At 37.9% G+C, this 127,144-nt stretch overlaps 5 protein-coding genes across 11 annotated transcripts; 1 reads left to right on the forward strand and 4 right to left on the reverse strand.

Annotated features, from left to right (window-relative positions):
- Positions 1–30,769: 30,769 nt before the first annotated feature.
- Positions 30,770–66,183, reverse strand: LOC114476689 (zinc transporter 6-like). Its single transcript, XM_028468533.1, is given in 16 exon segments — positions 30,770–31,536; positions 32,487–32,555; positions 32,638–32,685; positions 32,786–32,888; positions 33,505–33,624; positions 36,696–36,744; positions 38,206–38,300; positions 40,710–40,745; positions 42,529–42,609; positions 47,402–47,467; positions 48,347–48,389; positions 62,909–62,993; positions 63,394–63,440; positions 63,443–63,479; positions 64,976–65,022; positions 65,958–66,183. Coding segments are annotated over 16 exon segments (1,605 nt in total). The 5' UTR covers positions 66,154–66,183; the 3' UTR covers positions 30,770–31,053.
- Positions 66,184–70,159: 3,976 nt separating this feature from the next.
- LOC114476703 (sulfotransferase 6B1-like) lies at positions 70,160–79,283 on the reverse strand. Its single transcript, XM_028468554.1, has 7 exons — positions 79,034–79,283; positions 75,093–75,208; positions 74,412–74,501; positions 74,011–74,134; positions 71,197–71,291; positions 70,726–70,882; positions 70,160–70,649 (listed from the first exon to the last, which is right to left on the reverse strand). Exons 1-7 carry the CDS (start codon positions 79,200–79,202, stop codon positions 70,525–70,527), a joined length of 876 nt encoding a protein of 291 aa, XP_028324355.1. The 5' UTR covers positions 79,203–79,283; the 3' UTR covers positions 70,160–70,524.
- Positions 79,284–88,263: 8,980 nt separating this feature from the next.
- LOC114476709 (polycomb group RING finger protein 5-B-like) lies at positions 88,264–92,302 on the reverse strand. Of its 2 annotated transcripts, none has more exons than XM_028468563.1 (9): positions 92,183–92,302; positions 91,334–91,621; positions 90,519–90,615; positions 90,353–90,408; positions 90,202–90,258; positions 89,956–90,092; positions 89,710–89,808; positions 88,726–88,815; positions 88,264–88,529 (listed from the first exon to the last, which is right to left on the reverse strand). In XM_028468563.1, exons 2-9 carry the CDS (start codon positions 91,446–91,448, stop codon positions 88,482–88,484), a joined length of 699 nt encoding a protein of 232 aa, XP_028324364.1. In that variant the 5' UTR covers positions 91,449–91,621; positions 92,183–92,302; the 3' UTR covers positions 88,264–88,481. The 2 variants fall into 2 exon arrangements, with proteins under 2 accessions (XP_028324364.1, XP_028324362.1); XM_028468561.1 differs by having other exon boundaries at positions 90,202–90,261.
- Positions 92,303–100,763: 8,461 nt separating this feature from the next.
- Positions 100,764–106,608, forward strand: ankrd1a (ankyrin repeat domain 1a (cardiac muscle)). The gene is made up of 9 exons (XM_028468553.1): positions 100,764–100,950; positions 101,850–101,996; positions 103,222–103,353; positions 103,422–103,529; positions 103,710–103,808; positions 103,900–103,998; positions 104,220–104,318; positions 105,623–105,721; positions 105,818–106,608. The coding sequence occupies exons 1-9, from the start codon at positions 100,924–100,926 to the stop codon at positions 105,896–105,898; spliced, it is 891 nt and encodes a 296-aa protein (XP_028324354.1). The 5' UTR covers positions 100,764–100,923; the 3' UTR covers positions 105,899–106,608.
- Positions 106,609–110,836: 4,228 nt separating this feature from the next.
- On the reverse strand, positions 110,837–120,882 carry LOC114476686 (high-affinity choline transporter 1-like). 6 transcript variants are annotated; one of them, XM_028468528.1, is made up of 10 exons: positions 120,526–120,882; positions 120,335–120,362; positions 119,891–120,087; positions 114,814–114,930; positions 114,576–114,731; positions 114,348–114,496; positions 114,134–114,277; positions 112,737–112,890; positions 112,448–112,665; positions 110,837–111,835 (listed from the first exon to the last, which is right to left on the reverse strand). In XM_028468528.1, the coding sequence occupies exons 3-10, from the start codon at positions 120,072–120,074 to the stop codon at positions 111,317–111,319; spliced, it is 1,641 nt and encodes a 546-aa protein (XP_028324329.1). In that variant the 5' UTR covers positions 120,075–120,087; positions 120,335–120,362; positions 120,526–120,882; the 3' UTR covers positions 110,837–111,316. The 6 variants fall into 6 exon arrangements, with proteins under 6 accessions (XP_028324329.1, XP_028324330.1, XP_028324328.1 ...); XM_028468529.1 differs by lacking the exon at positions 120,335–120,362 and having other exon boundaries at positions 120,533–120,882; XM_028468527.1 differs by lacking the exon at positions 120,335–120,362.
- Between the last annotated feature and the right edge of the window lie 6,262 nt (positions 120,883–127,144).

The raw sequence follows: 127,144 nt of genomic DNA on the forward strand, positions 1-127,144 counted from the left end.
GTTTCTACTTTGTGAGAGTTCAAAAAGTTTCCCTTTTTAATGTTTTTAGTTTAAAGTTTGGAATTTTTTACACCTCGAGGTTATACAAGCTTTTATATATTTAATCTATTCACATTTTTTAGTTTTGATAATTTAATGTATTTTTAAATTTTCGTTTAATTAAAAGTCGTTAATTATAACTTTATAAATATTCATTATTTAATTATCTCACAGCACACAGATAAAATCAGTTATTAGATACATTATTTATATATTTAAAACGTAATTTATTTTAAATTAAACCTTTGTTTGAACTTACTTTAATGGAGTTTATTTCTGTAATTTAAAGATTTTAATTAATTCAAAGGAGGGTTTTTTTCTGGCTATAGAATAAATTAATATTTATCAGATATAAGATAAAAAAGAACATTTGATGTTTTTTTCTCGGGCCAGATATTTTAGAAATTATTATAATTTTTTTTCTGTTAGTAAAAAAAATAAGACTGTTTTTCTTTATATATGATTTTCAAAAGTTCAAAATGATAAAACCAGTGTACAATAATGCTGTAATTTGATGTTTTATAATCATTTTGTCATCTTTTTCTCTCAGCCTGTGTTGCTATAAGTTTTTATTGCATATAATTATAATATATATATATATATATATATATACTGTATATATATATATATATAAATATTTGTTCCTTTTCATATTAAATAAACCACAAATCACGCATCCTTATGTGTATTTTTTTACTTTTCTGATGTTTTTAATGTGTATCTCTAAAAATGATGATTTTTTTGTTGCTAAGAGAAAATGTAACATTTATAAAACATATTTTATACTTGAACGGAGCCTCGTTTCAGTTTCAAGCAGCACTGAACATTTAATTAAACTTTATTCTCAGTTTTTGTGACTTTTTATTTTAAAAGCTCTCAGTTTTCCTCTGTGAATAAAAGACCAATTCTTTAAAAAGTTGGTAAATGTTTATTATTTGGTCTTTGAGGGAAGATTTATCTCTAAAAATACTTTTTTACCTTCAGGTTTTTATGAATTTTTTTAAACATTTCTCATTAGCCAATGTTTCAGGGAATCAGAAGTATGTTTTAATTTTGTTCTATCTAAATTAAAAATTTAAAAGAAAACCTGAAATAATTCATTTTTTTTACTGAAAAATGTATCATTTTCAAGTCTTTTAAAGCAAACTATGAATAAAGTTTTTATTTGTAAATAAAAAGTTTGAAATATATATTTTTTTTGTAGTTTTAAGAGACTTTCAACATTTAATTAAAATCGTTTTCATGCTGAAATTCACACTTTGTGTTTCCTGACATTAAAAAAAAGAAATACATTTTCTTATGAGCATAAAAATCAAACATTGAGTTGAAAACAAAGGATGAATCGTTAGAGGATATAAATGTGTGAGAATGATTAATGAAGTCATTCATGTCTGACAGGTGACAAATTCACACTTAGAGTTATTTAGTGGATTCTAATATACACATTTTGTGTACTTTCCTGTTTTCTATGCATGGTTTTCTGCCATTTTGTGTGTTTTTCAGATCCTTTTTCATGTTTTTATGTAATTTTGTGTATTTTTCCATCCCAATCGTGTATTTTTCTGTTATTTTGTGAATTTTCCATCCTTTTTATGTACTTTTCAAGTCTTTTTAAAGTAATTTTGTGTACTTTTCTGTCATTTTGTGTTTGCTTTGTGTGTTATTGAAGTTAAGAAGTGCATTCTTGGGTCATTTTGTGGAATTTTGTTGTCTGTCATTCTGTTTATGTATTTGTTATTGTTGTTTGATTTATTTTTCTGTGTATTTGTAGTCCTCATGTTTTTTTTTCTCTCAGTAATTTGTGTATTCATTCATCACTCAAAAAAACATTTATTTATGATATTAATGCATTGAATGGGATATCCTATCTAATGGATTAATATCATAAATAATTAGGGATGCACCAAATATTGCAAAATAAGCCACATTCGGCCTTCGGTTTAGTGAGTTAAAAGCAAGGCTGAATAGTGGCGTGTGACGCAATGATGCAATCAAACAACGTGCAGTGATTTTGAGTCGAAAAAGTGTGTGCGCGTTGCTGCAAAACAAGCAGCAGCAGCAGCAGCAGCTCCTCCTCCTTTTCACACAAACACATCCAGACTCTCTCCTCACCGCATAAAAGTTAGAAACCGTCCGTTGTTAGCGCTGTGAGCCAACACGATCAGCAGCAGAAAAAGTAGTGCAGTTTGTATTTACATATATGGTAATAAAGTATAATATATATTCTATATTAAACAGCAGTGTTTGTTTTAGCTGTTAGATAGTTGGAGAGGGAGGAGCTAACATTCTGGGAGGCGTGTTAGGTGACGTCACCTGCCAACGTGGGTAAAATCCAACTGTGTTGTTCCTCTGAATGAGGCTAAATGATGTTTATCACTGTAGATAAACCATTAGAAAGTCATTTATTCATCATACCTCACCTTTAATGTACTTTTTTCTGGAAAGTTTTGTTTTATTTAAAGGACTAATATAAATGAAAAACTTTGTTGTGTTTTTTTTTAAAAGCAAAGGCTACTGGAATATTTTTAAAAATGTCAGAATATTCAATAAACATTTACTTTCTTAAAAAAAACATGTCTAAAATGTATTCTAGGCTATTTATGCACTATTAAAAATAATAGTGAAAAACTTAACAACTGCATTTGATATTCGATATTTAATATTAGGCCAAGCGTTTATTTTATTATTACTTATTATTATTTATTTTATTCGGCTTCGACCACAAACTTTCATTTCGGTGCATCCCTAAAATAATATCACGTTTTTACACATTAACAGTATCAGCAGCTTCCTGTCTGAGTTTTCTCATTCCCGCCTTTTCTGTAACAACACGGTTGTTTTCGGTCTGAATTATGAATTTCAATTATTCATCACTGTAAATTTCAGTAACACTTAATCTGCTCGGTACCAAGTTATGAAGTGGATCAGATCTGAGCAAGTACAAAAGCTCCGCCTCCTCCTGCTGTGCGCTGCACTAACACTGTTGCTCTTCACTGTCATCATGGATTTATATTCATTATATTTATTGATTGGTCAGATGCTGCAAGCTCCACCCCTTTGATTTGAATGCGAACGTACTGAGGCTGAAATCACGGCTTAAATTAGCATGTTGTTATCGACCTTCGTAGGACAGCTTCTCTCTGACAGGGAATGTGTGGTTAGTTAAGCTAACGGAGATTAATCCAGGATATGATTATCTAGATTAGTAACATAGAGCCACAGGACAAAAAAACTGACAACATGATAAATATCACACGCAAAATGAGCAAGAAAAACACAAAACAACAACTAAAATACACTAAAAAACACAAAATAACAAGTCATTGCACAAAAGGACAAAAGAAGTGTTTAAATTTACTCCAAAAGTTCATTAAATGGCGACTAAAACACAGACAATTGTACAAAATGCCAGTAGCTAAGCTAGCTAGCTCGCTAGCTAGTTAACTGCTGTGGCTGTTGTTGGATCGCGACCCTGGAATTGAGGACCATGACCCCGTCTGTTAATGGAGCACTTCCACCCCCTGGGGGGCGTCCTGGGCTTGGGGGTCACTCTCTAAATGCTTAAAGCAAACTTCCGCGCTGACCTCTGCTCTAACGAGCGTCTGATCAAAGATGGTTTAAGCTCCGCCCCCTTTGACACAGTGAGGACCACTAATCTGTTCCCTGAGTTTAGAACAAAAACCATCAGCACTTTGGGCTCTTATTGTGAAAGGATAGATGCTTTATTAAGATATTATTTTATCCATATTTTTGTTCATTCAAATAAAAATAATTAGTAATAAAAAAATTGAAAAAAATAAATAATAATTTTCATAAAATGTTGTTTTTTAAGATTAAAAAACGATTTTCTTTTCTTTTAATAACAAAATTCTCACAATATTTAACAAAAATATAAACAAAAAAAAAAAAAAAAAATGTAAAAAAAAAAAAAAGTGAATGTAACCATGTCGGAAATAAACTGAACAAATAAATAAATAAAAAATAAAAGCACTTTCTGCTCATTTTGATAAAGTTTAACAACATTGTTCTGTCTTTTCACTGAATTTAAACAAAAAGTTAGAACCTCCTATTATTGATTTTAATAGAGGAAAACAAGAACAATCCATGGTTTCTATCCAACACTGTAGCCACGCCCACCAAAAGCCACAGCTCTGTTGAACCCTCTATTCCTGTCAACCTGAGCAGTGACGTCTTCATCAACTTCTTTACTGATAAAATTCTAACAATTAGAAACAAAGCTAATGTCCCCCCTGCAGGAGTGATCAATACTTTATTAAACAAAGCATCTCCTGAAATATCCTCAACATGCAGCTTTTATTTACATAGTTTCACTCCAATTGGTCTATCTGAACTGACCTCAATAGTTAGTGCTTCTAAACCAACAACCTGTCTTTTAGATCCAATCCCAACTCAACTATTTAAAGATGTTCTTCCACTAATCAGCACTAACATGATGAACTGGATTAACACATCTCTAGTAACAGGTTATGTACCACAGGCCTTTAAGACCGCCGTAATCAAACCTCTCCTTAAAAAACCAACCCTTGATTCTAGTGACTTGTCCATTTATAGACCAATATCTAATCTCCCTTTTATTTACAAAATTCTTGAAAAAGTCATCACAGGTCAACTATGTGATCACCTACATAGGAACAATTTATACAGAGCTTTCAGTCTGGCTTTAGAGCCAATCACAGCACAGAGGGTTGGTCTCAGTTCTGGTGCTCTTAGATCTCAGTGCAGCGTTTGATACAGTGGATCATCATCTACTGCTGCAGAGACTGGAAAGTGTTTTTGGGATTAAAGAAACAGTGCTGGGTTGGTTTAAATCCTACCTATCAGACAGAACCCACTTTGTTCATGTTAATCTCTCCTCAGCGCACGCCAGAGTTAATCATGGAGTTCCACAAGGTTTAGTTTTAGGACCAATACTCTTTACATTATATATGCTTCCACTAGGTAACATTATCAGAGAACAGAGGCTGCTACTGTCTACACCTTTAAGGCTAAACTCAAAACCAACTTATTTACTAAAGCGTATAACAGCGTTAACCTAACCAGGAAAAAAGCCCTAAACATAAAAATAGGGACTGAAAACTAAGATTATATAGTAGAACACCAACATTATATTCAAACATGATCCACCATCTACACACACATAGCTCTAATGGGATGTAATGGGATGATGTCCAGTCAGACACAGTTGTACCAGGTTGTAGACAACCCCCCACTTCTGTCCCTCGTTCTATAACCATCATACTGCTCACACTGCTTCACACCATATATATACATATATATATATATACATATATATATATATATATATATAATATATATATATATATATATATATATATATATATATATATATATATATATATATATATATATATATATATATCATACCTATCAAGAATCCCGTTTTGGCCAAGAAACTCACGTATTTACCCCTCTTTCCCACCATCTTCCCATATTAGTATTTTCCCGTAAATATCCCGTATTTCACTGTAATAATAATTTAAAAATGTCTTACTAAACTGAACGCCATCACTAGCCTGAGTGGAAGTTCTCATTAGATTAGTGCTGACATCAGCAACAAACCCAGAAACAACAGAACAGAGATGATAATGAAAACGTTCTGGTGTAAATACGTTATAAAATATAACATAGAGTTTATCTTCATAAAGACCATCAGGATGTGACACAGTTACACGTTCTGTTAGATTAATAACTGATATTATAACGTCTACCACAGCAGAAGGAACCACGTAAGTCACCATGAAAAATCATCCAATCACAAGCTCCACAAATATACACTGTTTATAAAGTGTTAAATAATGTAAAGTCTGTAATAAATGTGTTTAATAAGTCATTAGTGAATACCAGAGAACCATATGAGTGAGTATGAGAAATTATAATAAAATATATAATAAAATAAAATGTTAATGTCGAACTTAAAGACAATGTTAAATTAACAGTAAATATGTAACGTGTTGACTTGTATATAAACTATAAATATATTAAATAAACACATGTGCTTCATATACACATTTATGTTTTTATTTAGGTTGTTTTATAGTTTAGGAATTAGAGCTGGGCGATATATCGAGATTCATTTTGGCGATATAAAAAACTATAATATTTCATATATATATATATTATAGCTTATTATGTGTATAAAATACTAGTTTTATGAGTCACTGCTTTTACTTCTCAGAACAACATGTAAAGCTCAGTTTGATGATTAATAAGTGTCACATATTGATCATCTGTTTATTAATAAATGTCTCTGTGTAACATTTTACATCAGCAAATTTAACCCAGAATTGTTTTTCTGGTCAGACTTTATTTAATAAAATTATCTAGATTTATATCATATTTCACCATTTTGATCAAATATATTAAGATATGAGTTTAGGTTCATATCACCAGCCCTAGTAGGAATGTTTACAGTATTTTAATATTAATAAAGGTCGACCTATTATAATCATATAATTGTATTTAGTAAGTGTTTGATAAGTGAATATTTTACATTTATTGTACATCTATATTAAAATATAAGTGATACTGGAGACTGGTTGGACGGGTGGGACGGATCGTAGTGGATGCCAGAAAATGTCCCTTATTTTTAAATCCAAAACTTGACAGTTATGCTATATATAAATATAAAAATACATGTGTGTATATATATATATATATAAATATATGTGTGTATATATATATATATATACTGTATATATATATATATATACAGTATATATATATATAGTTTTTTCTGCAGTCTGTATCTTCTCCTCTCCCTCTGAGGGTTCTCTTTTCTGTTTCAGGTGTTTTGATGCTGGTGGTTCCTGATCAATGGTTCACAGCTCAACTAGTCTAGAACATTCTGATGGTCTATCCTAATTTCTGTTTGTCCTTCTGTTCACTAACAACAACCAGTAGAACCAGATGTTCTCCACCTCTGAACCTGGTTCTAAAGGAGATTTATTCCTATAAAAAGAGGGAGTTTTTTTCTTCCAACTGTCACTAAATGTCTTTTTTTATTACTATGAACTTTATATTTTAATCAGCATTTTGAGATGACTTTGTTGTAATTTGCGCTATATAAATAAAGTTGAATTGGATTGAATTGAATTTTGAAATATAAGAATTTAAAGTTTGAAACATTTTGGCATTTTAATCATTAAAATAGTGAAGATCATTTGGTTGTAATTTATTAAAATGATAAACAATCAGAACACAAATACATTTACTGAAATAAAAAAGTGTGTGTGTTTAACCTGCTAAATGTATTAAATAAATAATTCTTAGTTAAATGAAATATTTATAAATGTTCTTTATTAAAATTGTTGATAGTTTATATATTTTGTCATTGATCAGTGTTTCGTGCACGTGGCCATAAGAAGCAAACAAACAAAAACCTCACAAATACACAACAACACAAACACAAAATAAACACGAGTTATAAATTAATCGTTTCTAGGAGGTGAAACTGGTTAAAAATTGCAAATTCGAGTGGACAAAAACGGACAGAAAAAGAGTTAAAAAGGGTTTAAAGTGTTAATATTGGAACATTTAGTTTAAACTGGCAATTTATGGGCAAGACAAATAGTGAATGTGGTTAAATTAGCAAAAATAATGATGAAATATGATGAAAAGAGGTAAAAATAATAGGTCAACATAGGTGACATTAGGTGTAAAAGTGGTAGAAAGGGTTTTTAAGTGATGAACATGTCTGTAAAGTGGAAAAATGTGTAGAAAAGTCATTAAAATGTGATGTAGAAGTGTCAGAAATGGGAGAAATGTCGCAAAAATACAAACATACAAACAAAAATACAAAAGGAGCAAAAATATGACAAGAAAAAGTGATGAAAATATGTTAAAATATGGTGAGTTTGGTGGAGTTGTAGAAAAATGGTAAAAATAATAATAATGTTTCTTGAAGGCATCTGGAGACCCCCTCCCAGTGTCTGACAACCCCAAATGGGGTCCTGACCCCAAGGTTGAGAACACCTGGACAACAGCATCAACCCATCCTCAACCAGTCACCAGTTTGTTAGTTAATAGTGTGTGTGTGTGTGTGTGTGTGTGTGTGATTAAAACCAGGATTTCCATCTTTAAGATGATTATAATAATAATAATAATAATAATAATAAACGTTCCTGGATAACAGTGGATATTATTCAGATGAATAAATAAATGTGGTTATCACACATTCATAGAACAATGGACCATCATTTTACTGACTTTATGGATGGACCCCAAAAATCTCTCCTTTATTCCCCCTTATAGATGGTCCTGTCTCCATATGACTGTTCTTCAATGTTCATGTCTGTGTTCAACCACCTTCAGCTACAGTGGGGGTCCCTGCTCTCTGGGACCTTTATTTTGGAGGTTGGGTTAGTGAGGTGTTTGATGAAGACGTTTGGCGTTAATCCTCCACTCTAACGCTATAATTCTATGGTCTATAACTCTATGCTCTATAACTATGGTCTATAACTCTATGCTCTATAACTCTATGCTCTATAACTCTATGGTCTATAACTCTATGCTCTATAACTCTATGCTCTATAACTCTATGCTCTATAACTCTATGCTCTATAACTCTATGCTCTATAACTCTATGGTCTATAACTCTATGCTCTATAACTCTATGCTCTATAACTCTATGCTCTATAACTCTATGGTCTATAACTCTATGGTCTATAACTCTATGCTCTATAACTCTATGGTCTATAACTCTATGGTCTATAACTCTATGCTCTATAACTCTATGCTCTATAACTCTATGGTCTATAACTCTATGCTCTATGCTCTATAACTCTATGCTCTATAACTCTATGGTCTATAACTCTATGGTCTATAACTCTATGCTCTATAACTCTATGCTCTATAACTCTATGGTCTATAACTCTATGCTCTATAACTCTATGGTCTATAACTCTATGCTCTATAACTCTATGCTCTATAACTCTATGGTCTATAACTCTATGCTCTATGCTCTATAACTCTATGCTCTATAACTCTATGGTCTATAACTCTATCTGTAAATCTCTAGCAGCAGAAACACAGCTGCAGTATTTCCTAACAAACACAAACAGTACGTCCCCCCCGCCCCTCGCTGAGGATCGCGTGCAGAACCATGAACGCCGAGCGCCCATGACCCCTCGCTCACTCGCTGCTGTCGGACGCCACTGAGCATGCTCAGTGGCGTCTGCAGCGTTTCGTGACAACACTAATAGTCTGCACGGATCACTGGCACGCACGGTCACTTCTAATTAGAGCCATCTTCGTCTTCCTCGCCTTTTTTACGCTTTTTTTCCTGCTCCTCTCGCTCGGCGCCACGTTCCCATTGGCCGGCCCGAGTGCTGTTTTTTCCTCGCTGGCTCCTCCCACTTTCCAGTCCAGCCCCTTGCAGATACAACCACGATGATGGATGAGGAGGCCGCTCCGCCTTCCTCACCTCGTGAATTCACGCCTCATTATCTATGCACACTTTAAGCTCCGCCTCCTGCAACACCCTCAGCAGGACAGAATGGCGGCTCGTTGTTAAGCTACGCTCTGCGTCCGTCCGGAGGTGCTTCACCGACCTCCGACCTCATAGTTTGTTCTTTCTGTCTGTAGATAATCCTCGTTTCCTCTGAGCAAAGGTCAGAGGTCAAAGGACGGCAGAGTTTAACGAGAAGGAAGTGGAAGAAGAAGAAGAAGAAGAAGAAGAAGAAGAAGAAGAAGAAGAAGAAGAAGAAGAAGAAGAAGAAGAAGAAGAAGAAGAAGAAGAAGAAGAAGAAGAAGAAGAAGAAGAAGAAGAAGAAGAAGAAGAAGAAGAAGAAGAAGAAGGAGGAGAAGAAGAGACCAGTGAAATGATCAAAGCTAAACAAACTCAGACAGTATGAATCCATCTATGATGCTCTGGGATGGATTAGTTCAGCCTGAAGATTTAAACTCATTAAAACTGATTTATTTTCTTTAAATGTTGACGTTTAAAACAAATCCATAAAATAAAAAACATCTTTGAGGTCATTCTCTGTCTGTGCAGGAAACACTGATTCATAAATGAACGAATCAAATAAAAACTCAATAAATCAACTCAGCTAAAGGTAAGTAAAGAAACAAATAAATAATAATTAAAATAACAGTAAAAACACTACGTAACTCAGTAAGTAAAGAAACAATGAGAAAATGTTGATAAAAAACCATCATATCAGGTAAACGAGGAACTAAATAAGTAAGAAAATAAGTAAAAAACAATAACTAAATATGTTACTGACTTAAGTACGTAAATAAGAAATTGAAGTTAAACTAAGTTATGAAATAAGAAAACAATCAATGAGGTAAAAAAGGTAAAGAAAACAATAAAGTAACTTAGTAACTAAGTAAATCAGAAAGTAAATAAAGGAATAAACATAGTAACTATAAAGACAGTAAGTGATGAAGTAAAAGTAAAGAAACAAACAAATGAATAACTCATGAATTAACACATACCATAGTAACTATGGAAAAGCTATAAAAGTACAAATACCTGAGTGTGTGAGTAAGTCTGGAAGTTAAAAAATAAAGAAACAAAGGAAAAGTCAACTAAGTAATGACTAAGGAAGTAAAATAAATCATAAAGTGGAATAAATCAAACAAACAACAGTTTCACCTCAGAGCGCCATGGAAACTCCTCCCATCAGCCAATCAGAGCGGTGCGCCAATTACGAGCCGGCGACCCTACTAAGCCCGGCTCCCTATCGGTGGTTGGCTACCCTCCTAAGCCCCGCCCCTAATGATTGTTGGCAACCCTCCTAAGCCTAAAAAAATTCAGAATCTGTTTAATTTATCTTACTATAAATTTTCATTAATTTGCAATTAAATGAATAAACAATATTTTTAATGTAAGTTATGATTTTTAATTATAGTAAATATATAACAATGAGTAAATGTAATAAATTAAACAGATTTTCTTTTAAATGTTTAATTATTTTCAATTTTGTAGAAAGTTTTGAAGGCATATTTAAAAAATGCAATGGTTCTTTGTATTTTACATTATACAGTTTTAATTATTAGATTTTAATTATCAGTTATTCCGACTATAAATCTAATTTAATTTAATAAAAAACGAAAACTAAAAAACTAAAGCTTTTAAAAATAGATTTTTGGGGGTAAAAACTACAATTTAATGAGTAATAGAATAATATTATTACTTTTAATTATTTTAACAATTACATTTATATAGTTACAATAATTTAATTGTTTTATTTGACTGATTTACATTTTTAGCTTTTAAATATTAAATACACACACAGAAATATAAATATTTATTTGTATTAATATACATAATTGTGTATGTCATAAATATTTAAAATGTCATCAATTTCATATATAAAGTTTTTAATTTGAGCATTAATAGATGTTTAATAAAGTATTTTTTTTCTTTCTTTAATAATATGAATGAATAAATAAATAATTAAAGCTAAAACTTGTTTCTATGAAGCAGGTTTAATTTTTCATTTGATATTTACTTTATTTATTTATCGTTAATTAAAAAGCTTGAACCCTTATCAATAAATCAGTTTTTAGTTTATAGTAAAAAGAAATTACACACACACACACACACGCACACACACACACACACACACACACACACACACACACACACACACACACACACACACACACACACACACACACACAAAATACAGTTTTCTTAAAATATTAAAATCATTTTTTCTATTTCAAGACAACATTTTTTCCTTTTCACTGAATTTAAATGTAAAACTAAAAGTAAAATTGATGAAACGTTAATAAATTAACCTCAGTTAACAATGTTGTAATTGTTGAACGTTTTTGCGATTTTAGTTAAAGAAATATAAAAAATAATTTTTGTGTCGGGGGCTCTAATTTATTAAAACAATAAGAAATTAACATAGGATAAAGTGTAAGTGTGTGTGTGTGTGTGTGTGTGTGTGTGTGTGTTTTCATGGAAGTTTTGTTCTGTTCTTCAGTTTGTTTATTGAGACGTAGTTTCATTTTAATAACCTTTCATATCATTAAAAATCATTCAACGGTTCATATTTCCTGAACTTAAATGATTATTATGTTATTCATCTGGTTTGTCCTTTCTTTAATTTTGTAATTACGTGTTGAGTTTTTTATGTATTTGTCTGTAAGTGTGAGTTCATGGAGTAATTTTCAGTATTTTTGTGTTTATTCTGCAATTTGTTTCCCTTAATTTTGTGTATTTTTAGTCGTCTGGTTTGTTCTTTGGTTCATTTTGTATATTTATGTTTATTTTGTTCTCATTGCGTGTGTTTTTCTGTAATTATGTGCATTTGTGGAGTCATTTTTTGTGTTTTTGTTTCTTCTTTGGTTAATTTTGTGTTTGATTGTTTATTTTGTGTCTTTTTAAGTCTTCTAAATTGTGTAACTTTTGGTTAATTTTGTGTATTTCTGTTTATGTTTATAGTCATTTCGTTTATATTTCTAAAATTGTGTGTTTGTGAAGTCATTTTTTGTATTTTTGTTGTCATTCTGTACATTTTTCCCTTAGTTTTATGTATTTGTGTGTTTTTGTCTCTTTTGAAATTGTCTTGTGAAACTTTTGGTAAAGTTTCTGTGTTTCTGTTTATTCTGTTCTCCTTTTGTGTATTTTCTGTGTTTGTGGAGTAATTTCCAAATATTTTTGTTGTTGTTCTGTAAATGATTTCTTTTAATTTTGTGTATTTTTAGTCGTCTTGTTTATTCTTTGGTTCATTTTGTGTATTTCTGCTTATTTGTGTTCTCCTTGTGTGTGTTTTTCTGTAATTGTGTGTTCTTAGAGTAATTTTTGTGGTCATTCTGCAATTTATTTACCTAAATTTTGTGCCTTTTTCAATCATCTTGTGCAACTTTTGGTCAACTTTGTGGATTTCCGTTTATTATAGAAAATGTGTGTGTTCAGGGAGTCATTTTCTAGTATTTTGTCCTCATTTTGTACATTTTTCCTTTAATTGTGTGTATCTTTAGTCGTCTTGTTTGTTGATTTTGGGAGCTGCGTAAAATCAGACTGTGGGCCAATTGTGGCCCCCGGACCACGTGTTGCCCACGTCTGTACTGAGGCTGTCAGTTGTTGTCTGTGTTCTGGTTACATTCACCATCACACACATTTTTATTCTGAGCGCAGAACCCCAGGACACACACGCACACACACACACACACACGGTGGCGTGTTTGATGGCGTGTGATGTAATCAGGGTAACGACGGGGGTGGGGGGGGGGGGGGGCAGAGGTTAAACAAACAGGTCAGTGATCTTTGACAATCGTCCTGATGCTAAACATCAAAGAGCTGTATCATCATCATCATCATCATCATCATCATCATCATCATCATCATCATCATCATCATCAGTTTAGTCCAGGGGCCAAATACAACTAGGTTTGACCTCAAGTGGGCCACAGAGGTTGGGGATCGATTAGTGCTACTTTACATTTCCATGTATACAGTAAATGATATAAAGTATGTATAAAGCACCAACAATATCTAATCAATAGGTGACATGTAGGGAACATATTTATTTAATTTGGGTTTTTTTCCACAATCTGAGAATAAAATGACTTTCATCATGTTCTACAAACATCAAAGGAAAACTTTTGTACTTATATTGAATGAAATTTCACTTAATAATTGTGAAGTTCTACTGTTGAAATGTGATTTTATGTGTATTATTTTTGCATGGATGCCAATATTTATGTTTAGATATGATAGTGATTTAAAATTATTCCCAGTTTCTGCTTCATTTCAATAACTAATTCCTATAAAAAGTTTTTATTTTTTGAATATTGACAAAATTTTTGAGCTTAAGTTCTCGTTAAAATTTGTCACGTATTTTACAGCCCTTTGTAAAGATAACCATGAATACATTATTAAGTCATTTACATATTGTTTTATTTTACTGTGCAGGCTGGATTAGATGGTCTAAAGCTGTGGTACTCAAACGTTCTAGGTTCTAGTCCCCCTTTCTCTCATTTCTAAATCCTCTTTGTCCGACTCCAACATTTTGCTTAGAAAACTATTTAAAATCATCTATAAATCATAATAATGGAATGAATGAGAGACACATTATGTAAATAAGTGAAATAAACAGTATTTAATGCAGTGGTTCACAACCTTTTTTGGATCGTGACCATATTTTGATATAAATAATTTCTGTCGACTCCATTTTTTCTAGAATTAGTTTTTGATCATGTTTGAGCTCAAATATTTAATTTACTGCATTTCATTTGAACTAGATTTACATTTCACAAAGTGAAAGTACAGTTTAAAATAGTTTTTAACTAAAAAAATAATAAAAATAATTTCAACATTTGAAAAATCTCTTAATTTTTCAGAAAGTTCAGGTGACCCCACATGGGGTCCTGACCCCAAGGTTGAAAAACAGTGATTTAGTGGCTCCTGAATAGATTTATTTCTATAGTTTGTATGATTTCCAGTCATCTCATGCCTGGGATGGAACCAACACTGACACTTTATTTCTTAACTTTCCACTATCTCTCTCAAGTACTCCTTATAGTGTCATCGCCTACGTACCCTAGGGGTACACGTATCCCTAGGGACACGTGTACCCCTAGGGACACGTGTACCCCTAGGGGTACACGTACTGGTCTATGAGGCCGTTTGACACACATGCTTTAGGCCCTCGGCACACACACCAACACTTCCCTCCACTCACGCTATCCACAGATCAGTAAACAGAGGGAGAACCGTCTAGATCTCAGTCCACTACCCGGGTCTTCTCTGCTACTGTCTCTATTACTGGATCAGGTTCCTCACTGAGGGTCCCCTGACCTCTGACCCCTGCTGCTCCTCTTTGTCCAGCCTTGTGTTTTTTTAGGCGCTACACGTCGTTAGCGCTGACCTCTGACCCCCATCAGATTTAGCTTCCCCTTTCCTAATTGGTGTGTGTGTGTGTGTGTGTGTGTGTGTGTGTGTGTGTGTGTGTGTGTGTGTGTGTGTGTTTGTGTGTGTGTGTGTGTGTTTGTGTGTGTCTGAATGGACGCCAACTGTTCCTGGTGTATTTTTGTGGTCTAGAAGATTAACTTTTATGTTCCATGTAGCCACCAGTCCATATGTTTGGTCAGCTTAGCACGTAGCCACCAGTCCATATGTTTGGTTAGCTTAGCACGTAGCCACCAGTCCATATGTTTGGTTAGCTTAGCATGTAGCCACCAGTCCATATGTTTGGTTAGCTTAGCACGTAGCCACCAGTCCATATGTTTGGTTAGCTTAGCATGTAGCCACCACTCCATATGTTTGGTTAGCTTAGCACGTAGCCACCAGTCCATATGTTTGGTTAGCTTAGCATGTAGCCACCAGTCCATATGTTTGGTTAGCTTAGCACGTAGCCACCAGTCCATATGTTTGGTTAGCTTAGCACGTAGCCACCAGTCCATATGTTTGGTTAGCTTAGCATGTAGCCACCAGTCCATATGTTTGGTTAGCTTAGCACGTAGCCACCAGTCCATATGTTTGGTTAGCTTAGCACGTAGCGGTGCTGGCACCTAAAAGAGGCCTTGTTAGCTAACAGGTGTTGAGTAGATAAAAATAAATGATTGATCCTTCAGACATGCTCAATCACACCCAGAGGTGTGTGTGTAATCCAGTGTCAGGTCTAACTGGGTTACAGGCGTGTGTGTAATGAGTGTGTGTATGATGGGTGTGTGTGATGGGTGTGTAATGAGTGTGTGTGTGATGGAAGTGATAAGATCAACTGGTCACACTGGGATCATCTAGAATCCTCATCCTCCATTAAATCATTTTATTTAGAACACAGATTACACCAAATCTCTCTTTCACCTCTTCATTCATTCATTCATTCATCTATACATATACACACACACACACACACACACACACAGACACACATATATATATGTATATATAGAAACTGACCAATAAAAACACTTCTATCATCTGGAAAAGGCTCCGCCCACAAGCTTGCAGTTGAAACGCAACCAAAATGTATAGTTTCATAAGAAATAATTTTTGATTAGTAAACAAAACCAGCAATTTTATAAAAAAAAAAAAAATAATAATAATAATACATAAAAATTTTATAGCACTTTTTGGACACTCAAAGTTGCTTTACAGAAATAAGGGATGATTCTTTCAGTCCACACTTAATAATGGTTTTGTTAGAAAATCTATTTTTTTTTTTTTTAATTTCAAATCCATTCTTTGTTTTATTGCATAAAAAAGACAAAAAAAATATCTCCATACAATAAATGTAGAGAACCACTGCAATAAATACTGATTCTTTTCACTTATTTACAAAATGAGATTATTTAAAATGTGTGTAATCATTCGTTTATTCCATCTTTATGATCTATAGATGTTTTTATATAGTTTTCTAAGCTAAATTGGTTGGACAAAGGGGAGGGGCTTGGATTCAGGAACAAAAGAAAGGGGAACTAGAGCCAAAATATTTGAGAACCACTGATCACTTTTCTATTCATATTCTTATGGATTTATTTGTGTTTATTCCAGTCCTGTAGGTGGTCTCACACCTGAGGACCATCAGTGAGGAAATGTTAGATGTCTATGGTGGTATTAATGTCTGATCATGTGACAGTGGAACATTATGTGGGTCTCTACGTTTCCTCTGACTGAAACGCTAACGGATGCTCTAATCTGTGACCCTCAGACCTCAGTAATCCAGCACAGAGCAACACTCAGATTACGGCAGCACAAAAACCTCTTAAATGCAACTTTGATGTGTGGACTGCTGTAACTGAAGGATTAGAGGTTTCCCTCCTCCTCCGAGGGTCAGCAGCCCTCAGATCAGCCTCTGATCACTTGATCACCTAAACACTGGAGAGGACACACACTAATTCCTGGAGGGAGCACGTTAAAGCTGCAGTATGCAGAATCCTCTCTCCGCTCCGTTTTGAAACTGAAACTCACCCTCCCTACAGGCTGAGAATCACTGTGTGATTTTCAATCATTGTCTCAGCTCCAGCTCAAACTGTGCGACTCAATTACAGCGTCCGAATGTGCGCAGCTCACAATGCATGTTCTCACACTATACGGACCGCCACTCTGACATGATGTGACTGCTCACACTGTACGTAAATACACAACACGTCGGGGTCTTGTTTCTGGAATTACAACGTACAAAATATAAAAAGAAGAACTCTGAAGCGTCGCCATTAAAACAGACAAAAAAGTCAGAAAGACACTCGTAAATCTAATCCTACTGTGTTCTATAGTGGTCCTACTGTGTTCTATAGCGGTCCTACTGTGTTCTACAGCGGTCCTACTGTGTTCTATAGTGGTCCTACTGTGTTCTATAGTGGTCCTACTGTGTTCTACAGCGGTCCTACTGTGTTCTATAGTGGTCCTACTGTGTTCTACAGCGGTCCTACTGTGTTCTACAGTGGTCCTACTGTGTTCTATAGTGGTCCTATGGTGTTCTACAGCGGTCCTACTGTGTTCTACAGCGGTCCTACTGTGTTCTCCAGCGGTCCTACTGTGTTCTACAGTGGTCCTACTGTGTTCTCCAGCGGTCCTACTGTGTTCTACAGTGGTCCTATGGTGTTCTACAGCGGTCCTACTGTGTTCTATAGCGGTCCTACTGTGTTCTACAGTGGTCCTACTGTGTTCTCCAGCGGTCCTACTGTGTTCTACAGTGGTCCTATGGTGTTCTACAGCGGTCCTACTGTGTTCTACAGCGGTCCTACTGTGTTCTACAGTGGTCCTATGGTGTTCTACAGCGGTCCTACTGTGTTCTATAGCGGTCCTACTGTGTTCTACAGCGGTCCTACTGTGTTCTACAGCGGTCCTACTGTGTTCTACAGCGGTCCTACTGTGTTCTACAGTGGTCCTACTGTGTTCTACAGCGGTCCTACTGTGTTCTATAGTGGTCCTATGGTGTTCTACAGCAGTCCTACTGTGTTCTATAGTGGTCCTATGGTGTTCTACAGCAGTCCTACTGTGTTCTACAGTGGTCCTATGGTGTTCTACAGCGGTCCTACTGTGTTCTACAGCGGTCCTACTGTGTTCTACAGTGGTCCTATGGTGTTCTACAGCGGTCCTACTGTGTTCTATAGCGGTCCTACTGTGTTCTACAGTGGTCCTACTGTGTTCTACAGCGGTCCTACTGTGTTCTACAGTGGTCCTATGGTGTTCTACAGCGGTCCTACTGTGTTCTATAGCGGTCCTACTGTGTTCTACAGCGGTCCTACTGTGTTCTACAGTGGTCCTATGGTGTTCTACAGCGGTCCTACTGTGTTCTATAGCGGTCCTACTGTGTTCTACAGCGGTCCTACTGTGTTCTATAGTGGTCCTACTGTGTTCTACAGCGGTCCTACTACAGCGGTCCTACTGTGTTCTATAGTGGTCCTACTGTGTTCTACAGCGGTCCTACTGTGTTCTATAGCGGTCCTACTGTGTTCTACAGCGGTCCTACTGTGTTCTACAGCGGTCCTACTACAGCGGTCCTACTGTGTTCTATAGTGGTCCTACTGTGTTCTATAGCGGTCCTACTACAGCGGTCCTACTGTGTTCTATAGCGGTCCTACTACAGTGGTCCTACTGTGTTCTATAGCGGTCCTACTGTGTTCTACAGCGGTCCTACTGTGTTCTACAGTGGTCCTACTGTGTTCTACAGCGGTCCTACTGTGTTCTACAGCGGTCCTACTGTGTTCTATAGCGGTCCTACTGTGTTCTATAGCGGTCCTACTGTGTTCTACAGCGGTCCTACTGTGTTCTACAGTGGTCCTACTGTGTTCTACAGCGGTCCTACTGTGTTCTATAGTGGTCCTACTGTGTTCTATAGCGGTCCTACTACAGCGGTCCTACTGTGTTCTATAGCGGTCCTACTGTGTTCTACAGCGGTCCTACTGTGTTCTACAGCGGTCCTACTACAGCGGTCCTACTGTGTTCTACAGCGGTCCTACTGTGTTCTATAGCGGTCCTACTGTGTTCTACAGCGGTCCTACTGTGTTCTACAGCGGTCCTACTGTGTTCTACAGCGGTCCTACTACAGCGGTCCTACTGTGTTCTATAGCGGTCCTACTGTGTTCTACAGCGGTCCTACTGTGTTCTACAGCGGTCCTACTGTGTTCTATAGCGGTCCTACTGTGTTCTATAGCGGTCCTACTGTGTTCTACAGCGGTCCTACTGTGTTCTATAGCGGTCCTACTACAGCGGTCCTACTGTGTTCTATAGCGGTTCTACTACAGCGGTCCTACTGTGTTCTACAGTGGTCCTACTGTGTTCTACAGCGGTCCTACTGTGTTCTACAGCGGTCCTACTGTGTTCTACAGCGGTCCTACTGTGTTCTACAGCGGTCCTACTGTGTTCTACAGCGGTCCTACTGTGTTCTACAGTGGTCCTACTGTGTTCTACAGCGGTCTTACTGTGTTCTATAGTGGTCCTACTGTGTTCTATAGCGGTCCTACTACAGCGGTCCTACTGTGTTCTATAGTGGTCCTACTGTGTTCTACAGCGGTCCTACTGTGTTCTATAGCGGTCCTACTGTGTTCTATAGTGGTCCTACTGTGTTCTATAGCGGTCCTACTGTGTTCTATAGCGGTCCTACTGTGTTCTACAGCGGTCCTACTGTGTTCTATAGCGGTCCTACTGTGTTCTACAGCGGTCCTACTGTGTTCTACAGCGGTCCTACTGTGTTCTATAGTGGTCCTACTGTGTTCTACAGCGGTCCTACTGTGTTCTATAGCGGTCCTACTGTGTTCTACAGCGGTCTTACTGTGTTCTATAGTGGTCCTACTGTGTTCTATAGCGGTCCTACTACAGCGGTCCTACTGTGTTCTATAGTGGTCCTACTGTGTTCTACAGCGGTCCTACTGTGTTCTATAGCGGTCCTACTGTGTTCTATAGTGGTCCTACTGTGTTCTATAGCGGTCCTACTGTGTTCTATAGCGGTCCTACTGTGTTCTACAGCGGTCCTACTGTGTTCTATAGCGGTCCTACTGTGTTCTACAGCGGTCCTACTGTGTTCTACAGCGGTCCTACTGTGTTCTATAGTGGTCCTACTGTGTTCTACAGCGGTCCTACTGTGTTCTATAGCGGTCCTACTGTGTTCTACAGTGGTCCTACTGTGTTCTATAGCGGTCCTACTACAGCGGTCCAAAATGAAATTGATCCGTTCCTCCTCAGTGTTTGTGACTATGTGTAGATTCTGTTGCTTCTCCACCTTCATCTGACTTTTTCCTCTTGATTTGCTGTGTCACTGTTGTGTCTAATGCTGTTATGGAGACATCTCCTGGAACGTCCGCAAATGCACGTTTACTACCGATGGTCCGTGAACGCACCTGACTTCAGTCAAGCAGCCAATAAAAACACCCATGGAGCACATGACGTCACACTCCTGGATTTATAAACTTCATTTACAGCCAGGAGAAGGAGAACATATCCACTGTCCACTCAAAACACTGATTACAATATGCTCAAAAATACTTACATACTGCAGCTTTAATGTTAAACAGCTGCTCAGTGCAGTGAAACTATAGCTGAAATGGAAAGACTCAGCCCTAATTTATCTTATCTTATCCTGTTTTAAATTATCTTACCTCATATTTTCTAATCTTATATTTTGTCCATCCATCCATCTGTGTCCATGAATAACTCAATGTTTATTGATCAGATCAATGATGTAAATTAACGAGAACCACAGGTTATTTATTCCTCAATTTAGTCAAGAATGACTTGTTCCATGGGCCAAAATTGCCCCCAAATTTTTAGCGAACAAATTATTATTCTCCGCTCCGCAAAATCATGTTGAAATAAATGTTAGCATTAAACTAATCACTATTCATTCATCCTGACTTGTAAATATTTTTAATGATGTAACTATTGTGATTATTACACCAACATATACTGTTAGGACTGTGGTGCTTCTTCAAATAAAGGCTTTTGATAATAAAAGCTGTTTGTATGTTTAAACGTGTCCTGCAGGGATCCCCTGACCACGACTTGATGAACAGCGAAACCCACAGAAACATTTGAATGTCTGAGGATCTGATGTCACAGATCTGATGGCTGTAATCGTTTCCACGGTGATTGTCTGCGCTAACGGAGCGCTTCAGGAAGCTAATCATCTGTAATAACGCAGCTAGCTAGCAGCGCTGCAGATTAAAGACATCTTTAGCTTTTCCACATGTCAGTGGGAACGTGATACCCACCGCTAAAAACATATCATCATCATCATCATCATCATCATCTACAGATTAAATGTCTTTCAGAGGAACAACAATCAAAGTGTAGACAAACAGAATCTAGATCAAACATTCACAGCTTTAGCTTTGTTTGTTAGTTTCCATTTAAACCATTTATTGAAGCTAACATGACTCAGTATCTATTAGCTTTCACCGCCTTTACCATTATATTTAGCCTTTTCTGAGTCATGTTAGCATTTACTAAGTAACATCTACTGAGTCATGTTAGCATTTATTTAAGCTAATATGACTTAGTTACAATTAGCTTTTACTGCCTTTATTATTATTGTAGCCTTAAGGAAATGCTAACAAGACAAAGTAAAGATTATTACTTAGTGAATTGTACTAAGTAATAACATTTACCGAGTCATGTTAGCATTAATAAACATTTACTGAGTAATGTTAGCATTTATTAAGTAATATTTACTGAGTAATGTTAGCATTTATTAAGTAACATTTACCGAGTCATGTTAGCATTAATAAACATTTACTGAGTAATGTTAGCATTTATTAAGTAACATTTACTGAGTAATGTTAGCATTTATTAAGTAACATTTACCAAGTCATGTTAGCATTTATTAAGTAACATTTACCAAGTCATGTTAGCATTTATTAAGTAACATTTACTGAATCAAGATAGCATTAACTAAGTAACATTTACTGAGCAATGTTAGCATTTATTAAGTAACATTTACCTAGTCATGTTAGCATTTATTAAGTAACATTTACTGAGTCATGTTAGCATTTACTAAGTAACATTTACTGAGTAATGTTAGCATTTACTAAGTAACATTTACTGAGTCATGTTAGCATTTATTAAGTAACATTTACTGACTCAAGTTAGCATTAATTAAGTAACATTTACACAGTCATGTTAGCATTTGCTAAGTACATTTACCAAGTCATGTTAGCATTTACTAAGTAACATTTACTGAGTCATGTTAGCATTTACTAAGTAACATTTCCGAAGTTATATTTGCATTTAGGCTACTAAGCAACATTTACCCAGTCATGTTAGCATTTATTTAAGCTAATATGACTCAGTTACAATTAGCTTTTACTGCCTTTATTATTATTGTAGCCTTAAGGGAATGCTAACAAGACAAAGTAAAGATTATTACTTAGTGAATTGTACTAAGTAATAACATTTACCGAGTTATGTTAGCATGTATTAAGTAACATTTACCAAGTCATGTTAGAATTTACAAAGTAACATAAACAACAAAGGGTAACTCTAACCCTAAATAATAAAAAAACAGGCAGTGGAAGATCAAAGTTGGTCTGTAGGAGGTTAGCTCATAGCGTTAATGCTAATGCTAAAAACAAACTCTGTTAATATGTGCTGCAGGTTATGATCCCGACACGATGAATTCATGCACAGTCGCTGAGTCACACTGATGAGTCATTAAAATCCCGCGGTGCATTCACTGGTAATCAGACATCTGGAAACCATGACAATCAGAGAGTAGGAAGAGCTCAATCATGCGTTATTACTGTAAAAAAAAACGTCTAGGACGCCGATGTCATCGACCAATCACAGACCTGGTGGTTGGAAACCATGACGACAACGTTTGACTCACCGTCAAAATGGCGTGAAGCCACAAGGCTAACGTTAGAGCTAACGCTAGCTCAACTCCACTCAACTTTCCTCTGTGACACACACACACGCACACGCACACACACACACACACACACACACACGCACACACACACACACAGTTTCTAGTTGTGTTGGTCATTAATGAGCAGTGAAGTGTTGATCCCCCACTGGGTCGGTAATGTCATTGAACAATGGACAGTCGGTTACACACACACACAGACACGCACACGCACACACACACACACACACACACACGGGCTTAATGAAACAAGATGGCTGCTGCTCCAGCACTAACAGAGGTCAGTGGTTGTGAAGGGGAGTCGCCTTACAATGTGAACGTGTGTGTGCGTGACATACATTAACCCACACACACATTCCTGCGGTGCTCCAGAACGTTCCTGCTGAGTTCCTCGTTGCTACGGACACAACGGCCCCTCAGACTCAAAATGGTGGTGTGTGTGACAGACAGGGCCGCGTCGCCATGGTAACGCCACGGCTTTGAAGGTGGAAACTCACAGTTATGTGTGTGTGTGTGTGTGTGTGTGTGTGTGTGCGTGCGTGTGTGTGATATTTGACCGTTGTTTTTACACATTTTCTAACATTTGAAAAATGTATTTCAGCTTTTTAAAACAGGCTGTTATTATTTACAGATAAACTATATATTTTAAATACTGTACGTGTGTTTCATCTTTAAAATTGTGCAATTTTATTTCAGCTTTAACTTTGACCATGTGGAGTTTTTAAATCCCTGCTGATGAATTATAATTTCAAAAAGCTTTAAATGTGTTTATTGTTTAAAATCTGAGTTTTACGTCATGTTTTTTCTGATTAAATAATTATTCTAATGTATTTCAGACGTTTCAACATTTTTAATTCCTTGGTGATAAACAACGATTTGAAAAAGCTTTAAAATGTGTTTTATTTTTTTTATTAAATAACGCTGAAAATGATATTCATAATTTAGGTTTTTAATGGAAATTAAATCCCAGTGTTTAATAAATCTTTAGTTTTTATTTTGTGTAGAACGAAGATGAGGAGAAATGATTCAGATCAAATGTTCAATGGTGAATATTTTTATTTTATATTTAAAAAAACCCACAAATAATTGTTTTGTACTTTTATTCTGAAAGTACAGATTCTCCCTTTTTATCTCCTTTTATGTCTTCATTTATTTTTTTTGATACATGAGTGAAAATACTATGAATTAATTTACAGATATGTGAGTTATTAACGAGGAAATCAATATCAAACAGGATTAAATGAGATAATGCGCAATAATTAAATTACATTTCTACAAACATCTGATTTTAATTTTCTTCATTTTTATATTTGTTTATTTTTGTTTGTTTATGTGTGTGTTTGTTTTTTCATGTAACGGTAAATTAATTTATTCCTGTTTGTCTATTAGTTATTGTTTATTATTTGTTTGATGGGGAAATGTTTACCTAATGGTTAAAGTAGAACTTCATTATCTATTAATGTTATTCTGACAAAAAATCTATAAATACGTTTAATTTCTAAAAATAGATCAAATTATTCCACATTTACTTAACAATGCCTTAGAACAGAAATATAGAATAGATAAGAAAGTAGGTTTGAAAAAAATCTAACTAATTTAAACCAATACTAAAAATATAAAATCCTACAAATTTAAAGTGTTAAAACAGAATAAACTCCTCCTACCAGAACGTCCTTGTGTAGACCTTCGTCCTCCTGTGACTCCTGCGGCTCTGGAGCCTCATGTGGCTCTTTGACTCTTTTGCAATGGCTTCCTATAGCGTAAAAAACATTATAATAAAGAAAAGTTATTGTCTTTCAAAGGATATTAATGATCAATGACAATGTCATGAATGAAACAAATGTTCAACCTAAAAATAAACCACATTGTGCAATAACTACTTCACCTCCTGCAACATCTACAGAACATCAACTTTCCTTAACTTTTAAATCCCTGGTAATAAATTAAATAAAATAAAAAACTGTTCTGGAAGAAAATACAGATTTGAATTGTGGGGGACAAATTATTTTAACTGTTTTTTTGTTCTTCAATTACATTAACTTTAAGTAAATCTTTTTAATGTAACATTATTCAATATAAATTTAACTGTATATCATTTATACACTATATTGTCTTCACTGAGAATGTGGTTTTTTTTTTTAAGAAGGATTTTCATCCAGGTGAGATCAGACTAAAAGGTTCCTTTCAGAATAAAAGTTGCAGAACGATCTGTGAATCTTTTCAGATGTTTGATTATCAGAGTTTTCTTCCTGACATTTGTCATTAAAATTTGCTCGTATTAAAAAAATCAATGTTCTATTAAATTCTGTCACATGTGGGAAAATAAGGAAAGGTAATATTAATGGACAGACTCCAGACAGGAAGTGAACAGTGGAACATGTTAGCATCGCTGACATTTAGGGATGTAACGATTCACTCAACTCCCGATACGATTCGATTTACAATACTGGGTTCACGATACGATTCTCTCACAATTTATTTTACAAAATGAGAATGTAGACAAATGACTGAAAAATATTCCTTTATTTTTTTTGGGAAAAAAACTATAAAATACTGTATTATTTTCCTTTTATTTTTCATTGTCAAAAGAATCCCTTGATAAACTATTCAAAACAATGTAATTTGACTAAAAATAAATCTTGAATGAAATAAATAAAGGAATAATACAAATGAAGATGAAGCCTATTAATTTAAATTCTGGTTCTATAGTAAACAATGCAAAAGTGCATAATAGTTCTTTTTCTTTTTAAAAGTGCAACTGAAACAATTGGACTTTAAAAATATAAAAAAAAGTAATTTCACTGATTTACGTCAGATATTTGCTTGGACCAGCAGAGGGCGCTGGTAACCCAGTGGTCGGTTGGCATGCAGGAATTCTTGCAGTGAAGAAGAGATGCTATGCTAGCAGACAGAGCTAATAGAAAAAGTGATATTTACGGATATTCACGTAATATTACAGATATTCTTTCGGTGCTAAAGGGGTAAGGAATCATTTATGAACATGTTTAAGAGTAGGATGCGGAGATAAATAAAGTAGTAGCAGATTCCACCTGCCGCGTACACTGCTGGACAAGAGAAGGATAAATATATATAGCGCCCTCTGCTGTTTTAAAAAAGTACTGTGATTCAATTTTCACAGTATCAATGTCAATCATGATACCAATGAATCAATTTTTAACTGCCTTACAATTAATCGTTACATCCCTACTGACATTAGCTTTAAACACGTTAACATCACTGACATTAGCATCACTGATATTAGCTTTACACATGTTAGCATCACTGACATTAGCTTTAAAGGGGACATATCATGGTTTTAAATCCTTCCTTTTTACATATAAATCATACAGTTATGGTTTATATAAAGCAGAACTGCACTGCTTGGGTCTGAATTCCTCATTATTATAGCTCCACCCCTTTTCTACCCCTTTTCTGATGTGCTTCTGAGAGCAACTCGTTTTGGTGCTGTCTCTCTAAATGCAAATGAGACACTCCATACCCCGCCCCCTCTTCAGGTGACACTCGGTTCAACTCCACCCTGCTCGGCCATTTTTGTAGTTTGATAGAAGAGATACGGCGATGTAGCGGAGCATAAACTTTTTATTCAGAGGTTATTTACAAAATGTCAACAACGTTAGACTTGTCCATCCAGCCTTACATGTTCCAGCCAGAGTCTGACCCAGTGGAGTGAGATGAAAATGAAGATGATGAACCTGCAGAACCCTAACAAGTGAGCTAACACATGCACCGAGCTAACGCTAGCGCCAAGCTAAAGTCACGAAATGCATTTTAATACAGTCTTTTCAAAGACAAAAACGTCAAAATGAAATGACTAATGAAAACTTTAGACTTAAATTAAATCACGTAGGCCATATCATCAAGGATCTAAAACGAGCACACAGCGCTAACATATGAAGACGGTGCAACTGCTAATGCTAACAAAACAATGACAGGGACGTCTTATCATCACTTTTTAGCGTTATTTACAGCTTACCGAAGTGCTCTGTTCATCGTCTCCAAAGATAGAAGGAATTGAACCCTCAATCAGACAAAGTCTTTCTGTAAATCCTTCTTTATACTGGTGGAGGTTGATGAAGCAGTCATCATTGAAGTGCTTCACACACACAAAAATGACCTTATCCACAGATGTGGTACATTTCTATAAAAAATAAAACTCAACCAGACACTTTGAAAAGGTTCTGATGCTGGGAGACGGTGTAATGAAGCGTGTGGGTTACTACATCCAACAACCAAACATTTAGACTTATCCTCTCGTAACTTCTGCATCCTGGAGCTTGGACTACAAAATAAAAGCCAGAAATAAAAATGGTGGATTGCTCGAAGTGTTGGACCTGGAGTTGATGAACTAATATGGCAGTTCTGCTGCAAATACTGTGATGTAATAGTTCAAAAAACGTAATAGAGAATAGAAAAATCGAAACAGATTGAAAAATATGAGCAAAACAGAAAATAAAGAAATCTACAGAGCACCTGAAGAGACTAATTTGATTTTTTCTGTACTTCTAAACAATCTAAATATACAACAAAATGCATTTAAGGGATAAAAAAGTGGATTTAGCATGATATGTCCCCCTTAAACACGTTAACATCACTGACATTAGCATCACTGACATTAGCATCACTGACATTAACTTCACAGACATTAGCTTCACTAACATTAGCATTACTGACGTTTGCTTTACACATGTTTTCATTACACACATTAGCATCACTGACATCAGCGTTAAACACATTAGTATCACTGACATTAGCCTCACAGATATTAGCTTCACTGACATTAGCCTCACTGGCATTAGCTTCACTGGCATCTTCACTGACAATAGCCTCACTGATTTTAGCCTCACAGACATTAGGTTCACTTGCATTAGCATCACTGAAGTTAGCCTCACTGACTTTAGCATCACTGATGTTAGCTTTACATACACATTAGCTTCATAGACATTAGCATTACTCACATTAACATCACTGGCATTAGCTTCACTGACATTAGCTTCAACTACATTAGCCTCACAGACATTAGCTTCACTCACATTAGCATCACTGGCATTAGCTTCATAGACATTAGCATCACTCATATTTATATTACTGGCATTAGCTTCACTAACATTAGCATCGCAGACATTAGCATAATAGACATTATCTTAACTGGCATTAGCGTCACAGATATAAGCCTCACATACACATTAGCTTCATAAACATTAGCATCATTCACATTAGCATCATTGGCATTAGCTTCACTGACATTAGCTTCACTCGCATTAGCTGTACTGACATTAGCTTCACTGGCATTAGCTTCAGAGACATTAGCCTCACATGCACATTAGCTTAAAAAACATTAGCATCACTAACATTAACATCACTGTCATTAGCTTCACTGACATTAGTATAATAGACATTAGCTTCACAGATATTAGCCTCACATACACATAGCTTCATAGACATTAGCACAGAGGTCTTCAACAGGGGGTCCGCGACCCCTAGGTGGTCCGCGGAGGTACTGCGGTTGGGTCGCGAAAGTTTTGGTTGATTAGACATTTTTTTATATTCCCCCCCGCAATTTTTTCAATAAATTGAAATGTCTTTAAATACACATTAACATGAATCCAACACACTGTAGTGAACAGATAAATGGAGGCAGAAGATGTCTTTCAGTCAGCAATGCACACGTTCAGCGACACACAGGAGCTCTTTCAAGCTGGGCACTGGTTCATTCACCTGTCCCATCAACGAGGAGGACCCACCCCTATCGCTGCTGTGCCAATCACGAGGCCGTAGTTGACACGCTATCTCTGTCAGGTTCCCCGTGATTGGCCGAGAGCCCAGTCTTGTTTAAAATGTTTAAAATTAAAACATGAATCTGTCAATTATGTTAATAGTTCAGTATTGTATGCAAGATAACAGGTATGGTTATGCATGCCAGTGGCACTAACAAGCATCAATAATTTTCGTTTCCACATTTATGTTGAACAAAAATGTCCATTTGAACAGCTTTTATGCAAAATGTTGTTACATGCAATTTGACAGACATTGTTGATCTTGGCAGGTATCAGTTTATTATGTTATGTTTATGAATGGCAGTGGCATGGCCACCTTACTCACTGTACCTTGCACATGTTTAAACTAAAAACAAGAATATATAAAACTGTGTGTTATTTGAATATCTTAGTATTGAATGCACAATAGTACATTTATACATGGCACTATAGGAACAGTTTAATTTTATACAATATATATAAGTAGGGGGTCCCCGCTCCATCTCTCCATCAGTTTGGGGGTCCTTGGCCTGGAAAACGTTGAAGACCCCTGCATTAGCATCATTCACATTAGCATAATTGGCATTAGCTTCTCTCACATTAGCTTAACTGACATTATGTATTATGATCAGATTTTATGGTCAGTTTCACAAACATTTGTTTAAAAGTTAAACTGCTTTGATAATAAAATGTTTTTATTCATTTATCAGTGATTTTAAATATTCCCTCGTCCTGTTTTCATCACGTGTGTTTTATAAAATAAAAACAGATCTTACTTCTTTTCCTGAACTCTTCCTCCAACCCATGGATCAGACTCACTCACTGGCTGTGCCTGTGTGACGTAGGCACCTTTAGCTCCGCCTCCTTTCTCTTTATTTGGGTTCTGTTGCTTTTCTCCACATTTGGAGGATGATGCAGTGATTCTGAGGAGCATCTGAGGATGGGATGATGGAGCTGATCGTCTCCATGACGACCAGTTTATTCCACATTTCTTTATTTAAAAAAGACAATAATCCATATTAATGTGGATAAAAAAACAAATGTGGATCAGGGTTAATTTTCTGATTCTAGTAGCAAACGTTAATCTTTATTATTAATACATATTTTAATAGTTTTTAATCACTTCTTTAAAATTCTTCTAAACATAAAACGACCTGATTTATTCAGCCAGAGAAAAACTGATATTTAATTTATGATTATAATTTTTTTAATTTTTGTTTCTTTCAAATAAATTAAACACAACAATAATATTAAGAACAATAACTTACTACTAAAATAAATTCAGATGTATTTATTGTTAAAATTTGTAAAGCATCAATTATTGAAAAAAACAAGGATTTTTAGAGAAAAACAAATCTAAACTAAAACTCACATTAAAAAGAAATTAAACACACAATTAATATTAGTTTTGTATACACAATAAATAAAGAAAATGTAATTTGTCTCAGGTTTGATTTAAATCCTATATTTATTTGTTTATCAGGTTCAAGTTTATTTTTTAAAATGATCATAAATACAATGTAAACTAAATCTGATGCTATTTGTGAACACATTAATATTACAGTTTGTTCAAAAGTGTTTTCATATTAAATCTTATAAAATCTAAAATCCATCACAAATAAAACAAAAATCATTATTTTAGTTACATTTTCAACAATGACTTTTTTCTTCAACTAAAAATAGTTTAAATCTTTTCTTAAAAATTCATTAAAAACACCAAACGTTAATGGGTTTAGATACGCTGAAAATAATAATATCAAATATGATTATTTAAACATCTTACCTCAAAAGTGTATCACAAACTGTCTAATCTGCTGTAGCTTCAATAGTAAACTGGACTAAATGTGAGGCTAGGGATTAATAGTGGAGCAGATTATAAATGTGTATAAATATTGTTTTGTTTTCTAACATCATGTGAAGTCAGCGCTAAAACCACCGCTACATGGCTAGCATCCAAAACACCTCGGGACCTTAGCACAGGATTAGCAATGACGCTAATCTGCACGGGAAAGTACTCCTTTGTTTGTACGCACGCACACACACACACACACAGACACACACACAGACAGACAGACACAGACACAGACACAGACACAGACACAGACACAGACACAGACAGACAGACAGACAGACAGACAGGGCTGGTTTATTTAGGCTGGAATAGTTTAATTTAATCTCAAACTGTCCCAAAATTAAAAAGAAAATCCATGAAAAACCTCCGATATCAAAGGAACAAATAAAGTCAAACATCACCATGGAAACCAAAATAAACAAGTGAATTAATAATAGAGAAATAAAAGAATGTTTGTAAAAATGTTATCGCCCCCTGCTGGTCACATTAAATAATACTCCACAATGAAAATAGCTCCCGTTTCCACGGCAACAGCTAATAAAACTTAGAGGAATGATGAAAAGTCAAAGGTCAAAGGTCAGGGCATGTAGTGTCTGTACTGACTGTTGCTTCCAAACCCGAGGTTCACAGATGAAGTCCTGAAGCTGTGGGCGTGAGCGTGTGGTCGTGGTCCCAGTCCTGGTCCGGGGCCCGGCCCTGGCCGAGGGGCCGTGGGCACCCCCAAGTAGGAAAGTCCCAGGCCTGCATACGGCCTGTGGGCGTGAGGGGACGGAGCCGGAAACACCACGGGCGCCACGTTCCTGCCCGGCGTGTGGAAAGAGAACTCAGGGGGAGGAGTCTGTTTGGAGGGTGTGGATGTGAGCGGGTCAGCGTCGGAAAAGTGGGCATGGCCTTCAGAGGGGGGTGGAGCTAGGACAGAGGTGAGGAGGGGGCGTGTCCAGTCGTCCTTAAAAATCTGAACGGTCAGCGTGGAAACCAGTGGCAGCAGCCGATTAGTGACGTGGGCCAGGACTAGCTGCTCGTTAGCATCACGGCGGATACGAACGTGGGCGGAGCCAGCCTGCAATGACAGCAACCAGAATATTAGGACCCGCCCTTATACTGACTGTTTTCATGATTAATGACCTTTGTCTGCTGTCTGTTACACACTAAAAATTAAGTTTCGCTTAGCATGTAGTAAACAGTCCAATATGTTAGCACGTAGCTTGGCATATAATGAACAGCCCACATGTTAGCACGTAGCTTAGCATGTAGTAAATAGTCCCACGTTAGCACATAGCTTAGCATGTAATAAACAATCCCACGTTAGCACGTAGCTTAGCATGTAGTAAACAGTCCAATATGTTAGCACGTAGCTTAGCATGTAGTAAACAGTCCAATATGTTAGCACGTAGCTTGGCATATAATGAACAGCCAACATGTTAGCACGTAGCTTGGCATATAATGAACAGCCAACATGTTAGCACGTAGCTTGGCATATAATGAACAGCCAACATGTTAGCACGTAGCTTAGCATGTAGTAAATAGTCCCATGTTAGCACATAGCTTAGCATGTAATAAACAGTCGAACATGTTAGTACATAGCTTAGCATGTAGTAAACAGTCCCACATGTTAGTACATAGCTTAGCATGTAGTAAACAGTCCCACATGTTAGCACATAGCTTAGCATGTAGTGACACACACACGCACGCACGCACGCGCGCGCACACACACACACACACACACACACACACACACACACACACACACACACACACACACACACACACACATACACACACACACACACACACACACACACACACACACACACACACACACACACACACACACACACACACACACACACACACACACACACACACACACACACAAAAGCCAGGGCATAAAGACAGTTAAAACAACAGAAGAAGGCAGTGATAGAACACTCAGCCCCTACAGGCAGGTAGGGGAACTGCAGCCACACACTCATTACACTTGACCTGTGTGTGTGTGTGTGTGTGTCGTACCAATGATCCAAAGCCGACGGTCCAGAAGTGTTCATTTCTAACCTCCAACACTCCGTCTAACGTCGACACCTTAGTAAAATAAATAAATAAGAATAAATAAGTCTTAATGAAGAAGATAAACATAAACACACACACACGTATCAATACTGACCTCTCTGAGCAGCTTGTCAAGCTGTCCAATCACGTGAGAGGGCGTGGTCTGAAAACATATGACTCTAAATGTTAAAATTAAGAAAAAAATACAGATTGAAATAATAATTGACTTTAACTCATGAAGTCATATTAACGACATGACTCACCTGCAGCAGCACTTTCCCACTGTAAACACTCATTGGATACATCGTACCAAACGTCATCAGAGCAATGGTCACCGCCGACGCCGTGTCCACCGCGTTATAGTTACTGTACGCCAAAATAAAAGACTGCATTAGTTACTGTACGCCAAAATAAAAGACTGCATTAGTTACTGTACACCAAAATAAAAGACTGCAATATAGTCACTGTATGTCAAAATAAGTGTGTGTGTATAATTACTTGGTCTCTATGAGTGTGTAGGTGTTTATAATAATAATGATAATAATAATAATTACTTGGTCTCTATGAGTGTGTAGGTGTTTATAATAATAATTACTTGGTCTCTATGAGTGTGTAGGTGTTTATAATAATAATAATAATAATAATTACTTGGTCTCTATGAGTGTGTAGGTGTTTATAATAATAATGATAATAATAATAATAATTACTTGGTCTCTATGAGTGTGTAGGTGTTTATAATAATAATAATAATAATTACTTGGTCTCTATGAGTGTGTAGGTGTTTATAATAATAATAATAATTATTTGGTCTCTGAGTGTGTAGGTGTTTATAATAATAATGATAATAATAATAATAATTACTTGGTCTCTATGAGTGTGTAGGTGTTTATAATAATAATGATAATAATAATAATAATTACTTGGTCTCTATGAGTGTGTAGGTGTTTATAATAATAATGATAATAATAATAATAATAATTACTTGGTCTCTATGAGTGTGTAGGTGATGCACAGCGACAGAGCTCCACACACGTTGATCAGGACAAACGGGTTCATACGAGGCAGGAGAATGCTGCTGAGGCCAGGGACTACACCGCACACACTGCAGACACACACACATTAGCGTTAGCATCAGTGCTAACGTCAGGTTTCAACTCTGTGAGGGAGTAACTGTCACACTGACTCTCTGCTGCCGTCGCCCTGGGCGTCATGTGATCACACATTGTTTATAAACAAACAGTCTGACCAACGTCAACAACTCATTAACATCAGAGGAAGGTCATGTGACCACCACAGGCAGGAAGTGATGGAGAGAGAAGAGTCGTGAAGGTCGTAACGAGCACCGCCGCCATGAAGCAGGATTTCCTTTTTCCCGTTAGCGCGCTTTGATCCAGTGGGTCATGTCATTTAAAAATACATGAAAAATGAGTTTAAACTAGCAAAATATGGGCATTAAAAATCACGAATGTGTTCACTTGGCAAAAATTATGATGAAATCTGATGAAAAGAGGTTAAAAGTGACAATAATGGATCAACACGTGACATTAGGTGTAAAAGTGGTAGAAAGTGTTTATAAGAACTGAACATGTCAATGAAATGTGATGTAGAAGTGTCAGAAATGTGAGTAATGTAGCAAAAAAACATTAAAATGAGCAAAAATATTGCAAGAAAAAGTTATAAATAAAATAAGTTAAAATTAGGGATGTCCAATACAACTTCTTCATTTCCATATGATACCAATATTGCAACCTTGAATATCGGCCGATACCAATATTGATCCGATATCATGAATCATACATACTTTTTTTTTCTCTTTTCTTTAATAAAAAATTAATGATTTATTTTGTAGTGTGGAATGTTAGAAAAGGTTTGATCATGTGATGTCACTCAAACAGATCAATAATCAGCAACAGTAGGGATGAGAAAAACTGACTTATTTATTATTAACCAATTGGTTACATTAACTTTAACCTTCAACATAATATCTACAGTATTCTACAATTTAACAAATCAAAAAAAATAATTGGAATAAAAAAATAAATCGGAAAATCCGGAAATTTGAATCCGATATTGATATCGGGACACCCCTAATTAAAATATGGTGAGTTTGGTTTAGTTACAGAAAAAGGGTAAAAATAATCAAAAATGGTCTCAAATTGTTCAAAATATATTCTTAGTTTCTTGAAAGCATCTGGCGACCCCCTTACAGTGTCTCATGACCCCAAACGGGGTCCTGACTCCAAAGTTGAGAACCGTGGAGTCAGGACTAATCCTGTCGCCTGTTGATGGTGGAAACCTTTTGTTGTTATTATGGGATGGATCAGTGGATCAGAGTTTGTAATCCTACATGAACACACACTCCAGGTCACATGTAAAACCATATCAGAAGCTGCTCTTATTCTGAAAGGCCAACTACAGGAGGAAATCATTAATGAACACACACATTCCTGAAAGAAACAGAAAGTGGTTAGTTTTCCTTCCTCTCAGATTAAATCTGTTTATTACAGAATCACTTTTCCAACCTGTTGTTTTATTTAATCAGATCTCTGGACGCACGCACGCACACGCACACACACACAGTTCAATCAGCAGCTCTGATGGTTACCGCAGCGACAGCCTGGAGAGCAGTGCAGCAGAGCTGAGCTGTGATTGGCTGAGAGGAGAGCAGAAGTGAACAGGATGTCCCAACCTAGTTTCCACACTCGGCGTGGCGTGTGTGTGTGTGTGTGTATGGGGTGGTGAATCACTTCTAAATTCATACACACAAGTCTAACACACGTGCACGTGTCTAACTTTCACTAAACTGACCTAATGTCAGTAGTTAGGTTTAGTGACAGGTGTGGTGTGAGTGAAGCTATAGTGATCATGTGACCTTCACTATGTAGCACCGTCTACGTGTAAACACTTAGAAATAATTGTTAGGCATACAGACGAGCAGGTGTACACACGTGCACGTCAGTGTGTGTGTTGTATCCTGTCCAATCACAGCAACTATCTGACTCAGAGCGTAACACTATAGTCACTTACATGTCACGTAGACGGTGCTACATAGTGAAGGTCACATGATCACTATAGCTTCACTCACACCTGTCACTAGTAAGTAAGTAAGTAAGTATTTATTTATAAAGCGCTTTTCGCAGATAAAATCACAAAGTGCTGTACACAGAAACAATAAACATACATTTACATCACATGTGTAGCATCATAAAAGGGCAGTAAAAATTAAAAATAAAATCTTGTTAACTAAAAGCTTTTTTGAAAAGCGAAGTCTTCAAATGTTTTTTAAAAGTGTCCACGCAGTTCATCTCCCGGAGAGACTGGGGCAGACCATTCCAGAGTCTGGGGGCTACAGCCTGGAACGCCAGGTCTCCTCTGGTTTTAAATTTGGTTTTTGGGAACCTTAGTAGACCCTGACCTGAGGATCGAAGGCTGCGTCCTGAAGTGTAGGGACACAACATGTCTGAAATGTATAGAGGAGCCTGGCCATGCAAAGCCCGGAATGTTAGAACCAGTATTTTATATTCAATCCGGAAATTGACAGGGAGCCAGTGCAGGGAGGAAAGTATCGGGGTAATGTGTGATGTTCTGGACGTACCGGTCAAAAGTCTGGCAGCAGCATTTTGAACCATTTGGAGTTTACACAGGGTCGACTTATTAAAGCAGGTAAAAACTGAGTTACAGTAGTCAATGCGGGACGAAATAAAAGCATGGATGACCAGTTCCAGATCAGGTTTGGACAGTAGATGCCTCACTTTTGAGATATTTCTCAGATGGTAAAAACAGTTTTTAGTCAGTTGACTACACTACACCGAACTACTGACATTAGGTAAGTTTAGTGAAAGTTAGACATGAACACGTGTGTTAGACTGGTGTGTATGAGTTTAGAAGTGATCCACCCCCCATTGTGTGTGTGTGTGTGTGTGTAGTTTGAAACTTCATCAGTCAGTCAGGCCCCGCCCACACCCTTGGAGAGTTTGTCGTATTTAAGCGTGGAGCGGCGTTCAGCGATGAACGGATGAATTGGTTGCCATGGTAACGTCAGGTGTGTGAATAACAAGTGATCAGCGTGATTATGTGACAGAAGAAAATGGGGATGTTACAAACATCAGAAACAAACAAACAATCGTTAAATTTGTTGTTTGTGTTAACGTGTTGTAAATGTTGTCGTCGTACCTTCGACTGAGGTCGGCCACGTGTTCCTGCAGCCAGCTACTGCTAGCGGCTAAAAAACAACACAAACAACAGTTTATTACACACACACGTACACACCTAACCATCCCATAATACACAAACATCAGGAACAGAGAGAGGATCGTCTTATTGTACATTAAACATGTTTATATTTAAAGTTCTTAGATAAAATCACTACAAACACAACAGTCAATAACAAACCAGGAAGACATTCAATGAAATTAAATATATGATTAGAAATTAAACAAGTTAAAAAATGTACAAAAATAAAAAAGTTCAATAAAAACCAAAAGTGCAAAAAATTTACCAAAAAAAAAAAAACTGCAAACGCAGCCAAAGAGCGTGCACGTGAGAACGCCTCTACACACACACACACACACACAAACATGTACACAGTGAGTCAAAGAGTATCTGTGTGTGTGTGGTGTTTGTTTGGCTTGCAGCGAGAGATACAAACATTTTAATAGTGATTTAATTATGATATGTGTGCACAAACTGTGTGTGTGTGTGTTTCCTCCTGGCACACTGCATTCCCACTGTCTGGAACATTGTTACATAACATACTTTTAGTCTTGGTCGGGCAGAGATAGTGTGTGTGTGTGTGTGTGTGTGTGTGAGCATTTGCTGCAGTCTCAACATCAGTTGACATCTGACATTTTGGAGAAGGAGCCGCACACGCACACGCACACGCACACACACCTTATTTTCATCTGTAATCGAACTTTCAAATTACAGGCTGTGCTTTCATTGTGGCGGGTAGAGTAGGTGTCATTCAGTCATTGCGGGGGCGCTAAAGCCCCGCCCCCACAATGGCTGAGTGACACCTGAGTTCACCTATCATTTTTGTTGTTTGTTTTGTGTATTTATGTGATTGGGTGTATTTTTGTAGTGTTGTGTGTTAACGTTGTGTTTCATAATAAAAGTTAGAATAGCGCTGAATAAAGAAGGTCTCCTCCACAACAGTCTGTGCAGCGGTTATTTCATATTTCAAACAGACTATTTTTTTACCTTCTCTACAAAGGGTTTACACTGTGTGTTGTTGATTTGTGTGTTTTTACATAGTTTGTGTATTTATTTGGTTGTTTTGTGTATTTCTGTTGTTGTTTTGTGTATTTCTCCAGGTATTTGGTGTAATTTTAGCCACCGTGTATTTTACCGACATTGGTATGTTTATTTTGTGTATTTTTGTGGCCTTTCTCTGTGTTTACTGTGTTTTAAATGAACTTAGCGCGCACACGCACACGCACACACACACACACACACTTTAGCGCTGACTGTCCTGGGTTTTTTTAGTCTAAAACCAGATTTTGTGTTTGTATGAAGTGATTAGAGACATTTGGGACAGATTGACCTTTGACCTCAGGGATCCTCCCCTTTAATATTAATCATATGTGATAAACCTCCAAAATATCACAAAAAACACAAATTGTTCTCACTCCCCAGTGAGGACAGGATTACGGACCTGCACACACGCACACATGCACACACACACCTTCAGAGACGTAGGAGAACGGTTTGTTTCGGACCGACAGCAACGTCAGCAGGTTGAAGAAAAGAGCCACAAACGTCCCGACAAGAAGACGACCCCTGTACACACACACACGCACACACGCACACACACACCAACAAAAACACAACAAATGAGTAAAAAATACACAAAATAATAATACACAAAATGACAGAATTTATAAAAACATAAAATTATTATTTTTTTAAATTCATAATGATGACTAGTTAATGATCATTTATTGTGAATTATTTTACCATGAATATTCAATAGGTGGGCGGAGCCTCTTCTACTTCCTGGGGTGTATTTGATCTAAGTGTTCTCAGTAGAACCAGGCTTATGGTTTAAACCTGGTTCAGCTAAGCCATCCCTGACCACGCCCCCTTTTACCATTTCATCAAACTCTTCTCAACGTGAAGCTCCCCAGCTCAGCCAATCAGCTGACAGTGTTTAGATTAAGTGAACGTCCTCATCAGACCCACAAGATCGATCACAGATTTAATGATTAGAGAGTGACTTTTACAATGAATGAACAGCCAATAGGAACCAATGCTGAGACCAACAGGACGTGGCGTCATCTGTTACTGAGTGTTTTAAAGAATCACTAAATGACTTTTTAATAATGATGACGTGGTTTCATGAGAGTGACTCAGCAGATTAAACCTGGTCAGGAGCAGGTTTGACCCACGGACTGTGTTACTATGGTAACCAAGGTGTTTTCTTGTTGATGAAACTGCTGTTCCATTTAAAACCTGGCTTAACGGAGCCGAACTCTCAGGTTAAACCTGGACTTAACCCTGAGCTGGGTTTGATCAAATCCCCCTCTGTTTGATCAGGATTACAGAACCTGAGTGTGTAGAACTACACTCGCGCACACACACAAACACTAATCTGGTCACAGGAGACAGGTTTAGGCGTCCATGTGTTTAATCTGGTCTATGATGAGATCAGGTGATCCCAGCGCTGCGTTCACTGTCGCTGGGACAAACCAGCACTCCCGTCCTAACACAGGGTCACGACTCCTTCATGAAGGTAAACCAGTCATAAGATAACATGATCACCAGTCTCACCACAACACCAGCTGGTGTGATATGAGCACCGAGTGTTTTAGAAAGATCACAGGATAACATGACGACTAGTCGGAGCGTAACACCCATCATCACCAGGGGCCTCATTTATAAAAGTGTGCCTAGGTATGCACACCTCAGCTGGCGTACACTGAAAACCAGGAAGTGCGTACGAATCCTTTTTTTACAATTTATAAACGAGGGCGCACGTACGTCAAATGCCTGTTTCCGTTTATAAATCACAATCAACTCGAAGGTTGGCGCACGTGAAGAAACACCTTACTCCGCCCATACGGTGCCCAAAAAAGGTCAGGCTCCGCCCATACGGTGCCCATAAAAGGTCAGGTGAACGCCCTAAATGAATATTCACTAATACAAATTTGACGGTGGAACGAGGAGGAAAAGAAGCAAATAAAACACATTTCACTCAATGTGAGGTGGAGGTGTTAATAGTTGAGGTGGACACACCCATCAGAGTGTAATGTGGTGACACTGTGAACATTACTAATGATAGAAAGGCTGATGGCGTTGTGTTGCCTCATGAAAGCGAAGGAGAAAATGTGGATCACTCTCCGTAGGAAGAACGTCTGTTCAACAGGTGGAGGAAAGGGGCGGAGCTCAGCTTCACAAAAAGCTGCAGGATCAGTGGGGGGCCCCTCTGTGTAACGGAGGTGGGACACACACACAAATCAAACTCCGCAGCAGCTCGTCTTCCTCCCACTTCAGCCTCGTCCTCTCTCAAGCAGCACATTGTCCTAATGGGGGGGGGGGGGTCTCTGTAGATCCTCCCCTCCAGAGTCTCGCGTGCACCTCATCCTCCAGCAGTGCCTGATAAGCCACTGTGTGTCTTTACACATTAGAGTGCCTTCCTTTTTATAACAGCTACAGGTGTTGCAGCCAATTGATCAGCAGTTTTGGACAATGATCATGTGATTTTAATTACAATTATTATTATTAATAATAATATAAAACTGTATTTGTAGGTGCATGCATGTCACACTTCCTGCGGCCGTCAGTATAATTTGTTCCTCTTCCGTTTTTGCAAATACATCCTTCAAATATTGTGTTATGAAATATTCAATGTGTTTGATTATTTCACACAAATTCTATTAATTTCACAGAGCAGTCTTTAATTTCATCCTTCTCCTGTTGGGAGTGGAGTTTCCTGTTTCTCATGATTGTGTGAGTACGGCAGAGTCAGAGCTGCAGTAGAGGTGGAAACATTATCTCACCAGGTTTTAATATAAATCCCAAACTTTGCTTATATGTGACGTACGCTTTCTAATGTACGTACGCAGCGTTTATAAATGACGCTCCAGATCCTCAGCTTCAACCTGACCCACAACAGCTGGCTGTGTGTGTGTGTGTGTGTGTGTGTGTGTGTGTGTGTGTGTGTGTGTGTGTGTGTGTGTTAATACTCACGTATGAACCTCAGGCTGCTCCATGAATCGCTCCACACTAACAAACACACAAACAAAAACAGTCAACAACAGCAGCCACAGTGTGTGTGTGTGTCAGGTACAGACTGATGTACACTGAATGAAAGAAGACAAGGAGCGAACAAACATCGGGGAAAAACTGGAAATATTTTACAACACACACTTGTAGAGCAACACCTCTCACATGCACGCACACACACACAGTGTGTGTGAGTGTGTTTACTGCATTGCTACGCTTCTCAATACAAAAGTTGTTAATTTAATGTAAAAGTGAGTATTTTCCTTCCCTGCTCCACATCTGCATAAGAGCCAATTCTAATTTATTTTGTGTTTATCTGTATAATCACTGTGTATTTTGTTGACTGTGGTGCATTTTTCTAGTTATTTTGTGTACTTATATTGTTGTTTTGTGTCATTGTGTTAGTAATTTGTGTATTTATTTTGTATATTTATGTTGTTTTCTGTGTAGTTTTCCTGTTATTATGTATAATTTTATAGTGACTGTGTATTGTGAATGAATTTGGTATTTAATTACTTATTTTGTGTATTTATTCTTGCTGTTTTGTATGGTTTTGTAGTAATTTTGTGTATTTGTATAGTGTGTGTGCAAAGTATAAATTATAAAAGTATATTTATTAATAAATATTATATATTATAAAATATTAATTAATATTAATATTATAAAGTGTATTTAGTTTGTTTATGGATGTAAATGTATTCACAGTGTAATACTTGGAATAAAAAGGTTTTTTCTTTTATTTTGAAAAAGCTTTAAAGTGTTTGATGAGTTTCAGTCAAACAGATAAAACAGACACTCAGCACCTCCCTCAGTGAGAGATGACCGCCAGACAACCTCAGTGTGTGTGTGTGTGTGTGACACAATGACAGACGTGTGTGTTTCTCTGAATCCGTCTGTCAGCTAACATTAGAAAAAACAAAAGGAAGTTCTACCAGTTTAAGGCAACATTTTAAACTATTATATGATTATTATTATAATCAGTATTATTATTTTTATTTTTTATTATTAATAATTAGAGGTGGGACTTGATAAAAAAAATCTAATTAGACTTTGTAATGAATTAATGTAAAATAATGGCTTAATAATATTTGACAGGAGAAGCAACATTTTTTTATTTTACTTAAATGTGACGGAATCAATGAAAACAATAAATGATCATAAACAACTAAATAGCATTTATTATTTCCATTTAGCATTGAGGTGCTAGCTGCTACATGTTTAGCATTGAGGTGCTAACTGCAACATGTTTAGCATTGAGGTGCTAGCTGATCCACTGATGATTTTTCCATGTATATCTATTGTGTTTATTTCTGTATTAATTTGTTCACTTCAGCTTGGATGCTACGTGCTAGCAACATGTGCAGTGACAGTAAAGCTGAATGTGATGTTAGCTAAACATGCTAAAGTGTGTCTCAAAGTGTTGGACCAACGTGAGTCTAAGACTGAAGCGTCTGTAGCAGCTGCTCTAAGAAAAGAACAGGAGGAGATTTTTGTTTCCTCTGCTTTGGAAATATTCAGAGAGGAAAATAATTACAACTTTAATTAATGGAGACAGAACGAGACAAAGGAGAGACACACACAGACAGACACAGACACGCGCACACACAGACAGACACGCGCACACACAGACAGACACGCACACACACAGACACAGACAGACGCGCACACACACAGACGCACACACACACACACCACACCACACCCACACCCACACCCAACACCCACACACACACACACACCACACACACAACACCACACACACACACACACACAACACACACACCTCTCCTTCAGGATGAACAGAGCTCCCAGCTGAACAAGGACTGTGGAAGCGAACACAGATAAAACCTCGAGTCGTTCAAACCTGCAGAGACAACAGACACATGTCACATGATTACATCCTCTGTAAATACAACAACTGTACTGTGTAAACACAGCGTGACCTTTGACCTCTATCTGCTCAGGGCTTCTGATAGAAACCATAAAGATGTACAGAGCGTGAGAAACCCTGAGGAGGAGGAAGTGACCAGCAGGAGCTCACTCTGTGAGGCTGGTGTTCTAAACCAGCTGGTGATCGTGTTACCTGGTGTATACTGGTTTCTATTGGTTTATACTAGTATATAATGGTTTTTACTGGTATATACTGTTTGTATTGGTTTGAATGGTTAATACAGTATTATTACAGTAATATTTGATTGTGTTAGCGGTTGTGTGCCTCTCCATCTGTTGAGCCTGAGGACGTGAACACAGCTTAGACTGCAGCGGGTGTTTGTCTGTTCGTCTGTTGCTGACCCCGTGACCTCATCACGGGGTCACGGGGGTGGCAGTGTGGTGGAAGATTGGCTTTGACTTAGTGAGGCATTGGAGGCGCTTACAAGGTACACTGTAGGCTACGTGTCCTGCTCAGCACATTATGGATATTGTAACAAGACACAGAGAAAATAAAGTACCAGAGCACTTTATAAACTTTGCAAACCATAACATAGAAAATAAATTGTTACTAGTTGAATAATGTGGAATTGTTGTAGCTTGTGTGTAACTTAATAACCTCAATGAATACTTGAATTTGAATTAAAAGATCATTTATACACAACAACAACAAAATTCAGTCATTCTCTCAATGGCCAAAAACCTGTTTAACAAAGCCCCCCGCCCCCTTACCATTTGTTGCCAGCGTTGCTACGTGCCTACGCTATCCCAAACGTGGGACTGTTTTAGGTTTATTCTAACCTTTATTTAAACAGGAAAGAATGTCTTTTACAAGAGAGTCCTAGTGAGGGCCCATAAGGGATTCGAGCCAGTGACCCTCTGGTTACAAGCCTCACTTACAAGATTACATAATCTGTTGGCAGACGCTTCATATCCAAAAGCAATGTACAACACCAGTAGTTAGATTTGAGGAACTTGATAACATCCAACAGTGATGGACCAGGTTGGATTAGAAACCAATGACCCTCTGATTACAGCCTACTTCTTTAAAGGGTACTGTAATGAAATGTATAATGCGTTGTGGAGGTGGAGGCACAAAGGTTTACATAGTGTGTAGTTTTCTATTGTCTCTGGGTTGTGAAGCAGCCGTGGTGTAACCCCTCCCTAGTGCTTTATCCCCACATTGAAGTAGTCTCAAAGCGCTTTACAATGATAGACAGCCTGTGTGAAAGGATATCTGTTCATGATTGGATAATGCTCCACTACTTCTGGGGATCAGCACCTGATTGGCGCCACAAAGAAAAATTGACAGCTCAAAATTAAGGAAAAAAAGAGGGAACAATGTGGTGGGGGTGTGGCTTAGTGCTATGTCACCCCATGTGATCAGGAAACATAGTAGTGATTGAACACGTACGTTTACAAGCTGCATTCAACCACTTCTGTGAAAGATTCTGTTGGACTTTGGCTTGGTGCCCATTAGCTTCGCTCTTAGCTTAGCCCACAGATGCCTCTCATAGCAGCTCAGCTTGAAGCGGTCCTTGCATATCACCGATATGTGTATCCAGTACTGATATTAACTCCAAGTGTCGTTATTTGGCTCAGAGAAGCTAAAGAAATGTTTCTGTGGGTTTTTTATCTTGTTGTTATAGCAATCATTGGCTTTACACTTCCACCATTATTCAGAAACATGACCAATGCACAGACTGTTGCCTAGCAACAGCTAACAGGAATCAACAAACGTGTCATGTCCTGTCCCAACATTCAGACTCTTCATAGTTTATGCCCCAAGGTATGAAATCACTGTAAACAAAGTCCTTTTTAATTAGTTTTTGTTTTATACTGATAAACTTTAACCATTAAACCTATTACCGCCGCTACCACGCCTCTTTACACATCAGGAATCACTCTATGCTTTATATGTCTGCTTTTGGACATTTGATTTATTTGCAGAACTCCGCCCCCTGCAGAGCTCCAGCGGAGCTGGTCCAACGGTGACGTGAGTCTCAGCGTGTGTGTGAGCGACACAATTCACCCATTAACCTGCAGATGCCTCTCACTGATCCACTCTCCACTAAACATTAAAGCTGTTGCACGTGGACGTACAGCTCACGGCGGGGTTTGACATTAATTGTAAAGATGCGTCCCAATTAACCAGCATCAGTTTCAACGACTGCGGACACAGACAAAGACAATGACAGTAAGAATAATAGAATAAAAGAAGAGTCCTGCTGAGACACAATATACAGAAATATAGATATCAGTTACTACACACACTGAGCATCTGTTACTACACAACATCCCATAATGACAACTGACAAAGGTTGGTATGAAGAAGTTCCCACATTCAGTCACAGAAGAGTCAGTAGACCATTAGTAAACCATTCTTTGAAACCACTAACAACAACCCTTTACGATTATCTATTCTTCCCGGGCTGCTGTGTAAACACTGTAAAACAAACGGTTGCTGAATTACGACAACACACTCGGGATCGTCACCTGTAATTCCCTGCTAGAGGAATCTGTGCGTCAAAGGCGGAAACACATCAACATTTAGCCACACAACCAACAGCAGTATACTCAAACAATACCGTGTTCTTTGATGTACAAGCGCTAGCATTAGCATTAGCATAGCAGGTTAAATTAAACAACCTCTACGCTGCACTAACTCCATTTAAAACACAGGTAAAGACACTTTTATACAAACAAGCTTTAATTAACCTCCTTTATTAACCTTGGTTGTAAACATTGAATTTTCTTTTTCCTTATTCTGAAGGATCGTCTGTATTGTATATTTGTAAATCACTGTTTATTCTGTTTTGTGAAGCAATGTGGTTTTTACTGTAAAGCACTTTGTGATTTCTATCTATGAAAGGCGTTATGATGAGGTTAATTTATATCTTAAGCCAATAGCCACTTGTGGAATAATTTTAATTTGAGTATTGTTTGTTTGTTTCTTGAAGACTCATTTGTTTATTCTTTCTGTGAATAATTAAGATTTATATTAATAAACCTGATATTTATTTTAATAAAACCAGGTTGTATTATTTTTCCGTACTTGTTTTTAAGCCTATTTGAGAATCGATAAAAAAAGAATCGCTTTTTTCTTTTTTTTTTTTTTTAAATAATTGAATTATAAATGAGGAATAAAATTAATTGCATACAATAATACTAACAGATTGACCCAAATGCACAAATATAATGCATAAAATTATCAGCCCATGAGCTCTTAAAAAAGCTACAATAGCTGCTGACTCAATGTGTAAATGCTATTACTGAATCAGATTCCAGTGATAAGTTTGTAAGGAGCCTGTTTACACTAAGTTGGAAATAGTTATATTTATTATATTTGGCAATTTTTCAATTGCAAATATATGTAAGCACAAATTCGATGCTTACATTATGAAAAGTTCATCTCAAGTGGAGTATTTTATTTCATTGGACCAAAGCTGTACGACCGACCAGTAAAAAGATCGGTAGGGGTCATGACGTCACAAAAAAAAAAAAAAATCCCTAGAATTTGGCCACTGGTACCATTGAACAACATTTCCTTTCAATGTGTGGCCTTGACCTTCGCTCAATGTCATATTTAAGGTTAAGGACTCCTTAGAAGAGTGAACAAAGTGAGACCACATGCTCTCAGGACGACAAAGCCCAAAAAAAACCTATTTCCTAATCAGTTGGCCAAAATTGAGATACAGTGTTCAAACTGTTACCATTGAACAAACATTTCCTTTCAATGTATGACCTTGACCTTTGCTCAGGTCATATTTACACAGCATCTCTTTTTACTGTTACGCTGATGAGAAGCAGCTATATATCCTGACTGACTCCACCTCCCTCCATCACACTCTGCCTGGAGGAGACAAAGGTGTGGATGTCTGAGAACTTTCTCAAGCTAAACAGCTCTAAAACTGAGTCCATCCTTATTTGCACTCAAAATCAAATTCACACTTCCACCAGTTTCAGCATTTCGTTTCTTGGTGGTCAATCTACCAAGCTCTCATCCACTGTCACAAATTGGGGGTGAAATTTGATCCCCACTTAACATTTGAAGCCCACATCCAACACATCTGTAAGATATAATTTTTCATCTACGCAACATCTCCATCTCCGTTCATTCCTTTGCCTTGCAGACGCTGAAAAGCTGGTCCACGCCTTTGTCTCCTCCAGGTTAGACTACTGCAACGCACTTTTCGTTGGGATCCCGGGCAAGAGTCTTCAGAGACAGCAATACATCCACAACAGCACTGCCATGGTCCTGATGAGGGTGCGGAAGTATGAGCACATCACCCTCATCCTTGGCTCGCTACCACTGGCTCCCCATCAGCAGAGAGTACATTTCAAAATCTGTCTCCTTACCCACCAATGCCTCCATGGAACTGCCCCATCATATCTCACAGAACACCTGACCCCTCACACAACCACCAGAAGACTCCGCAGCACAGACAGTCACCTCCTCCGCCCACCCAAAACCAATCTCCGCACCATGGGAGATGGGGCCTTTCAGGCTACAGCCCCAAGGCTATGGAATGCCCATCCAGAATATTTTAGGGCAACACGATCTGTAGATTCTTTTAAAAAACAACTTAATCCGCGAAACACAAAGGCCGCGAAAGTTGAACCGCGATATGGTGAGGAACTACGTATTGTATTAACATTATATAATAAAGTTGGATTGAATTGAATGTACTTAGTGAATGTGAGAGTTTATTTCAGACTGGACTCACCCGAAGGAGAGAGCTGACTGGGCTTCTTCATGGAGACCCAGGAGCTGATGAGACAGGTGACGCAGACTGAGGGAGAAGGTGAGTGATGGAGGAGGACAGAGGAGGAGAAGGTCAGACACAGTGTGAATCCTCTTCGTTTATAAACACACAGCTGCTCCTTCACATCACACCAACAGTAAAACACCTTCACAGCGTCACTTCACTAAACAGCTCCTGGAGGACACCAGCGCTGCATGCTCACATGCTTCCTCAGGTCAATGGGAATCAAACGTTTTTTATGCTTATTTTTATGAGGAAAGACCTCTTTATTCATGAACACAGTATTGGTTGCACATTAGTATACAAGGACAAAAAACACCATAAAAAATATGAAAATATTCAAATTCTTACATTTATTCAAAATAAAGACACGTGGCCTCGTCACATGACAGTATTTTTACTTAAATAAAAACTTAAAAAAGTGCAAAATCATAAGCAGTTTGCATCAAAATACTCACAATTATTCAAAGAAAAGTGCATGTTGTAGCTTAGGACGCTGTTTTTTTTTGTAAATGTTTTATTTACTCTTTTCTACATTTTTTAGACAAAATAATTCAAATAAATGTTTCCCTAATCTAATCTGAACACTGGGCCTTGAACTGAGAAGTTTATATGTGAATCTAATTTAAAAAGAGCTTTTTAAGAAGAAAAATCTATGAGAAAAACATCAAATTTATTAAAGCAAAAAGTGCAATTTATTATAATATTAAACACCTTTGTCATTTTAAAGCCATACCTGCATTTTAAAAATAATTTTCAAAGACTACAATGAAATATTTAAAAAAACAAAAAAATCCTTGATTTTGGCTGAACCCTGACAAAGTCTGAGTTAATCCTTCTCTTCCTTTATCTGACATTCTGCAGTGCGTTCTATGTACCTTAAGAATAAAGAGAGGCGGGGCTTACCTGAACAGGTCGAAGATGGTGAGGTAGGTGTAGGCAGTGAGCGCTGAAAGCACAGACAAACATCAGTGATTGGTTGATGCAAACATCAGGAAACGTCCACAGCAGAACCAGAAAGGAAAACTTTCATTACAGGGAAAGGGTGGGAAAACAGCTTCTCTTTTATTTCCTTTTTGTCTTCTGGTTTGTTTTTGTTTATTGTTTGTCAGTTTTTGTGTTGTGTCATGTTGTCTGGATTCCCACATTTTTGGTTAACTTAGCATGTAGCGACCAGTCCCACATGTTTGGTTAGCTTAGCATGTAGCGACCAGCCCCACATGTTTGAGTTAGCTTAGCATGTAGCAACCAGTCCCACGTGTTTGAGTTAGCTTAGCATGTAACAACCAGTCCCACATGATTGGTTAGCTTAGCACGTACCGACCTGTCCCACATGTTTGGGTTAGCTTAGCATGTAGCAACCTGTCACTGTCTCCAACTCGTGCCTCTGAGGCGTAATAAAGACGAAGATCTGGAAGATTAGACAAGCTTCGGGTAAACCAGGTGTCATCTATCCAACCTTTTAGCTCGTTAGCTCGTTAGCCCACAAACCAATCAATCAATGGAGTGCTGAGAGCTAGCGTCAGGCTGAGGATGAAGAGTAGAATTAGAGCAGCTTTGTGTCACTGGAACATTTTGTTTCCCATCACTAACATCCATGTTGGCCAACCTGACGTGTGCTAATCCTGACTGAGACAAAGAGACAGAGACAGGGAGGAGTGGGGGAGGATGGATGGACGGATGGATGAACGGATGGATGGATGGATGGATGGACAGGTGAACAGAGGGAACCTGAAGGAGTGACAGAATGTGAGAAAATCTCTTCAACCACAGACGCTTGCTGTTCAGGTGTTAAACTGCCTTTAAAGTTCACTGTGAGGCCAAATCCTCTGACTGTCAGCCTAGCACCACCTCTAGCACCACCATTAGCATCACCTTAGTATCAGGGAGGAACAGGAAGCTGTGAGCAAGCGCTCTATTAAAACTGAATCCAAACAAGAAGTGGAAACACAAAACACATGAAAGGACTAATGTATCAAACACATCCTTTATTAAATGGAAATGTCTCATACAGTATATCTATACTATTGTCAATGGCTTCCACATAGCCCAAGTGTGTGCATGCTCCATTTTGGAGAAATTTGGTGTTGCAAAACGTTCAAAATGTTTAATTTTAAGATTATGGCTCCCTCTCGGTATAGAGTGCGCTACATCCGGTTCCGAGTCACAGGTTCATGACGTCACTGTGTCGCAGTTTGTTTGGGTTTAAAAAAGGTCAATATTAAAAATGTTTCTGTACTGCTAAAAGTTATTTAAGTTAATATTTCGTGGTTATTTAAAATTATTCTCGTGATCTCAAACTTCCTTTAAATCGCGGGTCATGAACTCCACTTCCTCCTCCGTCTCCATCGCTGTACCATGTTATCGTCAGCGTCTCAAACACGAGCTCTCTGAATAGATCATTTGAAACCATCAGCCACTGGTGAGTCTTTTGCCGACAAGTTTCCATTGTTTGAACCATATAACTGTGCAATTGCTCATTAACGCGCTGTCTCACGCATTTCAACACCCTGTGACGAAGTATGTGTATCGTGCGCGGCTGATGCACGTGCGTGCTGTGTGCGAGAATCCAACGAAAGACATGATGGAGAGAGTCTCAGTCTCGCACGCACGCCACCTTCACTAAAAAAATAATTGTGGTTTCTTTGGGGGTTTTTTTGTCGTTCCTTTATGTTTTTTGTCACCCTTTGAAGTATTGGATGTCAGGTTCAACTGTTCCATGCTTCCCATCAAACCATCCTTGTTTAAATGGAAACTTCTCATACAGTATATATGAGACACTTCTTACATGCAATAAGCTGCATCATCGTGCAAACCAATAACATTGTTGCCGAGTCATCGTTTGAGCGCCCCAGTTTTATTTTGTTGTGTTGAATTAAAAGCTCAAACAAACGCTGACATCACAGTGACCCTGAAAACAGGGCAGGTCGATACTCGGATGAAGTTTCTGCCCCCTGTGCTGGGATAGGTTTACACACGCACGCGCACACACATACAGTGCAGTGATAGCTCAGCAGACAACTTGGTGATCATTAGTAAAAACACAATGAGAAATGAAGTGATTCACAAAAACACACACATTGATACACAACTACAGTGTAAACATATACAACATTTCCAACTCATCGGTAGCCGTCATTTACCAAATGCTTTTATTTTGAAGCACTAACCCTTCCTGTTCCTCAGACATGCTCGCCTCCATGTTGCACGTCCAGTCGTATGAGATGTTGTGAAACAATCCGTGACCTGATGAAATGGTGATTCAGTGTCTGATGAAGTCCAACACATGGCAGCGTTCCTCCATCAAAACACCGCAGCCACGCTTTAGTTGGTCACAGGATTTCCATTACCTCTATTACCTCTATGTCCTGTGTACTCCAAATCATTTTGTGTATTTTGCTCTAATTTGGTGTTTTTGGAGTCAATCTTATGCATTCTTGTTGAATTTTGTATATTTTCTTTAACCATCTGTGTTTTTTGTCGTCGTTTTTGGTCTTTTATTCTCCTCGTTGGGTTATCGGTCATCCTTCTTGTTTTTGTCATCATTTTTGTTGTCAATTAGTTATTTTTATTATTTTTAGATTTTTGGTTGTCCTTGGTTTTTTGCCGTCCTTTCGTTTTTTTTTTTTATCGTACTTTGTTTTTGTCATAATTTCTGGTTTTTCTTTTGTCGTTTTTGGTTTCCTATCATTGGTTTTTTGGTGTAACTTTTGCTTTTTCCGTCGTCTTTTTTGTCGTCCATTTTGTGTATTTGATGCCCTGAGGTGACATCTGATGATTTCAGGTTCATTTTGCTCCATGTTTTCCTTAAAGTTGAACATTTTCCTGTTTGTTACTAGAGATGATCACAGATTGTTCCATTCCTTATGATGGTGTTGTTTTGGAGGCTGCTGACAGATGTGGTTAAACCAAAGCTGGAGGTGTAAAGAGCAGCTCATGCCATCATTTCCGGCAACGCGTAACGTGAAACCGGAGAGAGCGCGCCCGCACACACACAGGGGCAGCGGTGTCAGCTCAGCTCTTTGTGCTTGCAGATGTAAACTAAAAGCTTCTATTGATCAGCTGAACTGCTGCGGTGAGGACGAGCATCCCCAGGAGAACCAGTGCTGATGCTGCAGAGCCCCGAGGAAACATGAGATGCACACACACACACACAGCTAACATGAGCCTGCAAACATCCTCGTCATAAGAGCAGCCGATAGCGAGCCGATCGATCAGCCTGTCTGATACTGATCGCACTTTGTACAAACAATGACACAACTTTCACAAACTGAGGCTGATGCACATTATACTGGAAACACTGGTTGGTTCCAGAAACACATCATCACGATAAGTTTAGATCAGTTTGATTTAGTTAACATAAGTTCAGATAAGATAACTTAAGATTCAAGAAATTGAATCTGTGAGTACCGCAAAATGGCTGCATCTACAAACGATGAAGACGCTGCTCCTCACCTGTCATCAGAGAAAGACATTTTGCTACTAAACACCAACAAAGAAATTACCAAACTACGGGAAGACATTTCGTAGCCTTTCTAACGAGGTAAAAAAGAAAGATGAATTACTCACCAAATATACAGACAGTTGTACAGCAGTCTGTAGCGCTGTCATTCTTCCTCCAAAATATTCCATGTGATAACGACACAGTTCCCTGGGAGAATCCGGGTCCAGAACTGTCATGAGGTTGTTGTCCGTGGACATAGACGACAGAATAACATGAAAAATGGCGTCCCTCCTTCTTCGCTTACTCTCCACAATTGTTTTGAAGCTCTCTCATATGAAAACGGGGACAAACTCAGTCCAATTAGCCGATCAAAACAACCGCCAGGATAACGCCTCCACCACCACCTGGATTCAATTCCCACCGACCAAAAACCTCCTCTGTAGCCCGTCGAAACCTCCTCAAAGCTGCAGTCCAGAGGCATGCTACTGCTGCACCACTTCACTGCCAGCTGATGACAGAGGATCACCCACAGACATCAGCAACCCATATGCCGTTAGAAGCAGAGCCGGTTCAACACCAACCAGAGCTGGTAACAGAGACTTTCCCGCAGCTTTCTACAATCCGAGCACCACCCAGACGTTCCCACACAGATGCCCCAACACCAGTCACCTCCAAGGACGGAAACTCCACCACAGCCAGCTGTGATCACCCGCCGGACGTTCCGGCAAGTTTAACAGGCCCACACTCACTCCTAACATTCTCTTTATCACTCATTATTGGCGATTCAATAACGAGGAATATTAGATTATTAAATGCCATCACACACTGTATACCAGGTGCTACAGTTCAAACTATCTTAAACTTAATCAAATGTTACCCACGCTGCCAGTAACTGTCACTAAAATAGTGTTACATGTAGGAACGACAATACCACCCGACATGAATCGATACGGATAATGAACGAGTTTAACCTTCTCTTTAATGTTCTAAAGGCATGTGGGAAATCAATATTAATTTCTGGCCCTCTTCCTACATTGAATAGGAATATAGAATGATTTAGTTTTATTTTCATTTTATAGCCTCTCCCTTGAAATTTGTACTTCCAAAAACAAGATAGAAAAACCCACTTTACTGGTTATAGTTTATCGTCCTCCTGGTCCATATTCAGAGTTTCTCTCTGAATTCTCTGACATTCTCACTGATCTGGTGCTGAGCACTGATAAAGCTATTATTGTAGGTGACTTTAACGTTCACGTTAATGATGAAAAAAGCCTAAATAAATTATTTACCTCTATTAGATTCAATCAGCTTTACACAAAATGTAAACAAACAACTCATTATCTTAATCATGCCCTGGACCTTGTTCTAACGTATGGTTTAGATATTGGTCACCTGACAATATATCCTCAAAAAAAGTTTCTATTCCACACCGTCGCCAGGCTCACCAAAAGCCACAGCTCTGTTGAACCCTCTATTCCTGTCAACCTGAGCAGTGACGTCTTCATCAACTTCTTTACTGATAAAATTCTAACAATTAGAAACAAAGCTAATGTCCCCCCTGCAGGAGTGCTCAATAATTTATTAAACAAAGCATCTCCTGAAATATCCTCAACATGCAGCTTTTATTTACATAGTTTCACTCCAACTGGTCTGTCTGAACTGACCTCAATAGTTAGTGCTTCTAAACCAACAACCTGTCTTTTAGATCCAATCCCAACTCCACTATTTAAAGATGTTCTTCCACTAATCAGCACTAACATGATGAACTGGATTAACACATCTCTAGTAACAGGTTATGTACCACAGGCCTTTAAGACCGCCGTAATCAAACCTCTCCTTAAAAAACCAACCCTTGATTCTAGTGACTTGTCCATTTATAGACCAATATCTAATCTCCCTTTTATTTACAAAATTCTTGAAAAAGTCATCACAGGTCAACTATGTGATCACCTACATAGGAACAATTTATACAGAGCTTTCAGTCTGGCTTTAGAGCCAATCACAGCACAGAGGGTTGGTCTCAGTTCTGGTGCTCTTAGATCTCAGTGCAGCGTTTGATACAGTGGATCATCATCTACTGCTGCAGAGACTGGAAAGTGTTTTTGGGATTAAAGAAACAGCGCTGGGTTGGTTTAAATCCTACCTATCAGACAGAACCCACTTTGTTCATGTTAATAATCTCTCCTCAGCCAGAGTTAATCATGGAGTTCCACAAGGTTCAGTTTTAGGACAAATACTCTTTACATTATATATGCTTCCACTAGGTAACATTATCAGAGAACATATACATTTCCATTGCTATGCAGATGATACACAGCTTTATCTCTCAATGAAATCAGATGAAACTCATCAGTTATTAAAACTCCAGGCTTGTCTTAATGACATCACATCCTGGATGAGTCGTAACTTTCTCCTTCTTAACCAGGATAAAACCAAAGTGATTTTATTTGGTCTAAAACACCTCAGAGATAAATTATCAGAGTAAATAGTGTCTCTAGATGACATTACTCTGTCACCTAGCACCACAGTAAAAAAAAAACTTAGGGGTCATTTTTGATACTGACTTATCCTTTAATTCTCATATTAAACAAATCACAAGGACAGCCTTCTTCTACCTCTGTAATATCTATAAAATCAGGAATATCTTGACCCAGAGTGATGCTGAAAAATTAATCCATACATGTGTTACATCTAGATTAGATTATTGTACCTCTATACTGTCAGGATGTCCTAGTAACTCACTAAAAAGTCTCCAGTTAATTCAGAATGCTGCAGCTAGAATACTAACAGGTACTAACAGGAGAGAACATACTTCTACAGTGTTGGCTTCTCTTCATTGGCTTCCTGTAAAAATCTAGAATAGAGTTTAAAATCCTCCTGTTAGCATACAAAGCTCTACATGATCTAGCTTCTGTATATCGATAGAGACCTGTTAGTGCTCTATCGTCCAGGTAGATCACTCTGCTCTCAGTCTGCTGGTCTTCTGGAAGTTCCTAAAGTGTCTAGAAGTAAAACAGGAGGCAGAGCATTCAGCTACCAGGCTCCTCCCCTTTAGAACCAGCTCTCAGTCTTAATACGGGAGGCTGCTACTGTCTACACCTTTAAGGCTAAACTCAAAACCAACTTATTTACTAAAGCGTATAACAGCGTTAACCTAACCAGGAAAAAAGCCCTAAACATAAAAATTGGGAGTGAAAACTAAGATTATATAGTAGAACACCAACATTATATTCAAACATGATCCACCATCTACACACACATAGCTCTAATGGGATGTAATGGGATGATGTCCAGTCAGACACAGTTTGTACCAGGTTGTAGACAACCCCCCACTTCTGTCCCTCGTTCTATAACCATCATACTGCTCACACTGCTTCACACTATTTACACTGATGTCCACCTCATAGATCATTACATTGACCAGTACAAGATTAAATCTTGTCTGTAGTGGTAACATTTCAGAGCATGGAGGATGCTGGTAAGAAGTTTAATGTTAACATAACCACTAGGAACGACTGTATCATGTTTTTCTGCAGTCAGTATCTTCTCCTCTCCCTCTGAGGGTTCTCTTTTCTGTTTCAGGTGTTTTGACGCTTGGAGATATTGGTTCATGATCGATGGTTCACGGCCCAACATTCTGATGGTCTATCCTTCTATCCTATTCTGTTTGTCCTTCTGTTCACTAACAACAACCAGTGGAACCAGATGTTCTCCACCTCTGAACCTAAAATGGGTAGTTTTTTTTTTTCTCACTGTCGCTAAATGCTTGTTCATGTGGATCTTGTTGGGTTCTTTCTTTCTTACTATGGACTTTATATTTTGTTCAGCATTTTGAGATGACTTTGTTGTATGTTGCGCTATATACCGTCATTTCCGGGTTATAAAGCACGCTGTTTTATTGGCCGCATTACAATAATTGAGCAAATTTTTAAGAAAAATCCACACAAATGCCGCAGCCTATACTTAAGCTGCAACCTATTGGCTGATGAGGGTGCCCGTCAGACAAATCGACCAATCAGAACAGGCAGGTAGGCGGGCTGCTGTACTCAAGTTAGGTTTCACAGAAATGTCCGTGTTTAAAATGATAAGTTTCCTTTACTACATGAAGTCTCCTCCTCACAAGGGGATTAATTAATTATCACAGTAGATGTAAGTAGAAGTTGTTGTTTTGATCCTTATTTCTGTCTATAGTTCTGCTCCTAAACCAATCCAGTTATTGATCATTTCATCTGTTTAGTGTTAGTATGAACCAAAATCGAGTGAATCTGATCCTCATTATTACTCTACTGGGGGGTCAGAGCAGCAGATGGCTCTGTTTCCTCCCCCCCCCCTCCACCCCCGTTGATGTGATCAATGAAACATCACCACAGATAATGAAGTGATGATGTTAACCTTCCTCTCTACACTCAGTCACATGAACACAGCCCTGTACATCAGGGGCCAGTCTGATCTCAGGTGGACATAAACATGTTTAAGTTTATATCTCAATAATACATTTCTGTCTAAACAAATCAATAATAATGCATTGATGGTATAAAATTAACTATTATATTATGCCTTTGTATGAACTTGAGGCATCGAAGGCGGAGTGGCAAAGGCAGAGCAGCAAAACGGCGTAACGAAAGTTACGCAATGAAGGCGGTGTGGTGAAGGCCGTTTATCACCGCTTGTTGCTATATATTGTCATTGTTTTTGTGCTTTTAAAGAAGAGAAAATTCAGGAAGATCATCATGGAGTCAAAGAGCAAAGCAGATGTGTTGTTCAGTGTGTGTGTGTGTGTGTGTGTGTTTTGAAGGCCCTATGAGACAAACTGCTTCACCAGCTGTGTTCTAACACAGGAACACCGAGGGCCTCGGGGACACACACACATAGTAACACACACACAGCTAATATCACAACCACACTCTGACCAAACAAACAGATATGAACACAATAAACAACACTGTCCTTACATCATGTTTGTTATTGATCTTTATTGTAAACAATCACACCAAACTCTGATTTCATTTTTCCTCATTTAATCAGACTTTCTCCCTGGATCAATTCCCTCAGACCTGAGGCTATAATTATGTTTTTACTTTGTCTGTGAACAGTCCAAGTCAAAACGCAATGCATGGATTTGGATGAAAGTGATCCGGATCAATAACCTGGAACTGTCATGATGTACGATATGAACTTTCCTTCATTACAGTCAGTTTTACTGAGGAATACCAGTGTAACCAGATTTCTGCGATTTCCTGCCATTTGTGATATTAAGTCCTGCCGTTCCCAATGTGATTTCCTGTGGTTTGCCATGTGAATTCCTGTTTTCTATGTGATTTCCTGCTGTTTCAGATCTGACTTCCTGCCGTTTCTGATGCAATCTCCTCTTGTCCCTGATCTTATTTCCTGCTGTTTACCATTATTTCCTGATGTTTACAATGCGATTTCTTGCCATTTCAGATGTGACTTGCTGTTGTTTCAGATGTGATTTCCTGTTGTTTCAAATGTGACTTCCTGCTGTTTCAGATGTGACTTGCTGTTGTTTCAGATGTGATTTCCTGTTGTTTCAAATGTGATTTCCTGTTGTTTCAAATGTGATTTCCTGTTGTTTCAAATGTGATTTCCTGTTGTTTCAAATGTGATTTCCTGTTGTTTCAGATGTGATTTCCTGTTGTTTCAAATGTGATTTCCTGTTGTTTCAGATGTGATTTCCTGTTGTTTCAGATGTGATTTCCTGTTGTTTCAGATGTGATGGAAGACGTGGGTGCGTTCAGGAGCAGATGCTTCGTTCTAACGTTTCTTCACAAGTCTTCAGGGCATGTTTATGAACTCAGAGTCAAAGAGCAGCTGAAACACTTTGTTTCTCACAACAACCAAACTAACTTCAGACACAGCTGGAACAAACACACACACACATTTACATACATCTCTGATTCTACACAGGGACACAGTGTGTGTGTGTGTGTGTGTGTGTGAGGGACAAATCGCTGATGTGTATCCATTGAAACCAACTGGAAACCAATACAGTTGGTCAATGCACAATTTGATACCTGAAAACACACACACACACACACACACACACACAGATTTCTGCAGATTCATCATCAGATTGTGTTTCAGCAACAGTGCAACAAAAACTCTGCTTGAACAGCATCAAGACACACACACAGAAACACACATGACACCAAAAGAAAAATGCACAAAAATGATAGAAAACATAGAAAACAAACACACACAAAGCCTTTGTTGTCACCTGTTATTTGCTCTGATTGGTTGTTATTTTACATTTTGACATCAAAGTTGGTCATGTGACCCTCAGATACAAACACACACTTGTGGCCCCGCCCCATGTGATAACAGTTGCCCATCTCTGATTCAGGCTGTGAACATTTGAGTTGTGTATTTACTCTAAAATGTGAAATAAACATCGTCTGGAGGACTGTCGTTGTCTTTGATGTTTAATGTAACATAAAATGGCAACATGGATACACAAAAAAAAACAAATACACACATAAAACACATGCAAAAATAATGGGAAAAAAACAAAATAAAACTCAAGACAACAGAAATGATCTCAAAATACAAATAAAATCACAACAGACATACACAATAACAAACAATATACAAAACCTCACAAGACATCAAAACCACACAAAATGTCAAGAAAAATACAGAAAATGGCAAAAAAAAAAAAAAAAAAACATACAAAACCACAGAAATAAATAATGGAAAAATACACAAAATGTCAACATAACCCACAAGACAATAAAAATATAGAAAGTATCTCTAAAAATAAAATCAGAACAAAAACATACAAAATGACTCCACAAACACACACAGTAACAACAAAAAACGCACAAAATTAAAGAAAAATACACACAAACAAACTCCAAATCAGAGAAAAACATAAAACGACATGTTGATGCTCTGATTGGTCATTATTAACTAGTACAGTGCCCGTCAGAAGTATGTATTCATATAGTGGGAGGAGCTTAAGTTAATTTGTGGTGTAAAATAAAATAGCGTGTGTGATTTATCTGGTTTAATTCTATGAGACATGAATATGATAAATGTGTTTGTTTATTATACTCATGTTTATATTTTTTTCATTTGGTCTATTTTCTGTAATGTATGTTTTTGGAGTCTTTGTGTATTTTTGTATGTTTTTGTGTAGTTTTGTGCATTTCTGTTGTCATTTGTGTATTTTTGAAAAAATTTTTAGTTTTGTGTATTTTGAGTCATTTTCATATTTTTGTTGTCGTTTGGTGTATTTTTCTGTAATGTATGTTTTTCTGCATTTCTGTTGTCGTTTTGTGTACTTTTTGTATATATATTGTTTGTTTTTGTTTTATTTTACTCTTTTAGTATATATTTTATTATAAATACCTTATGTGTGGTGAGGGTGTGTTTTGAGATGTGTGTGTGTGACTCGCTAACTGTCCTCCTGGTTGGGACTCTCTCCATCTCCTCTGTGGGTTCCCTCTCACACATACGCATCAGCCGTGCGCATTCACATACTCAGGTTGATGAAATGCGTGTATAGAGGAAAAAAACAGACCCATGGGAACTATTTGAAACTTCCTGGAACACTTCCGCTGTCGCAACTCTCTCTTTAAACAGCTCTGTGCGTTCAACATGTACATCCAATGTGCGCATTTGGTTATACAGCACATGGTGAGTATATCAGCGTTTATAACGCTGTTTCTTCAGAGAAATTCACTTTCAACATAGCTGCGGCCATTGCCCGCCAATAACTTCCAGGTCCTGTCCGTCCAGTCTAAACATCGAACGGTAAAGAAACATGAAAATAAACGTTTTGAAATCACGTAAGTCCAACATAACGGGTGCACACACTCGGCCTATGAGGAAGCCGTTGATAAAGTTTCAGGTCCAACAGATACACGTCGGGGAGACATTCGCTCCGCGCACACACACGCACGCAGACCTTCCTTGCATTACAGATAGATGCTGACATGTATGTTGATCATGTGACCCTCAGATCAATTATAATCACGTTGGTGGCCCCGCCCCCGTGATAACCGTCATCCGCCCAAACACCAGAGTGTTTAACAACGCTTTAATTACAACAAACCATTGCCAGGTTCATCTTTGACAACACGCACGCGCACGCGCACACGCACACGCACACGCACACGCACACGCACACACACACACACACACACACAGAACACGGGATCAGCAGCCTGATCATCTCTGCTCACACATTCTTGCGTCAGCTGAAGGTCAGTGTGTCCAGTGGGAGCACGTTTACAATCCATACTCTGTGTGTGTGTGTGTGTGTGTGTGTGTGTGTGTGTGTGTGTGTGTGTGTGTGTGTGTGTGTGTGTGTGTGTGTGTGTGTGTGTGTGTGTGCGTTTAAGCGTCTGCTAAGCCATCAGTCATGAGCTAATGGGGCCAGTGTGTGTTTCTGAGGACACTATGTACATGTATGTGGCTTTTTTCTGCTCTAGAACATGGAATTACACTCACACAGGCTGAGGGGAGGGTGTGGTGTGTGTGTGTGTGTGTGTGTGTGTTGCTCATGCTTCATTTAAAGCTCAGGCGGAGACGATGAACACTGTGTTGTGTGAGCGACATTCAGAGAACTAACGCTGCTTCCTCACGACCATAAACAGAATCTATGAAGTTCTGATGTTTTAAGTTCACATTTAAACTCACTCTTTTATCTAAGTTTGCATTTGACCTCATAATTTATATCATGAAATACCAACAACATCCAGGTAATTATTTCTATTCATTAATAAACTATTATCATTTACAATATTATAACTTTTTATGTATTATTTTTATCATATTATTATAAACATTTTATGCAGACTAGTTTTTTCTAAATCATGAATATTTCAATAGAAAATAAAGGACACTTTTCCTAAATGTGCTTAAGATGTGATTTCATTACATTTTTTAGCAGACTTTAGTTTTTCTAAGTCATAAATATGTAAATAGAAAAACAGGACACTTCTTCAACATGCTTTGTTCTAAACTCTAAAAAATAACTGAATGTTAAACATTTTGTTTCCAAAGCAACAGAGAATCATCATTGTCTGTTCAGAGGAAAACATGGAATAAAAATACACAAAAGAGCCGCTTTACTACTACAACACAAACCTCTGACTCCACTGTGTGTGTGTGTGTGTGTGTGTGTGTGTGACTAATAGGGTGGAAGACAAACACTGAACATCATCGAGGTCTCTTGCCGACAGCAACAGACTCGAAGAGATGACAGCACGCGCGCGCGCACACACACGCACGCACGCACGCACGCACGCACGCACGCACGCACGCACGCACGCACGCACGCACGCACGCACGCACGCACGCACGCACGCACGCACGCACGCACGCACGCACGCACGCACGCACGCACCACACACACACACACACACACACACACACCACACACACACACACACACACACACACACACACACACACACACACACACACACACACACACACACACCACACACACACACACACACACACACACACACACACACACACACACACACACACACACACACACACACACACACACACACACACACACACACACACACACACACCACACACACTGGTTTGTGGGCCGGACATTCCTGGTACAGTTTGCTCTTGAACCAACACGAATCACCATCACATTTTCAATATTTTTATATAAACTCTTTTGATTCTATGAACAGCACCAGTTGGGTTTTTGTAAGTAATAAAAATACAAGCAGCTTCAAGTTTAATTAAATAATAATCACAGCACCTGCTTGTTAACAAGTGCAATAACTAAACTGAAACATATGACCAATAACTGGTTCCATTACGTAACAGTAACAGCACCTTCTGGCTTTTTGTGCTAAAAATTTAAAAAACAACATAACTTTAAAAAAGGCCTAGTCACAAAGACTTACAACAGTTGGCTTTTTGTGCAAGACATAAAAAAAACAACTAGCTCCAGCTCTAATTTTTTTTTAAATATTAAAAAGGTCACAGCCACAAAAAAATGCTCGCTTTCTATGCAAGAAATATAAAAAATTTACTGCCTCCGAAATGTTTCTGGGTTTTAGTATCTCCTCTTTCTGTACAAGTAATAAAAAAACACAAACAGCTTTAGGTTTAATTAAATAAATAATAACTGCTTAGCATGTAGCAACCAGTCTCACATGTTTGGTTAGCTTAGCATGTAGCAACCAGTCCCACATGTTTGGTTGGCTTAGCATGTAGCAACCAGTCTCACATATTTGGTTAGCTTAGCATGTAGCAACCAGTTTCACAAGTTTGGTCAGCTTAGCACGTAGCTGGCTGAGCAGCAGCTTCTAAGGGTGAAAGGGCGGAGCTATGTTATTAGGCTCATTCATTGGTTTGAACTAGTACAGTGCCCGTCGGAAGTATGTATTCATATAGTGGGAGGAGCTTAAGTAGAGTTGTCAATTATGGCCAAATGAGTATGTGTTTGAAGGTTGGATGTACATAGAGGTGTACATACTCTGTAGTGTTATAAAGGGTTTATTTGTGAGTGTAAAATAAAATAGTGTGTGTGATTTATCTGGTTTAATTCAATGAGACATGAACATGATAAATGTGTGAGACTTGAGAGCTTTGCTCGTATATCAGTGTGAGTGTGTCTCAGACGCACCTTCCCCCTCTCTGGTCTAACCCTCCGTCCTCCACACACACAGACGTGCTTTATAGATAAACTATCATATGATATTATTGGAACAAAACTTGTTTTAATCATTTGGTTATTTTTTCTTTAAAATTTTAGGTTCATCAGCAATTGTTAAATCTTATCAAGACAGATTATTATCACCTTAGTTTTAATATTCCCTTAAATCCTTTATTTAATCTGTTCAACACTGTGTGTGTGTGTGTGTGTGTGTGTGTGTGTGTGTGTGTGTGTGTGTGTGAGACGCAGCGTCACGATTCACACGTGTGTGTGGGACTGTCAGTCTGGTGTTTAGCGCATGTCGAAAGGTTATCTGTGTCTGTGAACGCCAAGTGTCAGCAAATATGTGTGTGTGTGGTCTGCTCACCCATGCTGTTGGTAGAGCTGCACCACATCAGCAAACAGCCGGTACAGAGCAGGTTCAACACCCCGAACACCAGGATCCTCCACGACTACACACAAACACATATCACATCACTATTAGTCTGTGTTTTAAGATATTAATATTCACAAATGGCTCTCTGCTGCCCCTGTGTGGACCTCTGGGTTATCACACACACATATCAAAACATTGTGTTACCATAGATACAACAACACTTATCTAAAGACCACTTTACCTGTTGCTGTCTCATTTTCAACTGGTAATCAGTGTAAATGGTGACTCAATAAAACAAGTCAGCTGACACATCACTCATACTGGTCACAGGATAACACGATGACCAGTCTGACTCTAACATCACATGTGAACTGTTTCAGGACGTGTCAGTGTTCCGATATTGCACGTGTGTGTGTGTGCGTGTCAGATCAGATCACACACACAGAGATGGGACAATAACACAAACCATTTCTCACCCGTCTATCAGATGAAACCAGTCTGAACTCCTGTACCAGTTTCCCACCATAGATCTGTGAGTCTTCCTGAATGGATGGATGGTTCCCTGAAACACACACACGCACAACACTGACATTCCTCTTCAGAATCCTGCAAAAATGACTAAAAAAAAGCTAAAAGCTCCTGGGGTGCTTTCACACATATGGTCCAGTGGACTGTGTGTGGTTCAGGTGGTGAATCTGTGACATTGTTTCATTTTAATTTGCCTCTGGTTCACTTTTACACATTCTATCTGCCAAGTGCACCAAACTTTATGAACTACGTCACGCAGGTGAAACGGTCGGTCTCTGATTAGACAGAATACTTCAACCTCCAATGCTGTGACGATGTGGTGCTGCTCTGTCACTACTGACAGTCACGTCCTATATTTGGTTTCTCTTCCTATGTTTTCCAAAGGAAATCCTAAAACAATCCCCACAGAAAAGTAATTAATAATAATTCAAAATAAGCCATAATCACACGATGCCACAACCTGCACTAATGCTCTACATAAACACAGAGATGACTCCGCCCCGTCTCCACTTGTCAGCGCCGTCATATCACCGGTAAGGATGTGTAATGTGTGAAAATATGAGAATATATACACAGATAAAACAGAGCAGTCACTGATCATGTGAACAGTTTGTGAAAACAGAGATGAGTGAAATAAATGAATGATGTGGGAGAAATATGGAAAGGAGTGAGAAAATGTGACGTGTTTGTTTGTGTGCTGACAAAGCAACTCTGAAAACGGATGGATGGATGGATGGATGGATTGATGGATGGATGAATGTGTGTGTGTTGCTGCTGGAACAGTGAGTTGTGAATGTGTGACGGGAGACACACAGCAGCACAGCAGCTGCTGCTGCTGCTCTGTCACTGATGGAGTTGCTCTGTTAACATTGTGTTTCAATGTAAAGTCTATGTTTGGTCCTGGTTTCTTTCTCACATGGTTAAAGACCACACCATGCTTCACTGGAGCCGAACCCAGACCTACATTCTTCAGAAGACCAGAGTTCACTTGTTTGCGCCGCACCAGAGTTCCAGTGACCTTTCACATATCGGAAAAAGACCGGAATATCCAAGGAAGTGCAGCATGGGGCGGAGCAAAGAGGCATGTGTGAAAGCACCCTAAGAAACCAAATAAAAGCTTCCAATCACATCCATGTCAAAGCAAATAGTATTGATGAATAAAAGCTAGAATGAATGTGTTTGTAATTTTATTAATGTACCTCTTTATTCATTTGTTAGTATCATAAAAGTAGTTTCATAAAAAAATTAAATGACGTTTTAAAAATGATTTATTTTCAAATATAAATAAACCAAAGTGGATGAATTCTGTCACATGCACTCACACACAAAACTATAAAAAAGAAAAAAGAAAAAAAAAGAAATGCTGTTTCTGAAATAAAAAAAACAGAAAAAATGTAAAAAAAAAAACAAAAAAAAACAAGCAGAAACCCAAACAGCATATTTTATTACAATGAGGAAAGCTGAGGACTAGATGAGTGCGCAGGGAGAACATGTAAACTCTACTGTTGGTTTATTCACACAAACACTCACCAGGATGTAAGTGTCGCTCTCCAGCTTCTTACGGTGAACAGGAACGTCTGATAGAAACACGTTATAAACACATAACGTTATACACACACACACACACACACACACACACACACACACACACACACAACGTTAGGCACAAATAAATGTTTTTCTGACACAATGGTTTTTATATCTTATTGTTTATTACTTTTTCACTAGTAACAAAACATAAAAACCACTGCATCAGAAAAACATTTATTTAAAACATACTCATTATGAACAAATTTGTCATGTTTTACATTTTCTACTATTTATATATTTCTATATTACTAGTGAAAAACTTATAAACAATACACGTTTAGACGACAATACAAAACATTTGAAATAAAACAGTCTTACTTACAGTATATTATTTTCTTTTTAAAATCAACATTTATAATTTCCTTGTGTGAAACTAAATAAATCATTTTTATTAACACGTTTTTTTAGTTTATTGTAACGTCTGAAACACAAAACTAAAAACCTGATTACCAAATATTAAAATTAAAGATAGAGTTCAGGAGATTTAATTATTTCTAATTAGTACTGATGTTATAAATGTAAAACTATAAATCATCATTTGTGTCAAACTGTTGCTTAAACAAATAATTCATCATAAATAATTATAGCTATTACAACGTTTAAAAAGTTTTTCTTTGTGATATGTTCTCATCATTGATGTGTTCTTAAACGTGTTTGACCTTTTAATGAGAGCTTTGTGAGTATAAAAGAAAATAAACTATTAATGTGAACATAATGATGGAACTTCCAAAGGTTTTAGTGTCAAAATGACTGAAAAGTTGTGTTAATGTTCCAAAAAAAAAAAAAAAAACAGAAGGTAAAGATGGTTTAAGGTTTGAAACAGAGAGTTAGAGTTAATATTACTGTTTTTATAAACCAAACGGATCTGTTTAAAGACATTTAACACATCAGCTGTTAGCATTAGCCTGTTAGCATAACAAACCTCCGTCGTTGACGTTCAGCACGTCCACAGAAACCATGTCGGGTTTATCCAGAGGAACCGCTTTCCTCTCCGTCACTCCCGACGGAACCACGTCCGGCTTAGGGCCGAACTTCCGTGGGTAAAAGTCTCCGACCGACCCGGTGGACCGGAGGGCCGGGTGGAAGGACCGAGCCGAGGCCTGGCCGTCCATCGCCATGTTGGTGACACTGATGCTGCTGATGCTGCTGTGCGCATGCGCCAAAAGGACAAGCGGAAGTTTCACAGTGACGTCACGTTTTTTCCACATGTCACTGGTTTATAACATAAACTGTACAAATATAGTTTATAAGAGACAGAAAATCACATAATTACACATAAATAAATGAATGCAGACATAAATTAAACAATAATGAAATAAATAGTTGCAGAAATAAATACATAAATGAGTAGATGAATAATTAAATAGTCATTTTTTTAATGTCTTTGTTACCGTATATATATAATTTATTTCTTTATTTTCCCCCCCAATTATGCATGCTTTTCATATTTATTTATGTACCGGTATATATATATAATTGTATATCCACATCTATTTTTTGTATTCATTTATGAATTAATTTGTGCAATTATCTATTTATTTAAATATAAATTTAATTATTATTATTATTATTATTTTTTATTTTTTTATTTTACGTCTGCATTTATTTATTTATTTGTAATTATGTCTTTCCTCCAACATACTGGTTTCTTAACTGGTTTGGGTTTGAGTCCCATCATCACTCCAGAAGACCAAGCTGTGATCCAAAATAAAGTAATAATGATAATTATTATTAAAAAGAAAAATTTGGGAGTAACAAATGGACGCTTTTTTCATTTTGTTTCACTTCTTTTAGGAATAACTTAGGATTGAAAAGGCTTGTCTCCAGTAAAACAGCTGAACTAGTTAGATCATTATAAAACCAGAAATGAAACATATTCATCTTTCGACCTCTGTGTGTGGGGGGGCTAGCGCACCAATCTGTTCATTTACAACCTCTAACAATCAGTAGGAGAAGATCCTCCTCCATTCCACAAAAGAACGTCCTTATTAAAAACGTTTTTGCACTGCTAAAAGTTATTAAGTGTGTTGCAAAACTTTTAATTTAATTTTGTTTTGAGATTACAACTCCCAATTGATTGTGTCGTGGTACTTACAAAAAACATACACATGACAGAAAAATACACCAAATGACAACAAAAATATGAAAATGAGTCACACAAAACAAAATATTTGTACAAAAATACACAAAATGACTCCAGAATCACACTACAATGGCAACAAAAAACAATAATTATACATTCTATTAGCTGTCTCTGTACATGTGACTTTTGGCAAATTTGATCTGAAAAGGTGCGTTCACACCCAGCGCGACATTAGTTGCTTTAAATTGCATGTGAGTTCACATTAGATAGTATGTAAAGATTGAGTATGTCAGAAATACCAGGATGTATACTATATGGGAACATTTTTTAAGTATGCATGGTGGGCACACTGTAAACAGAGCTCTTATTTTGAAGTTAACAGGAAGTTTAGTCAGTAGCACAGTGGAGGGTCTCTGAAAATGTGTGAAATGTGTGACTAAAAAGTGTTTATGTGAGATTTATGAATCAAATGGGCACATGTTGTGCAGTAGTGAGAGAAGCTCCGTAGGCTCCTCTGAACCTATGAAAATGAACTCCAGAAGCTGAAAGCTCCTTGGTAAAACCAATAACACTGGATGAATTAAGTAAAGTTGTGAACTCAATACTCCTTTTCGCCTGACGTCAGCACTTGACTTAGCAATGCGCGCCGCCATTTTAAGAGTGGTAATCATTTGCCTGACAACCGCTATTTACAGCTGATTTTACAGTCTGGTTGATTTTTATCACATAATGCCCAAATCCTGCGTAGTATCTGACTGTCATAACCACGCCTGGCTGAAGGAAAAGACAGACTTTTACAGAATACTGACAGAAAAAGGCCAGAAACGGAAATGATGGATCCAAGCACTGAGGTGAACAAACATAGATAGAACTACATGGAGCCCAAAATCAAAGTGGTCGTATGTTTGTAGTAGACATTACGTTAATAGTAGGTTGTGTATGTAAAGGATCTCATTTCTTCCTGACTGATTTTATGACATTGATTATGAATTAGCCTACATTTAAATTGTAATTTATTCAGTAATGACTGAAATATTTAGGGCTACTATGTCTAACATGAAGACAAGCAACATGAAATTAACAGTAAATATGCAATGAGTTGACTTGTATATGAACTGTAAGTATATTAAATAAACAAATGTGCTTCATATACCCATTTATGTTTTAATTTAGGCTGTATTATTATTATTATATTATTAGCAGCACTAGCCTAGCATAGCCACATCATGTAACGAGCCAATTATCACGATGACACAGGCCGATATAGACACAAAAACACATACATCAGTCAACCTTAAAGAAAATATATGCATCCAAGCTTTTGTAAGTCCTCATCTTCTCCATTGTGTAGATGCCACGGCTGTTAATGAGCTACTCGTAAATATCAGGCCATTGGAGATCTGGCCATGTTGTTGGGTCGTTTTTCCATGATCCTTGAGGTTCTTGGTATGGACATGATTCTAAACCAACCAGATGTAACTTCCCTTCATATCAGTGCTTGGCCTTTGGCTCTAATCTGCTGAAATATTCGTACAACATTGAGTAAAACCTTTGTATTGTCTGCGGTAAACAGTGTAAATAGCGATTGTCAGGCAAATGTAAACCTATCTTAAAATGGCAAAGGGCGTTGCTCAAGCAACACCGCGAAAAGGTGTATGAACAAAGGCAGGGCACCAGGGCTTGATGTTGCCTTTTGGCCTCAACTTGGTCCCCTATTATTAGAAATGATCAATTATTCAATAACAAAAAGGTCTTTCAGTGATGGTATTAATGTGGCCATCATTTCATTGTTACTTAGAGCTAATAAGCCGCCCAACGACTGCTCCTCTTACCGGCCACTCAGCCTTCTCAATACAGAGCTCAAAGTCTTCGCAAAAATTTTAGCTACTAGATTAGAACATTATATGACTGAACTGATTTACAGCGACCAAACAGGGTTCATTAAAACTAGACTAGCTTCTGATAATATTCAACGATTATTGCACATTATAAATACATCCTCAACATCTGATATCAAAAATGCTATTTTATCATTAGACACTGAGAAGGCGTTTGACCAACTTGAATGGAGCTATCTGTGGGCTGTGCTTCAGCATATGGGCTTCCCAGTAGATGTGATAAATATGGTTAAAGCTCTGTATGCTATACCGTCTGCAGTTGTGTTAACGGGTAATGTGTGCTCGCCAAGGTTTACTGTATCCCGCTCATCGCGACAGGGCCGCCCCTTATCTCCTCTGTTATTCTGTTTATCTCTGGAGCCCAATAAGCACAGTTAGTCAGACAATCAGAGGAAATGGCTCCAATTAGGGTTCATAATACATTTTATTATTTCTCTCTATATGCCGATGATATTTTAATTTACACAAGTAACCCATCAGAATCAATACCTTATATCCTTAAAACTTCTGAATCTTTTGGAAATATCTCTGGGTACAGAGTTAACTGGTGGAAATCTGCTTTTATGCCCTTGGGTCTAACAAGCATGAACGGATCCTTGTGTAACATTCCAACTGCCTCAAGCATGAATTATCTTAGGGTTTTTATCAATCCTTGTCTCAATAGACTAGTTGAAAACAACTATAAAAAGATGCTGTTTGTCATAGAGAGTGATCTTAAAAGGTGGAGTTCTCTCCCAATGACGTTCCAGACTCGTTTATCAGTTATTAAATTAATTTATTGCCTCGTGTTTATTTAATCTGTTCCATGCTACTTTTATCACCACCTCAAGGCTACTATAAAAATCTACGCTTGCTTATAAACAAATATTTATAGAACCAGAAAAAGCCAAGGATTAAAGCTTTGACTTCATATAGTACACCATCAGGGGATGTAGGTCTTCCAAATTTTGAGTGGTATTCATGGTACTTTGCATTAAGATCACTTATTTCACGGTCCATAACCGATAAGTCAGCAGCGTGGATGCCTATTGAAGCAGAACTAATAAAACCCTATAGAAAACAGATGATAGATATTTGTTTTTAGTGTATTTTACAGCTGATTTAGGACCCTTTATCATTAGAGATGCTAACAGAATGCTAACACAAGAGGAAGGTTAACTTTTATTAAGACATTTATTTCAGGCTCCTCCTCTTTCTCTGCTCACTGACTCTAGCTGATGCTAACTGATGCTAACTGATGCTAACTGATACTAACTGACGCTAACTGACACCAACTGACACTACTTGACACTACCTGACAGTAAGTGACGCTAACTGACGCTAACTGATGCTAACTGATGCATGCTAACTGACACTAACTTATGCTAACTGACACCAACTGATGCTAACTGACACTAACTGATGCTAACTGACATTAACTGATGCTAACTGACGCTAACTGACACTAACTGATGCTAATTGACGCTAACTGACCCTAACTGATGCTAACTGATGCTAACTGATGCTCACTAACACCACTGCTTGTAGTTCAGCACATCTCCTAGTTTGGTTCTCTCCAGTTGGTCCTTGAAGGCCTCGTCCATCTCAGCGCTCTGCTCTGAGCTGAAATGGTTCTTCCAGTCTCCAACTTCACCTGTAAACCAGTAAACCCACAGGCTGAGCAAAACGTGGCAACTCTTTGTACGGGGAGGTAAGCACTGATCGCGTACCTTTCCTGAAGAAGACGTTTCCCAGGTTGCCGTGGGAACCGGAGGAGCTGTTCTTCATGGCGTCGAAAGTGCTCTCCCCGGCGATCTCTTTCACTTGGAACTCCGTCAGCGCAAAGCCGAAGAACTCAGAGATCTGACGCACGCACCCGCCCAAGTCCTGTCGGACGGAGAACCGGTAAACCCTTCAACTATTGTTCTCAGAGGTTCTCAAAGGTTATTAGAGGTTCTCAGAGGTTATTAAAGGTTCTCAGAGGTTCTTAGAGGTTAGTAGAGGTTTTTAGAGCTTATTTGAGGTTCTTAGAGGTTTTTAGAGGATATTAGAGGTTCTCAGAGGTTAGTGGAGGTTCTAAGAGGTTCTCAGAGGTTCTTAGAGGTTCTTAAAGGTCCTCAGAGATTTTCAGAGGTTATTGGAGGTTCTCAGAGGTTTTTAGAGGTTCTTAGGAGTTCTCCTACAGATGGAGCTCAGCGTACCTTCTTCAGCTCCTCGTAGGTCAACACCTTCACGTTAGGATCCTCCATCTTCTTGTTCCAGGCCAGAGCATGTTGGAAGTATGAGCCCCAGGCAACTGCAAGCACACACCAGTAAGACCACGTTAAGATCTGTAGGGAACCCTGATCGATGCACATTTGGAATTTAATCACATTTTTATGACTCAAAAACCGACTCTGGACAAAGGAGCAGAGAAATCTTCTTTCCAAATCCGGCCCTGCAGGCCCCCTGGTGACAACCTGCAGACCCCCTGGTGACAACCTGCAGGCCCAACAGCAGGACAAACACGTTCCACAGGGACAATAGGAATGTAACCGAAGACATTCTACACCTCAGAAATAAACAGTACAACTTCAAACACCATCTGATGTCCCTAAAGGCAGAACTCTGCATCTTATCCATTCAAGACATGTGACCTCAATTTTTAACAGTTTTCTTCATCTACAGGAAAAATATACATTGTGTCTTTTTCTGACAAAGGTTTAATCACTAATTTATTCATTTTTCAAGGGAAATGTTTATAACTTTTCATAGGAGCTGGAACATGGCTTTACCAGGGTAACCAGTACCAGAAGAACCACCTTGCTCAGAGTTCTCCTTTCTTTAGCTGTGATGTTACCAAACCACACAGTCACAGAGCTAACAAACACACTTTCTATGGTGCAGCCATAGAACTTAAGCAGAATGTTAGAGTTATTTGTAAATTCCCTGAGTTTCAGCAGAAAGAAGAGACGCTGATGAACTTTCTTGACAATGTTTTTATAGTGTTTTTGTTTCATCTCAGGTCATTAGACAAAGTTAAACCCAGAAACTTGCATTCCTCAACAATTTGCACTTGAGAATTATCAATAACAACAGGCGTTATCACGACTAAAATCAAAAACAAGTTCACATGTTTTAGACGTGTTCAGCAGGAGCCCAGGAGTCTGTGCTGTGTGAGGAGGTCCAGAACCTAAACCCATCCAGGTAGACAGTATCCAAAAAGCCCTTACAGTGAAGAATGAAAACATCCTCAGAAAAGCGCCAGGAAAAGCTTTTTCCCCACTCGCTGTTGGTTACATGGTTACATATGAGGAGCCGTCGTCATCACGCCTGTTCAAAGGAGGGTAAAAGCTGCACGCACACACAATTCTGGCAAAAGATGGTCGATGATTTACAGTTCGCATAAACAGGACTGAATCATTACATAATCTAATCGCTAGAGCAGACATGGCTCGTCTATAAACGGTCACATTTACAGACCTTAGAGTCACTGTTAACTTATCAATAAACAGGAAGAGATTCATCACCTTTATAATAAGTGCTGACTAGGCACTGGGAGTGAGGCCCAAGACCAACACATGATGACCTGATATTAATGTATCATGTTTTTCTGCAGTCAGTGTCTTCTCCTCGTCCTTCTCTCTCTGCTCTGTTTCAGGTGAAGCTGATGATGTCACTTCCTGATCTGTGGTTCTAGTCTGGAACACTCTGATGTTCTATCTCTCTATCCTGTTCTGTTGGTCCTTCTGTCCACTAACCACAACCAGTCCACGCAGATGGCTGCCACCTCTGAACCTGGTTCTAACAGAGATTTATTCCTGTTAAATGGAGTTGTTTCTTCCCACTGTCGCTAAACACTTGTTCATGTGGATCTTGTTGGGTTTTTTCTTTATTATTATGAATTTTATATTTTGATAAGTGCATTGAGATGACTTTGTTGTAAATTGTGCTATACAAATAAAGTTGAATTGAATAATCTAACAAATTCTATCAATCAAAAATTCTAGATTCATAGTCAATAATTTTAGTTTTGGTAAAGTTTGATTAATTTAATTACTTTAACTTTCCATTTTCCCTTCTATCTCCTCCTCAGAGCTTTACAAAACCCCTATAAATCACAAATTTACACAAACATCTAAAACACTCAGAATGTGTATATACTATACATCTGTGTCTAAAATGTACATTTTGTGTGATACCAATGAGTCAAAATAAGTGTGAATAATTGTGAAACTGCCTAATTTATCATCATGTTGTACTTATGTTAATCGCCTGTAAAATAAACATATTAAAATTAATAATGAATATTTTTACATTTTAGGTTTAAAATTAATTACAGACCAGTTTTAAACTGATTTCCAACCAACTTTTAAAACTGGATTAAATATGTGTATCGACTGGGTTCACATTACTTCTAAAAACATTTGGAAACTTGGTTTCCAAATGTTTTTAGACTAGAATCACATTTATAAGACCACGTTTGAACAGTTACACTCTGGTTTCAGACTAGGTTTAGACCATGTATATGTTAGTAAATCACAGTAGGTTTACAACATTCTTCAAACCAGGTTTTAAACTAGTTTCTAACTGGGTTTATATTAGGTTTACATGAGAGAGACCTTATTAGTCCATTTTTAAACTGGTTTATGAGTAGTTTTAGACTGGTTCCATGCTATTTTTAAGATCTTTTAAACAAAGTTTAAACTGGTTTCTACCTGGATTCAAACTGGGTGTACATGAGAGAGACCACATTAGTTGAAAGCCACTCTAGAACTTGTTACTAACTGGTTCTAACCGGTTTTACATTGGTCCCTCACCAGTGACACCACATTCACTTTTTGATCAATGTTGAGGTTTATGGACTGGTTTAGTGTTTGGGTTTAAACTAAAGGTTGTTACTGTTGAACTAGTTTCTGACTTTTTAAAAAGGTTTCAGTGAACTTGGTTTTAGTTGAGTTAAACCAGGTTGTTGTCAGTTCTGCACTGGTCCTGTACTGGTGCGGAAACCCTCTGTGTTTAGATGGTTTTCTCACCGTTTCCTTTCATGAAGTCTGAGTAGAAACTATCCCAGTCTACCGCTGGGAGGACTGGGTTCTTGTTGCTGAAGTGAAAGTAGGAGACCAGCGTGTCCTTGGGGTTCCTGAAGATCACCAACATCTGGAGATGAAAACACCATGAGAACCATGACAACCATGAGAACCATGAGGACCATGAGAACCATGAGGACCATGAGAACCATGAGGATCATGAGAACCATGAGAACCATGAGAATCATGAGGACCATGAGAATCATGAGAACCATGAGGATCATGAGAACCATGAGAACCATGAGAATCATGAGAACCATGAGAACCATGAGAACCATGAGGATCATGAGGACCATGAGGACCATGTGGAAAGATCAGACCAGCTTCAAATCTGAAGAACATCTAACCTTGGTTTTCTGTTGGTAGAAGGATGCTGGGATTCTATCAGGATGGAGGTGAGTTCCCAGGAGCCGAGGAGACGGAGCGTCCTTTACCACCTATCAAGGTCAGAGCCAAGATCATTCTATTGGTAGCTTAGTTACAGACAACCAATCACAGCAGTGAGACACACTACATGGAACATGAATCAGACTCTGCACAGACTGTTAAATAAACATTTAGGAACACATCTATTCTGTATACGTCTATAACAGAAGACATGAACAGATCTATTCCTACTGACCTTTGGCTTGTTACTAGATTATTGTAGAGTAGATATCTTCTCTCATTTCTTAGTTGTTTATTTTATCATTTATTTATTTTTTTATTCAGTTTATTTCCGACATGGTTACATTCACTTTTTGTTTTGTTTTTTTCTTTTTGTACAGGCCGAAAAAGGAGACAAGAGAAGCAGTTTGCTTATCTAAGTCCCGCCCCCTGTTTTGAACACAGAAAATTTACATCAAAGCTTGTCTCTCTGGTCAAACATTCTTAGGTTGTTCTGAACACAATTTCATAACTTTTTTTTTGTGTCCTTTTTTGTGTAGGATTTATTTTCATCTGCAGTCAGTGTTGTCTTTTTTTATTCCTCCTCCTCTCTATCGTTGTTCGTGTCGGAATTCATCATGTGGTGTAAAGGTGTGATCTACCTTCTGTTGCTCTGGAGCCATGAATTCTATCAGAGGGGGATGAGGTCTGCTCTCTGCTTCTCTTCCTGTGGATTTAGAGATGATCTTCCTCAGAACGCTCACCATCCAATTAAAGCCTGAGGACACAATACGATCAATACGATCAATCTGATCAATATGTACACACACACACACACACACACACACACTTTGTGTATTTTTTTACCTTGTTGTTGTGAAGCAGCCTTCAGTCTATACTTCTATGTCTATCCTTGTGTGTGTGTGTGTGTGTGTGTGTGTGTGTGTGTGTGTGTGTGTGTGTGTGTGTGTGTGTGTGTGTGTGTGTGACTCACAGTAATTTAACAAAAGACAACAATTTTGAAACTATTTCCATGTCCTTTTATCAGTAATGAAAAAAGATGAAATAAATTACATTTTTCTTTCTTCCTTTTGGATGAAATGTTTTATTAAACAAATTTAAACAAGCAACATTTTGTTTTGAATCATCAAGAAGAAACAGAACAAGTATTATTGTCAATGCCATCGACCAATCAGCATCGTTGCTAACGTGAGACTTTAGAGCTTTTTAATTGGTTTATATTGCAATGGCTACCATGGCAACTGTTGTGATTGACATGATTTTTTCTTGTATTTCAGTCTCTTCTGGAATGTTTGTTCTTGGGAATTTACAGGTGAAGGTCAATAACCAGCAGCAAAAAGGGGCGTTTTGGTTTGTAAGCAGGTACACGCCCTTCAAAGGCAGAAACACCCCAAACTAAAGTTTATTCATAGAGTGTAGATACTGTCTTAGGGGAAATATTAATCTGAAGGTACAGGATGCTCGTACGACCTTTAAAAGTCAGTGTATCACACCAAAAGTTGTCAAAATGAAAACCTGACAAGTGCTTCTCGTGCTACTCGTGTGCAGAAATTCAAAATACATTATAAGAAAAGTGTTTTGGGGAAATAATAATAATAATACATCAATATTTTATAGCGCTTTTTTGGACACTCAAAGTCGCGTTACAGAATTAAAGGATTATTCTTTTAGTCCACATTTAATGGTGATAAACTACTAATGTAGCCACAGCTGCCCTGGGGCAGACTGACGGAAGCAATAACATTAGACCATAGTTGTTTTTTAACTGTAGGTAACCCTGTAATATTTGGAATTAATACACATGCAATATAATAAACACCAATATAATGTTTGTAACAATGTGTGTAGTTTGTGATAATTCTGTGTGATGTCAAAATGTACTAAAATGTTTTTCTCATCTTTTCTTTTGTTGATGTTTCTATTTGTATGTAATAATAATTGAATATGGGGGAGGAGCCTATAAGCTTTCTTGCTGCAGCCTACTCCTTTTGAGCTTTCATTACCGTCTAATGATAAATCTTGTGTTTTGTAAATTTTTTGAATGTGAATTGCTCAAATTAACTAAAGTAAAATAAAATAAACTAAAATAACTCGTGAAAAATTGGGACAAATCAATGGTTTGGGGGGAATCGACACGTAACTCTGAAAAACCGGGACTGTCCTGGGTTAAATGGGACTTCTGGTCAACGTAGGCTAGTGTGTCAATAGTTGTGTGTTTATAGTTGTGTCTATTGGTGAGTGTCTATATTTGTGTGTCTATGGTGTGTGTCTATAGTGGGTGTGTGTCTATGGTGTGTGTCTATGGTGGGTGTGTGTCTATGGTGTGTGTCTATAGTGGGTGTGTGTCTATGGTGTGTGTCTATGGTGGGTGTGTGTCTATGGTGTGTGTCTATAGTGGGTGTGTGTCTATGGTGTGTGTCTATGGTGGGTGTGTGTCTATGGTGGGTGTGTGTCTATGGTGTGTGTCTATGGTGGGTGTGTGTCTATAGTGGGTGTGTGTCTATGGTGTGTGTCTATGGTGGGTGTGTCTATAGTGGGTGTGTGTCTATGGTGGGTGTGTCTATAGTGGGTGTGTGTCTATGGTGGGTGTGTGTCTATAGTGGGTGTGTGTCTATGGTGGGTGTGTGTCTATAGTGGGTGTGTGTCTATGGTGGGTGTGTCTATAGTGGGTGTGTGTCTATGGTGTGTGTCTATGGTGGGTGTGTGTCTATAGTGGGTATGTGTCTATGGTGTGTGTCTATGGTGGGTGTGTCTATGGTGGGTGTGTCTATAGTGGGTGTGTGTCTATGGTGGGTGTGTCTATAGTGGGGGTGTGTCTATGGTGGGTGTGTCTATAGTGGGTGTGTGTCTATGGTGGGTGTGTCTATAGTGGGTGTGTGTCTATGGGGGGTGTGTGTCTATAGTGGGTGTGTGTCTATGGTGGGTGTGTCTATGGTGGGTGTGGTCTATAGTGGGTGTGGTGTCTATGGTGGGTGTGTCTATAGTGGGTGTGTGTCTATAGTGGGGGGTGTGTCTATGGTGGTGTGTCTATGGTGGGTGTGTGTCTATGGTGGGTGTGTCTATAGTGGGTGTGTGTCTATAGTGGGTGTGTGTCTATGGTGGGTGTGTGTCTATAGTGGGTGTGTGTCTATGGTGGGTGTGTCTATGGTGGGTGTGTCTATAGTGGGTGTGTGTCTATGGTGGGTGTGTCTATATGGGTGTGTGGTCTAGTGGTGTGTGTCTATAGTGGGTGTGTGTCTATGGTGGTGGTTCTATGGTGGGTGTGTGTCTATAGTGGTGTGTGTCCATGGTGTGTGTCTATGGTGGGTGTGTCTATGGTGGGTGTGTGTCTATGGTGGGTGTGTCTATAGTGGGTGTGTGTCTATGGTGGGTGTGTGTCTATGTGTGTGGTCTATGGTGGGTGTGTGTCTATAGTGGGTGGTGTGTCTATGGTGTGTGTCTAATGGTGTGTGTCTATGGTGGGTGTGTCTATAGTTGGTGTGTGTCTATGGTGGGTGTGTGTCTATGGTGGGTGTGTCTATAGTGGTGTGTGTCTAGGGGGGTGTGTCATAGTGGGGTGGGTGTGTCTATAGTGGGTGGGTGTCTATGGTGGGTGTGTGTCTATAGTGGGTGTGTCTCTATGGTGGGTGTGTCTATAGTGGGTGTGTGTCTATGGTGGGTGTGTGTCTATAGTGGGTGTGTGTCTATGGTGGGTGTGTCTATAGTGGGTGTGTGTCTATGGTGTGTGTGTCTATAGTGGGTGTGTGTCTATGGTGGGTGTGTGTCTATGGTGGGTGTGTCTATAGTGGGTGTGTGTCTATGGTGGGTGTGTTTATGGTGGGTGTGTGTCTATGGTGGGTGTGTGTCTATGGTGGGTGTGTCTATAGTGGGTGTGTGTCTATGGTGTGTGTCTATAGTGGGTGTGTGTCTATGGTGGGTGTGTGTCTATGGTGGGTGTGTGTCTATAGTGGGTGTGTGTCTATAGTGGGTGTGTGTCTATGGTGGGTGTGTGTCTATGGGGGGTGTGTGTCTATAGTGGGTGTGTGTCTATAGGTGTGTGTCTATAGGTGTGTGTGTGTCTATAGGTGTGTGTCTATAGTGGGTGTGTGTCTATAGGTGTGTGTCTATAGTGGGTGTGTGTCTATAGTGGGTGTGTGTCTATAGGTGTGTGTCTATATTGGGTGTGTGTCTATGGTGGGTGTGTGTCTATAGGTGTGTGTCTATAGTGGGTGTGTCTATGGTGGGTGTGTGTCTATGGTGTGTGTGTGTCTATAGGTGTGTGTCTATAGTGGGTGTGTCTATGGTGAGTGTGTGTTGTTGTGCATCAGTGAAAGTGAACAAAGATCTCAGTCTGAAGCTGTTTCTGCTCAAAGTTCAAACACTTCCTGTCTGACAACATTCCCTCGCCGACCTTTGATCTCTCACGTCCACAGAGAGCAGCTCCTCCTCACAGGTGTGTGTGTGTGTGTGTGTGTGTGTGTGTGTGTGTGTGTGTGTGTGTGTGTGTGTGTGTGTGTGTGTGTGTGTGTGTGTGTGTGTGTGTGTGTGTGTGTGTGTGTGTGTGTGTGTGTGTGTGTGTGTGTTAAACCCTGTGTCCTCTCACCACATTTCGGATACGCCACCAGCAAAACATCGTCCGCTCGGGCCTGGAAGTCGTGCAGAGCTTTCATGTTCTCTTCAGGACACATGATGGACGGCAGCAGCGCTCCCTGGAATAAGTAGAGCTTGTCCTCGTCCTTCATGTTCTCGGCTTCCTTCATCTTCCCCTGCATTCTGGAAAAACGTTTGGTGATGGTGAACTACACACAGAGGATCTACACACACACACACAGGAGACGGTGTTGGAATGATGAGAAGAAGAAAAGTAGAAGAGACAGTTTTGTTCAGTTGCAGGAAAATCAGAGAAAGAAGGAAGGGGAGGAGTCAGGAGGCTCCGCCCCTTGTTCCAAACAAGCTGTGTGACTGTGAACTGCTGCTCATGTAGAGCAGAGGTGTTCAAGTGGAGGTCTGAGGACCAAAGACTCTGATCCAGAATGTGTTCAATGGAAACAACTGCGTATTAGTGCTGCATTAAAATAAAATACACATATATGCACAACAGGATTAGGGTTAGTAATATTATGAGAATAAAGTTGTGATTTTATGAGATTAAAGTCGTAATATTTCCAGATTAAAGTCATAATTTTTTTAGATTAAAGTCTTAATTTTATGAGAATAAAGCCGTATTTTAAAACCTGTAATTTTTCAGGATTCCCTGTTGAAGTGAACACGACTAACAGCGATAGTTTATTTTGATAGTCGTGTTTATGGCACATTGTGATTCATTTTTAAAATCTTCTGTTAATGACTTCAAAGTTAGTTTGGGCTGTTGTTTGAGTTTATTCTTATGTATTATTTAATTCTGACTCATTTTAAACTTTCTGAGACAAGTTAGAGATGTAATTTGCATTTATTTTTGGCTATTTCGTACTTTTTATTGTTAAATCAGTCCTGGAGAGCTGCTGTCCTGCATGTTTCAGCTTGTTTTCATGGCTGTGAACTCTGGTTTACATTCATTGATCATATTGAAGTGGGTGAAGGTTCTTCCTGTCGCTCAACGAACAAAGGCTGAGCTTTACCACACACACATTACATCACCACACAAATGTGCCGAGTCATAATGGCATAGTGAAACCAGTTCTAACTGGGAATCAAACCTAAAAACCTCATGTAACTCCAAACAAACTCCACAAAAGAAAATTGGGTCCACCTGGAAATGAAAGCTGGTCTTTTTGCAATAAGAACGTTTTAAAGTGTCTGAAATAGAAATTCAGTTTTAGTGTCGACTACATAATCAATAAAAGTGTGATTCTACTGCACTTCAACTCATCCATTCACAATAATATTTCCACACATTCTAAAGTAAAGGAGATCAAAGAAAACTAAAGAGACGTAAAACATAACTCTGCTGAATGAGAGGAAGGACGCCATCCGTAGGCGGAGTTTGAGATTGTTTCCAGGGTTACAAAAGAAAAGATAGAATTAAACATAGACTGTGTCGAGATTCACAACAACAACAACAATGTGTGTAACATATAAAATAATTAAAAAATGATTAGTAACATAATCATATTGACTACAGAAATGTGGTAAAATTGTGATTAAATGTTTCTGCTTCATTGTTGCTGCTGCAGTACCATACATGAACTACTGGGGGCAGCGTCCCTCCAACATTTACACTGTGAAGAACAACCAAAGAAGAACCAACCTAAAGTCTCGAAAACCATTTCACTGAAAACGTATACTACATACCTGAGGTAGAACTAACATCTGAAACATAAAACAGTTTTGTGCTGCTTTTATTCTAACATGTTCCTATTTTATAATTGTATTGTTTTTTTTGAATGAATAGAGGGTTTTCACCTACGTTCAGTTCTGGTCAGTAACCCGGATGCGCGGCCATATTGGAGGCACTGGGAGGTTGTCTGGAACCACAGAGTCCAGGCTGTTTGCTGTTGATCTGAGGAGGATGGTCCTAGTTGAGCAAAGACAGGAAGTCAGTCTACCAGCGGTCCAATCAGGTGATCTCATTATGAAGGAGGTGGAGGAGGTGACATATGGACTGGTCCCAGTCTGAGAGCTTTGTCATCCCTCAACCCGTAAGGAGAAACAGACGAAACCAGTAATAATAATTACTGTATGTTTACAAACAGAAAACAGAAAGTAGAAGTGCTCAAACAAAGGGACTAATGTCTACATTAATGAGCACACAGACATCACAGACATGCTCTGAGGAAACAAAACAGGAGACAATCCACCTGGACGTCAGATGATAAAGTGTTGATGAAACTCAAAGGAGCTCCTGAAGAAGCTCAGGTGATAAATAGTGACTGTAAGGTACAGTAAAGCAAAGTAAGTGTTTTTCACTTATGATGAACAGTTTGTCCAGTGACGCATCCTCGTCACAAAACCAAGGACACAAGGATTTGACACAAACTGCTTTAAATGACATTGATTTTCACTTTTATAACAACATGAGACAAAACTGTAAGTGTTTTCTAGAGTCAAATATCTACTTCATTTACTAAATAATGTTTGTCATTTCTACATTTTAATAGTCGGAGCCTGCAGGCCGACTTTGACAATATAAAGGAATATTTTAATAACCTTAGCTTCACTTTTAATGTTATTGCAATTTTAGAGATTTGGTTAAATATGAACTCAAATTTAAATTTAACACTTAAGGGTTATGAAATGTTTCACAAAAATAGAAAACACAAAAATGGTGGAAGTGTTTGTGGATGAAAAAATGCAAATAAAAGTAGTTGAGCATGTTTGTATTCACATAACTAATAAATACGATGGAGGTTTTACTGTAATTCAGCCACTAGAGGGAGACATCTACCATCATGTAATTATTGATTAGTGATCGATCAGAGAAAACAAAGGCACACACTGAACACACAACATCAACAAATTAACACAAAAACACACAATATACGACACAAACACAGAACAGTTCAAGAAACACAAATTATTGTGTGTTTTACTGTTGTTTTTTGTGCTCTCTGAGAAATGTTGTGTATTTTTATCATCTTGTATTTTCTTGTTCTTGTTTGTTGTGTTTTTGGAGTTTTCTCGTGGATTTTTGTTCGCATTGTGTGTTTTGTGTGTATTTTTGTGCTGAGTGTGTGATGATTAACAAAGGTGTGGTCTCTGTGAGCTGTGTGTGAACACAGGATGCAGCTTCACAGCTGTGTGTGTGTGTGTGTGTGTGTACCATGTTGTGTTAACTCTGTGATATTCTCATGTCGTTACAGCTGTGAGGTTTCCAAACCACTTTTATTGTCATTATGCTTTTTTTTTTCCTTGTATTCTGTCTTTTGATGTCATTTTTTTTTTTTTTTTGTTTTCTGAGTTATTTTGTGTATTTTATTCTCTTTTTCTGCTTTTTGGTTGTAATTTTGTTCTTATTTTGTGTGTTTGTGGTGTGTTTTAGTTGTGGTTTTATGTGTGTCTAGTAGTTATTTTGTGTGTTTTTGGAGTCATTTTATGTTTTCTGAGTCAATTTGTGTATATTTTTGTGATGTTTTTGTGTGTTACTAGTTGTCATTTTGTGTGTTTTTGTTGTTTTATGTGTTTTAGGAGTCATTTTATGTGGTTTTGGAAGCATTTTTTGTGTTTTAGTCGTTTAGTATGTTTTTTTTAATGAGTTTGGTGTTTTGTGTGTTTTCTTGTGTATTCATGTCTTAGTGGTGATATGTGTATCCGATGTTATGAACATCACTGAGTGTGTGTCAGTGAAACAAAGACAGACCATGAGGATGAACACTTGTGGTCAGTGTCAAGCCTCACTAACAGACAGACAGAGTCATAAATATCTGACGGTGTTGTGAACGCAGACGTCAACTGGTCATGTTCAGAGTCACATGACACTGTCCTAGAAAGCCTGAGGAATGTAGGCCAGCGCACCGTGAGGTAGGAGCTTTCACAGAAACACACGGTAAATCCATCATGTGTGAGGACACACGTCTGAGCCTCATGAAACCAGAGAACGCTCAGGGTCAGAGGTCACCAACCATCAACCTGAAAAGAGACGTTTGGGCTGTGATGCCACCTTGACACAATACCTTCAAACCGTGTCCGATAGTGAACCGTGAGTCCAGTCAGGGATTCTAATGATCTCAGTGATCAATGACTGATTCTGTTCTCATTCTATTGATCTCAGTGGACCAGATCATTCTGTCACAGATTAGAAACGTGGGTTGGACTAAATGTAAAACTAATGCAATGGTTTAAGTTCTACTTGGAGGAGTGAAGTTATTTTGTAAGAATTGTGAACTCTGAATCTGACAGATTACCAATGTCCTGTGGGGTTCCTCAGGGATCTGTTCTTGGACCTCTTCTGTTTAGCCTTTATATGCTTCTTTTAGGACAAATTCTACACAACTGTGAGGTTGATTATCAGAGCTCCAACTATCTGAAGATGCTCTGAAGACGATCTGAGGGTCTGTGATCTGTGGTCATAAATCCTGGAATATCTTCTCAGTGATGATGATGTTACTGTTGGTAAATCATCAGGGCAGGAAAAGCTCCTTGACTCAGCGGCGTCTCAGACCACATACTCAGACATCATCTGATGGATCACCGTGTGTGTGTGTGTGTGTGTGTGTGTGTGTGTGTGTGTGTGTGTCCTCTCTAAAGGTAAAGATCAGCAGTGACAGACATGACGAGCTGTTTTAACTTTTAAAAACTATCCAGAATGAATATTTTAGATAATTGTAATGAAATTTTGCCATTCATGTTGTACGAGGTTCTAATTACAGATATCTACAACCTAATTTCAGAAATCCAAAATGTGATCTGCAAATGAATTATAGATGTCCGTAATTCTATTTTAAGATATTATTTTGACTAGTTGTAATTCATTTTACAGATATCTTAAATTCACTTGAATTCAACATATCTACATTTTCCTTTTCAGTAATCTTAAAATCAGTTTTAACAAGGTGAAATGAAATTATAGATACATTATCTGTAAATGGAATTACAGATTTAATTTTAACTTCTGTAACCACAAACCAGTTTACGTTACTCCATGTTTGATCACACGCAGAAGGACACACGTTTTATTTATTTGAGGCCTTTTAGGCCCGTCTGTGTGTGTGTGAGTACTCTCTATATGTGTGTGTGTGTGAGTGAGTGAGTTTGTGGCTCCGACCTTTGACCTCCACCCTCACTCAGCTCTGAGGCATCCTAGCGTGTCAGCGCTGCTGCTCCACAGACGTGACATTCTCTCTGAGGAACGTAGAGACGAGTTAACGGAGCCGTGAGTCGTCACCGTCCATCAACGTAGCGTAAAGTTTAGGATCAGATCCTAGAAAAGGTGAAGAGATTTACAGCACACACACACACATAGAGAAACACACACACACACATATAGAGAAACACACACACACACACACACACACACATATAGAGAAACACAGACACACACACACATATATATAGAGAGAAACACACACACACACACACACACATAGAGAAACACACACACACATATATAGAGAAACACACACACACACACACACACACACATATAGAGAAACACAGACACACACACACATATATATAGAGAGAAACACACACACACACACACACATATAGAGAAACACACACACACACACACATTAAGAGAAACACACACACACACATATAGAGAAACACACACACACATATATAGAGAAACACACACACACACATAGACAAACACACACACACACAGACAAACACACACACACACATAGAGAAACACACACATAGACAAACACACACACACACACAGAGAAACACACACACACACACACACACAGAGAAACACACACACATATAGACAAACACACACACATATATAGAGAAACACACACACACAGGCAAACACACACACACACAAATGTACATGTAGTACTGGTTGCTACGTGCTAAGCTAACCAACATATGTGGGACTGGTTGCTACGTGCTAAGCTAACCAACATATGTGGGAGTGGTTCTTATTTGCTAAACTAACCCAGACATGTAGTACTGGTTGCTACATGCTAAGCTAACCCAAACATGTGGGACTGGTCGCTACGTGCTAAGCTAACCAACATATGTGGCACTGGTTGCTATGTGCTAAACTAACCCAGACATGTAGTACTGGTTGCTACATGGTAAGCTAACCCAAACATGTGGGACTGGTCGCTACGTGCTAAGCTAACCAACATATGTGGCACTGGTTGCTATGTGCTAAACTAACCCAGACATGTAGTACTGGTTGCTACATGCTAAGCTAACCCAAACATGTGGGACTGGTTGCTACGTGCTAAGCTAACCAACATATGTGGGACTGGTTGCTACATGCTAAACTAACCCAGACATGTAGTACTGGTTGCTACATGCTAAGCTAACCCAAACATGTGGGACTGGTTGCTCACTAGACTCCAAACTATGATAAAAATACAGATATTCCCAGAGGAGGGAAAACATCTTCAAGTTTCTTTCTCCTTCACCTGAAAAGATCCACAACGTTTAGAAGGAATATGAAACGACTGCTGCACAGACTGTCAGAAAATTATCGAGGAGATGATTTTCCTCTTTCAGTGAAACAGCTGATTGTTTATAAATGTTTGTACATTGAGGAACAAATCTATTCTTTATACGTCTGTGACCTGAAAAACAACACAAGGACAGCAGAGTGAGAAGGACGAGCATTCATGGAAACGTGTGAGTGTGTGAAACTGTCACATGTACAGGACGCTGGTATGGACGTGTGTGTCAGTGTGTGTGTGTGTGTGTGTGTCAGTGTGTGTGTCATCACTTTCTTTAATATCCCAGTTCAGCTTCTTTCTATAGTCTGACCTCAACATGTTGGAATTGAGCTCCTGATCAGTACGTACTGTGCTTTTATTGTGAAGGATGCTGCTGAATAATAGATATATAATAATATATTAAATATCCTGAAAATATTCAATTCAGTCTTTAAATGTTAGAGAAACTTTTTAAAGGACACAAAATCATTAAAAAATTAAAAAGTTGAAAATTGTTTAAATCATGAAAATATGAATCGCTGTTGAGAAATAATAAGTGTAAGATAAGGAAGATTGTAAAAATAAGGTAATGTATACAATTTTTTTTTTTTAAAAAGTAAAAAAAAATGTGACTCAGTGTTGAAATAAAACATTAAAAATAGTGCTCTGATAAACACTTTCTTTAAAAATCAAAATAGGAAAATAAGATTTAAAAAAAAAAAATCATTGGATTTTCTTCTAATTACTTCATTAATAAATACATTTTAGACACAGTACATGATTAGCATCTGTTAGAGCGATGCTACTTTAATGAATCCCCTTCAAAATAAGAGCAGCAGACTTTGTCCTCCTTTCCCAGCCTGTGCGTGTGTGTCTGTGTGTGTTTTTGTGCAGATGAAAGAATCAGCCAATGATCTTTAAGAGTACAAAAATCCACATTTAATCTACAGCTTGAGTCGAGCGAGCAAAGATATGATTTGAGGCACAGGGACAAACATGTGAAAATATCAGCATATATTATTTATTCTACTTTAGTCACATAAAATAAAAGCTCTTCAACTGCACAAGGTGAGAACGTGATCAGATCTACAAAAATACACCTTCATCCTCTCTCTCTCTGTGTGTGTGTGTGTGTGTGTGTGTATAGAGGTACATTCATGCCACACTCTGCCTGAGCAGTTTCATATCCTGTGAACACAGGAAGAGGTTTTAAACACAGATCAAATGTTCTGTAGCTTTATTATTGACTATAAAAAAATAAAGATATTTACAGTTTCACAGTCTGATCATTTACTCATTTATTTTAACTCAATATCAAAGAAGTTTTCCCATAAATATCACTCTTTATCTCGTAATTCTTTTTTATATGTACATAATTCAGATTTTTTTGAAAGTTTGTGATTCTGACTTTTGCCTCATAATTCTGATTTATCTAAAAATATTTGTTTTTGTCTGATAAGTCTGAATTTTCATTACCTAATCCTGATTTTCTATCTTGTAATTCCAAAGTTTTATCCAGTAATTCTAAATTTAGTCTAATAATTCTGAACTGTCATTACCTAATTCTGACATTTTATCACATAATTCTGATTTTATTACATAAATCAGATTTTTTAACCTGATAATCCTGAATTTACCGTTCTCTACGTTTGATCTCATAATTCTGACTTATTATTACATAATAATGACCTTAAAAAACTTTTCATTTTGTAATTGCAATTTTTTATCTCATCATTGGCCACGATTACATGATATTTTTTAATTCAGAATTAGTTATTCCGAATGAAATCATTCAGAATTAAAGTGTTCTGCTGCGTGTTTACATTTAAATAATAATTCTGATTTGAGGTTTACATGGAATTCTGCCTTATTTAATTCTGCTTTAGGTCTGGGGGTTGGGAAGGCTCTGATTGGACGTGACGTATCGCGTCTATCAGGAGAAACGCACATTATTACAGCAGTACGAGGACGCATTTACTCCATCTCCAGGTCCTAGTGCCAGTCGTCCAGAGAAGCCTGTTCCATTTACCGTGTTTACCGAGGTCTGTGTGTGTTTAATGTCTACATGTTTATGTGTCCATCCATCTTATCTTTTCATTATATCTACGTCTTTGAAAGCTCTTATTAATAAATAGTCTAGGCTGGAGTCTGGGCGGCCATCACTGTGTCATCACAAGCACGTCATTGAGCATGCTCAGAACGACCAGAATTCACTTAAAGGGGAATTAAGTGTTTAGAGGAATTTTCTAACTCAGAATTAAAATCGGAATAAACCAGCCACCTAATTCAGATTTAAGTTTAATTCAGAATTCAATTAGCATTAGGAATTAAGTGTTTACATGGTTAGTTTAAAGAGGAATTCACTTTTATTTATTTATTTTTATTTATGAAAGGTTCAAGGGTGTTTTACACATTAACAGTCATGTTTACATATATTAAAAAAACAGTAATAAAAAAAAAACATGACATGACTTATTTAAAACACTTTACTCTCCATATACCCTTCCCTTGTTTTTCCAATTTTTGAGTCTTTTACTTTAATAAATATTTACAATTGAGGAGTGTGCACACGACATACAAATAGATACTGAGACATTTCAGCAACAAATTGTTTACACATTTATATTTAAAATAGCTTACTTTCATTTTGACCAAAGCTGGGTAAACCTTTCTGTTTGTAATCTGAGGGAGAATGTGATTTTGTCCATGATATAAATGTCATTGTTTTCCCACTCTTCAGGAATTCACTTTTATTCTGTTTTAAAGAGGAATTAAAGCTCCTATGTAAACGTGGCCATTCAGACTTTTTATCTCCAAACCTTCCGTGTCTTGTTTAACTGGTTTTACTGCTAATTTGTCCAAATGTTAATGAATGAACGAACAAAGTGTGTCATTAATATTCTCAGTAATAATAAAGCTACAGTAAGGAGTCAAAGTGCTTACTCAGCATTAGTTCTCACTAATGTGGCACTAATGTATCTCCATACAGACGTAGAGTTGGTTTCTTCAGCCAAAGTCGATACGTGGTCGGTACTCGAGGACCATCGGGTAGGTCTGAGGAAGAGCAAACATCATCATCACCACCATCATCATCATCATCACCATCATCACCATCATAGGGGTGGGCGATATGGGAAAAATATTGAATCTTGATTTTTTCTTTGTAAAATCAAAATCACAATTTTTTTCATTCAAATCATTCTCTCACGCACGCACGCACGCACGCACACGCACACACACACACACTTACGTTCTCTCCATGCAGCCTCCATCTGGTCATGTAAATGAACTCCAGCGTATGATCTCGACCCATAATTTCACCGTTACACAGAACGTCCAACTGTGGAGAATAAATGCGGAGAAAATTAAGAGCTGACCAACTATTTCAGCCTTTATTTTACCGTATATAATGTACATATTTACATAAGTATTATATATATATAATTATCTAGAATAAATAATTTCTAAATAATATTCATAATAAACATACACATACTGTATAAATCAATAATATTTATATCAAAATAAGTTTCATCCATGGAAATATTTTTTTGTTTTATTTAATTTAATTTATTGTTTTTATGAATACATTTGTATATGTCACAATTTTCTAACTCATGGTCTGGGGGCCAAATCCGGCCCATGGGAGAAAGTAAAAATGACAGAGAAAACATGAATCATTGTGTAAATGAAAGTCAACAATATCTGCAGGTTCTCACACTGCTTATATCACATGACTGCAGTCAGTTTTTATGGTAAACTGTTGAAAAAACTCAAAATTCTTACAAAAACCTTTGATTTTCCTCAAATTATTACAAAAGTTTTTATTTAATTAAATAGAAATCAGTCACAAAATCTAGAAAATGTAAAGTGTAGATCCTGTTTGGAATGATATCTGTCACTTATTGCTTGGATATTGTCGGTTTCTTACATATTTTTCTATTTAATGCATACGTAGATTTTGAAATTTTCCCGCCTAAAATCCGTGGCCCACTTATCAAACTGCTCCGTATTTGGCCCCTGAACTAAAATGAGTTTGACTCCCCTGGTTTATATTAAAACAATTAATTTAACTATTAGTTTTAGGTAAAATAAATAAATAAATAAATGTGCTTTATTTTAAAACTTCCTCCACTCTATGATAGAAAGGGTGATTGTTTTCATCTTCTCTGATCTTTATTGTGTAGCTAATTCTAACACTTTGATGTCTGCTAAAAGCTAACAGCTAACTCACCTCGTACGAACTCGGCAGCTTCAGTTTCAGACTCAGAAACTTCTTAATCGTCCCAACGGTGACTCGACTAGAGCAGCGGATAAACTTCTTTATCAGATCCTAGAAATAGATCAAAGTCACATAGATCAAAGACACATAGATCAGAGTAAAACAGGAACTCCATGCCAGCAACCATTTCATCATGTTTGGGCTAGCTTAGCACGTATCAGCGCTGGCTGATCAGGCTAAAGGGGCATGGCTACCCACCGTAACGTTGCTCTCTGCTGACGGCCCAGCACTGTGCAGACAGTCCAGACAAACGGCGATCTGAGGGTCGTTCCTGTGGAAGTCGTCGTGGTCGCTGACGTCGTCATGAAGAACAAACCTCTGACAGCTCAGAGACTCTGTAGAGGAGGAGGAGGTTACAGGTTCTCACTCTCACTAATGTCTGAACCTTAAGTTAATGTCACTAGGTAACATTGATGTTGATGTTCACCACAGAAACAAAGTTACCTTGGCCGTTTTCTTTGGGCTGGTTCCTCCTCCAGAACTCCTGCTCCTGGTGCTCTTCTTCTAGTGTGGATAACCAGATGAAACAAGGATATGTTAGCGTTAGCATTAGCACTGGATCTATTCACTTAAACGCACGCACGCGCACACACACTTTCTCTGAGTCCAGGCACCAGTTTGAAGATTATCTCCTCCAGCGTGTTGTCCAACCTGAGGAGGAAGAGGAGAAAAGCTGCTTCAGGACTAACCAAAGACAAACATAAAAACCAGGATGGGCGTGTCCAAAGGAGCTGTGGACCAATAGAAATGCTGTGTCTCACCTGAGCATCTCCAGAGGGTTGGTCTCATGGACTTGGATTCCACATTTAGGACAGTCGTTGCTCTCCTCAAAGTGCTGCACAATGCAGCTCTTACAGACTGGAGACACAGGCAGCGTTAGCATGTGATGCTAATGCTAGGCTAATGATATTGCTAGGTTAATGTTAATGCTAGGTTGAAGCTAATGCTAGGCTAATGCTATTGCTAGGTTACTGTCAATGTTAGGCTAATGTTAATGCTATTACTAGGGTAATGCTGGGTTAAAGCTAATGCTAGGCTAATGCTGGGTTAAAGCTAATGCTAGGTAGGTCAATCAATGTTAATGCTGATACTTGGTTAATGCTATTGAAAGGCTAAATTGTGTCAATGCTAATTCCAGGTTAATGCTATTACTAGGCTAATAATATTGCGAGGTTATTGCTATTGCTAGGTTAATGCTAACGGTAGGTTATTGTTTTAGCTAGGGTGATGTTAATGCTCGGTTAATGCTAATGCTTGGTTAATGTTAATGAGGCTAATGTTAATGAATAAAAGTTATAAATAATGAATAATATATTTTAAAAATTCAAGAAGAGCAAGATTAACTTTTTTTAAACAGAATTAATATCTAAATGATATACATTCTTTATTTTTTATTTATTTATCTGTGGAATCTGTTACTGTTTTAAGATCATGTTACTTTTGTTCATTTATTTTTCATGATGAAAATATTTTTGATTGACTCTGTGTGTGTGTGTGTCTCACAGGTGTGTGTGTGTGTGTGTCTCACAGGTGTGTGTGTGTCTCACAGGTGTGTGTGTGTGTGTGTGTGTCTCACAGGTGTGCAGGCACTCGGTGACCGTGGTGGGTTTGATCAGGTAGCCTCTGCACAGGTAGCAGGTGATGAAGTGGTTAAAGTCTCTGACTAGGTGAGTCGTGCCTGTAGCAGCCATCACTCAGACTCTAGTCCACCTCCTACTGCATGAAATCCTGCTCCATCTTTAGCTTTAGTCACTGGTTCTGCTTCACAAACATCTCACACTCTCCCAGTGTCAACGATGGACGATTCTCCTTCTGCCATTTTAGTCCCCACGCAGTCTGATGAAGGACTTCATCTTTGGAGAGCCTGTAAACACAACATCTATGTAATAGATCTATAGATCTGTGACTGAGGACAGGAACATACATTATGTATTTACACACACTGTGTGTGTGTGTGTGTGTAGCTTTAATTTAAGTCAAATGAGGAAATGACGTCATCTCAAGTGTGCGATGACATAACTTTGCTAAGTGCGTGTCAGGTGTTGGAACACACACACACACACACTACAGGAAGGATGTTTCGGTGCGCAGCTGCTAAACTGGACGCGCGCACGCTCACATGCACGCACCGCTGGTCTCGCTCTCATCCCACAGGGCGCGTCACCGCCTACGTCATCTATAAACAACAGTAGCGGAAGCGCGGGTCACGGCTGCGTGGAGCGCGCGTGGCGTAGTTCGCACGCGCCCTCGTGTCCAGTGGTGTTAAAAGTTGAAAAAGCGTGACGTCACGGCCCGTGGCCGCGCGTCGTTTCCGCGATGAGAGAGGCGGCCAGCCGCGTGCACGGAGGCGCACGAGGAGGACGAAGCGGCGTCAAAGTTTGGCGTCACGCGCGCGCGCGAGAAGCGACTGAAACAAGCCACTCACCTTCCGCACGCGCCGCCGCCACGCACTTTCCTTCCACCGGGTCCTCGTCCGGGTTCGGCTCCGCTCGGCTCGGCTCGGCTCGTGCAGCAGCTCAGCCTCAGACTAGTGGGCGGGGCGGGGCGGGGCGGGGGGAGGCGTGGCGGGGGGGTGGGTTGGACTGGAAGTCACAGCCGTTGTGTAACACGCACGAGCATTGTTCGTGTGTTTTATTGAAACCATCAAAATATCCAAAAGTAACTATTCATTACTTAACGAATGTATGCCTCATTATTTAATTTACTTTATTTTATTTATTAGACTCATTTACATTTTATTCATTTGGTTGGTTTCTGTCTAATCTTTATGGATTTATTTGTTTTTACAATTTTTTATTTGTTGCTTCTTTTAGTTTGTTTAATATTCTACTTATTTAGGTATTTAGTTTATTATTTTTAATCTAAATAAATTGTTTGTCAGTGACAGTAACTGAGATTTAAGTGGAGCTGAAACGTGAGATCACGTCATCTATAAACTCAGCCCAGCAACTGTTTCATTTTTATCTCTTCATTTATTTCAATCCCGTGTACGTCACACTTCAACTATTGTGACACACACACACACACACCATGTCTCACAAAGACATCAGCACTAAAACAGGAGCGTCCTCCTCACGTTAATACAGGATCTATGGTGACAGTGAGGCCCCGCCCCCTCACTTACAGTCTTGTATGCTGCTAGCTCTAGTAATTACACACAAATGACACAAAATGCCAGGAAAGATAAAGTGACGAAGACACAAAAATACAACAAAAAGAGACACATTGACACTAAATAATAACTTCATACAGACACATTTACACCAAATAGACAAAAAATGACAACAAAAGGACAAGATGGAGAAACGGCCAGTGAACGCCTTAAAATGGCAAAGCAGAGCTGGACCGTTGAGTAGTGACTACTTAGTCCTGTGAGTGAAACTGTCATCTCTCTCAGAACCAACAGGAAACCACACAGATGAGCTTTGCTTTTAAAATGACTCAGAACAACGTGCACCAACACACACGTTTCTCACGCTCAGAGAAACTTTTCTGATGCAAACGACTGAAGCATCAATATTTAAAACAGACAATGCAGCAGATTCATCAGTTACTGCTTTCACTGGGATTCACACTGTTTACTCATCTTATTTTATCTTTTTAATTTCATCTCATTTTTTTGTCTCATTGCGTATCATTACATTTGAACTAATCTAGTTTTAACTCAGTCTTATTTTATGGTGTGTATCCTATCTCATCTCATTTTATCTAATCCATTTTATCTCATATCTCATCTAATCTTAAATAATCTCATCCCTACTTCATCTAATTTGATGTCATCTTATCTCATATCATCTTATATTAGAAAAATAAAACATTTTAACAGGAGGCTTAATCAATATGGGTCTTAAGGGCGTAAATAAGGGTGTGTATAAGGGCGTATATAAGGGTGTGTATAAGGGCATATATAAGGGTGTGTATAAGGGCATATATAAGGGTGTGTATAAGGGCATATATAAGGGTGTGTATAAGGGCGTATATAAGGGTGTGTATAAGGGCATATATAAGGGTGTATATAAGGGCGTATATAAGGGTGTATATAAGGGCGTATATAAGGGTGTGTATAAGGGCATATATAAGGGTGTATATAAGGGCGTATATAAGGGTGTATATAAGGGTGTGTATAAGGGCATATATAAGGGTGTGTGTAAGGGCGTATATAAGGGTGTGTATAAGGGCATATATAAGGGTGTGTATAAGGGCATATATAAGGGTGTGTATAAGGGCATATATAAGGGTGTGTATAAGGGCATATATAAGGGTGTATATAAGGGCGTATATAAGGGTGTATATAAGGGCGTATATAAGGGTGTGTATAAGGGCATATATAAGGGTGTATATAAGGGCGTATATAAGGGTGTGTATAAGGGCATATATAAGGGTGTATATAAGGGTGTGTATAAGGGCGTATATAAGGGTGTGTATAAGGGCATATATAAGGGTGTATATAAGGGTGTGTATAAGGGCGTATATAAGGGTGTGTATAAGGGCATATATAAGGGTGTATATAAGGGTGTGTATAAGGGCATATATAAGGGTGTATATAAGGGTGTGTATAAGGGCATATATAAGGGTGTGTATAAGGGTGTATATAAGGGTGTGTATAAGGGTGTGTATAAGGGCATATATAAGGGCATATATAAGGGTGTATATAAGGGTGTGTATAAGGGCATATATAAGGGTGTGTATAAGGGTGTGTATAAGGGCATATATAAGGGTGTGTATAAGGGCATATATAAGGGTTTATATAGGGGACATGAGGCTGCTGTTGAGTATTGACTAGTTAGCTGAAGCGTTTGAACATGTGTTGATGTGGTAGCAGTGACACCACCGAAGAAGAGATTAGATTAATTAGATGAGATTTATCAGCATCTAAATGTGGAATCATCAGCTGCTGTAAACACAGCTCATCTTTCCTCATCTTAATCCCACTTTTATTTTGGAGGGGCAGCGTTTGATTCCCGCTGTGTAACGCTGACACTGAGCTGGTGCCCAACAACACGCCCAGTTAACCATCCCCGTTTGGAATGTTGTTCCTCAGCTGCTGTTCAGAGGGACGCCATCCAACCAACATCCAACGGACGTTTGGCAGCACCGGAAATATATTAGGGTCAGATTCAGGAGAGATTATCAACATTACTGACATTATTACTTGCTGACGGAGTGGGAGGAGCTTCAAACAACACCCGGGCTAGAGGAACCAATGGGAGAGTAAAACAAAAAATACAGAAAATCTAACATTTTCACCTGAAACATTCATCAAAAATTGTGGAAAATCGAAAAAAACCCAAAAAAATTATAACTTTATTTAGCCACAATCCTGAAGAACGCCAAATATTGAAGAAAAAAATCAATTATTTAAGGGCGGAATAAAAATATTGCTTAAAAAAAGGGGAAAAAATGATAACAAATTTAATTTTAAATCAACAAATGTTTATTTTGAATCATCATTCATGAGTTAATATTAGATATTTCCATCAACAGGTTATTATTAATATTATTTTGTATTATATATTATAGTTATTTATATCATTTCATAATATATATCTATTTATTGGTATTGAGCGTGGTACTTCCAGTTCTGGATCAGGTTCATGACGTCACTTTGTCGCAGTTTGTTTGGGTTTAAGGTCGTTATTAAAAACGTCTTTGTACTGATAAAAGTTATTTAAGTTAATATTTTATTGTTTGTTAAAATTATTCCCGTGACCTTAAACTTTCTTTAAATCGCGGGTCACAGAGTTCACTTCCTCCTCCCTCTCTATGAACGGTGCGCGGCGGCTGTGCTGACCATAGACATATACGTATATAAAGGCTAGATGTCTCGTCCACGCTGTCGGCCATCTTGTCCAGGTCAGATCGCTCACTCATAATATCGTGGAGTAGTGGTGCATGGACTTTTTAAATAACAATAACTTCAGATAGGTACAATGAGCACACACACACACACACACACACACGTCAAATCAATATAAGTCGCTAAAACTCGGTGTACAGAATGGTAACAGGAGTCATATGTATACTTTTATTATAGGATTATTACTAATATGATAAAATAATTTGAATTATTTCATGTTTAGTTAAAACAATAATTCAAAATACTGTATTGTAGTAATATTTTATAAATGTGACATTTATTTGCAATAAAAAATACGTACAATACACATCAATAAATAGTGCACGTGTAAATCCCAGAACTAGACTCTACTGGAGGTAAACACATGGAGGATAGACATAAGAAATGATCCAAAAAATTAATAAATGATGTAATTACATAAGGATACTCCATGTGATACTTTTAGAATAACTACATTAAAATATGTCCAAAAGAAATATTCATTGATTGATTAAACAAACAAAGCGTTGTGTCAACAACAATTTATCAATTGTGTTGTGTCAGCATCACTGTCCCTTTGTAACAGGACCTGTACTGTAAATACTTCCACTAAGTAACTAATGATTATCCTAAATATAGTCATACTATTTTAATATGTTACATGTGAAAAGTGATCCCACAGGCTCTGGTTCTAACAGAACGCTGATTACAGCATCCGTAGCTGCACAAATGTCTGAAATCTTCACTTTAATCTTCACTCAGTAATTTGTTAAAGGAAACTTAACGTAAGATGTTTTTTAACAAACTTTTTTAATAAGTTAAATCAGGTTTTCTCAGCCTTAAACAACTATGCTGCATGATTAAGTTGTTTTTTTAAGTCAAAATCTGCAATTTTGACATTTGAAAACATGCAGAATTGTAGCCAAGTTAATAACATTTGTAAGAAAACAAACCATATGTAAATCTGTCCAGATTTTAGTGAGATTAAAGTATTTACGTTGAGCAGATCACTCACCTTCACTCTGGTTCCACACACACTGTCAGAGAGCTGCCCGGGGCAAGATGGCCGCCGGTGATGACATGGCAGAATCCGCCGTAAGGCACCGAGCCTTTATATATGATATCTATGGTGGTGACGGCCATTAGCTACCATATCACAAACATTCTGCAGGAATGGAACTGTTTAGTGAGTGGATGGTCCACAACACGGCTCTACTATGATTAATGATTGTTCTGTACAAGGGTGAGTGTTTCTTCTGTTATTATTCTATGTGGAAAGATGCTAGCAGCTATAATGTAAACACACACACACACACACACTCGGCTGATGCGTGTGTGTGTGAGAATGCCGGTGTAGTGTAGATCGCACACAGAGCCGACTAATAAACCAACACATTTATCATATTCATGTTTCATAGAAATAAACCAGATAAATCACACACACAAATAAACCCTTTATAACACTACAGAGTACAGTGTGTGTACACCTCTATGTACATACAACCTTCAAACACATACTCATTTGGACATAATTGACAACTCTACTTAAGCTCCTCCCACTATATGAATACATACTTCCAACAGGCACTGTACTGGTTTATATAATGACATTATCTATAGCTGCTTTAGACTCTGGTTTATGTATTTATATTTATTTAATTCTAACGGGATAACCAATGTGTTCATGACACCACATGACACACTTTACAAACCTTAAAGATATGAGCTCACTGAATTCCTACAGGATCACAAATCTGTGCATGACACCTACTGTGTGTGTGTGTGTGTGTGTGTGTGTGTGTGTGTGTGTGTGTGTGCAGCAGGTGCTGCTTTATTGGTTGTGACATCTAACCTCTGCCTTTATGAGGATGATCACATGTTCACATGTGAAATGTGTATGTCAAGGTCATGGGCTAATAATGTGTCTGTGTGTGTGTGTGTGTGTGTGTGTGTGTGTGTGTGTGTGTGTGTTAAGCTATTTAGTATTAGTAGTATTTATCTGAGAGTATTAAGGAGAGGATATATCCTCATTAGTTATTAATACTCATCAGAAGCTTCAGGTTCATTACTTCATTACTTTTTAAAGCTTCATTTCATTGACACACGCACACACACAGTAAATTGTGATTTCGGTTATTTTTGTGTGTGTTTCTGTTGTAGTGTTGTGTGTTCTTTGTAGTTTTGTGTGTTTCTCTTTGTTTTTTGCCTTTTTAAATTTGTTGGACTTTCTTTGTAGCGTTTGTGTCATTTTGTGTGTTTTTATTGTCGTTTTGTGTGTTTTTATTGTTGTTTTGTGTGTTTTTCTTATTGTTTTGTGTGTTTTTATTATTGTTTTGTGTGTTTTTATTATTGTTTTGTGTGTTTTTATTATTGTTTTGTGTGTTTTTATTGTTGTTTTGTGTGTTTTTCTTATTGTTTTGTGTGTTTTTATTATTGTTTTGTGTGTTTTTATTGTTGTTTTGTGTGTTTTTATTATCGTTTTGTGCGTTTTTATTATCGTTTTGTGCGTTTTTATTATCGTTTTGTGTGTTTTTATTGTCGTTTTGTGTGTTTTTATTATCATTTTGTGTGTTTTTATTGTTGTTTTGTGTGTTTTTATTATCGTTTTGTGTGTTTTTATTGTCGTTTTGTGTGTTTTTATTATCGTTTTGTGTGTTTTTATTGTGGTTTTGTGTCTCTAATGTTGTGTGGATGTGGTATTTCCAGGGCTGAGGGATGAGGAAACGTGAGGAACAAATCCAAAGTCATCCGACTGATGATGATGACTTTGTGGCGGTCGTAGGGCAGCGGCTCACTGAGTGAGTGAAGGATTAGTTTATACGACGACACACTCGTAAACAGCTGAAAGTGATGCGACAGATGCAGCTCAGAGATTTACACAGCTAATAATAAATAACACACATTGATCTGAGACCAGGGCCTCGCCATGGGGGCGGGGCTTTGATCGAGCAGATTCTCACCGCACGTTTTGTCGCTTTACAGGCAGCAGAAAAATGACATTTTATCATTGTTTTTAAAGCGTGAAAGCTTGGAAAAGTGGGACATCTGTGAGAAAAGAGGAAATCTGTGAATGAAATACCGAAAAATTAGTAGAAAAGTAAATTAAAAATATGGAGAAAAGATGAAATTTTGTAATGAAAAGTGAAAGAAGGAATTCCGTTTTGAATTGTGAGGGTTATTTAAAAAAAAACGTTCAGGACATCTGACACATTTTGGTCTGAAAAAGTTCTGAATTTTTTCCAATTGTTCCTTAATTAATCAATATTCCCACTGTAAATGTTTAGTTTGACAATACATTGTCCATATCTCTAAAGTATTGATCAGATCTAATCATTTATAGTGTGATGACTACTTTTACTGTGAAACCCTTTGTTTTGACCTGTTTCTCCTTCACATCGAGCTTTAGAAAAGGTTCACAGAGCGTTTCCTCTGATGACAGCAGGAGGTCAAAGGTTAAATCTCAACAAAAATCCATCCCATCGAGCTTTAAGCAGCGTTTCTAACGAGCCTGTCACTGAAGCACACACACACACACACACACACACACACACACACACACACAATGACCCACAAATACCTGCAAAACATCCTCCACGTCTGTGCAACAGCTGATTCATTTTCCTTTCAACAATCAGAATCAACTTTATACACACGAGGAATCGAACTTGGTGAACTGTGCTCTCTCTAATAGTGTAAACATTAAATAATAACTAAATAAAAGAAAAAAAATTAAAAATATAAACAAATATAAACAGTAGTTAGACTAATATGTGCAAAACTAAATAAAATACTCACGTTTCAACACTTTTACATGTGATTTTTGTAATTCCTTTTGTATCTTCTTCTTGTTATTTTGTGTGTTTAAAAAATAATAAATGTTGTCATTTTCCTTGTTCTGTGTGTGTATTTAAAAACGTTGTGTGTGTTTGTTCTGTTTCTGTCTAGTTTTGTGTGTTTTTCTTGTAGTTTTTTTTTATTTCTGTAATAGTTTTATGTTTAACTTTTGTGTGTTTCTGTTGTAGTTCTGTGTTTTTTTAGACTCATGCTGAGTCATCAGTTTCAAATTGTGATTAATCTGGTGAATACGGAACATTTCTAATAAATATATTTTAAATATTTTAATGAATTTTTGTTCTAATTAATTGTTTTGCACAATTGTTTCTTAAATCTGTTTTTAAAAATATAAAGTTCTTTTCATCTGTTATTGTCCATAGAATGTATAATCTATCATGATATGATGATGTATATGTTGCAATAATGCGATCACAGATCAGCTGATCTGTCACTCAGACTGTAAGTGAGACTATATCTATATACGTATGTTTCTTCAGGTATTTTTATTCCCTTACTGCTCGTGGTGACATCACCTCACACTTCTGTGAAGCACAAAGATCTTCTATGACGTCTCGATGACTCACTAACATTTTAAAGTACAGTTAAAACACATTTTATTAATCCAACCAAAGGCAATATATATATATATATATATATATATACTTGAACATAGTTTAAGTAAAAAAAATCAAACTATAAATGAATAAATGATAAATGTATTTATTATTTTAGTTAAGTACATATGTATTTATTTATTTATGCAAAAACATTATTTACCTGAATATATACATATATTTAACAACTAATATATTTTAAAAGTTAAATAGATTTGATTTAAATTCACAAACATATACACAATATTTTATTTTATTTATTTAATTATTAATTTATTTACTATTAATATTTTTGTTTATGACAGACTGAACTTGTTTTCATGTTTTTCAAATGACAGAATAAAGTAAATTTTCTTCCAGTTTTAAATCAGAGTGAGAGCTCTGACTTTAGTCTTATCTTTGTACAGTGAAGCAGCAGGAGTCCAAACTGGGAGTGACACACACACACACACACACACACACACACACACACACACACACACACACAGGGAGCAGCAATGTAATCTGAGAACCACCACTTTTCCTTTTTTCTGATCCCACGGCAGCAGATATAAAAGAGGCTGAGGACACACTGACACACACACACACTTACAGACACATTCACACTTACAGACACACGCACACAGACACACACACACACACACACACACAGACACACACACACACACGCAGACAGACACACAGACACACACACACACACACACACACACACACACACACACACACACACACACACACACAGACACACACACACACACACACACACACACACACACACACACACACACACACACACACACACACACACACACACACACACACACACACACACACACACAGACTAAAGAACTGAGTCCATCTTACTCTGTGAACAGGACAGTGATGGGTCTGCACAGTGTGGAAGAACTGGTAAGTTTACATATGGATGGACTGACAGATACATTATATGTACCTGGTGCTTTAGGTGGACAGTTGGTTGGTAGGATAGTTGGAAGGTTGGAAGAACTGTTGGTAGAACAGTAGGTAGAACAATAGAACAGTAGAACAGTAAGTAGAACAGTAGGACAGTAGAACAGTTGGTAGAACAATAGAACAGTAGAACAGTTGGTAGAACAGTTGGTAGAACAGTAGAACAGTAGGACAGTAGGACAGTAGGACAGTTGGTAGAACAGTTGGTAGAACAGTTGGAAGAACAGTAGAACAGTAGAACAGTAGAACAATAGAACAGTAGAACAGTAGAACAGTAGGACAGTAGGACAGTTGGTAGAACAATAGGACAATAGAACAGTAGAACAGTAGAACAGTAGGACAGTAGGACAGTTGGTAGAACAGTTGGTAGAACAGTTGGAAGAACAGTAGAACAGTAGAACAGTAGAACAATAGAACAGTAGAACAGTAGAACAGTAGGACAATAGAACAGTAGAACAGTTGGTAGAACAGTTGGTAGAACAATAGAACAGTAGAACAGTAGAACAGTAGAACAGTAGAACAGTACGTATTAATGGATGTTTGGGTGAGAACTTGAAGTCTTTTTGTCTCTTTTCCATCAGTAGATTCAGAGTTTCAGAATAAATCTAACTAGACTTTATTAATCTAAACTAACGTACAACATCTCATAGTGATGGACCAGGAGGGATTAGAACCATTGCCCTGTGTTACTCTGTCAGATACTTTATGGAGGTTTTACAAACTAGTCAGTACTCATCAGTGTATTTTTATAGGTATTACTGTTATATGTATTATGCTTTTAATAGTTTATTGGTTCTCTAAATATTCAGTTAATAAACAAATTCTTACTCACCCATCAGGTGACGGGGAAGAGGTCGGAGGTCAAAGAGGGCGGGGCCTTACCTGTGGGTGTGTATGAGGCAGTTGTCAATCAGGAGAAGAATGTGGGCGGGGCTTCACCTGAGGAGAGTGATGAGAGCGATGAGGTCAGCGTGGCAGCGCTCAATGTAAGCTTATTATTTTATATTTATTTTAGATGTATAACAACATACATATTAGATAAACAGAATGTAACATATGTATTTATATATTAGATGTTTATATTTACATATTTATATATGTTACACATGGACAGAATGTAATATTATATATTTATATATTAGATGTTTATATTTATATATGTTACAGATGGACAGGATGTAATATATATTTATGTATTAGATGTTTATATTTATATATGTTACAGATGGACAGGATGTAATATATATTTATGTATTAGATGTTTATATTTATATATGTTACAGATGGACAGAATGTAATATATATTTATGTATTAGATGTTTATATTTATATATGTTACAGATGGACAGAATGTAATATATATTTATATATTAGATGTTTATATTTATATATGTTACAGATGGACAGAATGTAATATATATTTATATATTAGATGTTTATATTTATATATGTTACAGATGGACAGGATGTAATATATATTTATGTATTAGATGTTTATATTTATATATGTTACAGATGGACAGGATGTAATATATATTTATATATTAGATGTTTATATTTATATATGTTACAGATGGACAGAATGTAATATATATTTATATATTAGATGTTTATATTTATATATGTTACAGATGGACAGGATGTAATATATATTTATATATTAGATGTTTATATTTATATATGTTACAGATGGACAGAATGTAATATATATTTATATATTAGATGTTTATATTTATATATGTTACAGATGGACAGAATGTAATATATATTTATGTATTAGATGTTTATATTTATATATGTTACAGATGGACAGAATGTAATATATATTTATATATTAGATGTTTATATTTATATATGTTACAGATGGACAGGATGTAATATATATTTATGTATTAGATGTTTATATTTATATATGTTACAGATGGACAGAATGTAATATATATTTATATATTAGATGTTTATATTTATATATGTTACAGATGGACAGAATGTAATATATATTTATATATTAGATGTTTATATTTATATATGTTACAGATGGACAGGATGTAATATATATTTATATATTAGATGTTTATATTTATATATGTTACAGATGGACAGAATGTAATATATATTTATATATTGGATGTTTATATTTATATATGTTACAGATGGACAGAATGTAATATATATTTATATATTAGATGTTTATATTTATATATGTTACAGATGGACAGGAGCGGGCGGCTGAAGCTGGAGACTGTGGATGATCTTTTTAACATCCTTCAGCTGAGGAAGAGGAGGAGACAGAGGAAGGCTCCGCCTCAGAAGAAGCAGCAGGAGGAGGAGCTCCAGGAGCTGGTGAGGAGTTTGCATGTTCTCCCACTGCTGTGGGAACAGCTGCTCAGCTGTTCTCTTATACTACACAGCCTGAGGTGGTGGACCAGCAGCAGTTCCTGAACGCTGTCAGCGACAACAAGATGAGTTTAGTGGAAAAGTTCCTGCAGGACGGAGGGAACCCCAACACAGCCGACCACGTGAGCCATCCATCCATCCATCCATCCATCCATCATCCATCCAATACTGTTTTACCAAAGCACTTAACACTTAAACCTATGCACATATGATCCATCTGCTTGTCAGTCCATGCATCCATCCATCTATACATCCATCCATACATCCATCTATTCATTCATTCATTCCTGTGATTGTTTCAGTTTGAGAGAACAGCTCTACACAAAGCTTCATTCAAAGGAAACGTGGAAATTATGAAGAAACTTCTGCAAGCAGGAGCTCAGCTAGAGCGGAGAGACAAGGTAACACACACACACACATTTTACATTAAACTATCTTATAAAAACATATACATATCTTATATTTATTGTGTGTGTGTGTGTGTGTGTGTAGCTGGAGGCCACAGCAGTTCACTGGGCCTGTAGAGGAGGAAACATCTCTGCTCTGCAGCTCCTCATAGAACAAGGAGCAAAGTTCACATCGAGAGACAAGGTTAGCGTGTGTGTGTGTGTGTGTGTGTGTGTGTGTGTGTGTGTGTGTGTAGTCTTTGTCGCCCCCCCATGGACACTTATAGAAATGCACTTCCCCTTGTTCCAACTGAAAGAGCACCAGTCCATCTCAGGCCAACACTAACCACTAATCCCTCCCACAATGATAATGATATGATGTGTAATTATGATTAGTGTAATAATGAAACATTGTGTGTGTTTCAGCTGCAGAGCACTCCTCTACATGTGGCTGTGAGGACTGGACACTGTGAATGTGCAGAACATCTGATTCACTGTGGAGCAGATGTTAACGCTAAGGACAGAGTGAGGAAACAAACACTTTAACACAAATATGTTTTTGTATTAAAATAAAAACATCACTTAATCTAGAACATTCCAGAGAAATGTAAACTAAACAGTGTAAAATATTTATAATATCTGTGGATATCATGAAATAAACAGAACAACTGATGAAGATGATGAATTTAGTCTGAAATAGTTTTTCTACATAACAGTTGATAAGTTGGGTCAGACGATGCTATCTGTAGCAGCGCTTCTAGCCCCGCCCACATCCTCTACCACAGAGTGGTCAACTAATAATAATAATAATAATAATAATAATGATAATAATAATAAACTGTCACTACAATCATTTATCACTGACTTTGTTCATTTGTCACTCATGGATGTATTCATTTTGGTTCTGAACCCTGTCTGAGAGACACTGTCTGCTCCACTAGGACCATTGTCCCTGTTAGCTGCTACATGTTAGCATTGATGTGTTAGCTGCTACATGTTAGCATTGAGGTGCTAGCTGCTACATGTTAGCATTGAGGTGCTAGCTGCTACATGTTAGCATTGAGGTGCTAGCTGCTACATGTTAGCATTGAGGTGCTAGCTGCTACATGATAGCATTGAGGTGCTAGCTGCTACATGTTAGCATTGAGGTGCTAGCTGCTACATGATAGCATTGAGGTGTTAACTGCTACATGTTAGCATTGAGGTGTTAACTGCTACATGTTAGCATTGAGGTGCTAGCTGCTACATGTTAGCATTGAGGTGCTAGCTGCTACATGATAGCATTGAGGTGCTAGCTGCTACATGTTAGCATTGAGGTGCTAGCTGCTACATGATAGCATTGAGGTGCTAGCTGCTACATGATAGCATTGAGGTGCTAGCTGCTACATGTTAGCATTGAGGTGCTAGCTGCTACATGTTAGCATTGAGGTGTTAGCTGCTACATGTTAGCATTGAGGTGCTAGTTGCTACATGTTAGCATTGAGGTGCTAGCAGAGCTCCACAAACTCTTTCTCTAACTATTTTCACAGAACGTGGCTTTAGTTTTCCATCCAGTGTTTTTCTTTAAACTACAATTAACGCCCACGAATAACTTCTCTGGTTCTCCTGTTTCTTGTGTTGTGCTCTGTGCATCAGTATTATGGATATTCCAGGAACTCGTGAAGTGCGAAGAGTTCAGCGCTGTTTGGAGAGGAAAAAAAAATAAGCGATTAACAGCATCATTTTTTTTTTGCATTATTTTTCTGTTATTAATCAATCGTAATTAACACGTTAAAGTCCCAGCCTTGTTTTATCAATATTCCACAAATTGTGTGTGTGTGTGTGTACAGGATGGAGACGCTCCGATGCATGACGCTGTGAGAATAAACAGGTTTAAGATGATCAAACTACTGATGATGTATGGAGCCAGCCTCAGCACCAAGAACTGTGTACGCACACACACACACACACACACACACACACACACACACACACACACACACACACACACTAAACATGTGTGTGTGTTGGTTTGATTCCCTTAGGAGGGGAAAACTCCGCTACAGACGCTGAATTCGTGGCAAAGTGGTGCTAAAAGTCTGCTGTGTAACTTCACTCCCTGCTGAGCCAATCATGAGCCACGTGCAGGTCATGTGACAGACACTCAGGGAGGAGAACCTGCAAACCCTTCCCAGCTGGTTTGAGGACGAGATGATTTCATGTGTTTTCTCTGACACACGCTGAGTGATTTTTTAATTGATCTTATTTATTTTATTGATTTCCAACAGCTGGAAAAAGCTGTGAAAAAACCTCTGTTTGATAGATTCTCATTCTTTTATTTTGAAATATGTATTTATTTATTTCTTTTTTCCTTTACTGAGGATTGATGAGAAAAGACAAAGTACGTTTGTGCATGAAGTTGTTGACATTTATACAAATTAACCTTTTCTTTATTGAGCAATTAAATTATTATTTAACTGAATTATTATTAAAAAGAAGAATCATAGATATGAATCAAAACATCCACAAAAAAGTTGAATTTTTGTTTTATTTAAAAAAATAGATAAAACAGTAAAAGTTTTATCAAATGTATTTATTCTTATTTTATATGAATTAATACATAATTTAGATTACAAGTAAAATAAAAATAATAATAAATTAATTCAGTTATAAAACAGACTGTTATTGTATTGTAATAACAGGTAATTAAAAACCTAAACTCACTGTGATCATTTTCATTAAACATAAACTATGTGTGAATATCATGGAGGAGAATTTATATGAGTTTTAAATCAATTTAATAAAGTCTGAGTGTAACGTGATGGTTGAGAGGAAGTGAACTAAATTAAGATGGATTTTCTTTGTATTTCTGTTCTTTAATGAAACAAATAAAGTTGATTTCAAACTCACTTTGTGCTTTCTCCTGCTTTTATTCTGAAAAACAACAAAAGCAGCAGCAGATTCTCGCCTTTGTCCATTTATTAAAGGTCATTAAAGCTTTATTTAAATGTTAAATCAGTCACCAAGTGTAAAGCTAAATGTTTAGAAATTATACCAAGTGGGTATGTCAGCGCCTGTACAACATTTAGATTTACATTTAACATTTATTTTTCATGTGTACACATTTTTAACAATGATATAAAACATGCAGTTTTACAGAATTTCTGTCTCAAATTAAAGAAAAATATGTCGGCTATGAAACAGTTTTTACATTTGGCGCCTCATAATAAACGGTTTCATTTTCTACACAAACTAGTTGAAAGTTTATAATAAACTGGTTCAGTTCATAACTCAAAAGTTCTCAGTTCTAAAAATAAACAGTCCATAGTTATATATATATATATATAAACTAATATCCAAATATGAATATTAGTATCCATTCAAAAACAATACAATAAAAACATTTCAACTGGAGTTACAAAAATCCAGGACTTTTCAAAGTTGCAAACTTTACATGATAATTAACAAGAAATTCTGAATATTGAAGGTTGGTCCTTAAAAGGGATGTCATAAACAAATTTTGTAAATATATTTTAGCATCATATAAAACATCAGCATCAGTTATTTACACTTTTTTCCACAGCTAAAACCCTAAACCTGCTTCCTGTAGCACAAATACATACTGTATAATCCACATAACCATAAACACCAGTGGCGCTGCCAGCCGGAATCCTGTACGCACTGTGCGTACAAATCTTTTGAAGGTGTGGAGTTATTAATATATATATTTATTTACATTTGGGTGTTATTAATCTGTTTCTCTGTATGCTATTAATGCTATTAGAGCAGGAGTGAGGTATAGGGACGTCCCGCGTGATGTCAAGTCATCTGGAGCAGCCATCTTTACGAAATAGAAAATGCTAAACCGCCTGTGATACTACAGCTCGTTGCTAGATCTTTCTATCATGCTGATGCTCCAGGAACAGACGCGGTGGCTCAACCTCGCTAATCTTTCTGACGATGAAAGAAGCGACATCCTGGTCATGCCCATAGTCCCGGAGAGGATCTTTGGTTCCGCGCTTGCCTCCATGTAGCAACGATGTGAGACTAAACAGGACAACGAGGACCTCCGCCTCTGTCTTCCTTGGAAATCCCTGACCCCATCTCCATCTGGGCGACGGAAGGCATTCTCGCAAACTGCCCCTCAGTGGGAGGCCTCAGCCCCCCTGAGTCAAGAGCAGCGTCATGCTCCATATGGATCGATGACTCCTAATTATTTTATCTTCCTCTTGTATATCTCTTTTTCTGAAGTCAATAAGTGCAATGACATGACGTGATGCTGAGTCGCTGATGAACATATTCTGTCAAAATGGCTGACACACGGCGAGGGGTCACATGACTGGAGATCCCTATAGATGTTTAGATACGCAGTTACAAGATATAATTGAGTTTATTTATTTCCTGTATAATTGTCTTGAATTGAATTCCCATCGTTCCAGGAAAACGGGACAGAACATTTAAAGGCCCTTTTGCCCAGTTCAGGTCTGATTCTCGGGACCTGCATCTGTGTGGTGTCCATACGAACTGATGTGTCTACACATGTGTAAACACAAATATGTAGGGAGAAGTCCAAGAATAGATCTATTAATAAAAGTGAGAAAGTCTACCAACATACAAAGATGGACAACGTGCTGTTACTGACAGCGATGGTGTTTAAATCTCACATCAATCATTCTATAGACGTGTCTTAAAGCAGGTTTAATGATGCTAGAAAAGGTGAAACTAAAAAGATAGACATTGTACAATTACCATATGCATACAGTAATACATAAAATACACAACACGGTAAATAATATGACATGTAACACAAGTCCAATAATTATCACACGTAAAGTTCAATTAGCAATACAACTGGTGCTGCTACTACACATTTTTACTGTATTCTACAAATAAAAAGAAACAAACTTATAACAGGTATGAAAGTACATAGCGTTGATGCAAACTCAAAATATTTGTGGTCCCAAAAGACAGTTCGAACTGTTCGCCATCTTAACTGTTTGCAATTGTTACCATAGATATCATAATATGTAGACGCCGCAACGACTGATGCCGCCCATTGGAGCGACGCGTCAACAGGGCGGCCATGTTGGACTGGTGGCAATCGCTCCTACAGCTCATTACATCAATAGAGAAATGATGTAAATACACTATTACAGTTGTCATAAATCACTCAATTCTCAAGCAATTTTCACAGGGTTTGTTTGTAATAAATGTCAGACATTATTATTATTGTATAATTGTACGACTACTGCATTATTGTTATTGCTATTCTTATAAATGTCATTATATTGTCATAATATTGTGTTATTATATATTATTAATATTTTACATTATAGTTATTGGTATTCTCATTGCAATATTATTATTATTACTATATTATTATTTTACCCATCACTATTATTATAATTTCTTATTACTATATCATCATCATTTAACTATTTTAGCCAAAGAACTGAAATATTCAAGGATGTGGAGATTAAGTGTAAAACCAGTATTTTAAATATATCTAAGCACCTTGTATCATAGCTACATGTTTAGGACGCGGTTTAAAATTCAACAAATAATTCTACTTTGAAATTGAGAAATACCTCTTTCTGTCGTTATGTCTATGCACCCTCCACCACCATGCGGTGTCTACGTGTATAATGTCTGTGTTTGTTACTGCACAGTTCAATAAAGTTTTATTCAAAACAACACGTGCGCTAACGTTCTTTATCCACCAGATAGCGCTATAAACTAGCGTTACTAACTAAAATGAAAGATAAAAGAACAGGCAACGTGTGACCGTATAAGGAACAGTGATGTACACAATAAAAGCCAAAGTACAGTGATATACAGTACCCCAGGGGTTCTCAAACGTTATTGGCTCTGGTCCCCCTTTCTCTTATTTTGAAATCCAAGTCCCACCTTATGTCTAACATCTATAGATCATAATATGTGTTTAAATACGTGTTTAATGTATTACCAATAAACTAAATATGTTAACTTTATTATGAAAAAACACATTAAAAGGACTTTTTAGAATGATTTTATACTTTGGGGCATAAATTGTGGAGAGCTGCCATTTTGGACAGGATATGACACATGTTGGTTGGTTCCTGTTAGCTGTTGCTAGGCAACAGTGTTCCTTTGGTCTACAGTTTCTGAACAATGGTGGAGTGTAAGGCTAATGGTTAATATAACAACAGAAAAATCCCACAGAAACATTTCTTTAGCATCTCTGAGCAAAATAACAACACTAAGTCAGTTATCCAGATGTTGGCTCCATAATATCAACACAGGATACACGCCTAAAACGTCTCCGTTCAGACAAAATTGAGTGATATTCGAGGACCGCTTCATGCTGAGCAGCTATGAGAGGGACCTGTAGGCTAAGCTAATGGGCCAAGCTAATGAGCTAAGTTAATAGGCTTGAAGCCATCCTCCCGTCCATGAAAACATATCCTTTCACGCAGCTTTCATCACAGTTTCTAACCATATTTGTGCAATTTCAACACTTAACTACTCAGCCATGGCTCGTTTCTGCTAGTAACAACAGCCGTTATCCGTTAATCCGTTGTCATCTTACGTTTGTCTTTGGTGTAAATAACCCTATTATCTGTTTTAGATGAACGTTTTATTTTGAAGGCAATTTCTGTGGATCTTTTACCATTTCCTGTGAGTTCCTTCGGAATCGCCGATGCTGTTATTTTGAAGGACAATAATACGAAGTTAAATGAGAGAAGTTGTAATATAAGGTACTGGGAAAACGGCATAAATAAGAGCCTGAAACGATCATATTTCCACAATATTTTGGCTTGTGCCTTGTTTGAGGCACAAGGTTTGTATTAACATGATTCTACATTAATACTGTTGTGAAACTACCTTTTTTAGTGTTATTTAGGGAGCTGCTAACTTTAGCATGTTAGCTTTAGCTATGAAGCTTCTGCATCTCACAAAAAACAGTACCCTTGGTTAGATTATCAGCGTGTTTTATTTCTGCAAGAAACATAAGCAGAAGTGGACAAAAATAAGGTTTAAATGCATTTCATTTATGTCATGATTAAGATGAAAAATGAGACAAATTCATTGTGGTGTGTTTATTATGTTGAATTGTAATTTCAATTTGTCATTATTAAAAGAAAAAATAGTAAAACGCATAATAACATTAATAAGTTAAAATTCATGGTACATTGTATGGTTTAAAATAAACAATTTCAAGGTTGTGATTTTACACATTTTGAACATTAAAGCAGCTAAGGTTAAATATTTATTTACATACATGTATATTGATATTTCCTTTTGTTATTTTCATCCTAGCTCATACGGTGTTGATACAGTGTTATTACTCCGCACTAAATGTTAAAGGAACTTCTTGACCATTCTACAACATGGGGATTGCTTACATTTGGGTTTTTTTTTATTGTTGTGTATGTTTCAGTCAGTGAGTTCTACAGCGTCTTTTCAGGTGATGGATAATAAAACAAAGATGTTTGTCCTAATTTGGGAATCCTTAAATGTGGTGTTCCTAACAAGACTCACAGGAATGTTGTGTCCATTGCTGGCTATGTCACGTTGCTCGGTCTCTCGTCGTCTTTGTATGAATTGGCTCCACCCTCGGCTATCCTTGCATGTTTGCTGTGTTTGACCTTCATGTTGAACACGTCCCATCTCTCAGGCAGCAGCTTTCTGTTGAACAGCACAGACGCCAAGAAGGAGAAGAACAAGATGGCAGTAAAGCTAACTGCCATGGACACAGTCTTCACTGGAGCACACTGGACGTAAACTCCATCTGCAAATGTGCATCCTGGAAATCGTAAGATGAATGGAAGTCCGACTGACGGAGCGCCACAGAGCAGCCTGAACATGAGTCCCAGCACGAAGCCGGAGATTGCTCCGTAACCGTTGGAGATGTTGATGAAAAGGATGCAGACCAGCTGAGGGAAGACAATCAGATAGGAGACCTCAACTGCTATTAACCAGAAGGCCATGATGCTGGTTTTTAAGCTGGTGAGGGCAGAGCTAACCACACCCACCACGACCACCACCGCACGGATTACCCACTGGAGCTCCTTGTCAGACGCCTGAAGGAGGAAAATGTTTGGAATGAGCATTTAAATTTCTTTATCTGTGATGGTAAAAACTAGCTAACCATTTGGAAATTCAGCCAATAAACCAACAACCTGCCCAATTACCCAACAAAATAACAGGTCAAGCATCAACCAACTAACAAACTAGAGTAGGTCTGCTGAACATTAAAAAAAAAAAATTAATAGATGATCAGTCAACCAATCACCCAACCGACCAGCCAACCGACCAACCAGCCGACAGGTCAGCCAACCAACAGACCACCCACCCAACCAACCAACCAACCAGCCAGCCAACAAACCAACCAACCAACCAACAGGTCAACCTGCCAGCCACCCAACCATTAGTTTGGCTAATCAATTAACCAACCAACAACCAACCTTTAGTTCAGCTAATCAACCAACTAATAAACCAACCTTTAGTTTAGCTAACCAACCAACCAACCAACCAACCAACCAACCAACCAACCAACCAACCAACCAACCAACCAACCAACCAACACACCAACCAATTTACTTTCCAAAGTTATAAACAGCAGTTTGACCTTAGTTCTACATTAGAAGTGAGTAGTAGTTGTGTATCTATGTTACTGTATGTCTTGTTGTCACCTGAGGCCTCAGGAAGCTCTTATAGATATTGATGGTAAAGACTGAAGCAGCAGCAAGCAGACTGGAGTCGGCTGATGACATCACGGCGGCGGCCACACACCCGATCCCGATGATGGAAACAAAGGGGGGGGTGAGGTGCTGCAGGGCGATGGGCAGCACCATTGCTGCTTCTCCTCGTTCATACGGAGACGGAGAACCGTAGGAGGTCATGTTCCAGTCTGATGCACAGAAACTTTAGAAAAAAGAACAAAACAACACAACTCCCAGAGCTTCCTGACAAAGTTTTTACCTGTGGACGATATAGCAGCTCCAAGAAGTATGATAGGAATTCCAAAGATGAAGAATGTGACGGCAGCGACAAAGCACGTGAGTCTTGCTGTGGCTGAAGAAGATGCTGATAACGTCCTCTGATGGAAGCACTGAAATCCCATCTGTCCCAGTGCCTGAAAACAAAAAGGCTTTTAAGACTTTGAAATGGTCGATTTGATCAGTAAAACAGAGCGTCTTTACACATCCATCAACAGTTTGAACCTAGGATCAAGCTAAATATCTGACTTTAGAAACATTTTCAAAATGAACAAGACATTCATATGACTAATAGGTAGGTCAGCCGACCAACCAATCAACCAACCAACCAAAAAAACCCAACCAACTAATGGTCAGCCAACCAACCAAAGCACCAACCAACTAACCAATAAGAGGTCAGCCTATTAACCAACTAACATAAAACACACAAAACAACCAACTAACTAAAGAGTCAGTAGGCCGACCAAAAACATTACTAACTTGCCAGTCAAACAGTCAACACACCAACCATCCAATCAACCAACTAACGTACAAATCAACAAAAAAGTAGGTCAATAAACCAAGCAACATCAATGCATTGATCTGACCAACCAAGTAAATGAGCACTGAATAGATGCTTTTTATTTAAAATCTTTATTTTAATTCTCTTTTATGTTTTTATTTGAACTCTATTTTACAGAAATGCTTCAAATTCATGTTTTGGGACAATAGCACACCTTTACACACTACTTTTCCACCGGACAAGGTCTGATTGAATGTCTAGAAAGTGTAACAAACTCCAAACCATAATCTTGTTCAAAATCTTTCCCTACCTGTTACGGTTTGAGTAGTGATCATGCTATCCTGTGAATGCAGAGCTTCATCAGAAGTGTTTTTATTTAATGTGATCAAGGTTCAGATTTTTATGACTGCTTTCAAATGTGAAAAAAACCCTCTGGTACAAAGACAGGGTTTAGTTGATGGCGTATTAGCTGAACTGGTGATCACTTTACCTGGTGATACATTACAGCAGAAGCATCTCCAATCACATGGCTAATGTTTTGGACCATATCACACATTTCTGTTGGATTTTTCCTGTTAAACGGGAAGCCAAGGGTTAGCAGTGTGGCTAACGTTTCCTTTGCAAAGCATGTAACTATAAAATTATTAATAGTAGTTGACTTGATCAAGCCTATTTGACATGGTTGGTACAATTTCAGGATGTTGAATAGCCAGTAAAGTATCTAAACAGGGAAAGATGATGAAACGGAAACCAAACGGAAAAAGGTAAATTCACGTGAAAATGGGTAAATCCTAAAACGGAATTTGGTGTAGCATTAATTCAGTGAACTCCCATTTTAAGTGAGAACTTTGTAATTTCCTGTGTTTGCATCGGACTACCAGATTGAAGAAGTCGTCAATCATTATCCAGATCCTTCTGGGCTCCGGTGCTCCAATCCAAGGAGTGTGGATGGTGTTGTTCATCAGAGTCTGCCGGATGTCCAGGGAGTAGGGGTTCATCATGACGAAGGGAACGCTGATGACCTGCAGGAGGAAACAAACACCACGATGACGTCTTTGTACTTAGAGAATCCCGCGTTCCATGGAGACATACCAGACTGATGAAGATCAGGATCAACTGGATGACATCAGTGTAGGCCACAGAGTAGAGGCCTCCTAACAAGGTGTAGATGACCACCACAGCAGCAGAGATCCACGTGCACACGTTGAGGGACAGATCCAGTACCACGCTCATAGTTCCTCCTGGTAAAAACAGTTCTTCTGGGTTAATTCGCTGTGTTCATAATCAAATACATGTTTGAACAACCCAGAGAGTCATTACCCAGACTGATCAACGTGGTTGTCACCCACATCACATCGAGGAACAGAGAAACCAAACTCAGGCCAGCTGTGCCTACTTTGCCGTACTTCTCATTGAACGGGTCCAGCATGGTGACATAGTTCTTGTCTCTCATTGGCTGTGCAAAGACCAAACCACCTTAATGTGACATAATAAGGGAATGGTCACAATCATGCGCTGTGCCATTGCGTAGGACAGGGGCCTTCTTTAAATCTCTTACCCACAATGAAGGATGTGCTGTAGGCTGTCAGTAGGAGGAGAGTCCAGGTCAGGCCCATGGAGGGCGTGTACATGGCCTCAGTCAGTCCCAGAATATATCCTCCTCCAATCCAAGTCGCTGTGGGATGGAAAAGCACAGAGAGAATGTGAGACAGAATTCATCCACTGAACTAATAAATGAACCAACCAAACAATATATCAGCTAGCCAACCAACCGACCAGCCATTAGTTTAACTAACTAACCATCCATTAGTTCAGCAAACCAACCAACCAACAATTAATTCAGCTAACCAACAAACTAACCATTAATTCAGCTAACCAACCAACCATTAGTTCAACCAACCAACCAACCAACCAACCAATCATTAGTTCAGCTAATCACCCAATAAACCAATCAACCAACCAACCAACAATTAATTCAGCTATCCAACCAACCATCCTTTAGTTTAGCTAACCAACCAACCAGACATTAGTTCAGCTAACCAACCAACCAGTGACTGCTCCTCATACAGGCCTATTAGTCTTATGGGAGTAGACACTACAATATTGTGTAAAGTTTTTGCTAAAAGGCTAAATTCATATATTTTATCTTTAGTACATAGTGATCAGAATGGGTTTGTAAAAAATAGTCAGGGATTTCATAACATCAGAAGGGTCCTTAATATAATCCACTCTAGAAATAACACCAGGGATACAGCGCTGTTGTCTAGCTGCTAGACAAGCGTTTGATAGAATCGAGTGGCCTTATTGGTTCAATTTGCTACCAAGATATAGACTTGGGGGGAAAATTTCTGAAATGGATGAAATTATTGTATACCAACGCTACAGCACGTGTAATGAAAAATAACAATTTATCAAGCCTGATAAAATTAGAGAGGTCAACCCGTCAGAGCTGTCCTCTCTCCCCACTATTGTTCATTCTGGCCATTGAGCCTTCAACCATGTCCATTAGAGCTGAAGCCAATTTGTCAGGTATAAAAATTGGAGATCACGATCATAGAATATCGTTGTATGCAGACGATGTGATCCTCTTTTTGTGAAATGTATCAAACAGTCTCCAGACATTATTGCATTTAATTAATACATTTGGTCAGTGTTTAAAGACATCAATAGTGCATTTTGTAGGTTTATCTGGAACAACAGAAAACCTAGACTAAGACTCAGATTATTGGATCTGCCATATGATGGGGTGGATTACAGATGCCCAGTTTACAGTGGTATTACTAGGCTGCTCAGCTGCACAGTGCTATGTTTTATTTTGTCGCACACTTCTCTTTGATCGGTTTATATTGAACAAGCATCAATATCTAAGCAGTCATAAAACTTGAATGAAAAAAACAACAAATCCTTTCCTTAAAAACTCTATTGATATATGGTTTAAAGCTCACAGACATATTGGTGATACACCCTCATCTCTCAATTTTCACCTATTTGGGATAATGCGCAGTTTACTCCTGGCAGGGCAGATGGAGGTTTTCAGGTTTGGGCTGACAGGGAGGTGCAAAAAATTGGAGACTTATATGTTCACGGCACTTTACTTACATTTAACGTCCTTTGTTTGAAATATTCAATTCCGAAAAAAAACACTTTTTAAAATACTTACAATTGAAGCATTTCAATCAATCTTCAATCTATCAATCTTTTATTTGTATAGCGCCAAATCATAACCAATGGTATCTCAAGACACTTTACAGTAGAGCAGTCTTAAGGACGGACTCTTCATTTTATGGATACACACATATGCATATATACGTATATGCACATACATATGTATCCCACACCCAACATGAATTCATCATGGCGGCAAGGAAAACCTTCTGTTAAGCAGCAGGAACCTTGTGTGGATCCCATTCCTATGATGAACAGCCATCCACCTTATGCTGTGTTGGGTGTGTGCAGAGGAAAGGGTGGAGACAGAGTTGTTGAGACTCTGTAACTCCACACTGAGGATCCCACGGACCTGCAAGACAAAAGCCAGAAGGAGTACAGGAGCAAACACACAAGGGAAGAAGCAGACATAGAGGGAGTGTTAGAGAGAGGAATGGGACCCTCTCCGGTCCCTCTCTAACCTAAATGACCTCTCTCCTAACGCCCTCTCCAACCTCTCTCCAACCGAGCATGCCAGACCCCCCCCCCCCGGCAGTCTATGCCTATTGCATCTTAACTATGAGCTATGAGCTGGTTCCTAACTAAAAGCTTTACCAAAGAGGAATGTTTTGAGCCTAACCTTAAAGGTAGAGAGGGTGTTTGCCCCCCGAACCGTGGTTGGTAGTTGGTTCCAGAGAAGTGGGGCCTGATAACTGAAAGCTCTTCCTCCTATACTACTTTTAGAGACAAATGGAACAACGAGTAGTCCAGCATTTTGAGAGCGTAGTGTTCTGGGGGGATTGTATGGCACTACAAGCTCCTTGAGATAGACTGGTGCCTGTCCATTTAGGGCTTTATAAGTGAGAAGAAGAATCTTGAATTCTATTCTATATTTTATGGGAAGCCAATGCAGAGAGGCTAATACAGGAGTAATGTGATCTCTTCTCCTAGTTTTAGTCAGTACACGTGCTGCAGCATTTTGAACCAGCTGAAGTGTCTTAAGCGACTTGCTCGGGCAGCCTGCTAAAAGAGAATTACAATAATCCAGTCTAGAGGTAACAAAAGCATGGACTAGCTTTTCGGCGTCGCCCTGAGACAGGATAGATCTGATTTTAGCAATGTTACGGAGATGAAAGAAGGCAGTTCTTGAAGTTTGTTTTATGTGAGAGTTGAAGGATAAATCCTGATCAAATAGAATCCCAAGGTTTCTAACAGTTGTGCTTTGTGCCAGAGTAATGCCATCTAGGGCAGTTAGGCTAGCATAGGTTTCTCTAAGGTGTCGCGGGCCCAGTACAATGACCTCAGTCTTGTCTAAGTTAAGAAGAAGAAAATTTTGGTCCATCCAGGCCCTAATGTCCTTTAGACAGGCCTCAAGTTTAGATGGCTGATTTGTCTCACCTGGCTTCATTGATACATACAGTTGGGTATCATCAGCATAGCAGTGAAAGTTAACAGAGTATTTTCTCATAACATTACCAAGGGGGATCATATAGATACAGAAGAGGATTGGACCTAGCACAGAGCCCTGAGGAACCCCGTAGCTTACTTTAGTGTACACAGAAGACTTATTATTCACGTGTACAAACTGGTACCTATCAGATAGGTAGGACTTAAACCAGTTTAGGGCAGTCCCTGTGATTCCAAGTAATTCCTCTAATCTCTCTAGTAGAATATAATGATCTATTGTGTCAAAAGCTGCACTAAGATCTAATAAAACCAGCACTGAGAGTCGTCCTTCATCTGAAGCCCAGAGTAGATCATTAGTTACTTTAACTAAAGCAGTCTCTGTGCTGTGTTGAGCTCTAAAACTTGTTTAAAACTGTTGTAAAGTCAATTGTCACTGATTAGCGTCAGATAATTAACTGATCATTCCAATCAGGCACCGTACCAAAATCCCTGAAAGTAGCTGCTGTTAAACCTGTGTTAAAAGAGAGAACACTGGATGTCTCTATACTGGCTAACTATAGACCAATCAGAACCTTCCATTCATGGCCAAGATCATTGAGAAGGTGGTCTTCAACCAACTGAGTCAATTCTTAACATTCAACAAAATATTTGATAAATTTCAGTCAGGTTTTGGTTCTCATCACAGCACAGAAACTGATCTTATCAAAGTGATCAATGACATAAGGTTGAACACTGATTCAGGAAAAGTATCTGTTCTCATTCTATTGGATCTAAGTCTGCATTTGACACTGTAGATCATATAATTTTGTTGCACAGATTGTAAACATGGGTTGGACTAAATGTTAAAGCAATGGTTTAAGTTCTACTTGGAGGATCAAAGTTATTTTGTAAACATTGGAAACTTTGAATCTGACAGATTACCAATGTCCTGTGGGGTTCCTCAGGGATCTGTTCTTGGACCTCTTCTGTTTAGCCTTTATATGCTTCCTTTAGGACACATTTTACACAACTGCAAGGTTGATTATCAGAGCTACGCAGATGACACACAACTATATCTATCACTGAACCCAGATGACTATGGTCCCATTGAGGTGTTGTGTGACTGTTTAGAAAAAGTAAACTGATGGATGAGTGAAAACTTCCTTCAACTAAACCATGACAAGATGGAGGTGATTGTCTTTGGTAACAATGAAAAGAGGACTGCTGTCAGCAAGTATCTGAGTCTGGATCTTTAGAAGATAAAGACCAAGTCAAAAACCTTGGTGTTCTGATTGACTCAGATCTGACATTCAGCATCAGATCAAATCTATCACAAAAACATCTTCTACCACCTAAAGAACATTTCCAGAGTGAGCTCAGAGCTCACAGTAACCATGGTGATGCTGCTTTTAGTTGTTATGCTGCAAAGAAGTGGAACAAACTGCAGCAGAGCTGAAGTCAGCATCACATGTGAACATTTTTAAATCAAAGTTAAAGGAACTTTTTTTCTCTACTGCGTATGATTGAGAGAGAGATTTATGGTCATGATGATGATGTCATGATGATTTTACTGATGATTTTAATTAATTTTTACTGATTTTAATTGATTTTTACTGATGATTTTAATTGATTTTACTGATGATTTTAAATGTTCTTATTGATTTTAAACAATTGAATGTTTTATCATATAAAGCACATTGAGTTGCCTTGTGTATGAAATGCGCTATACAAATAAATTGGCCTAGCCTTGCCTTGACTTTTTGCATGTGTGTGTATGCAGCGAGATCTGCTTGCATCTCATTGTGCAACTAGTGTGGTATGTGTTGATGTGTTTTGTATGTCCTTATTGAAAATCAATAAAAAACATCATAAAAAAAAACCAACTAACCAACAATTAATTCAGCTAATCAACCAATAAACTAACAAACCAACCATTCAGCTAACCAACCAACCAACCAACCAACATATCAACCAACCAACCAACCAACAGTTCAGCTAATCAAACAATCAACCAATCAACCCAGTGGTTGTGGGGACTCCTCACACACCAATGTTGTGTTTTCCTGCTCTCTCTGGTTTGACAGCACCAGGCTGTAAAAGTTCACCTGTCATGGTGAAGATTCCCACCACCCAGTTGATCCTCCTGCCTCCCAGCAGAGCCATCTCAATCCCAGTGGCAGCATTTTTCTTCTGCTTCCTTTTAGACTTGAAGGACGCCCAGATTCCAGTCCCAAGGACCAGCAGGTAGAAGACGATGATGGCTACGAGCCCCGGTACGTTGACAGCCATGGTGACTGGAGGTCTGTGTGTAATTACACACATTTTGTTATATTGGTTTAATGAGTTTTTTTTAAATTGTGATCTAATGATGAGACATGACACAGTTGGTGAAGGACATGGTTCAGGTCACAGGATTTCTGCATGAATCTACTGTTAAAAACCGAACATTTTAGTGTAATTGACAAATAACTTATCAATGACATGAAAAATAAATCAGCTAAATATCTTCTGTTACTGTGAGTGTGATTGAGATGTCATTTATCACAAACCTATCTGTGCATGCTCTCTTCCTCTTTCCTGTAACAACATGTTATAGTACAGTTATTGTATATTTTAGTACTTATTTAAAAAAAAAAAAAAAAATCACAAAAATGTTATAAAAGCAAATTTATTAAAACTAAGTGTTGTAGTATAATCAAGAAGAGTTAATCTATGTGTGCTGTGAGTTTGATGACATTACCACTTTCCTATATGAAGTTATTGGTTTTTATTTTTTGTATCTTTTTCCGGTGTTGCAATTTGCAGACGGTCCCTGCACATTCCAGCCACAGTCGGTTCCGCGTAGAGGCCAATACAAATTCCCAAGCGTGGAGGACGGCTCGTTTTGTGGAAAATCCGGTTGTAGCTTGTAGTCCACCTTGCTGTGATTGCAACGAGATATCGGTTTTGTAAAAGCAATGTTTCGTTGATGAGTCATTGGTCCGGGAAAGCTGAATCTGTGAATATCTTTCTAACTTTACCAAAGTCAACTCCACAGACTCACAGAAGAGGAGAGATCCAGGAGAGATCAGAGGATCTGAGCCACAACAGATCTGAACCTGAATCCCTTCCTTTGGTCTCCGCCCTGTAATCAGCAACAAACCAGGTGTGCAGGGAGGAGGAGCGCAGAGCCATTCCACCCTGTCAGAGTTTTGTGTTTCATGTTTTTTTTTTTTTGTTCATTTCTGTTCGTTGAATTATTGTGTTTGTTGTTTTGTTTCAGGAGTCATTTTGTGCGTTTTTTTGATGATGCTTTGCAGTAGTTTTGTGTACTTTTGCTTTTCCTTTGTATATTTTGGTGTTTTTGGAGTGATTTTGTGTACTTGTGTTGTCATGTTGTGTTTTTAGCTGACGTTCTATGTCTTTTGCATAAATTGTATTTACTTTTGGTTTTGCAGTGAGTTAGTGTACTTTTGTCATTGTTTAGTATTTTTGTTGTGGTTGTGTGTATTTTTTGTTGATTATGACTAATTCTAAAATCTGATTTACAAACTTAGAAAGATAAACAGAAATGACAGATGTCATCAGGGCCTCAGTTGAACATTTTTGTAATTAAAAAAAAAACTTAAAATGTTTATTTTTAACTGAAACATCAGGACAAATCTCACAGGACCTGAAGTGGTCCTCCCACATAGATACAACCAGGAAAAAGGCACAGCAGAGGAAGTACTTCCTGCGACAGCTGAGGAAGTTCAACCTGCCCCAGGAGCTGCTGATCATGTTCTACACCTCCATCATTCAGTCTGTTCTGTGCACCTCCATCACTGTCTGGTTTGGATCTACAACCAAACTAGACAGACACAGACTACAAAGTATAATCAGGACTGTAGAAAAGATCATTGGTGTTGATCTGCCCTCCATCCAAGACTTATACCTGTCCAGGGTCAGGAAACGGGCAGGTAGCGTCACTGCAGATCCCTCCCACCCTGCACACAATCTGTTTAAACTCCTCCCCTCTGGCAGACGCTACAGATCACTGTACGCCAAAACTACCCGCCATAAAAACAGTTTCTTCCCCCAGGCTGTCACTCTGATCAACACTAAACAGTCAGAGTGTCAGACCTGTTTCTGTGAAATAACCTGGAACTAAACATATCAACCCTGGATCAACCTGTCACTGTGAATGTTCATGGACATATTATTTAATTTAAATGTTCACCTGCACTACTCATCAATGCACTACTGCACTATTATCTTATTATTATTATTGTATTTTTATTTTATTTCATTATTATTATTATTATTATTATTATTATTATCTTGTTATTTTTATTTAGTTTGCACATATTAGTCTAACTACTCTTATATTTATGTTTATACTTCTTTTTTTATTTATTTTTATTTATTTTATTTATTTTTCTTTATTCTAGTTGATTGTTATTATTTAATGTTACACTATCTGAGAGAGCACAGGTCACCAAAAGAAATTCCTCGTGTGTATTCATACACTCTTGGCCAATAAAGTTGATTCTGATTCTGATTCTGATTCTGATTCTGATTCTGATTCAAGTGTCATAGATTTATTGAATGGCTTGGGATATAATTTTTAAGAAACATCAAAGTGGATTTTTTTTAAACTATGACATTGTTAAAATGTACAAATGTTACATGTTTTACAATTAGTAAAAAAAAGTTGTTAGTGGCTTGTAAAATTATAGAGCGCCAATTGTAAAGTTGCGCATGTTAAAATAAACAGCAACTTTACGCAACGGTTTGCAACAAACCACATTTAAAAAACATGTGAACATTAGTTTTGATCAGATTTACAGCAATGTTTGAGAAATTTGTGATATTTATTTTTCTTGGAAACACATAATGCCAATGTTAAATCTAAATGTTAAATATTAAATCTAAATGTTACATTTAAATATAAATATTAAATCTAAATGTGAAGCACAATCACACTCTATCTAAATAGACCACGAATAGTGCTTGTTTGCGTCAATGACATTTTATTTTGCTAATTCTGGTGAATTTACATATATTAGCTAAATATTTAGGTTCAACCCGTCATGTTTAAATTTGACGTTTAACATTGAGATTTAGATTTAACATTTATATTTAACATTGACATATTTTTATCTATATGCATAGACATACATGCTGATGAATAGTTAACTTAACTAATGTACTGTAGTTTTGTATGAAGTAAAGATTGACAATGACGAGATATTTGCAAAATGTTTTAATGTTTTAGTGACAATATGAAGTTTTTCTGCAACAAGCAGTGGCTGAAATAACAGGTCATTTATTTTATATAATTAAAAAAAAGACGTAACAATTTATTTTAAATAACAGTAAATCATAACATGTTACATGTATTCTGTTTTTTTTTTATTTTACAGAAATGCTGTACATGAATTAAGTTAACAGTAACATAACCAACTTATCATCTGCATTGTTTCACCCCATGAATTAAATTGAGAGGGTCCAGCTCTGATAGTGGGGTCTCCTAACCCTCTTCCCCTGGTCAGGGGTCTGTAACCTTTACTCTACAAGGAACCATTGAACCTCATCTCACCTGGATTAAAGTCCTCCTGGAGCCATAAAGACCTTCTCTATGAAGACAATACAATTTGATAACACATCATCATGATCATGTGATCAACACGTGCTGATTACTCATTTCTTGCCACACATAAAACATGCATATTTTAGGTTAACAAATTGTTATATCTTGATTGTATTTGTCATTAATCATTAATGGCCTCTGTAAAAAATAACTATTTATTTCAATAGTTCCGAGCCTTGGTGGTCACAATGGGAACGGCGTTAACCACCAGGCCCACTGTGACCGCCACGCCTCGAATCACCCACATCACCTCATTGTCCGACGCCTGAAGGATTAGATTAGAGGAAAGTAGAAAAGTGCCGATACATCGATTGTTAGATTAATCGTGATGCGACATAGTGACGATTCAATAACAATTCATAAATGTTCAAAACCAACTATTTTTCATGATAACTGAATGACTGGAACACGACAGCTGCTTGCAGAACAAACGTTAAGGTTGTGCATGTCGTCTGGACACCTGTAGGAATGGACCAGGTGGCAGCAGCTGACTCTTCAGCTTTCATGGCTTTCATCTAAAACATGTGTCAAACTCAAGGTCCGGGGACCAAATCTGGTCCAGAGCATCCAATTCGGCTCACAGGACAAAATAAAAATGACAGAAAACACAATTTATTGTGTAAATTACCAAATAGTCCAGTTGTAGAGATCTGAAATTCACCAATTTGATGAAACTCTACAATATTTTTTAGGGATTTTATATTTTCTTTGTTTATATCACATGAATTCAGTAATTTTTTAATTGTAAATTGTGGAAAGAACTCAACTTTTCCACAAGTCTTGCAATTTCTCACAAACAATTTCACTAAATTCCTCTAAATTACACAAAAATGGGTCAAATCAAATTTTTTAGGTGAATTGAACTAATATTGAAAACTAGGGCACAATGATGTTAATATTGTTCTTTTTTTCCTGACTAAAATCTGTGGCCCACTAGAGGTCAAAGATATAAAAGATGAAAGCTTTCATGCAAAACAGCAAGATATACTTTTTAATTGTAGCTTACACATTGTTTTAAATTATATATATATATTTTTTGTGTTTAATTATGGTTTTCTTTTATTATTATTGTATTTCCTCACAGGAGTTAAAAACTATTATTTACTGAAAAAATTGAATCTGGAAAAAAATTAAATTGATCCATAGGGCCCTATATGTTCTACATGAGCTATCATCTAAAAAGATGAAAGCCACTTCCTGCTTTTGCAGCGTTCCAAAACATCAAAGCCACTTCAACTTCTAAAAGTCTTCACTGTGACTTTGATCTTCAGTCTGACCTGTGATATTCATTGAGGACAGAAGTGTTTTCAGAGACAGTAATTATAACTTAAACAGGTTAGTGGAGATCCAAAGAGGAAGATGGAGGATTCTGTGGAAAGTTTTGACAACATTGAGAACAGGATCAACTCTTTGAGAGATTTATTCTCTCAATACATAGACGTGTGTAAGACTGAGGAGGACAACCAGACGTCTACACTGTCTGAGAAGATGAAGAACCTGGAGGAGGAGAACCAGAGGCTGATGGAGGAGAACAAAGAACTGGTAGAAAAAGAGGTCTACCGGTCACTCAAAGCTCAGATGAACACAGACTGGATGAAGCAGGTCTGCTCTGAGCTGGAGATGAAAGAGCAGGAGATCATCTCCTTAAAGGCAGCTTTCCAACAGGTCAACAATGCAGTGGAGCACCTGGAGAGTGAACGCTGTGACTTCAACAGCATGAAGATAAAGATGACCACAGAGCTGGAGAAAAAAGACCAGGACGTGGTGGCGTTAAAGGAAGCGTACCATAAGATGGACGCTGACAGGCAGCACATGGAGCATGAACTCTGTCTGAAGGAGAGCAACCATAAGGACACTGTGGCTCAGATGGAAGCAGAATGGGAGATGATGAAGGAGACTCTGACCACGTACCATGAGAGCACGCTGAGCCAGGTCTGCTCACAGTTACAGGTTCTACACAAAGATGTGGAGCTCCATGAGAACAACGCTGCTGAGGCTACCAAACAGCTCCAGGAAAAGGATGCTACCATCCACGCCATGGAGACAATGCTTGGAGATCTGCAGAAGCAACATCTCACTCTGACCAAGGACCAGGAGAACCAGCAACGGCAAATTGATCTTCTGGTGAAGGAGAACGTTGAATTGAAGGAGCTCATCCTCATGACAGACAAACAGAAGGTCAAGAAACAGAAGGAGCAGGACAAAGCAGAGAAGAAGAACAAGAAGAAGGATGGAAAACTAGGTTTCCTGAGAAAGTTCTTCAGCTGTTTTTCTTGTTGCAAAGTGTGAGAAAGAATGGATCCTTCAAAGTGTGGAAGGTTCCATCTCACTTAGTTTTATTTCATTCTCCTGTTTAATGTGTTTAAGTAGAAAAACAAGAATTATAAATAGTTTTATTAGGTTTTCTCTGGATTCTCCAAAATAAAAAAAAATCATTGTCCTTAAAGCAAAACAAGGCAGATGTGTTTGTGTCGAGAATTCAATGTGATTGACATGATTTAAAAAGAATAAAAATGATTATAATAATAATAATGCATTGGATTTTATGTATTGCTTTTTTCATAGACACTCAAAGCGCTTTACATTGATGTGCATTATTCTTTCACTCCACACACAGTGGTGGTAAGCTACTATTGTAGCCACAGCTGCCCTGGGGCAGAGTGACAGAAGTGAGGCTGTCATAGTGAACCATCAGTCCCTCTGACCACCACCAACACTCACTCACACACTACATTTATACTAGACAATGTGGGTACAGTGCCTTGCCCAAGGACACAATGACAATGACTCAGCTAGAGCAGGATTCAAACCCCCAACCCTTCAGTTATTGGATGATTTTAATAATATATATGCATATATATACTTTTTAATTGTAGCTTACACATTGTTTTAAATTATATATATATATTTTTTGTGTTTAATTATGGTTTTCTTTTATTATTATTGTATTTCCTCACAGGAGTTAAAAACTATTATTTACTGAAAAAATTGAATCTGGAAAAAAATTAAATTGATCCATAGGGCCCTATATGTTCTACATGAGCTATCATCTAAAAAGATGAAAGCCACTTCCTGCTTTTGCAGCGTTCCAAAACATCAAAGCCACTTCAACTTCTAAAAGTCTTCACTGTGACTTTGATCTTCAGTCTGACCTGTGATATTCATTGAGGACAGAAGTGTTTTCAGAGACAGTAATTACAACTTAAACAGGTTAGTGGAGATCCAAAGAGGAAGATGGAGGATTCTGTGGAAAGTTTTGACAACATTGAGAACAGGATCAACTCTTTGAGAGATTTATTCTCTCAATACATAGACGTGTGTAAGACTGAGGAGGACAACCAGACGTCTACACTGTCTGAGAAGATGAAGAACCTGGAGGAGGAGAACCAGAGGCTGATGGAGGAGAACAAAGAACTGGTAGAAAAAGAGGTCTACCGGTCACTCAAAGCTCAGATGAACACAGACTGGATGAAGAAGGTCTGCTCTGAGCTGGAGATGAAAGAGCAGGAGATCATCTCCTTAAAGGCAGCTTTCCAACAGGTCAACAATGCAGTGGAGCACCTGGAGAGTGAACGCTGTGACTTCAACAGCATGAAGATAAAGATGACCACAGAGCTGGAGAAAAAAGACCAGGACGTGGTGGCGTTAAAGGAAGCGTACCATAAGATGGACGCTGACAGGCAGCACATGGAGCATGAACTCTGTCTGAAGGAGAGCAACCATAAGGACACTGTGGCTCAGATGGAAG

Source organism: Gouania willdenowi, chromosome 15 (genome assembly GCF_900634775.1).
Source record: "Gouania willdenowi chromosome 15, fGouWil2.1, whole genome shotgun sequence".
Taxonomy (NCBI): domain Eukaryota; kingdom Metazoa; phylum Chordata; class Actinopteri; order Blenniiformes; family Gobiesocidae; genus Gouania; species Gouania willdenowi.

Excerpts from the sequence above, each read along its gene's own strand:
- LOC114476703 (XM_028468554.1), bottom strand. The coding sequence starts at position 79,202 with ATGCAGGGGAAGATGAAGGAAGCCGAGAACATGAAGGACGAGGACAAG. Across the intron at positions 75,209-79,033 it reads GGTGGCGTATCCGAAATGTG|GCTTTAATTGGATGGTGAGC; the intron begins GTGAGAGGACAC and ends TTGTGTCCTCAG. Across the intron at positions 74,502-75,092 it reads TGGCTCCAGAGCAACAGAAG|GTGGTAAAGGACGCTCCGTC; the intron begins GTAGATCACACC and ends TGACCTTGATAG.
- LOC114476709 (XM_028468561.1), bottom strand. The coding sequence starts at position 91,448 with ATGGCTGCTACAGGCACGACTCACCTAGTCAGAGACTTTAACCACTTC. Across the intron at positions 90,262-90,352 it reads GGTGCCTGGACTCAGAGAAA|AAGAAGAGCACCAGGAGCAG; the intron begins GTGTGTGTGCGC and ends TATCCACACTAG. Across the intron at positions 88,816-89,709 it reads AGCTGCCGAGTTCGTACGAG|TTGGACGTTCTGTGTAACGG; the intron begins GTGAGTTAGCTG and ends TATTCTCCACAG.
- ankrd1a (XM_028468553.1), top strand. The coding sequence starts at position 100,924 with ATGGGTCTGCACAGTGTGGAAGAACTG. Across the intron at positions 103,354-103,421 it reads AGGAGGAGCTCCAGGAGCTG|CCTGAGGTGGTGGACCAGCA; the intron begins GTGAGGAGTTTG and ends TATACTACACAG. Across the intron at positions 103,530-103,709 it reads ACCCCAACACAGCCGACCAC|TTTGAGAGAACAGCTCTACA; the intron begins GTGAGCCATCCA and ends TGATTGTTTCAG.
- LOC114476686 (XM_028468526.1), bottom strand. The coding sequence starts at position 120,107 with ATGTGTGTAATTACACACAGACCTCCAGTCACCATGGCTGTCAACGTA. Across the intron at positions 114,278-114,347 it reads TCCTGATCTTCATCAGTCTG|GTCATCAGCGTTCCCTTCGT; the intron begins GTATGTCTCCAT and ends TTCCTCCTGCAG. Across the intron at positions 112,666-112,736 it reads AGCTGCTATATCGTCCACAG|ACTGGAACATGACCTCCTAC; the intron begins GTAAAAACTTTG and ends TCTGTGCATCAG.